Raw genomic sequence first — 144179 nt, 5'->3', positions numbered from 1 at the left:
ATGTTATGCCCTTCCCTTTGTAAACTTAACATTTTTTTCCAAAAATAAAAAATATAACCTAGAATATTTGCAAAAGTCACATTAAGTATTTTTATGTCATATAAAAATGACAATAGCGTTTCGCAATCCTTTTTTTAACGATATTTACATTTTTTTAATTAATATATCCCATAACAAACCCTTTAGTCTGTTTGTATGTTGTGTCACACTTGGTTGTCAATGTGTGTGCTAATTGTATATATATAAAAACATATCAAATAACATTCAAAAACTGTTAAGTATCTGTATTACCATTTTATAACTGTCACTTATTAATTATACTATTATTTATACACTGTGGTTCAAAATATCATTCATCCGAGATTGTAACTGTTATAAGTATATTGTATCTGTTTTTCGTTTGTTTTGCTTTTTATGTAATGTTTGAAAATTGCTTTTTTTGCATCTTTAAATGTTCTTTTTTTATATGATTTTAATTTATGTAGATAATATAAAATCCATATTTCAGGTTCTGTTCAACTTAATGAATAGCAATTAATAAAATACGATCGAGATATGGCAACGCTTAACGTATTACACAAATAGTTGTTAAATATTTTTTTATATGCTATTGTATTTTAGAATATATCTATTATCAATTTTAATTTTGTTTTTATTTTTTGTAACCTTCAAGTTTTTGTAGTTTTTTTTTTAAATTTAAAATATCTATTTTATATATTTGTAGATAATTTGATAAATTTGCTTAAAATTTTTGATTTTATTTGTTTTAAAAAATTAAATACAGATTAAAAAAAAACTTATTATTTTAAAAGTACCTAAATTTAAAATATCAATAATAAAAAATATATATAATATTTTTTATTATTGATATTTTAAAGTATGATGGTGTTTTTATAATATTAATATTTTTTTTATTAAGTAAAATAAGCTTTATTATGAAATTTAGAGAAAGTTGAAGAAATACTACTGACTAATCAATGAATGAAATATATTGTACTTATACGACTAAAAAACAAAAAGAAATACTTATTAAGTACTTTATCTATATTGCTTTCCAATATCAAACAATTTATAGTATCGTTGTAAAATTATTTAATATTAAATATAATTACAGTTTGATTCCTACACTACTACTAAATGTTGCCATATCTAAATATTGTTATCCAAGGGGTTGTGTAAAATTGTGTTTAGCCATATCGATAGATACAGCATGAGAAGACATGAGAAATATAACTTGTTCAGCCGTTTTTTCCATATGTTAAATTCTGTCACGTGTCTTTTGAGGCAGTAACTTTGTAAACCAGTGGTAAATTATTTGAAATAAAATTTATAACTTCTTATTTAAATAAAATATTTAGTTATGGCCTTATTTTTCGCTCGTTGTAGTGTAGACAGGACATTGTGTCAAGACAATCCATTCTTCCCGTATGTTTTAATGTTTATAATATAATTAACTCGCCCATTATGAAAGCTGCTAAATAAAAAAAAGAGTAAAATAGGAAACGAAAAATATGTAGGTTATAGTTTAGTATCTTAAGTTCGAAATTTTATTAATTTAATTTGTATTAATGTAAAAAACACTTTTATTTTAAAAGCTTTTACTAGTGCTACCAATTTCTATTATTTTTATTAAATATTTTTAGCTTCACGCTATATCTAGCGTATAGTTTGGGCAGGTTAGGTTTCTTCAAAACCTAATGTTAAAACACTCCATTTGCCGCCATTTTTTTGTAACATTCCATGTTGAGTGGGGAAATTTAAAACTGTGATTTGTCTTAATAGTTCGATGACGGCATCTATTACAAAAACTTACTAATTTTAACATTTATGTTTCCAGGTGCTTCAATCGGCAAAGGAACAGCTGAAGTGGTCGCTCCTTAAGTAAAACTACATGTAAATGACTTAATATATTTAATAAAATTATTATAACATTTCATTTAATATCTTTATTTACATTTAATATCCTTTTAATATCATAGTTTCAAATTTGTAGCTGGGATGTAAGTTGACTTTTGCTTTTCTTTTTTTTATTTACTTTTTTTAATTTACTTTGAGCCTAGTACTTAAATTATCTACAGATAATTAAACTTTATACTTAAATACCAAAATACTTTTAAAACACAAAAAAAAATCAATAGCTAAATACGAAAAATTTGTCGGACCATTCACATTTTATATATATATATATATATATATATATATATATATATATATATATATATATATATATATATATACATATATTACTTTATAACGTACATAAATATATAGTTTTAATTTTTTATATCTATATATTTTTTTAATTCAATAATTCATCGTTAGTAGGTGCAGTATTCAGTTTAGATATTTGTTTGAATACAGGATGATTCTTGTCTCTAAGCAATTTAAATAGCACATTTTCCGAGGTACCCACAAAACAACCGATTGATTGGAGACGCTGAAAATAAAAAAGATAAATATATTAAAATATTGTGAAAACAATGACGTGATTGGAACCCACACTTAAACATGTCGTCCTAGCTTTAGGCTATAATTATTATGATTATTATAGTTAAAATAACATAAAATACATCCCATTTATATTTATCTTTTTATACAGAACCACCATTACCATATATTAAGTTTAATATTTTTTTAGCTTTACATCATATTATACCCTGCAGGAACCTACCACCCACTCGAAAAGCAATTTTCCTCAAAAAAAATGCAAAGATTATTAGAAAGATAAGTAACAACATACATTATAATTTAGAATAAAGTGCATCATCATTAGGCATTTTATTCAATTTAGATATAGTTTTGAATGCCGGATTCTGTTTGTCTTTTAAAAGTTTAAATAAAACATTTTCCGACGTCGTTATAAAGCAGCCAATAGATTGCATGCGCTGTAAAAAAATTAAATAAAATGAAGGAGAAATGAAAGTGCTAACATTAAGTTAGGGTCAATCTTAAGTCAAGTTTTCAAAGCCTTTTGTTTTTTTTTATGAAATAATAGAAAATTCACTGAGAAGTGTATATGAAATGGAAAAATGCAATGAAAAGCTCTCTCTGCTGTGAAAATCAAATATATCTACAGGATTCAGCCTGCAACCCTCACAGACGTCAGTAACGCCATAAACTTAGACACAGTCCCACAGTGCCATAAGCCACAAATATTTAAAAAAAATATAAAAATACATGTTGTGTCATAAAATTGTGTTTAAAATAAAAAATATATATAAATGTATCAATGAGTAATAATTTATATATATTCTTTAGTTTTTATTATATTTATTAAACATATGATTAATTAAAAAAAATTAGTAACAAATCATACAAAGTAAATATTTTTACAACAATTTTTTTTATTCTATTTAAATCCTTAAAATACTTACTTGTAAAGCCAGTCCTCTGTCCATTAATGATCTGGAGGACACTCCGTCTGCCAAAACATGTACTGCTATGTCTTGATTAAGCAAATCTATTACTGTTTGTTCTATACATACATGGGCCTGGAATTTTATATAATATATATGAGCATTCTATTTATTTAGCTTCACTTTGCATCCCGCATGTAGGAAAATAACACTTTGTTTTGTTACCAGAGCAAAGAAACGAAAATATTTAATATTTCATTTCTCCAAATGGGAATTGAACCTACAGCAATAAAAAATTTAAATAGATACAATTATTTTATGGAATTACTATAATAGTTACAATTTATAACAAACAGGCGAAAAGTGGGGAACAGAGTATAAGTAATAACAAAACAACCAAAAAAATTCATGTAAATATGGAGTGTGAAGGACAAACAAAAAATTGTAGTAAGATTAATTTAATAGAAAATTATACCTCTATCCCAAAAAGCACTACCGATCCCAAATTGGGTATATCCTTTTTCAATCTTTCTTCTAATTCCGGAGTGTACATGGAAAATTTAGTTTTTTCAAAGACTAGTGCAGCGTCATCTATTTTAATATCTTTTGTGGTATGACCAAGCCCTTTGGGGTATTGTTCTGATACATAGACTGGTATGTTGAAATGTTTTGCTGCTTCCACCTAGAATTTTATGTTTTTAGATTAAGCTTATTATGTTTCCATTGCCTGCTCCATTCTCTGGCTAACTTGCTAGGGATAAAATGTGAAACTTAATAGTTTAATAACTAATAAATGTACATTAAAGTTAATAGTTTAATAACTAATAAATGAGTTAATCATATAAGTTCCACCTAGTGTAAAGACACACAGCTCCAATTAAAACATTTCCGTTCTCCACTTTCCGCCGAATCCTGGACTTCCTGGACACTATGCTTGTTAAGTGGCGAAACTCAACGCCGCATAACATCGCAATAACTTATATAAAGTGAGTCAAAATGTATATAGTTTACAATATTTTTTACAAAATTCAAATTGTAACATATAAACATTACGTAATCAAAATACACACCATCTTATTAGCAACTTTGACGACTTCCCCGAAGTGTTTTATATGCGGCCTGAACGTTTCTTGAATATCACATAGTAGAAAAGCAGTTTTTTGAGCTTCCAAAGCTCCCAATTTCAATATGTTACGTGCCATTTTAATATAAAATAATTTCAAATTTCAAAATGCCGGTTGTTATCTATGTAGAGTATATTTGATTCTAGATAAGTCTTGAATGGCGAATATTTTAACCTTTAGAATTGTTTCTCAGAGTATTTGCAAGTTATTTTGACGTTTTGATTGATAAATGATAAGTGCTTATCTGTCACCTGTCAGTGTCATATGTCATGTTGGTGCGTTTCGTTTTACGTAACGTTTTTAATTATACTTATACGTAAGAGATAAAATGACTATTTTAGTTGTATCACTAAATTATTGCCTCAGACTTGTAAAAAACTATTTCTTCTAAACTTTTTTTTTCTAAAATCTAAACTTTCAATATATTTTTTTAATAAATATTTATTTTAATTTCAAATGTAAGGCTCTGAAATTTTATTCTTAAATCTTATTAGATTTTTTAATTCTTAGTATTAACTCTACACTCCTTTTTAAATTTGTTACTACAGAATTGCTATGTTGCTTTGCTAAGTATATTTTTGTAGGAGGAAATATTAAATTCACTATAATATTAGTGTAATCTGTAAACGACACGATACTTAACAACATTATATAAGTACTAATCTTACATTGTAAAAATGTCAGTTCAATAAACTATGAATAGTTATCAAATTTACTAATTATAAGAAACATTTGCTTATGTAGTATATTCAATATTCATTAAATTTTAATTAAGTATTTTGTACCAACATAATAGATAACTACTTAAGTTGCTCAATCAATCAATCAAACTCAATGGAACAGTGTCAGACTGTAGGCTGTAGGTTCAATTCCTACTCGCGGGAATAAATTACAATTACAGTCAAAGACAGTCCGGAGTCGAATTCCGTCCGGAGTTGATCTGAGATCAACAGTGGTGTAGGTTCAATCACTAATAGTGATAATGCTTATTTACTTTTTTATTATTTTCGTTTCTCCGCTCTGGTGAGATAATGTGCGATGTTAAGTTTCGCTACTCTATAATTATATAAGTAATGCTAAAATTTTGACGGAAATGAAAGAAATGTCTTTGACTATAGGCCATATAATAAATAAAAAATTATCAATGTCAAAAAATCTATGTTAACGTTAAGCTAAAAAACTATATTTAAATGTATAATTTATTCTTGTTTTTATTAAAAAAAAGATATACCTACTGTCATTATAAAAGGCAAACTTCCGATGCTAATTACTGGGAAGATAAAATATTGACAATTGTACCAAACCTCGCACTATAATTGTTACTTTCTTTCTTATTTCTAATTCTATTTAACCGCAAAACTCCATATTGCAAAAAAAATAACTTACGCGACCAATAAAAATAATTATATATCTATTTAGTTCATTTCTATTACCTTTGTTTCGACCGACAACAGGTAAAAGTAGTTTTTTCGAAAGCCCTCCCGCCAAAGCACGCGTCGGCGCCATTTTTGTTTATTTTTTTTTAAATTAGGATAGAAGATTGCCGAGGGCCAAAACAGTCAGTCAAAAGTCACGCGTTCGGATACTAAAAAAGATAAAAAAAAAATGTAAAGGTTCGTGAATGATACAGTTTTTTCGGTAAATTAGAGATTTGGATTTTTTTAAAGAGAAATTGCGTGTTGAATGTTGGTAATAATACGTCTGGGCTCAAATTTTGGGAATGGGACTTATTCTAGGTATAACGTTTTCGATTTTATTGTTTTATTCATGAATCGCTTATGTATTTATATAAAACAGGTATAATACAGGTTTATTAATAATAAGGCCACCGAGGCACAACGGCACAGAGGCTGAAATAATGCTGTAAATATTTTTCTACTTTTATTTATATGCCGCACCTAGCACGGTATGCAAAGGGAATTTTGGGAACCTAGTGTTAAGACACCATTAGGCACTTCCGTTCCACACTTTTTACCGAATTTTCAAGACATTGTATGTTGAGTGGTGGAACTCAACGCCGCGCTTTGCCTCGAGCATATCAGACAATGAAATTATTAAATAATTCATATCCTCGACTGGGAATCCAATCTACAACCTGTCGCGTTTACAGTCGTACGTTTGTGCTCCTTTGTAAATAATTTTAATTACTGTATTATTGCATTGTAATTAATTTGTCGCAAAAAATAATTTAGTAAATATAAAATATTAAAATGAATTTAATATTTACTATTGCTTTATTTCAACTTACTATTTCTTTTATCTATCATTATGAGAGACATTAGGTTTTCCCGCCAAAACAGTGGCGCCATCTTTCTTACCTCGCGGGCACGGCGCGTGCTTTGTGTAACATTTTTGTTTTTGTTTTAATAAAATCGTTTATAATTACAGTCATTAAAAGGGTTTACGTATTCCAGAGGGCCGCCTAATTGTTGGCGGCAGCGAGTTTTTGTAGAAAAAATAGTTATTCGCCGAAAATTTTGTTATACCTAAGTAGATATATATTACTTTAAATAGTGCTTTAAAATATGTTCCATATCTATCTGGTGCAACAATGATATAATTGTGCTTAAAAAAATAACAAATGTAATATGTAAATGAATGCAAAAAAAAACTATTAAGAAAGTTTGAAGATTTATTTAACCAAATAAGCGATATATATGGGTCATACCAACGCCCCAAATCCTCGAGAATGACACCATCGTGTTTAGACAGAGCTCGATATCGATGTGTAGCCATCAAGAAGAAATGGGCCGAAAATGGAAATCACAGGAGGTATGTTACAGTATCTTGTTATAAGTTAAGCTCATGGTTGCCCTGCTAAAATATGGAAAATGCAGCTTTACGATTTCCCCGAATTCCCAGCATTCCCGCAGGGGAAAACTCCGTTCCTCAATTTCCACCTAGTTTTCGAGACATTGTGTATTCTTTTTCCTCATTTTAAATTCATTCAAGGATCAATGCGTGCTGAATCTATAGCTTATGCTATATAGCGAGATAGGCAGAGGCAACATAATTTGTGTAGTGTAATATTGCGAGTGTGAAAATTAAAATAATTTGAATATAATCAACCACTCTCTTACATTTACACGGTGTTCCACTGCACCATTACAACCTCAAACCCCTAAATGATAGTTCAAAAATCACATAAAAGCCATTAACTAATTAAATTATCGTCGTTTTACCGAGTTAAGAAGTTAAAAAAAAATGAAAAAAAGAAAAAAATATATGTAAGTCAAAGTCGGGAATATAAAAAGTGAAGACGGAAAGCATCGGCGCCACTGACACTTAGGTTTTGTGGTTCCGACACGCCCTCGGCGCCGGGGTTTGTGTTCATTTTAGTTTTTAATGTTACCTCTATACTATACTAGGTGAATGTTGACTTTTAGTTATAGTAACCTAATTATATTAATAAAAAAAAATTGTAAACAGTATAAAAAAATATTAAAAAAGAATCCAGATTTGAATTGCGTAAATTAACGCCGCAATGTCTATTCTGGTAGTGGGATTATCATTTCATCGAGTGGGATTGGAATTGGAATCACAACCATCGCGTTTATAGTGAATCTTTCCCACTACACCACTCTACTTAGCACAGGTATTTTTAACTGAGTGTAAATTCGGCAAAAAGTGAGGGACGTATGTAGATGTCTTAATGGGAACGGAGTGTCTTAACACTAGGTTCCCAGATTCCCTCTGCCTACCCGCCTATGCGTGAAACTAAAAAAAAATAAAAACAAATCTTATAATCTTAATTTATAGTTGTAGCTGTAGTATAGGTAGTAAGTACCTACCTATATATGGACCGTTTATTTTGAGAGTGGTGTAAGTCCATTTTCTTTTGTTTTGAGAAAATTAAAGATTAGTATATCGATGATTATGCAATTTCATTTACCGACCGATTTTAAGTTGTTCAAAACATGAGTTTTTTTTGAGAAATTAAACACGAACTAGTTATATACAAAAAAATTACATTAAATTAAGCATGAATTACGCGATAGCTCATTTTTCTCAAAAATGGACTTACACCACTTTCAAAATAAACGGTCCATATATTGTATTATACGATACAATACCTAAACTAACATTAAAAACATTGATGAATGAACTAGCTGATATCAATTGAATGACTAAATGCATAATTTTTATTGAATTTTCAATGGCGCAGTGCAACAACATCTGACTGTAAACAGTGGTTGTGTATTCGATCTCCACTCGGGAGAAATTAATTGCATTCATTATGGCTATATAACAAACTAGCGGCCCGCTCGCGGTTTCACCCGCGTGAACTATGTTATTATTAATTTCTGTCTCCATGGCTACGTCCTAGTGACGTCTATGCAAAATTTGCGACTCCTAGCAATTGTAATAACGAAGTTTCATACAAACTTTCGACCCCAAAAACAACCCCTTAGAAGTCGAATATTGCAAATTCCCGTCCGAGTGAGCACCTACGTCCTATAACTAACTGCTATGCAAAATTTGAGATTCCTAGCATTCCTAGCATGTAGTTTCTGAGATTTCGTGATGATTGAGTGACCTTTCGATTTTATATATATAGATAAGACAAAGTATTTAGTATGGTCACTTAAAACACAATATCTCGAAAATTAGTATGGGGACCGGAGTGTCATAACATCATGTTCTCTCTGCTTACTTGTTATGTAGCTAAGAACAAAACAATTATTCTTCAATATAAACTTGAATTATAGCTGTAGTGTTGTAGGTACAAAATATGATGTGTTACAATAGCAATAATAAAAACATTGATAAATGTACTAGCTTATATCAATTAAATGACTAACTACTTAATTAGATTTTTTTAAACTTCCCGCCTTATTCCGCATGTATCAGACTCTCCGTTTCGCATTTTTCGCCGAATTTTCGATTCCAGTGTGTGTCGAGTGGCGGAACTCAACACCGCGCTGTTTTTAGTTACGAGAGCGGGGATTAAAAAAATATCTCATTCTCCCGAAAGGTCCTTTCTCCCGTTAGAAAATTATATGGAAATTTTTAACCTTTCATAATTTTTTGAACCATTTACGATATACACAATAAAAAATATATATTATTTACTAAATTACAAAGATTATTATTATATTTAGTTCAGCAGTTTTTGCGTGAAAGTGAAACAAAAATGCAGCCTAATAAGCTTTCACATTTACAATTTATTATTAAGACAACCGGGAATCGATCCTACTTACCTTCTATAACACAACCACTGTACCACACGGTAAATTCCATACATAATTCAAAACACGGATCCACAGCGATTACTCAACTGATTTTTTTCTAAACCTATTGTTTATTGTTTAAGAGATTTTCCTCAACAATTAACTCGATTGTTAACGTTGATAGTAAAAGTGGATTAGTAAATGTATATTAAGCTTAGTACCTACACTGTCACGCGTAATATAACGTCCTTGGAATAAGTTATTACTGAGGTTGGAATGGGTTAGATTTTGATGATTTTTTTTAGCTTCACGCTCTACCCCGCACATAACTTGTTGATATCTATATATCTATGTATAAGCTAGAATTAAGGATATCCAACTCCAGGCCCATGGGCCAGAATGTGGTCTGTTGAAGCTTTTTAATTTGCCCGCCAAGAGTAGAAGCTGGCACATCGCCTTAGTTTGCCATCCAATCAGGATACGCTATGTCGAAAGTACTAAGAGACCGTAGCGTTTGGTGTTCAACTCTCTCTCTCTCTCTCTCTCTTTATCCCTAGCGAGGTGCTGGGGATGAGGTGACAGTTTATTTTCAACAATCAATACATGAACATAATCCGGTGAAGTTATAAAACGTAAAAACGTTAGATTATCTAGAAATTTTTAAATATTTTTAGTATGTCTTTAACCAAAAGAAAACAGACGCAAACTAGTGTTAAGGCATTGCGTGTTGAATGGCAAATGTTGCATTCCATACAGTAAAAAGTAATTAAAATTAAATGTAAATAAATCAATTAATGATAATAATTTAATTTAGTTTACAGCAATTATATCTAATTATATTTAAAATTATTTTCTTTTTAGAAAAGTCTTAATATTACTCAATATTTCTCAACATTAATAAAAAAATACCGGCCAAGCGCGAGTCGGGTCCGTTCGGGATAAAGCGTGAAGTTCACAAAAAATAGAATGAGACAAAATCCTTTACAATTTTTCGTTCAAAGTCGGTTAACAATTAAAATGGTCAATTAAATAACAATTAATCTATGCCAGTTCGAGCTCTCTTTTTGAAGTTTTGTTTGCGTGTGAAAGTAGTTATTTGTACAGTTAATGTTTATACATTTGCACTGCATTTTTTTTAAATACACGAAGGATTTTTTCTTGGCCATCAAACGTGCCTGATGGTGGTCCTGGGTTTATTACCCCTTACCGGGGTAATTAAATATTTAATACTAATTAAACTTAAAGAACGTCTCAAAAATTGGTCGGAGAGTGGCGAACGAAGTGTTTTAACACTATGTTCCCACTGCTTACATTGCATATACAGCTGAAGCTATAATAAATAAATAAATAAAGAAGTACCGGAACAAAAAGAAACTATAAAAGTTGATATTTTATTTAATAATTGTGTCACATTGCGAGACGAACTAAACTCCGCACTTTGTATTGATACAAGAGCGAGAAAATAAAAATAATTAATTTCCTCCAGTGGGAATCGAATTCGCAACCTTCACGCCACACGAAATTCTAAGCTTAAATAGGTAACTTTAACACTAGGTTCCTAGGTTCCCTCTACCTTACCTATGTGCGGGATGCAGCGTGAAGTTAAAAAAGGGTAACTACCAAAAAAAAATCTCTATGTACAGTATCATAGTTTAACATTTTTTCCTCCATAATACTTAAGGTTCCCACGTACGGCTACCGTTATATTATTTGAGTGACAGATTTGCCTTGTCATTGAAATAATATTGGTTCTGTCTTTGGATGGTAGCTTTTATTTGCCCTTTTTTTTAAATGTTACTGTTACTTTTTTTATTTTTAGTTTTAACAATTAAATGAATAATGAGTATATATTTTTATTTTATTTTTACTCTAAAACTGAGCAGAAAGTGAGGAACGGAATGTATTGCCCTTGGTTCCCTCTGCCTATCCTGCTATAGGTACCTATGTGGGATGTAGCTTAAAAAAATGCTATTATATTATAGTCACATTACTTAAAAAATAAGTATATTGAGGTTACCCCGCTTTGCCCTCATATTAAAGGCGGAAATAAATCAAATGACTTAAACAATGTGAAGGTCGTTTTTTTTTCTTTTAAATTTAAACTTAAACTCTGACCTATTTGCCGCATTTAAAATTAAATTTAAAATAATCACAATCATTACACGCCTATTACAATTTCATATCTAAAGGCGATTTATGAGCGAATCGAAATCAATGATTACTTATTTAAATTTATATTTTAAATCCGTCGTGCAAGTGCAGTGGTAAACGCGAAGGTAATGGGTTTGATTCCCATGGGGAGAATGCATGGCAATGTATTATTGATAAGATATACTAATACACGTAATGTCTCGAATTCGGAAAAACTGGAAACTGAGTATCTTAGCACTAGCTTCCTTATTAGATGCATGAAGAAGCGTGGAGCTGAAAAAAATCTTTGCACAGTATAAAATATTTTTTGATTTTTTTTTCACTGATTAATATATCGAACTATACTTTAAAGTTTCCCAGAATTTCGAAGATTTTTTTAGCACTTTCTAACCTACCCCAATTCCAAATTTCAATTTTCTGTTCAGTACCTACCTACAGAAGTTTCGTCGGTGTCTGTTTATTATATTTCGGTTGTCAGTAATTTTATAACTTTATAATATTGTAGACACGGGTGACGCCGGGAGCAGACCACTAGCTATTAAATAAGGCATTAATTGTCAAATGTCGAAGTTTTAAAGGTCAAACCTAGTTGTATAGTTCCGCGTTTTTTTCTACTATTCAAGTTGTGTAAATTATCCTTATAGGAAGAACGCTGGATCCTGTTCCTCGATTTAATTACATCCATCGTGGACCAGTGGGATAGTCTCTCTATGGCCATAGTCGCCGGTTCGATGCCGGCCCCACTAATATAAAGTATTGTTATGTTCCGCCACTTAACACGAAAAGTCTCCAGTTCGGTGATTGGTTCAATGTGGGTTAAATTTCTGGAAGGACAAGTTATCATAAAAAATAAATAGAATGAGGAGAACGCAGTGACTTGGATAAGAAAATTGACGCATATAAAAACATTGGTCTAGGCTTTTTTCTTGTAAAATTACGCTTTAAAGATTTTTTTTCATTCAATCAACAAGATAATTTTGCCGCAATGGATTTCAGTTAAACCAATAAAAATATAATTTTCTTTTATATTTTACTAGCGGACGCGCGCAGCTTCGCTTGCGTAATTAGGGGTGAATTCTAATAAACCACGAAACATGTGTTCAATGAAATATTTTTAAGAGTCTAAATTTCAAATTTGATAAAAATCGGTGGCGATTTAAAGATTTTTCCATACAAACTTTCAACCCCTTATTTGCACCCTTAGGGGAAGAATTCTAGAAAACCATGAACCATGTGTTCAATTAAATACTTTTAAGAGTCTGAATTTCAAATTTTATAAAAATTGGTGTCGATTTAAAAAAAATCCTATGCAAACTTTCAACCCCTTATTTGCACCTTTAGGGAGAGAATTCTAGAAAACGATGAAATACGTGTTCAATTAAATACTTTTAAAAATCTAAATTTCAAATTTTATAAAAATCAGTGCCGATTTAATTTTTTTTCCATACAAACTTTGAACCCCTATTTCACCCCTTTAGGGTTAAAATTTTTCAAAATCCCTTCTTAGTGGATGTCCAGATTACGAAGGTAAACATCTGTCCAAATTCCACGTTTCTACCCTCAGCAGTTACGGCTGTGCGTGTGTCTTACCTCAGTCAGTGAGGACAAGTCCTTTTATATATATAGATGAGTAAATGCTTATACGTTATACTGTTACTTCGTATAACATTTTATTATCAGTCAACATTTGAGGTCGTGGCACAGTGACACAAGCAACATTGTGGATTTGATTCCCACTCGGGAGACTGAATTGAATGAATTATGGAAATGAATTTCCCATTTTCTACCGAATTTCGGAGGCATTGCGATTTAATCGCGTGCGGATCTCAACGACACGATTTGCCTTGTCATCACAGCGAAAAAATTAAATACTAATAAATAACAATTTATTCCCCTGAGTGGGAATCGAACCCACAACGTCATACGCTGTTTCACCCAAACAGTGTGATATATGAAAATAACAGTAATAAATTACTTTAATTTACTTTATAGCGTCATTATATTTAACACTATTAAACGTTGTAATTCAAATTTACGGTTATTAATATTGAAATGTAAATATATATAACGAAGTCAGGTTTATTATGCTAAAAACTTGTCAAACGTGATTTTTAATAGGTACCTACCATGGAAAACACATACAGTCGAATTTGATAACCTTTTCCGTTTTGGTTTAATTTTTTTTATATTACAAAATTGAAAAAAAAATATGAAAAATAATATGTGGCGCATTCGGCTATATTATATTATTGTAAGGTAGGCTGAGGGAACCTAGTGTTAAAACTCCGTTCCCCATCCACTTCCCCATTACTTTTACGGCATTAAGCGGTTCTTGTTAGGATTGAACCTACGACCATTGAGCTTGCAATAAGGCGTTCTTCCATTGCGTTACTATTGGAAAACCTGATAAAATACTGTCGATTTGTTATCACGGTGTAATTATTTGATAACATCGTTTTATTAAGCATTGTTTTACGATAAAGTTTAATTTTTATAAAGTGACAATAAACACGCAATTGATGTGGATTCGATTTCCACTTGGAGGACATTTGTACCTTTCTACGCCTTATCACAATGAAGTAATCATTGTGGCATTAGGTTACGCCATCCAACATACCTACAATGTTTCTAAAATGGACGATCGAGGTTCGATTCCGAATAGGGGAAATTAATTATTTATATTTCTTTGGTCTGGTAATAAGAAGAAGCATGATGTTAAGCTCCGCCACTCAACACGCTATGCTTCAACGATGGGCGGTGCATGAGGAATGGAGTATCAGTCCTGGAAGAAGCATGAGATATGATGATGATATCGACAAAATCACCTTTCGGCATTAGAATCTTAGACCACCTAACTTCAATTATGACATTATAAATGAAGTACTTGTAAAATAGTTTAAAATTCAAGGTAAAAATTAAACAACAACGAAAATTATTGCTTTCGTATTTAGAAAGTGAGAGTGACATTGTGTTGGAGTGAGATAGACATAGTGAAAGAGAGAGCGCGATGAAAGAAATGGCGCCACTTGTTGTGTACAGTGGGAAGAGAAAAAAGATTACTTAAAGAAAAAATAATATTAATTTGCCTTAATTGTTCTTTTTTATATAAAGGTATTACTTGTGAGATATTATGACTATTTTTAAAATGTATATACATTTAAATGCAGCAGGATTTGAACCTTCGCCTTTTGTAAACTGTCCAAGAGGCGCGGCACCCTATGAATAAGTAGTGGATAACACTTCAAAAGTACAAAAAATAATATATTTTTACTACTATCACCTTAATTTTAATTGTAATAGTGACACAAAATCTGTCAGGTGTAAAAAGTAAAATGGAGAATGAAAAATGTGACTATTTATTACTAAAAAAGAGCAAAAATAGGATAATTAAATAGGATTTCGTGGTATAACAGCACAGCAGCTCACTTTAAATATGGTTCGAATACCATTCAAGTGTAAATAATTTTTTTTAATATCCTCGCTTTAGTAACAAGACAAAGCACGGCGATAAGTTCCGCCGCACAACACGTAGTGTCTCCAATATCTATGCCTATCCTGGTATAGTAGGATACATCGTGAACTTAAAAAAAAAAAATAAAAAAAAAAAAACAACAATACCTGTCCGAGTGTACATAAATAGACGACTTCAATCACGTCGGCGGGAGGAAACGCGATTGTTTTTACGTCTCTCAGAGAAGTCGGTATACAGTACTTGCTATTTTATCCTATCATTTTTAAATATTTCTTTAAAATATATAACAAAATATAATCTATGGTTCAAAGTGCGGCGTTAAGTTCCGCTCATCAACACTTAAAATTTGGGGGGAAGTAGAGAATTGATTGTCGTAACACTAGTTTCCCTCTGCCTATCCTTCTCTGTGCTTGATACAGCGTGAAGCTGCTTTTATTTCATTACAAACATAAAAAAGTTAAAGATGATAAATGCGCTAACAACTAATTTATTTTAATAATAATAATAATAATAATAATACTTTATTGCACATGAAAATAAAAAAGAAATATATATGAAATTTACACAAAAAAAGAAAAGAAAAAGAAGGATACATAGAAACTTATTTAGATACTTAAATTAACATGTGCAATGGCACATGTTAATTTAAGTATCTAAAAATGAAATATAACTTTAACATTTAAAAAAAAAATGAGGACACCGTAGCTCAATAGGCCTGTGCGTCTCTGTAAACGATATGGTTGTGGCTTCATTCCTGAATCGGGGTAACGAATTATTTTCATTTTTCTGTCCAGATAGAGTACGTCGTTAAGTTCTCCTTTTTTTTGAAATTTTGTACACATATCGTATATGATGATATTAGTTCTAATAGAAATCTCAACCACCTACACAGCTATATGCGTGATACAGCGTGAAGCGAAAAAGAAAAAATACCGAAAAAAAAATCCAAAAATCAAACCACCCCGTGTACGACGCATGCGTGCTACGCCCTGTCATTAGACGAGCGGCGCACACGCAAATTACGTTACAACTTACAATACATAAAGATATATATATATTGTACTATATACAATATATATACAATTATACACATGATAAATACATACATACATTTTGTATGGACACGCAAGGGTTTGTATGAAAAAACTGGGTTTTTTTTCGTTTTTTGTTATAAAAAAGATTGACCTTGGATGGATGGATGGAGTTCGATTTCGATATCGTTGTTTTAGCTTTTATTGTATAAGCGAAATTATGGTTGGAATACAAATAGTAAATGCTGTAATTAAAATATGCGATGTTCGTGGCTTTGATTTTCACTCGAGAAACCTAACTTTGGTGTTGAGTTCCTCAGTTCAACACATCGTTCTATTTGCCTAGCCTGCAGCCATCGGAAAATGTCTTCATGGTGCCTGCAGCACCATGAAGACATTTTCCGCTATATTTTCGAAGCATTGCGGGTTAAGAGGCGGAATTTAAAGCCGCGCTTTGTGTTGGAATTAAAAATAATTTTTATCACTCTGGTCTGGTTAAAAAATTACTTTTGGTGTTAATAGTTAATTTTGAGTTCCATTTCTAAAAGGTGATCTGTCTACACAAAAAAATAAAAAGTAAACCTGTAGAAAGTTTTAAGTTGGTTTGGACAATTATATAATGTATGTATGTATAACATTGCATATATCGTGAACAGATGGTAAACGTACAACCGAAATGTTTTGTACCTATTGCTATATTCTGTTTGTGAATTTAAAAAAAAATCTGTAGGTATATGTTTATTTATATGTAGGTATTAGGTACTTTAGTTGCTTTGTCAAATTTCCAAAAATGTGCTAGAATATTTTTGTTAAAATTGTTAAATGAATGAGGTCGATGATGCAGTGCAGCATCTGACTGTGAGATGTTTGTGGGATCGATTCCAACTCCTTACGAGATATTTGTTTTTTTTTATTTCCGTCACTTAATACGCAATGTCTCGAAAGTAGGGAACTAGTATCAGGTAACTTTGCCTACCCTACTATGTGCGAGATACAAGATGAATCTACAAAAAAAAAAAAAAAATAACTTAAAGGTGTAAAAAGTAAAGCTGAGAATGAAAAGTTTGAGTGACCTTTTTCTGTCTTGTACAAAATAGAGGAATAAGGGAAAAAAATAGAATAAAAACTGAGACATTCGCAACTAAAAGTCATTCGGAAGGAAAATGTAGAAATGAGTGTCCTGACGCTCCCTGCCCTCTGTCTATAAATGAAGATACTTTACCCATTGTACTTTATATTAGATGAATAAAAATCTAAAAATCAAGTAAACACCATAAACAAGCGTAGTATCTAATATCACCATAAAAGTCCCATAATAAAGGATAACATAGACAATTTATTTACCATCAATTTAAACACAAATAGCTACAAATGTCCATAATGAATTGGCATTGCATGAGAGAAACTAGCAAATTATGGGAATTTAGACAAATCGTTGGAAAATGCTATTTTTTTATTGTGCAACCTTAATAGATGTGTCTCATGCTATTCTATGTTGCTTTAAGATATAATCTGGTCTTTAGAGAAATATTCAGTTCCTTTGCGGTGTTGAGTTCCAAAACACTAAAAGAATCGATCGTGGCCTCATCTTAGCACTAAGTCCCTCAAACATTTGATATAATTATAAATAATTTCATTATAATTAATAAATATACTTAAATTTAAAAGTAGTTTCGGAAAGTAAACGTGTATGACATCAGGTTATAGAAAATACATTTTTATTTTTTTAATATCTAAGGCGGAAAGTGGAAAACCAAATTTCTTGATACTAGTTTCTCCCAGTTTATACCTATCTAAATAATTTAATTTTGTCTTTATTCAAAATCTAGATAATTAATATTTTCGGAATACAATGCTGCGTTTTACTTAACCAGAATGTCATTAAATCCATACATTATTTCTACTTACTTAATACAGAATACCATTCCATAAATAGGATTCGAATCCACTACCAAAAATTAGCTAAGCAAGTCTTTAAAATTCATCCACATAATATTAGCATAAAAACAAAGTACACAAAGTAAATCTTCTAAACTGTTTTTTGTTCAACAAAAATCTATTCAACCTAATCAAAATGTGTTCAGCCAAACGTTATTAACATGATTATTTAGTACAGTTGGATTAGTTATTGAAACTCATTCAGCGTTCCAGATTATTGCCGGTGAAGCAACAGTAGCAGTAGCTTTGTCGTGGGATGGGTGTCCGTTATATTGTTATTTTATTATATAAAAATGCGGCATTTTTGTCTTTGAACGGGTGGAGAATGAAGAACGAAGTAATTTTTTTATAGTTTCTCTCTGCCGACAATCTAGGTGAAAATAAACTTATGTAGCTCAAGCGGGCGAAGCCAGCGGATCGCTATGTAACCCATACATATATTTATATCTTACAGAAGGTGTAGCTTCATATCCCGTTCAGTACAAAAAAAATACTATTTATATATAATTGGAACAACTAAAGTTTATTTGAAACTTATTTAACTTTCACCGAGCGCGGCTATCAACATGATTGATGTGGACGCGGTGCGCCGAAAGCTAAAAAAACTCAAAAACTTAATACAGACTACGAATTTGTAGTAGAAATTTGTATTTTATTCATTTTTTTATGTATAACTAACGCCGTTTCGCTCCTTATAGCAAAATTATATTTTTTATAACTTCTGGGAACCTAGTGTTAAGAGTTTGAGGCCGTCGAGGCACACGGACTGTAACGCGATGGTTATGGGTTTGATCCCCACTCGAGAAAGTGAAATATTTAATTACGTTTATATTTCCATTTCTTCGCTCTGCTGTCGAGGCAAAGCTCGGCGTTGAGCTCTGCCACTTAACACGCAGTGCCTCTAGAATACGGCAGAAAGTGAGGAACGGAGTGACTTAACACGAGGTTCCTTCTGCCTACCCTACTGTGTGCGGGATACTGCGTGAAGCTGATTTGATTTGATATGAGGAACCTACTGTTAAGTTCACTACGTTTCCTATAAACCGCGTAATTTGAAATTGTGTGTTGAATGGTAAAACTCAACGCCGCGTGTCTCATCTTGTCAATAGAGCGATAATAAATCGTTCCTTCTAGTATGAAATCGAACCCGCAACCGTCGTGTTTCCTCATTTTCACGTTATTTTCAGATGCTTCTGAACTGGCCAAAAGTGAAGAACGTGATGTGCCATTATCTCTTTCACCCCAAATTATAAGAGATGCGTGAAAATAAAAAAAAATGTATTAATAACTACTTAGCCGTATACATGTCACATCAATCATAGAACGTTGTTAAGGCTCAGCGGGCGACCATTTCTCTTAGAGAAAGTACCGAAGGTACCGAAAGTACCGACAAAAGGTATGCGAATAAAAGAAAAAAATATGCAAAAATTGACAAAGCTTAGCGCTGTTTTGGCTTGTCAGTCGTGGAATGCCGGGGTTGCTGGTTTAAATCTCATTAAATGAAATATATATTTTATTTATCGTGGTTCGATCGCCATTCGGGAAATGAATTTTCATTTTACCGCTCTTTTGCGGCGTTAAGTTCTTTAAGACATCGAAAAATCAGAGCATTAGGTAACAGTACACGGAAAAACTAAAAATAGCAAAGTGAAAATAAGGAACGGAGTGTCTTAACACTAGGTTTCCTCTTTAGACCCTGCTATATGCAGGATACAGCGTGAAAGTATAAAAAATATAATATTGTCATAACCTCTGGGTGGTCATAAAGCACGTAACGACCGGAAACGTACGAATATCCAACATAATTAAAAAAGATCAAACTAAAATGGCGCTAACATGCCATTTCACAGATTACACAAAAAAATAGATGCACAATAAAGGCGCCGCTACACAAGAGGGCCCGGTTGAAAAAAAAATAAATTAACACCGGTTTAAAAATAATTAAAACTCACCTTGTTAGACCCTTTGAAAATTTTAGCTTGAACATTTAAAAATATCCTGTATTTAAATAGGGATAGAGTTCATTTTCACGTTTTTGTTTAATAAAATAATATAGCCTATTCCACATATTAGTGTAAAACAAATTTTATAGTTTATTTGATTGTGCCAAGAAAGAATATTATATTTAGAGAGGCTACCTGTTTTCAGATTATTACTTTAAAGCCTATTTATATTAATATTAATGATGTTTTAAGTAAATTACGACGTCGTGGCTCAGTTGGGAATTATCTGATGTTATAGTTAAGTAGTAGTGGGTTCAATTTGTTTAAAATATATTTGTTTCGTTTCGATAGAATGGACTTAAACGCTTGATATTTACTCAGAAAGCTATACAAGATCGACTGTAGAGTTTATTAAAGTTTCTTCTCAGATTCCTTGCCGGTGCTGGCAAGGAAAGTGCTTTTAATGGCATAATTGAACAAATATAAATTAGATTTAAATTAAAATACACAATTACTATATTAATTTCCGTACTTTCATATTACAAAATGTCAAAAAACCACGAAAATAAAGAAAATAGACCTCGACTCAAGCTAACATAATAAATGATAACCTAATAAAGATAACAATTTTCGACTCTTTCGTATAAAATAACAAAAATAAAAAATAATAATAATTAATCATTTTAAAAAGTAAATATTTCTATAGCAATATATCTTTTTAAATGAAGATGTTATGACAGTGTCATGAGATGACATGACAAAATTCATGCATTAGATGACTGGCACGTCGTGGCCACTTCATTTTGGCAACTGTAAAAATAAATATTTATTTTGTTTAGAGTGGTAGCTGAGATTTTTGTTTTATAAAATAATTTTAAAGTCAGATTTCGGAGCAGCGTTTGATTGTAAATTCGATGGTAGTGGGTTCGATTCTAAATCGGGGAAATGTATTGTTTCTTACCGTCTCTTATAAACGCCTTCGGAGCTGGTGGTAGCTTCCTGAAGGATATTTTTATGTTCCTTTATAATTAATTATATAAAGATTGTTTTTTTTTAATTTATTTGATTCGCCCCTCTGCAAGGGAAAAATGTGGATTTGAATTCTGTCACATCTCGAATTCAGACTGAGTTAAGAACAGAGTGTACTGACACTAGGCCCTCTATACCTTGCAAAGCAAAACGTGAAGCTGAGAAGAAATATATTTGGGTGAATGAGTCAGTCCTGGCGCAGACGTACAACTGTGCAACTGTAAACGCCACAGGTCGTAAGTTTGGTTCCCACTCGAGGGAATGAATCATTTTATATTTTCACTTCCTCGTGTTCCAGTAACGACGCAAAGCGTGGCTTCGAGTTCCCTTAAGCCTCTACAATTTATTAAAAACTGAGGAACGACGCGTTTTTACTCTAAGTTCCCAGGTCCCCTCTGCATATCCTGCTATGTGCAGCATACAGCATATATACTCGTGTAAATACAGATACAGACAAGTTTCGTCGTCATAGATTTTGTAGTTTCATTCCTTTAAAAGTGATTATATCGTTAATCCGATATTAAATTTGTTATTTACTGTTTGTTAACTCCAATAGGCGGAAAATGCAAAAGTAGTGTCGTAACACTACATCCCTTCTCAACCCCACTACATACGAGATACAGCGTGAAGCTAAAATAAAGAGAAAAAAAAGTAGATTATTAGTCCATTCTTCAAACACAAAAGCGAGCTCCAAACGAGGGTCTAAGAACTTCAACTATTGTATTGTATAGAAGTATTGTAAAAAATTCGCAACCACACAGATCTATTGTATTTTTAGCGACAGTACCGAGATGGCGCATGGCGTTAGGCTAAAGACTTTTTTTTGCTAAGCTTTTTTTGTATACGGTACCGGTACATTATTATCCAATTTGCCGAAAGGGATGCAGGTTCGATTCTTTTATATGATCACTTGTAAACATTTGCTTTAGTTTTGGATGTACTTATTTGATTTTAAATTTTTGTAAAGTTACAGGGTTGGGTTCCGCCAATCAACAGGTTTAAACTCGAATTCAGATTAGAAAAGGAGAATGGTGTGACACTAGGACACTTGGTCCTCTCTGCCAACTATAGAGTAGGACCATTGCTACGCTAACGTGCTGCGTTTAACTCTGCCAATTAACATGCAATGACTGTAATACCGTCTGGGAACGGGGAAAGGAGTGTTTTAAAACTCTTTTCTCTTCTTTTTCCGTTTTGTCCTGCTAAGCGAGATACAGAGTGTGACAGCAAATTTGAAAAATCTATTATAATTATAAATTTTAAAATCCCTCCAAGTGGAATAGAACCTGTACATGTCATTGACGTAATTGCACCAGAAACTACTTATGGTATTTACTTGTATTTAATATAGTAATAAAATACAATTTGATACAAAATTTATATATAGTCCTGAGTAACGTCTCTTTGTAATTCGATATAACCGCCATTAATATAATGTTTTCTTATATTTTATAACCATTTAGCCTCTTAGAATAAGTTTAATTATGTAAATTTAATATTCTAGTATGCTAATTTTGTATCGGCTTTTGTACAGTATATGAGTTTTGTATAAGTTAGTGTTTTGGAGGTTGTGGGTTCAGTTCTCAATAATTTTGTAATTAATTTCTTTATAGGTAAAGGAAAAAAGAGATAGATAGAATCTTATTTCTCTTTTTTTACGATTTCTTTTCTAATTTCAAAAATATGAAAATATTTTCACTTATTCGCTCTGATAACAAGTTAAGTTACACCACTCAAATTTAATTACTTAAAAATCGGGCTATACGTAGAAACGGAGTGTCTTAACACTACATTCTCCGTGCCTATCCCGCTTTATGCGGGATACAGCGTGAAACCAAAACCACACAAAATTCAAACCATAATATTTAAAAACAAATCAAACCTACACCTACCTATATAACCTTATACTCCACATCTGTCTTTGCGGTCTCGAACTAACACAGATAATTTTATTAACCAATAAAAACTCCTCAGAAGCGCCGTTCTAAGAAACATTTTATATCTTTATTATTTATTTATTTTACTTGGAAGTGCGGTTTATTTACATTATAATTGTAATATAATTATTAGACCAATTTGGAGCTTTGATTAGGTATAAGGGTTGCGGCAATTATAGTTTAAAAGTCAACCCTTAAGCTTTATTGGGCAACCCTATTGTTGGAAACACTTGTCATAAAAGTTCTGTTTATAAAATTATAGTGTTAGTTGTTTTGATGTTTTTGCATGCATTTTCACGCTCTTTCCCGCGTAGGTATCTAGATAAAGGAAACGTAGTGTTAAAACATTCTCGTCTCTACCCAACTTTAAAGTTAATACGTATTGTGTGCGAAACTTAACGATTTGCCTTGTCGCACTGGTAGGGCGGAAAATAATAATAATTTAGACTTTTATTTATAAACCTGATGATTATGGAATATACAAAGAAGTACAATAATATCTGACTCTTGGCTGGATAATTTACTGCTTATATCGGTCCCTGAGTCCGGAGTCATGTGGCCATCGAGGCGCAGCGTGGTTATGGGTTCGATTCCTACTTGGGGTAATGAATTTCCTCGTTCTGCTAACTAGGAAAAACGCAGAGTTGAATTCATTCACTCAACATCATAATAAGAACGGAGTGTCTTGACACTAGACTTCCAAATTCCCTCTGCCTACCCTGCTATATACACGATACAGAGCGAAGCTAAAAAACATAATTTTTCCATTAAAAAAATAGCAAAATTCGCTAGTTCCATACAAAAAATCACAAAAAAACAACGAACCTACCTACCACATTGTATGGCCCATCCAAAATATACCCGAATTATTCACGGCTAATTCAACTAAGTAGTAACAAATAATAAATGTCACATAAAAGTGAACCTCGTAAACTGTTACAGGGCGTTGTTAACTACTGTTGAAATAACTATTTATTGACGAAAATACTTGTATTTTAGATGTAAGCAGGTAGGATTTTTGGGGTGTTTGAACGGATTGTAGAATAATTTTTTTTTTTTCAGCTTCACGCTCTATCCCGCATAAAGCAGGATAGGCACGGAGAATGTAGTGTCAAGACATTCCGTTCTCTACACACTGCCTAATTTTCGACTGGCGGAACTCTAGTAGTTTCCACTCGTGTGCTCGAACTATTTAGCATACCTACGAATTATTTAATTAAACACTTAAACAAAGTTTTTTTTTCTTTTCTTTTAGAATCAAATGGAAATCGAATACACTACCGTCGCTATTACTGCCAGACGGCCATAATCGTATAAATTAATTCTATATAAAGCAAAGCCAGAAAACGTCGCGAGTATACACAACGCGACTTAATAACTTATTAGTTTTAAGCTGTACTTAAACTACGGTTAAGATTTTAATTTTAGTAACAATAAAATTAAAGATTACAAAAGTTTTATGAATGATAACTGTTAGTATTTAACTTTATAGAAGCTTTCGTCTATAATTGAATTTGTGTTGTTTTTCTCTTATTTTTGTGGAGAAAATGGCATTGAAGTAGAGTTCATTCACTGTAATATCTGTCAATGTAATTAAACATTTGAATGATCTGACTGACATTACTGACTTTGGTGTGTAACTTGACAATTCAAAAGTGCTTGTAATTACCAAATAAAGTATACCTATTTAGATTTTTCGATCGTTTAGACTGTTTCCAATATATCGCGAGTTCGAGTCCCGTTGCGTTCAAATCTTTATACGTTTCCTTTAAAAAAAACATTGCTTGGTCCTAAAAAAAAATATATACTGTATAACACTTTTACATATTTTTTATATAGGAAATTACATTCTATTTGAATTTCGCGTAATTACTATAATCGCTGTACTAAATCCATTCGATACGGTGTTTAAAATTTCGATACATTCTTCGCATTTAAAACAAATATCTTAGTTTTAGTTTAAAAATAAATATTACTTGTATTGCAAATGTACGTATGTATGGTAATCACGATAGTTGTGGGTTCGATTCCCACTCGGGAATGAATATAAAGTATTTTCATTTTCCCTGCTCTGGTAGATGAAGCTCGACGTTAAGTATCACAATTGGGCGGTGTTTGAGAACAGAGTGTCTTAACATTACGTTCTTTCTCCTAGCCTGTTAGGAAAATGCGTGAAGCATTTAGTTTTGTTTTCTTTTTACTTATATAGTTTTTTTTTAACAGAAACAACATTTAGTATTTAAAATCTTTATTTTTCACATACAATATTTATATAAGATATTTATATTCTTATAAGAGACTAGTCTTAAATTTTCCAAGTAATCCTTTACATTTTAAAATATAAGAGATTTTCAAAGAACATATAAAAGTATCATATAGTTGGTATTACAAGCGGATACAGTTCTTAGATTTTATTACATAGTTACAAAGTTACATATTAACAAGAACAAAAGACATGTTAAGAAAGTAGTCACTAAACACTTTATTTATCCAAATAAATATTACATCAATATTTTCCTCTACTTTTCCATAAGAATAATTTAATATAATAATATATTATACATAATGATTATAACGCGACGGCTGTGAGTTTGAACCCCGCTCGGGGAATAAATCATTACTAATTCATATTTTCATTTCTTTTATAAATTGGGGAACGGAGTGTCTAAACACTATGTTCCCTCCGCATACCCTACTGTGCGCAGGATACAGCGTGAAGCTGATTTATTTAATATAATACATAATAATATTAAAACATTTTATAGCCAAGTTCAGTAATAAAGTTGGCTCTATAGCAGTCATTAGTTAGGCTCTTCATTATATTACACATGGAAATAAAATTATATTATCATACTATGTTAGTTGGTTACATTGATATTAACTATTGCTATTTTATTAGTATTTTATATTTGAATTAGGAAAATGTTTCTCCATTGAGAGCAAAATGCAACGATTGTGGGTTCGATTTCTTCTCTAGGAAATAAACAGACAGCAGAAAAACCAGCTGTAAAAATATAAGTAAAAAACTTATAACGCCTAGTCTACAAAACTTTAATAAATATTTTTTAAATAAACTGAAAAAACAATACTAACAAATAAAGATGATTCGGAAGAAGAATATTTTGAAATTAAAACACGTGAAATCTGGAAATTTAAAGGAAGGTAGAGATCAAAATAGTTAACTCTAGAATATATTTACTTAAAGCACTTAATACAGGTAATTTGTACTTGTAATATAAATAACTAGCGGGCCACTCGCGGCTTCGCCCGCATACCACCTATAATACTTTTATTATGTTGCAATTGCCAAGAGTGAAAAGATATATTTTTCTCTGTTTTACACTGTTACGACACCTGCCTGTTCCCCCGTGATTGAATTGAACCTACACTAGATTCATATTTCAAATATAATATATATTCAATACTAATTGTAACATTGAAATTATCATAAATATAACATAAACATTATTGGAAGACCGGAAATAAAAAACAAAATGGCTTCAAGTACCATATCATACTGTCATCACGCTCTTAAACGACTAGTTGTCGCCCTCAACTCTGCTTGCGTGAATTTGAATTTTTTTTAGCTTCACACGTAGACAGAGGGAACCTGGGAACCTAGTGTTAAGACCATTTTTTAAAGACTTTCCGCTGACTTTTTCTAAGCATCGCCTGTTGAGAGGCGAAACCAAAACTGCGGTTTGCCTCGTTACCAGAGCGAGAAAATAAGAATTTTAAATATTTAATTACCTGGAGTGGGAATCGAACCAACTATCTGTTGCATTTACAGTGCCACCACCACAGCTTGTACCATCACGCCACTGGTCTCTAGATTTTAAAATTTAAAATCGGTAATTGCTATTTTTCCCGTTTTCGTAGGAACTTTGACAAATACTCGCTTAGTTCTTTCCTACACTTCCTAGCTTAGCCTAGTTTCGTTTGTGCGTTGTCTGTCAGTCATTTAGTAAAGGAAGAGTTTTATATATGTAGATCAGTAAAAAAAAAACGAAGCGAAACCTTATCTTATCTAAATATGGATAACTATCAACGGAAGTTCAAAATTAATGTGAAATTAATAAATGTAAAAGGATGTATTGAATTTAATAACTTAAAACGGAAATATAATTATGTTATTTATGTTTTTGTATTACAATTTGAAGGTTCTCGTCCTGTCCTTGTCGTATGTCTGTCACTGTTGAGTGGATTATCTGAAAAAAATAAGAAAAATAATAGCTTTCAAACATAGCAGGGTAGGCAGAAGGAACCTAGTATTAAAACACTTCGTTTTCCACTTATTCTCAATTTTTTAGACTCGTATTAAGTGGCGGTTAACGCCGCGTTTTGTCTACTAAAGCAGGATGATAATAATTAAAATATAATCGTCGCACAAGTAGAAATCGAAACCACAACCCTCGCGTGTAATCAAGCATTTCCCTACTGTGCCACCATGACGTTATATTTATATTTCAATTCATACAAAACCCGCAAGACCTTTTAAGTAAAGGGAAGTTCATTGTATTATTAGTTTGTAATTACTTTTTTGTTTTGTGCAAGTACAATTATAAAGAACTAGCGACGCGCTCGCGGCTTCGTCTGGTTGAACAAGACGATTATTTATTTAGATTTTTTTTATATTCACGCTTTATCCCGCATATGGCAGAGTAGGCAGAGGGAACGTAGTGTTATGTCACTTCGTTCCCCACGTGCCGAATTTTCGAGACATTGCGTATTGAGGCGGACACGGCGTTGTACTTTGTTACCAGAGCTGAAAATATAAAAAAATCATAACCCCGAGTTTAAAATAAAATTGAAACATTATTTATTAGTATTTTAATTTAGCACTGGCAACAAAGCAAAGCGCGGCGTTAAGCTACGCCATGTAACACGCCGTGCCTCAAAATTCGGCGGAAAATGGGGAACGGAGGGTCCCCCTGCTATAGTATACAGCGTGCAGCTCTATTGATGCTCCCCTACACTCCCTAATCTATCCCAAATTTTAAGTTCTAAGCAATAGTTTCGTCTGTAACGGACGGACAGAGTTTTATATATTTTTATACATATATTAATTATTCATATTACAGGACCGGTGCCAATATGTAATACTGATTGTGTTACTTTTTACAACATACAAATTTACATTTTCTTTGATCATTATGAAAAGTCAACCGGTTTTTTTACGTTTTCGTTTCCCCCGTTCCGTGAAAGATCGGTGCATTTATTTTAGTTATTCACTGTAATTGTTGTAGGTTGGACGGTGGAAGGTACGCTGATGGTGGAAAGTAGGTGGGGGTTCCGTTCCCCTTGATGTATAAAACATAATGGAATATATTGTGAGGCAGGTTATTGTTTTATAGAAATTTAATATAAAATTTAAAAAACTTTTATTTTTTAGTTTGTTTTAAATTTTTAAATATCTTAGACTGTTAATATAAAAATATAAATCTACCGTAAAAATCTTATTATTATTATTATTACTAATTGTGACAATGTATTTTTTTTATAATATTCCTTTGTAAGTATAAATATTCCAATCCCCAAATTATTTATTTAGAGTTATGACTAGCTGCATGATTTTTTGTAAAATTATAAATAAGAAAAAATAGAATAGAAAATAAAACATTTTGAGTGAAGGAATGAAGTGACAAAAGTGGAGGAAGGAGTGTGTTAGCTAGGATCTCTGTACCTACACTGTTATATATGCAATACCTACAGGTGAAGCTAAAAAGAATCAATGCTTTGGCCCTACGTTATATTTTATTAATCTATATATATATATAACATATATTATGTATATAAATCTTGCGTTTTTGGGTGATTAATAGACAACACACAAACAAAACTATTAGACTTAGAAAGTTAAAATTTGGCTTCTGAGTAGTTTGGGGAGTTTGGGGGAGCATTGAGGGAGAATTTCTCGAAATTCTAGGGAAATTGGGAAAAAACGGGATTTTCCGTTTTACGACTTAAAGTCCACGTAAAGTGATGGGCGACGGCTAGTATAATATTATAATAGTGGTCTTGCTCTACTTATGATTGAGAAAGCGTAACGACAGTTTTGTCTATATTTTTTAAGGTTCCCATCTTTTTTATTTATATCAATACGATTGAAATACAATTTTTAATTAAATAAAAAACATTTTTGTACAAAATAATTTTTAATTAGGTATATTATTTGTCATTTTTAGTTATACCTATATCTATTTTAATTGATACACCAATGATATGAAAACTGATTTTAAAAATATACCTTCTATTAGAAATATAGTGTTTAAGTCATATTTTTATAATACAAAAATAAAAATATAATAAAAAATTGCCATTAATTCAGTAATAATTTGTTGAAAATTACACAATTTAAAACTCATACTACAAATGCTATATATTTATAGGTATTTTTCTCACTTTTACATTATAGTCCCGTATATAGCGGGGCAGGTAGAGGGAAACTAGTGTTAATCCATTCCGTTCTCTGCTTTCCGCCGCTCTGTTTCGAAGATATTGTGTTGATTAGCAGAACTCAACGCCGCGCCTTGTCTTGTTACCAGAGCGAGAAAATATAAATATTTCAGATGAAAATCAAACCCACAATCGTCGCACTGACTATCAGATGATAGATACTTCATATTAAACGTTAATAAAAAAGTATTCAATTTTATAAAATTATAAAAAAAGCCTATAAATTTTTTCTTACAAAATAAAAAAAAAAGAATTGTATATACTTTACTTTTATATTAGCACAAAAATTAATAAAGCAGGATTATTTATGTATGTTATTTAAGTTGCCGTATGTGAAATCTTGTAAACTCAATTGGATCCACTTCCCAGTGTCCGATTGAGCAGAAATTTGTGATTTCTGATGACAATGAAATAACATATAGGTAATCTATATTGTTGCTAATTCAAAATGGCCGCCGTAACAAAATGGCGGATTACAAATTTTCCACAATTTATCTAATATGGGTATCAAATAGAAAGACTTGATTTGTAACATACAATGAAAAAAAATGAAAAGATGACAAAAAAAATCTATACGCTAAATAATAGAACAATAAAAACTACTTAGTTAGTAAAAAGACTTTATTAATATTTTATTAAATTATATAGAATGATCTAAGTATATTTAGTATTTCGTACCTAATTGGATTTACTTTATAGGATTTATATGTCCACAGGAGATATTAATTTAAACTTTAATATGTGACATTATGTAAATAGAATTATATTAATAACTAATATTGGTTTTATAACATATGGAAATTGGTTTTATAACATATAGAAATTGCTAGGTTAAATCAGATTTATAACATATTTAAATAGAGATGTAGATGTACGACAGCATTAGCTAAGTCCTTGACATAGATCGAGGTGCTACCATGTAAAAAATTATAAAAGAATTACATATAATTATAATTTTCTAAGAACATAACAATAAAAATTCCGACAACATGCATACCATCTAATGGAAAAAATGTAAAAGGCACATCACATAGATTCATTTATTATTTACCAATACCACATACTTACAAACTAAAGAAATCTAAAAAGAAGTCACAACACAATATCAAAGACACCGTCACTAAAAAAAAAGGAGCACCCCGAAAAAAAATACGAAAAGCCTACGGCCGGAGTCTCTATGGAGAGCCGTCTCCGCACGTTCTACGGCACAGTTGGGCGTGGCCACCATAACAGGTTACTAAGTGCCGGGCACAGTCAAAAAATACCCATAAAAAATATAATGGCAACCCAAGCTCTACAATCGATCTCGCTTTACCAACCGAAACACTGTGCATGTAGAGTCGAAAAAATCGCGCCATACCAACCAACCAATTGTGCTCTAGCCTCTCCTCCATGATGTCCCACCCAGAACCAGTCTCCGCCTCCAGAACGACACCAGCGCCACGTGCTCTATACAAGCGGCGTTCCAGAGAACTAATTAGAAAGAGAAACCTATATCTTGGGCCGTTCGTTTCTCGGACAATTTCCTTCGAACCGATCATTAAGTGTTTAAATTCAACGGGAGTTGGTTGTGTCAGGTTACTGCGGAGGGGTGCGCTATTAAAATCTTCAAACATTATCTTTAATTGCACAGAAATTTGTGGTTGTGTGCGTTGATTTTTTTTTGTTGACTATTTTTCCGAAATGACTGTTATTCGCGTATAGTGAACGGTGGAGCCTGTGCTGGTAAATAACAACTAAACTGGACATTAGTATGTATGTGAACGAAAATGACATCGGTGACGTGATAGAGATTAAAAAATGACGCCACGTGCTACAATAATACAAATTGTTTGTTGATTTCTTTAATTGCTGTACCCGTTTTGATAGAGTCGATTGTTATTTTGTAGATTTACACCCGCGCTCTCCCCAGTTGGTTTTTGGGCTAGTATTTATTTGGCGACTGTGCAAAGCCGTGTGTTGAACCTTGTGTGAATTGTTTATTGTGTATAGTGATGCTGTGACCGTCAGTTTAACGCGCTACCAGAACCGTAAGTTTAATATATTTTTTAAATATGCTTTTAATTTTAATGTTAAGCGAAAAACAGACTTCAAAAAAATGCTTTTAGTCCGTTTACAAAGAGAGAGAGAGAGAGAGAGAGACCAGAGAACTATAGTCTGGACTATTAATTGTAGAGTTTTTGAATAATATAATTGTAACATTTTCCATTTCTTTACATTTGTAAGTATTATTAAACAGAACAAAATTCTTATTGAGATAGATTCTAATAAGAAACTTAAATATAGGAGCGGTAAGGATTTAAAATGTTCATATAAATAAATAGTGATGTTTTTAATAAATAGATAGTAAATTTACATTTAAAATATCTGTTCTTTGTGTAATTTTATTGTAAAAACAAGTATAAAATTTTTGATTTATATTTCTAAAATATAATAATTATTAACATTTAATAATATCCGGTAATTAATTTTGAAATTAAAAGCGATATTGAATTACCTATTACTAAATAGGTTTTATTTTTTCTAATAACATTAGCTATATCTAATATATTTTTAAGACATAGTGTGTTAAGCGACGGAACTCAACGCTGCGTCTTGTTTTATCACAACTGGAAAATTAAATGAATTAATTTAAGGAATCTAATCACGACGGTCTCATGGCAGTTATTATATATATAATAAATAAAGTAGAAAAAGTTTAATATAAAATAAAAAATAATCTTTTATATAAAAAATTAAGAAAAAGAATTACATATAAAACCAATTCAACTTATTTAGAAAATAACTAAAATATTCTTATAACAGTTAATATCAATTTAATTGCACATCTATATCAAAATATAAATCTTTTCGGTTACTGAATGACGGACAGACAGTATACAGATAAAAATACTGGAATTAGAGAATAGAAATTTAGCGTGTAGCTAGATTAGGGAGTGTAGGGGAGCACTAACAAAGGGTTTATAGAAATTCCTATGGGAACGGGAGAAAACTAGCTTCCTTCCCACTTCACGCTAACAAAGTTGCGAAAGACAACTAACTGCTTTTTATATTAAATTTTATATTGAATACAAAATTCATTCAAAATTATATGACTGGATTAAAAGAAAAAAAATATTATAGAAATGTACTACATTTTTAACCGACTTTAAAAAAAAGAGATTCTCAATCCTTCGGAATTTTTTTTTTTGAGATGTCGCGTCGCAGTGGGACGTCTGACAGCAAACATTGTTGTTATAGGCCCGATTCCCACTCGTGAGAATGACTTTATTTAAATTAATTTATTTTCCCACTTTGGTAGACTAAAAGCTAACTAATACAGCGTTAAGTTCCGCTAATCAACGCTTAATGCCTCGAGAATTGGGAACAAGAGTGACTTAACACTAGGCTCCCTCTATTAACCCTGTTGTGCGGAGAAAATGCGTGAAGATACATTACACAAAATTAACAATTACAATATAACAATCAAACAAATGAAATCAAATTCAAAATAAATAACTAAAATACACTAATTATAACTGAAATACAGTGTTCTATTAAAAGGTAACAAACAAATCGATTCTTATTATTTATTTACAGGTGACAATGTCCCCTAAGTCATAAATGAGCTAGAAACGTTTAATTTTACTATTAAAAGTCCAGTGGATTTCAACAACGATTGTAAAGCGATGGTTGTGAGTTCGATTCCCATTCAGCAGTCTGTAATTTTAGTGAAAAAAGAAGGAGTGTCTTAACACTAGGTTCTTTTCATTTATCCTGTTATATGAGGGATAAAGCGTGAATTTAAATTTATCCCCTTTTTCTATAATAATAATAATAATAATAACTTTTATTTCTCTATTGCAATTATATTTCTATTATAAACCACATTGTGGATAAAAGTGCCTAGTAATAAGCTCATGTTTTCAAAATTTTTATATAAATAATTCAGTTCAGTCTATTTCTAACTAGACCTATAAAAAGCTGATTTTAAGTATAAAAATATATCTATATGGAACCTAAATTATAATCATTGCGTAGATAAGCCGATAGTCTCCAAATGTGCTATGATAGCATCGACCTTAATATAAAAAAAATCAGCTTCACGCTGTATCATGCTTAAAGCAGGATAGGCAGAGAGTACCTAGTGTTAAGACACTCCGTTTCCTACTTTCCACCGAATTTTAGAATTTTCGAGGCATTGCGTGTTGAGTGGCGGAACTTGACGTCGGGATTTTGGTGCCGGAGCGAATAAAAACATAATAAGAACATAATATTTTACATTAACACTTTTACAGTAGGTAATGTTTTAATAAATAAATGTATCAAATATTGACGGCGTTGAGTTCCGTCACCCAACACGCAATGTCTCAAAAATTGTGCAGAAATTTCTTCGTCTACCCTGCTACATGCGGGAAACAGCGTGAAACTGTTTTTTTTTTAAATTTTAAAGTCGAAGCTATTTGATAGCTTAGAGATTGCTATAAGCTATAAAAATACAAATATTGAAATTCATCATTATTGTGTATTATAATTTCAAATATTAAATCAAAGAATTACCTAACGAAGTGAAATTCTAGTGCCGCCTTCAATATCCATTGATAATCCATTGATATATTTTTATGTAAGCAGAGCTTAGTTTTCTTTATCTTTTTAAAAGAAAAGTAAACTGTGGTCCTCATGAAAATTGTCAAAAAAAAATTAAAATGATTAAATAAAGTATCTTGAAAATTATCATTTACAGTGTAAGTACACGTACAATAACGCCTGCCGCTTTTAAAATCTAAATTTGCAAAGTGCCGCGTTGAGTTCCGCCACTCAACACATAAAGCATCCGATATCGTCGGAGCGGATCGGTGCTACGATAACATAGCATCAAAAATAAATTTATTATCATTTTTCATATTTAATAATCTTTGTAAAGATAATCTATCTATTTAATATTCTACATTATCCAATTCTTTTAAAATTATTACAGGTTAGATATATTTAGCGTTAACGTTTTCATGAATTTTACTCTTACAACTCGGACTCCATCTATCCGTAAAAACGCTATAAACGTGAGTTCGATTCCGTTTTTGGGGAATTAGCCAAAGGACAAAGCGTGGCGCTAAATTGCACCACTCTCGTAAGAATAAAGTGACTTAATACGTTCTCCCTGACTATCCCGATATGCGGGATAGAGCGTGACAATAAAAAATATATATATTTCTTTATAAACAATATACTTGAATTGTTGAATCATGTTTGAACAAAAGACGTTCTTACCAAATAAAGATATATCCAAAATGGCAAATTTCAATAGGATCGACGTTTAGTCACTTTGTAATGGGCTGACTACGAGTTTATTTATAGAAGTCTGTAAAGTAACTGACTTTGGTGCACTAATAATAAATATACTAGATGTTCTTCTTTATTTGCTGTAAAAATGTCATATTTCTAGCTTAACGCAGTATTTACGTGGGTAGGCATAGGGAGTTTAGTGTTAAAACACTGCTTTTTTTACATTTTCACCATCAATTGTCAAAATTCAACGCCGTTTTTTATTTTAAGCAAGTTAAGGGGAATCTAAATAGTTCAATATTTCATAATGTTTCTTCTCATTTTACCTTGTTTCTAGTGTTATTAATTATTTTCCATGAATTTTATGAAATACTATGAAAAATAACAGTATTAGGACAGTGTTAATATTGTATTTTTTAATTCATAGTGTATATTTTTCATAAAAGTAGCAACGGCACAAATGATTTCAACTTTCAGATGTTATATGAGCATCTAGAGACTTTACTTTCATGTAGGTACTACTGTAACTTTAAAAGCCTTTTAAAGCCTTTTTTTAAAAGCCACGCAAACTTTATTTGCGTGGATTTTAAGAAGTAAAATATAAAATATATAAGAGGCTAGTCCTGGCGAAGACGATACCTCCAAAATTCTCCGAGCAGTGAAGAGTGGAGTGTCTTAACACTAGGCTCCCTCTGCCACCCTGCTATACCTATTGAAAAACCTGTATCTACTTTTTAAATCCAGTAGTTTCATCTGTGCGTTGTCTGTCAGTCACCAGAGTAATTAAATATTGTTATGTATGAGAGGTACAGGTATAGACTAATATTTGTCGTTAGATGTGATATCCTCCATATTCTTTTTAATTATTATAATTATTATTATTAACTATTCTTTTCAATTTTTCTCTACATTTTAAAGTTTTTTTTACATTTATATTTTCATACTTTACTTCTTAGCTATATCTTTATTTATTGACATTTACTTTTATAAAGTTTAATAATATTGCTTGTTGTTGGTTCGATTACCACTCGAGGAGGCAAAGCGCGGCGTTGGGTTCCGCTCTACACGCAATGCCTCCTGAATTCTGTTGAAAGTGGGGAGCAGTGTCTTAACTTAGGGTACTACAGTCTACATGTGAAATACAGCGATAAACTGAAAAAAAATAATGCATATTTTAGACAATAAAACTATGTTTTTCACACAAAAACTATACAACCGATTCAAATTTCCTTTTCTATAAGCACTAATGAATAAATTTGATTTTATTACCATAATATGTCACTATTCCTGTCTCAGTAAGCTCCAAGTAAAGTTATTTATTTGAATATGCATGTATTTACAAGTTAAATAATCAATTATATGCATAACTACCTAAAAAAGGCCATCAGTTAAAAAGAAAATGCTTAACATTATAAGAAACGAACGTTGGAAATTTCATTGGAAATCGAAAAGGAATGGTTTTGTATACCGCTTTTGTCAAATTTACATTATAAACTTTTGTATTAACATATAATTAAAATGATTAATTTGATTGTTTTTTGTTTTTCCTTTGTTTTTTTTTGTTTTTATCAGATTTTAAATTATTTTGGATACGCAAAGAGAATCTTGTAATCTCAACCAGATCTTGATTTTTCGTCGTTTAAAAGATATTTGTTTTAATGGTGATGCTAAGTTTGTATTTCTTTTATTAATTTAAAGCTAGACCGTAGGAAACTGTCCAATTTAAGAACTCGATAGTATAACTCAATCGATGTCTAACTTAATTCAAAAGATATAGGGGGTAATCCTGCCTCTTCTTGGCACCCCCACTTATTGGCACAGCTACATTTAATGTAAAAAGACAACAATTCACAACCATCGATTTAAACTACAAAAATAAAGATTGAATGGTTATTCTTTTTCAAATGGCAACCAATATTGAGTCCGATGTATATTATACCAATAGTTTGTCCTGTCTATGCCAATATATGCCAATTTTTAAAATTAAAGAAAACTATATTTTTAAAATTTTACAAGTAATAAAATATCCGTTTTCGGCCAAAATAATATAAAAAATTGTTTCTATGGTACCTTTTACTATTATCTTCTTTTAAAAAGGCGTACTATTTCCGCAGTCAATGTTTCTTTTTTAATATTGCTTAAAGTGCCAACATTTGGATGTTTTCCCGTATATATAAATATTAATACATAAGTTTCCGTTAATACAATTAATTCAGACAGAAATCACATACCTACAAATAAAAGAAAATTTAGTTATCTTCACTGTAGGCTATCATGGTACATCGAGACAGAGTATGACTGTAAAAGCAATTGGAATTAATCAAATATATTCATTTCCCCGCTTTGGCAAGAACTACGGCGTTAATATCCGCTAATCAACACACAATATCTCAAAAATTAGGCAGCAAAAGAGGAAACGGAGTGTCTTAAATTAATGTTTGCTTTGCCTACCCTGCTATATGCGTGATACAGCCTTCGCAAAAGAGTGCGGGATAAACCGTGAAGCTATCAGCTTCTAGAATAAACAAGTGCTAAACTTCAAAAATTACATTATAAGTTTCGCGTAAATAATTCATATCCATATATACCTAATTAAACGCCGCCATTACAATTTTATTAAAGTAAGACATCTCAATCGCAACAATAAGTGCGCGGCGCAATTAATTCCACTACAATTAGACGCCATGTTGACGTATTGACGTTTGTCATAACAGCCGCCATTTTTATTTATTTTTTTTTTTAATGTGGACTTGCGTTTTCGATTTGGCGGTCTAATGTGAAATTTTAATTGTCTATGTACAGTATTTTTTAATCTTTTATATACTGCATATGTATATATGAGTACATAGGTGTTTAAAAATATAATAAATTTATAAAACAACCGCTATGATATTCAATAATTTAATTTATATTAAAAAAAAATTTAAGCTTTACATTCATTAAAAAGACACGAAATAAAAAGTTCTTCCTAATGTCAGTTAGTGCCTATCTTTAAAAGATTTTTAACATTTTAGATGTATTTCGTTACGGCTAGTGTCGATATGTCAAAACATGTGAAATGCGATTAATTGCTCGTTAAAGTTAAAAATCGGTTTTCGTACCGTAAAATTTATAAATATGTTTATTTTCTATGCTTTCTCTTCTGACCTACAAATATTTGAAAAAAATAATAATAACAGCAGTTCTTGTTTCTAATTCCAAGTAAAATATTGATATACCTATAGGTACATATTTCTTAAAATATTTATTTGAAAAGTATAATGCCGTAAACACGTGGGGCAGCGGAAAAGTGTTTAACCGTAAATTATGGTTGATGACATTTATCCGCTCTGGGAGGACAAAGCACGGCGTTAGGTTCACCACTCAATATGCAATGTCTCCAATAGTGAGATAGCGAATGGACCTTGCGCCTTAATTCCTTTTAATTTTCTCATCAATATATGTGTATTTTGTTGCATATGAATATAGGCAGAAGGAACCTTGTTATAGAGATGCTCTGTTCCCTACTTTCATCTGGGGTTTCGGGAACGAATATATAAAAATACATTAAAAATAATTATTTTCGAATGGAATACCACCTACAACCGTCGCGATCCCACTGCGCTTTACAAAAAAAATTCGACAATATCGCATTGTATATGACTGTATTAGAGCGATATTTTAGTTGTTTTTTTTTCGGTGTGCAATCATAAAACGTAAAGAGTAAAGAATATGTGTTTTTATGTACGAAATACGCGATGGTTATCTCACGCGATGTGCAGTATATAACTTGTCTATAGTAGTTGCGTTGTGGGTAGAAAAATTATTAGCAATAGTATTTAGATTCAAATCTGTTTAAAGTGGTTAGCATTTTCGTAGGAACTTCACACTGTATATGCTCAGAGCTGGGTAGGCAGAGGGAACCTGGCATTACCTATTATTAAGATACTCTGCCAAATTCTGGATCAATTGTGTGTTTAGTGGTGCAATCCAACGCCGCGTAAGGGGTATATATGACTTATTTGAACAGTGTTTGTTGTGTCTTCGTTTGCCACTTGGGGACTAGAAATATTTTCATTTCGCTTTCGCAATAAATCGCGGCGTTATGTTCCGCCAATCTACACTCAATTTTGTGGAGTATATGGGAAAGTGGGGAAAGAACCTAAAGTCTTGGTTCCCTTCCCTTTGCCTATAGTAGTTGCATTGTTGGTAGAACAGTTATTAGAATTATTATTTAGGTCCAAATCTGTTAGAAATAGTATAGATGGCTTGTTTGACTGTAAACAGAACGATTGTGTATTCCATTTCCTCTTGGGGGAAAGAGTTATTTTAATTTCTTCGCTCTGGTAACAAAATGTAGCACGACGTTGAGTTCCGTTTCGAAAAGTCTCGAAAACTTAACATTAGGTTACTTCTGCTTACCCAGCTAAGCGAGAAAACATCGTGAAGCTGCTAACATTCGTCTTACTTACTACTTACTTAAAATAATTCTAGATTTCTAGTCTAATATTTATATTAAGAAAAAATCCCAAGAATAGATCCATTCTTGGATCGAAATACTTCTAAAATCCACGACTATCTTGTTCATTAAGAAAGTTAGCAATCGTAGATCAAATATTTTGCATACGAGTACAAAACATCCGTTAGAATCTTATTAAAGTGAAACCCTACATCGGATACGTCGTCGGTTATCTGAAATCCTATCGAGCTTAGAAATTATTACTATCAAGGCGAATTGAAAGTGAAAACTTTACTTATAATACTAACAATTTACTGTAAGCGACGGTTGTAAATTCGATGCCTTCTTGGGGGGAATGGATTAGTTTATTGTCAGACAAGTTCATTTTCGCCGTTCAACTCGCAATTTCTTTAAAATTGGCGTAGTGTGTTAACACTAGAATTGATCCATCGAATTGATTCTACACAATTCTAGGAAGAACCAACAAATCTAGGTATCCACCCTATTTGTTACTTAGAAATAAAACACATCTAGGTATCCTTCTTACGATTTATTTTTTTCACCATTCAACCCACAATGTTTCGAAATTATTTAGAGTTTAAAATCTATCTACTTCTCTGTTAGGTATATGCGAAAAGCTAAAATAACATTAGGTTCTTTCTGCCTTTGTTATATGAGATTGAACCCAGACCCATTGCATGTACAATGAGACACTTTTCAATTACGCCATGACAGTTTCTTAAAAAAAATCTCACATTAATTCAAAAGTAAAAGAGTTTTTTTGTGTTAAATAAAAATTAAAATTATGTATTTAAAGTGATAGTCAATAACTTACTTGCAGGTGCACGCGATAAAATGATATTATCAGATAATACTTTGAATTATTCTTCATTCAAGTTGGTACAAATTTTAAGACATGAAATTGTACTATTTATTGGAATTTTAGTATATTACTAGCGGCCCGCCCGTGGCTTCGCCGGCGTAAACTGCTTTATTATTAATTTCTGTCTCCGTGAGTACCTACGTCTATAAGTGACGTCTATGCAAAATTTGAGACTCCTAGCATTTGTAGTAACGAAGATTCATACAAACTTTCAACCCCAAAAACAACCCCTTAGAAGTCGAATATTACAAATTCCCGTCTTAACGAGCACCTACGTCCTATAAGTAACTCCTATGCAAAAATTCAGATTCCTAGCACATGTAGTTTCTGAGATTTCGTGATGGGTGAGTGACCTTTCGATTTTTTATATATAGATTACTTAGAAGAAACGGTAGAATGGAGTGACTAATCTCTTCATTTATCGATTCATGTAGTATGCAGAGGCAGAGTGAACCTACATTAAGACATGCTCACTTGGCGCCTAATTTTCGAAATAAAAATAATTATTTCCCACTACCGGAATCGAAATCGCAACCATCGCGCCAACCGACAAACACTGCCGCTGCTCTACGACGGATTTTAATATAGATATTATTTGCCCCAAACTGAATTTGAATCTACAATCATCTCTAATCATCACATCGTATCACCCCACGAGATGTTAATTAGTAATTTCTTTTTAAATAACCAAAAGATATGTTCAACAGATAAAACAAGAAACATGATAAATTAAGCAAAATGTCATCAATCGTAATAATTGTCAAAAGTTTTTTTGTATTAGACACGCCCACTTTAATTTGGACGTTTGTTTTGATGTTGCTTTTTTATTTTCTTTATTCTTTCGAATTTATCACATATAGTGAAGAAAGTAATTAAGACACTTCGTTCTTTTCTCTCCTTTTTCATGAAAATTGGGTCTTGGCTGCTAATGCTATCTAACTTGAGACCGCACGTAGTTTTGTTTGCTTGGACTCTAAAATCCTCCCTTAGTGCTTGGCACACAGCGAGCTTCAAGTTTCTAAGTTTTTTTTAATTTCACACTGTATCGTCCACATAGAAGTGTAGGCAGAAGTAATATGAGAATCTAATATAGAGACACTACGTATCTATTAAGACACTTGCGTTCTTCACTTTCCGATGAGTTCTCGAAGCATTGAGCCTAACTTTTATTTTATTTTTCTCGCATATTTTGGTAGGCAGAATTGAGACTATCTACCCAAATTCGAAGGCAATGGGTGTTGAGTGGCAGATTTCAACACCAAACGGCCTCAGAATTTTATATATGTATACTTATAGAGATAATACTCTTTTTACTGTAAACTTAATGGGAATAGTTATATTTAAATTATCTTCTTTCTTCTGCTATGGTACCTAAGCAAAGAACGGCGTTAAGTCCCGCCGTTCAACACGCATTGTCTAAAATTTGGGTGGTACGCAGCGTCCAGTTTATCTCAACATTAGGTTCCCTCTGCCTACCATGATTTGCAGGAAAAATGAAAGAGAAAAACTAAACATGAAGTTAAATTATACTGTAAGTAATGGCTAATGAATAAAGATCCATCTTTATCAGTCAACAGTAGGATTGTAATACATTAATCATGTGTGTAGAAATTGTCTAACAATAATAATATATTGGATGGGATTAAGTTTTTCTTTTATTGAGGCCGTCTTGGCGCAGTGGATTGGCGTCTAACTGTAAACACAACGGTTGTGGGTTCGATTTCTACTCGGGGTAATGAAATATTTTCACTTCTTCATTCACAAGATTTTTTGCGTTTCTTCCTTTTTTCCTTTGTATTCAATCCATTAGCTTAATAAATGCTTGAACGACTGCGATAGTTTTGGGTTCGTTTTTAATTTACTGCAAAAGATAATACATTAATGCGTTTCGTCTAAAAAAAATAGAAAATACGTATCTTATTATAGCTATCCTCTACTAATAAATGCGAGGCAACAACGTAGCAGATAGAAACAAAAGTAGAGAGAGAGTGATCTGACACCTAATGTACCTTTATCTACAAAATTATCTATTAAAAAATACGGAATTAGAAAACTAAACTTAAATCCTAAGGATGTCTAAATAAACTAACATTTCTATAATAACATAATCGTTGGCTTATTAGACACACCATCGCTATACATCCCCATAATATCTAAAGTGAAGACACTGTTATGACATTTCCCGCGCAACAAGTGGCGGCCATTACGCCGTAACTGTCACTGTCAATAACAGCTAACTCAAAATGGCCGCGACACGCGAGTGTACAGCCAATTGTAATTATAAGTTTAGTATTTGTTAAATTATAGGTTTCATCTAGTTATTTTATGTTAATTGTGAGAAATTATTATTTCTTAGTGGTAGTTGTAAATGAGCTACCGCCTTTTGTTCTGTTTGAATGGTAGAAAAAAGTCGACTCTAGTATTTTTTTATTATTCCAGATATATTATTAGATTTTTTATAAAATATACAAAAAATAAAATAAAAACATCTTTCTAAATTATATAAAACGAAATAAGTAGACATCGTTTAACCAATACATATATTATTATTCATTTCAAAGTTAAATTCTTAGCGTTTTAATAGTGACAAATAGGTTGACATTTTGATTTATATGAAGACAATTTAACTTGTTAGCAGTTAATATAAACAAACATAATATAATCAAGTAATTTTTCTAAAGAGGTTGGATAACAAATTACAGTAGACACTTTAAACGTTTTATACATAGGTATTTCATAGTGGGTAGGGGTGGAAATGTAGTGTTATATCACTTCGTTCTTTATCACAAAGCAATTTTTAGATTCTTGATTGTGTAGCAACAACTCCGGCATAAAGTAGAATAGGCAAACAAAACCTATCACTCCGTTCTCCACTCTCCCTCTGAATTCGCGATGATTGATGAGTAGCCGAATATAACATTGGCTACCAGAACAGAAAATTAAAGTAACTAATAATCTCTAGTAGGGATTAACATAGGATGTAACACAAATATAAATATCACGAGAGACTTACATCTCCAATGCACCATTATTATTTGGTTAGTTTCAAGGTGTATCCCGCATATTGCAGAATAGGCACATTTCCCCATAAATCCACATATTTCCGTCCATTAATCAAGATATTGCGCGATAATCTCTCTCTCTGTCTTGTCACCAGAGTCAGATTCATTCTTTCGAGTGGAATTCGAATCCAGATTGTTTTCCACTACATCGTAGTACATTCAAAATATCTATTCAAATGGAATATTTGTTAAAATCCAAAGGAAATAGGTTAAAATTAACATCAGAAAGAAATTAGAAGACATTTTAACAAATATCAAAAACGAGTTAACCCAAGTTAAAGGCAAGGCAAGGCAAGGCCGTTAAAAAATGTATTTTTATAAACTATTATAAAAATTCGAACGTATACATCAAATACGCCGCGTCCATTACCACATGCGGCAATAGGTACCGTGACCAATTCACGATTTTCGATCGTAAAGCTAGCACGCGAACTGATTGACAAGAAGAAATAAAAATATCTTTTATAGTATCTATCTTCTAATTAATGCTATAACAGTGTGTTAATTTGTAAATTTGTCTGTCTGTTTTAGGCTTTAAGAAGCCTAGAATAGATAGGACTAAGGTCCTGAAACTGATTCCCTGCAAAGGTGATATTTTTGGATTGATTTCCACTCGAAGGAGAATTGTTTTCTTTTCTTTGCTCTGGGTATGACGAATGTTTCGAAAATTGTGCGGAATATGGTAAACGTAGTGTCCTAACACTAAGTTTCCTGTGCTTGCCTTGATTTAAGCGTGACACAGAGTGAAGATATTTGAATTTTAAAACTTATTAGTATTAGCATAGATGCTTTCTATGGATTTACTTTTGCTGGGTGTAGTGGTCAGTATAGTGCTTTGGGCTCCCAAGTTTATTTTTATGGGCAGTAAAAGTCCATATTAATACTCGCCTCTACTTTCCAAGCTCCTAGCTAAGCTTACATACCCATGAATTAATTATTCATTTGGCGTTGTCAAACTTATACATTTTTGTTATTGAAAACATCTATTTTTTACACCATATTCAGTATTTTTTTATATTAAAAGGAATGATGAAGAAATTAAAATTGACGAATATACAAGAAAAAATTAAATAAAAATCTTAAAGAAAAATATATTAGCTTTCTGCTATATCTTGCATAGAGCACGGTAGGCAGAGGGAAGCTAGTATTAAAATAAAACATCTTAGCTCATTAAATAATTTTAGAATAACAATATAAGATCTATAGACTATAGGCCTTTAAGCTTAAAGTTCAATAAATGTTGACACCTAATGTAGAAATAAAGTAGGGAACAGAGAAATCAGTCTCTATTTTTTCTAACTGACAACAAATTTAACTAAAGACATATATTTACAAACCAATTCGAATTCTAACCAATGATGCGTTAAGTCAATGAATATTTGATACAATTTTATAAGTTTCAATTATTTATCGTACCTACGGCTCCTTTCCCATGACCCCGTCGTTACGGGTGACTTAGCTATGTGTAGAAGACGTACTAAAAGAACTAATAGCTATTTTATTTAAGTAAAATCTAAAATGGTTTTTTTCGCAGAAGAGAATGAGAATGATATTCTTACGAGTGAGTGCGGAGTTAAGCTCCGCCTGCGTCTACGGTTTGGTCTAAATGAGCTAAATTTGACCCGATTAGCAACTATCTTGTTCTTAACTTTTCCTTACAATTCAGGATATTTGTGAATGGCAGAATCTTTTCACTTCCTCTCTGGAAGCACGACAAAAGGGGGCATTCAGTTTCGCCACTCAACAGACAATATCTTAAGACTAGGTTCTCTAAAGCAACCCTGCTATATGAGGGATACAGAGTGATAATAAAAATAAAAAACTACTTCTTTGGGATTTGAACCCACTTTTAATCCCGTTAATGGAAGCATATTTTTACTATCAACTAAAATACCTATCTTGACCTATTTTTTTACAAGCAATAATATTAAATACTTCTAATTATGACCAGATGTCATGTTTTGTTAGTCTTTAGTTGTTTTCTATATCTATATGAATATTCATACTTTTTCCTACTAATGCATAGGGTTGGAAATGTCACAGGGGGTTACATTATGCAGGTAAAGCGACGTTGACTCTGGTCAGTAAAAGGATGGGTTGTTGCAAAATTATAAATTCATTGAATGAACGAAGTAAACAATCTAATCTTAGGTTTTACTGTTTTCTTTATGGTTTAAGGAAGTGCTTTACGATCGATTTTAATGTTATATAATGATAAATAATATTTGTCACTCGTTTTTAAGTGTATTTTTAATGTAATTAACTTTTTTATGCTAGGCTCTTCGTATTAAGTAGTATTTGTGGGTAGTTTGAAAAAATGTTGATGGTAAAAGACCTTTTTTACTGTTTTTAAGTAGTAACGTATTGTTTTTTTTTTCATTTGGAAACGTTTATTTTATTGTCTTTTTAAGGGTTATGATAAGAATTAAAAAGTATAATTAAATTATTAAAGTACTACTTTGTATATTGTTTAAAATAAAAGTAATTTCTAAGTAAAACGACCATAGAACCATCATAGTATTTAGATGTATCATGTCTTATGAGGCCTGAGGCCGTCATGGCGCAGGGGCACAAACGTTGCGACTGTTAACTTATAATGAAATATTATTAAATATTTTCATATCGTCGCTCTTATAACAAGGCAAATTCCACTACTCAACTGGCAACGCCTCAAGAACTTAGCCTAAGTAAAGAACGGAGTGTCTTAACACTAGGTTTCCAAGTTCCCTCTGCCCTGTTATGCATGCTGTATAGCGTGAAACTAAAATAAAAATTTGTTATCCTATCAAGTCATCACATATACCAGGGTAGGCAGAAACCATTTAGTGTCATGACACTCTTGCATTAAATATGTCATATTACTCAGAGACGCAATTTCTCATAACATAAATTCTAGTCATTTTCAAAAGACAACCGGAGTGAATCATTTTGTATTCTTTGTTCATTTAAGTTACTCATTCACTTGTAAGTTATATGAAGACCCAGTTTCATTTGATTTATACGATTTATACATTAACATTTTATTCAAAAGATAAGATAAGTTTATAAAGCCATACTAAATACGAATTTTACCAGTTCTTGAAAAATGTAATAAATATTTCTTTTTATATTTAGTACTTTTATAAAAAAAACAAGGAAAGAATTTACTAAATAATCACACTTTTTTTAAACTTACTACGACGCCATTATGACTCAGTTAAGACTTAGACTCACACTGGAGGATTGTCAATATTCCATCCCACACTAAAATAAAACGAAAACCCCCAACTTTCAATACACATCAAAATAAATTAATCGATACGAAAAGACATAATAATTTTCAATAAAACTTTACACCAATTAACTTCCCCTAAACCTAAACATTATTATTACTGGCCGGAGCTATCATCGGACAAACAAACATATATAAAGAAGAAAAAAACAACAAAACGATTTGACCCGACCTTTACAAGCGCCGAGATGATCTTGCGAGATGGATATACTACGACATATGCAAGATGAGAGGGATGGAAGATGCTGTAATTAACTCAAAGAGCTTGCCGAAAAGGGTTTTTTAAACTAATTCCTTGGGTCATTTATTTGGTATTTGTTGTCCACTGTGTGTGCGATGCTATGCTTTTATTGATGTGTCATTTGTATGGTCAATAGTGAGGGAGAAGTAATATATGAAATATATGATTTTTTTTACAGCTTTACGTTGTATCTCGCATAGCAAGGTAGGATCCTAGTGATAAGACACTCGATTTCCCACATATCACTTGATTTTTGAGATGTAGTGTGGCAGAATTGAATACTGCGAGTAATTGAATACTTCAAGTGGAGGATCAAACATACAACCGCCGTCTCGCTCGTGTTGTATTAAAAAGGATACTTTTCCGTAATATTAAAATTATAATACCAATAATATTAATATTTTAAATTTTATTATGTGTGTATAAGCTGCCCTCGTAATTATCATGTTTAAAGTTCGTACAGATAGGTAACTATTAATAGGTGAAATATAAACATTGTCTATTTCACACCTCAACGCTTCAATCGTCCATTGTGAAATTAAAAACTACACGCACTGTTCGTGTCATTGTACGTGCTTAATGTTTTATATTCAATATAAGCAGTAATTTATATAAATTCGTAAACATAAATAAATATATTTGGTTGGTTATGTATAGAATAGGTGCAATAATAGATAGTTTTAATGTAATGGTGATTTTAGAGAAATGAGGAGAACAGAGTGATATGAGACTAAATTGTCTCTGTCAACTAAAGTATTCGATTGGAAAGAATAATGAATTATGTTTCTCAATCAGGTAGGTAAGGCACAGTAAGGTAATGCGTCGGCGTTGAGATCTGCCACTTAACAATAAAAAATCTCGATATTAGACCTAAGTCGAAGAGCGAAAGATCTTGATACTAGGTTACTTTCTACATTGCTGATTATATATAGCATATGGTGTGTAGCTGAATAACAAGAAAAAGAACATACTTTTTTATTCCAATATCCATAGCTACGCTTCCAGTAGAGCACTACACACAATAAGGCCAACTTTTCTCGCGTTAGTTTAGTGAGAAATTGTTCCTTGAATGTTTCTGAGGCGAGAGCCAATTAGTTTTTTTTATATGAAACAAAAGAAATAAAATTAAATGAGCGATTCGATGTGTCGGCGTCTTGTATTCTGTGTATTGATTTGCAAGTTTTTGACCCAATGGTTTAGCGTCTGTGTGTAAACGTGACGGTTGCGGGTTCAATTCCCACAAGAATACCCTTCTTAAAAAGATTGGACGATTGGATTGGAGATTGGAATCTTACCACTAGATTTTCTCTCTCTCCCTTGCTGAATGAAAGACTTTTATTACAGTCTCAAGGAAGATTACTGACTGAATTAGATAGCTGCGCCAGTTTGCATAAACTTAATAAGGCTATATTGATTTTTTAAGTCTTTTAGACACTTTAACTGTAGGTGCCAACCCCTTATAGGCTAAGGGTTGTATTCAAATTACATTGTAATTGGTCCTCATCCTTGTGAGATTCTTCGTAAAGTATTCTAAACCACATTTCTTATAACTATTTTAAATATGGTTAAACTTGTATAACAAAAAAAAAACATCTGTATGTACGGGTGTGCTTAAAAAGTTATGAACTTATGATAAATTAATTAAGATAATTATATTAAAATAAAATTCATTATTTTGTAAGTAAGTGAAATCTAAAGAAATTACTTACTTACTTACTGTGTTTATTAATAAACCGAAGATATAAAAAGATAAATCTACATTATGAATGCTTCACGTTGTATCTTGCAAATAGCTAGCAGATTTATAGACACTAAGTACGCCATTAATCGCCTAATTATCGGGACATCGTGTGTGGCGGAACCCAACGCTGCCCTCTGTCTTATTATCAGAGCGAGCTCAAGGTTAAAGCAGGCTCTACCGCTATGTTTATTATAGTAATATTCTTAGTAAATTTACTTTGTTACTTTCCAATGTCCCAAAATTTGATCCAAATATCAGCAACCATTTACAATTTACAATCAAACGAAAAAACCTAAGAAAAACCATCAACAACAAAAATTTAATCATCGGCATTATCAAAGGCGCATTCCAAATTATTTAACTCCAATACGATGTTGATTCAATTGAGCGTGACGTACAAATTGTTTTCCAGAAAACTGTGAACTCTGTTGACCTCATGTGGGTAATCTCACCGTTACCCTTGATTGGTTTAAGTGTTTGGGTAATTTTGGTAATATTTAAGGGTCAGGTTCTAGTGTATTTACCATTTGTCCTTCGTTTACCACTGGAAAGTTTTCTCACTGTGCACGCTAGAAGTCAAATATGGGGGAATGGTTTGATATATTTTTTTCGTATCTTTGACCCAATTTCTTTTTCAATGTTTATTGTCTTAATTAGTTACAGGTTAAGATTAAATGCTGTATTCAGAGACATCATGTTATATGCGTAGACTTAAAATTAGTTTATCAGTTATTGATTTAATTGTATTTAGTTCTGATACTACTAATATATACTATTATGTCAAGAATAAAAAAAAAACTTACATTTTGTTTTCTCTTCACAGGCTCATCAAGCGGCAAAATACCAGACGAGCAGCAGAAATCCCTCAAAATTACACGAATTCAATCCCCAAACACCAAACCCGGCACGCTGAGTTTCTCAGATCCCTTCGGGCCTCCTCAGTCTTCGGACGGAGGGGGCCCATCCACCCCCCAACCTGCCATGACCACCCAAGAGTTAGATCATCATCACCATCTAGGGGGTTCCCAAACTCCTCACGATATATCTAACTCGACAAACTCCACACCTACAAATGTTTCATCAAAATCGGCCTTCATAGAGCTTCAGCAACATGGCTATGGTCCTTTCAAAGGTGGTTATCAACATCCTCATCATTTTGGAAGTCCTGGTGGTCAGCAGAATCCTCATGAAGCGTCAGGTTTTCCAAGTCCTAGGTCTTTAGGGTATCCTTTTCCTCCCATGCACCAAAACACGTATGGTTATCACTTAGGTTCCTATGCTCCACAATGTGCAAGTCCGCCTAAAGATGGTAAGTAATTTTAATGTTATTGTATATTCTAAACTTAGTATTTCATATAAAAAGAATTTTCAAAAAAAATAGAGTGATAGCTTATTCTTTCATTTACTACGAAATGTTATATATCATTATTTTTTCCATTTACTACCAAATCTGAATTTAGAACACTGTAATTTAATGAATTAAATAGTGAAAATAATGAATTAAATTGCTATTAATAAACATATTATTCTAAAATTTAATCACAAAAGAAAAGAATATTATTTTGAATATTATTTATTTTTTCAATAGAAAAAGTACTTAACCGTCACAAAACTAATACAAAATAATAGGCTATTATAGTCAATAGCCTCAATTTCCTCCTAAATTATGTCACTTCTGCCCCATAATTTTAGATATTTTACTATTTTTCTTCATAGTGTTACATAACTGTTAATAAGTAGCAATTTTGAGGCGTCAAACGTTGTCTTACAGCTATTATTCTCTATAATAGCTTTCAATAAAAAATAATAAATGTTAGAACTAAATATCATATTTTTGATAACTTTTCTATTGAATTTATAATGTCTGTTTCAATGAAAGAGGCTTTAATATATATTTTTATAGCTTCACTCTCATATAGCAGAGTAGACAGAGGGAACCTAGTGTTAAAATCCGAAATTGAATTTTGAATTAGAATTTGAATTTGCCCTGTTAATAATCAGACGCTATCGCACTGCCTCATAGAAGCCTCAAAATTTCCGTTCATCCTGTACATCCAATTATAACTATTTTCTGTAATAGTATTACAAGTGTATAACGGAGTGTCTTGACACTAGGTTCTCTTTACATCCGCAACTTAAAAAGACATTAGCTATCAATTAATCGTATAGTAGTCGTGTAGTGTAAAGCACTCATGTCATCGCACGTCACAACACCGTCAGCCAATGACATATCATACGTTGAATAATTAATTGGGAAGGTTTTTCATAATGTCCTGTTCATTTATTCGTGATAAAATGGCTATATTGTTATACTTACTTACTTTATATTCATTAATTTGGACACTCTAGTTATTAATATTAAATTATAGACTAGATTTATAGAAAAAATAGGCATATTTTAAGGTGTCACATTATGCACTATGCTTTGAGTTTTTAATGCTACTGCTAGAACTTTTCACCTAAAAAAAGCCTAGGATATCTACTACACAAATAACATAAGTTTTTAAAGATGTAGGCTTTAGCTGTGATCAGGTCAGCTTCACGAGAGAGTGAAGTCAGTATACCGTTGAGTCTTTCAGGTCGTAATATTTATCATATTTATATTTTTGGATTTTTTTTCTCGTTGTACTCCGAATACGCGGAACCATACTCCGTTGCCCACTTTCCGCCCAGTTTTTGAAACATGAAATGATTCAAAAATTGAGATTATTAACTCAACGCCGCGCTTAGTGATGTTACAGCGAGGAAATGGAAACACATTTCAGAGACCCAGAATTGAGTCCACAACCTTTTTGTGTTTATTGACTATAATAAAAAGATATATTTCAATATATTTATATTTAATATTGTTATTTCCAAAAGTCGCATCGTATAAACGCCCACTCGTGTGTCAGTCATAACGTAATGTCCCCCAGTTTTAAATATTCTATGCGATGTGAATGTGTATAATTTAGCTTTGGTGAATTTTTTAAACGTATTTTTCGCTTATTTTTACTGGAATAGCTGTGTTTTTTTTTGTAGTTTTACCTAAGGATTTTTATTAGGTTCGTACAATATTCCGCATATAGCAGGATACGTATAGAGAACTTAGTGTTCAGACATTCCATTCCTCACATTCCGCTCAATTTTGTACAGAAGGAACCTGGGAACCTTGTGTTATGACAGTCCGTTCCCATTAAGACATTTACGTTCCCCGCTCTACACCGAATTCTCAGAGCATCGAAGGTCGAGTGTGGAGAGTGGCGAATTCAACGCCGCGCTATTAAATGAAGATATTAAATATTTAATTACCAGAGTGGGAATCGAACTCACAACAATCACGTTTACAGTCACACGCCCCTGTTCCATGACGACCTAACACTAAATTTTAAGTAAAAAAAATTATAATATTCTTAGATCTATTATTTTTTTTATAATAGCTATATACAGTCTAATGTAATCAATAGTCGCATAATTCGAACCGACAACCATCGCGTGAGTATAATTAATAACTCATGTTAAAAAAGAAACCTATACACGTACTATACGAGACCTTCGGTATGGAAAGTAGAAATCTGAAAATTCAGAAGAGCGGACGTTCTCAAGGAGAGCTGAGTGCCTGGAAATTTATATCCGAATTAGAAGTTGTAAATAATATGAAAACGTTTGTTTAATATATGTATATTTGTAATTTATCGACAATGATATACTAAACTGTGGGCACGATAGTCGTGGATTCGAATTTCACTTGGGGTACTAAGTTTTTTTTTTTACTTATATAATACGTGTAGAGTGTCGTCACTCAACATGCAATACTTTGAATGTGGAAAATCTTGACACTACTTTATCTCGGTCTGGGTTATGCTATATGAGGGATACAGCGTGAAATTGAAAAAAAAACACATTGCTACTACAGTAAGTGAATTGGGTTTTGAATGCATTTTTATTTCTTTCATCGAATCTATCACTACCTCGTGAAAGTCTTTTGTATTTTGCAGATATTGTTTCTTATTGAAATTAATAAATAAACCATTCGTTTACTTTTTAAATAAGATTCACGCTATAATCGGCAATTTAACAGGATAATCAGAGAGAATATATAATAACATGAAGACACTCTTCTCTACTTTCCTTTCCACCCAATTTTCAAGACATTGCACGTTTAATAACGGAATTTAACCCCGCAATTACAAATTATTATAAGAGCGAGAAAATGGAACTAACTTTTACCCCCAAAAGACTCATAAGTAGTGTATCGTTAGTAATAAATGTATGCCATTAAAAAAAACAACACACTGTTGTTCAAACAATTTCGACACTCATAAATCTAAGTTAAACGTCTAGTTAATTATATAATTACTTATTACAACTCGGCTACGAGTTTGTCAATTAGTTAACTCTTGTTAAAGTGTTAATTTGCATTATGTTCGGATTAGTTTGTTTTTGTTGTACCTTCTTTTTTATTTTCACGCATTTTTTTTGTGTTTTGAGGGGTTTGCAATTAAAGCTTCACGCAGTAATCTATATATAGCTCAATAGGAAGAGGGAATCTAGTGTTAGGACACTCTGTTTTTCTCGCAGTGCTTTATTTTGGATCTATAACGTGTTGAGTCCGATCATTGTTTTAATAGACCTTATTAGTGGACTTAAAACGTGCCCTAAGTTCCGCAACTCCACACATACTCAATGGAGTGTCTTAACACTAGGTTCCCTTCGCCTTCCTTGCTATATATATAAGATATTATTTGAAACAGTTTTATCTATTAACGATCTTTATAACTACAAAAAACTTTCTAACGACAAAACTCGGCGGAGAATGAAGAACGCAGTAACTTACAGTTAGGTTCCCTCTGTCTACCTTGCTGTTTATAGGGTAAAACCCGGATAGTTGCCACACTTTTTGAAAAAACTCTTTTGTTAGAAATGTATACCACTACATTACCTATTCAATGTGTGTTCTTAAACATAGTATATTAATCTTCTAACTTAGCCAATTTTTTCAAATATAAATATTATTAATTTTGAGTACAGCCTGTTTTACGTGGCCTCTAAAAAGGGGGATAGTTGCCTACTATGGCGGATACTAGCCTAACGTTAAAAATGGTTCGGGGGATACTTGCCTGTCTATTTTTTTTTTTCAAATAAAAACGAACTTATATTAATTTAAGTAATCATTTTTTGTTATTGAACACAATCTTTCATAAAGTATTAATCAAAGTCAATATAATTATAAAATTACAACAAAATAGACTCCAAAATGGTAATTAAGTATCCAAAATAATAATTAAATATTTATTTATTTATTTTAAAGGTAGAACAACAATAAAAATAAGAATTAACTTTGGCATAGCATCTATTAAATAAGTATTCAGTTCTAATTACTTACTGAGATCCTTTATGATTATTACCTAAACAACACTTAAGAGTACTAAGGTTTTAAAATTTTAAATTTGAACATGTAATTTTTTAATTTAAAAAAATAATTAAATATTAGTATTTATCTTAAATATTAAAAATAATTATGGGAATAACTTTGGCATTAGTATTGATTATTACCAGAAGCCAAGGTTTTCAACTTGCCACATCTCATGCAATGGTTTTTGAATGTTGTACAAGTTTCATGCAACCACATTCGACACATCTCACATTGTATCCAATCTGATTTTGATTTAGTTAAATTATAATTTTCAAAACATTCTACACAATAATTATCAACTTTAACCTCTTTGTTGGTATTTCATTTTTTTGAATTTGCTAATTGATATTGCTATTTTGAATTTCTTAAGGTTCGAGAGGATATGCCATAAATCCGGGATATTTCGTTGATACTTTTTGTTTTTTATTTAGATCTTCGAACGCAAGTGCTAAGCTATCTTCTTTCCAGCTGATGTGGCGCGGCACCACACCTGGCTTTCGTTTATACTTGCGAGGCATTTTGCTGTTGAGAATTTATTTTATTTAAGATAAACTATAGTAAAGCCTAATAAAAATATCACCAAGAAAAAAAGGTAAAACCAAATGAAAAAAATAACTAAGAAAAAAATCTGTTCGCTCGTTACAATGTGTAGTTACGGATAGTTGCCCCAGGGCAACAATCCGCAAAAGACAGTAAGGCAACTATCCTTTTTGATACGGATACTTGCCCTTTTTATTTACAAAATAAATAAAACATATTTAACAACAAAACGTTTATTACAGTGCAATTTAAACTCTAATGCAATCAAAGAAATAATTATTTTACTGAAACCGCAATTAGTTATAATTATATTTAACGGAGATTACTTGCCAATATAATTCTGACGCTCGTCAAAGCATCGTCGCGGAAGATTTATACTCACACGGACAAAACTCGTGCACCTACTTCGACAGCTGATGCGGCACCGAGTCCTACGCGGGGGACGCTTCTTATTATGATCAAAAAGAAACACTGTAAACACGTCTAACATAGAGCATTTGAAACTGAGGCAAGTATCCGTCCGAGGCAACTATCCGGGTTTTACCCTATATAACGTGACGCGATAAAAATAACTGTACATATTCAAAAAAAAAGATAAAAGATATATCTCTATCGATCTATCTATCTTTTACGTACATTAATAAACTAACATATTTGAGACCACATTCAGCCTCAAGCGTTACATAATAGCGCTCTAACTACGAACGCATTTTAATTACTACTTGCTGTAAAATTTAACCATTTTGAGGAAAAAAGACCCTTCGGGGGAGCACGTGCGTGCCTACAGTCAGCAACACTAGTTTATCATTTTATATAGATTTTTTTTAAACACTGTATTCCACAAATGGTAAAAAAGGTAGATAGAACCTAGGAACCTAGTTTAGATGTTCCGTTCCCATTAAGATACTTTTGTACCCCACTCTTCGCTGAATTTATAAATATTAAATAAATATAGAAAATGAAAAAATATTAAATATTTCAGTTCCTTGAATGGTAATCGAACTCACAATCTGTAGTGTTTACAAAGTTTGTCGTGATTCTTAATTACATTTTTTACATATTTCATAGTGTTAAGACACTCCTTTTTCCATCCTTCGCTCATTTAGAAAGAAATCCAAAAAAATACAATATTCTAAACAAAAATACACCAAACACAGTTTAAAAATAATAAATAATAATAAAATTTCACGTCCACCTCAACCAAAACAGCTTTGCTCCTGCGGCGGTTAACTCCCATTTACTACGATCTTGATCTCAGAAACGACGGCGATCACAAAAAATGACTTGCACGGTACCTACGGGTAACCGTTTTTTTACCCCAACCGGATTTGAATCTGTGACTATGTATAATTAAATGATTGTTACGTCATCATCTTGTTGTAATAGAAATATTTCAATATATGTATGTTATAATATAAAGATATATACAATGTAGAGATGCAACACTCCGCCGTCTTTAGAATATGAAATCATTTAGCATTTTCTGTATCCCACATTTAGCAGGGTATGCAGAAGGAATCGAGTGTTAAGGTTCTCCTTTCCCCAAAAATATAGTTCTAAAAAACTCCGTTATCATTCTTTGAAACCATATTGTGGTTTAGGCACAGAAAAATCACCAAAAGCCACTCTACTTTCTTTACATTATTAGACTTTATGAGTTAAGCTATAGAACTTCTTCCATAAGAACTAAATTTTCGAAAAAATTGATATATCGCGTAGTCGTCATGGCGCAGTAACAAGCCAAAAAACAAAGAACGGAGTGCTATAGCACTACCCTGCCCTCTGCCTTCTCAATCATGGGGGAAAATGCGTGAAGCTGCTATAGAAAATTAATTAAGATAAGACATAATCAATATATGAGTTTCACAAGGTTTATAGCTAGTAATAAAAAATGCCTCAACTATTTTGGCAATATGGGCGTAAACCATTTTATAGATGAAGAATAATGTTTTAAGAGAACACGTTTTTTTTTTAATTTTATTAACAAGTTAATATGTAGTGAAAGTAATTAAAAATTATAATTTGATTCTCATATTATATTATGTGTGCGCTGTCGTTTTTTGAAGCGCGTCAGTTACGGCCTTTTGGCTTGAGTAGACGAGCGTTGTGGGATATTATGGATATTATTGTATTAATAAGGAGAGAAAGAGAGAGAGAGAGAGAGAGAGAGAGATTATATTATTAAGGATACAATTTTGTTTAGCTTCACGCTGTATCTCGCGTATGGTAGGGAAGGCAGAGGGAAACTAGTTTCAAGAAATTTTATTCTACACTTTCTCAAAATTCTTCTTTCTTTCTTCTTCAAAATTTTCGTGTTATTATATGTTAAGTTGCAGAATTCAACTTTGGGCTTTGCCTTGTCACTAGAGTTCCGAGTGGCAATCGAACCCATAACCGACGCTTTTACAAGTGTGAAGCTAAAAAAATATTCCTTTACTTTGACGTCCTTCTTCCACCCTGGATCAAATCGATACTAAAATACGACCACGTAACTAAAGTCGCCCGTTTGCACCTTACAATATATTTTAAAGTATTTTTGTGGATGAGTTTTAAAGCTTTTATTGTTTTAGTTCATTTTATCTTCGCTTTTCGGTAGGCGTCTCTATAGGCGGGGCACTTTCGACGCGATGGGGTTACCATGCTTTTGATATAACTCAACGGTTTTTGGGTATTCTTTCTAAAAAAAAAACTTTATGGTCAAGGAAATATTAAATTTGGCGGTTTCTTGTGGGATGGTAGTAGGTTCAATTCTAAGATTTTACAGAGTAGATATGCAATTCACAGTAGATAATTATGTCCTTTACAAAGGTGATTTCTTTTGTTCTGTTCATCTGCATAATTTAAAGAAATGATAAGGATACTTGTTTTTTTTTTCATAAAAGGAGAAGTAACTTATGTTTTTAGGTCTAAATAAAGGCATAAAAAATTAAGATTTAATTTTACCATACGAAATTAGGCGATGCGTAGGGAACGGAGTGTCTTAACAGCTTGCCTCTCTTTTATTTATTTTTCTTACACTACGTTTCCACTGCCTAACCTGCTAAATACGGGAAGAAGCGTGAAGCTTGAAAATGAAAATGAAAATACTATAAAATACATGTTAAAGTCATTCAAACACTAATTGACATCTATGAGTGCTACCATTATCATAATTAACTTTAAAATGTTAATGTATGTTACGAATTAAATATATGAATAATGCATTATACTTCACTTACGCATTAAGTTAGTATATTTATTACTTGTTTCTTACTAAGTAAAAGAAGTTAAAAGAATATAATTTTAAAATATATATTTTTTGTTTGTCCTGTAGTGTTTTCCACGGTCGAGTAGGATTTTTCTTGAAATCCTCTTGCCTATACTTCCTAAGCTACCTAGGTTAGGAAGTATAGGCAAGTACATGCCAATTCATACAGCACTCTAAATCCAGCAGTTTCGTCAGTGCGTTATCTGTCTATGTATATTGCCTTAACATACAAAATAAGCGAGCGATTATCACTAAATTTCATTTTTTTACACAATGCAGTTAAACTATACTCAAACAGAACTAGTATTTTATTAAAAAAAAATTAAATACATCACTAGCATATCGACAAAAGTCACATCACTAGTAGGGTGTGTCTACACCTCGGGCTCGCATTGTTTTGTCTGTCTGTCCTGTCTTGTAAAGCCGACTTGAATGTAAATGTATATATATTTATAGCTATGTATATAGAAAAGCCATGGGAATGCCTCTCAATGGAAAAGTATTTAGGACTACCTGAAGTATCAATTGAAGTATATTTTATTATACTGCGCTACCTATAGTACTTGAACCTTTTTTTTAATTAATAATATTATTAAGCTTTTTACAAAATTAAATAAGAACTAAAATTTGGGGAAAAACATTTTAATTATTTATTATTTAGTCTTAATTAACCCTTAAAAACTCATAGATGGTTCAAAACGTCAAGTTTTTAAGCTTCTTTAAACTAAATTTTGAAAGTAAAAGCAACTTAAAGAAACTTAACGATATTTATAGATCTTACACATTTCATACAACAAAATTGGACAAACAATTTTACTAAAATAAAATAAACCCAATTTCTTGTCTGTATTTAGTATAAAACGATCTAAAAGCTGAGAACGGAGTGTTTCAACACAAGGGACTCTCTTCCTACATTGCTATATACGGTATAAGCGTAAAGATATCTCATAATTGTGTTCTCTATTTCAAAATTTACATAAACTAGTATAACGTGAAATTTATTACCACTATACTTTAGGTAACAAGATATAAATGTTTGTTTTCAAGTAATACTCGTATATCAAACGCCGTACTGACGTAACTGACTTTACCCCCTATTATGATAAGAAATATGATGTACATATAAAATATTTAAATGTGCCGTTGTGATGCAGTGGCTTCGCTTCTGATTGAAAACACGATGATTGTGGGTTCGGTTCTCACTTGAGAGAATGAACTAAATTATATTCGTCGGCCTGGTAACGAGAAAAAATTCGGTATTGCCTTGCTATATGCTGAAGCTAAAATAATATATGAAATATTTGTATAGGAATGTTATAAATAAACTATTAGATATTCATTAGTAAACTAAGTTTGGTTGTATTTTTGATTTAACTGATTTTAAAATATTTTAATTATTTTTCCATATAGTAAAAATAGATGTATGGTACAGGTCTAAAAGTAATTTTAAATAATAACTATATATATATAATCGTAGACCAATAGACGTGAATTAAACATCTACAAATATTTCAAATATAAGCATTTATTCAAACGAGATTCGAACCTACAACTATATTAGGAATCCACATCCACATTATGTACATCATAATCGTGCTATAGTGGCATCGATGTATAAATATTTAATATCTAAAGAAGAATAAGAAGCAGGTGATGCTTTTAACATATTTTAATCTTTACATCATTTTGTTTTATTCATAACATGACATTTATTTGCGATGTAAAAAACTCTTACAAAATTAATAAAAAATATAAAATTACAAATATCCATTAAAGGTGCTTATCGGGATTCTTGTGGTATTTAAGAAAATGCGAACTATTCTTGAAAATTTTTTCTTTACTTAAATGCTCCAGAAATTGTCTACAAAAAATAATTCACATTGACTAAAATCCAAAATATATAATTTGAATTTTCTATGTTTATTTTTTTATTTTCATCGTACATTCCGGATATGTGGGCATATGGGAGGTAAAGGGAACCTAGTGTTAGTACAAAACCAAGCACCGCTCAATTTTTTAAAATATTACGTTATTTGTTTTACGGTGGTAAAGCTTAAAATTTCCACGCCGATAAAATGTTATATAAAACAATATACATATTTTATTCTTTCTTACGTACACGTAGTGTAGATCTGTATAAGATCCTGTTCACACGAATTGCAATAAATCCCCCGTATAGAAACGTATGAAGCTACTTTATAATCGTCGGTTAACATTTAATTACATATCACGAGATCTTAAGTGATATACTTTTCGTTTGATTTGTTGCCATAAAAATATTTTGATGACAATCTCTAACTATAGCATACTCTTTTAGTTCTCTATTTAATATTGATCTTATTACTTTTATGTTTTAAATTTTAATAATAAAAATATATTATAAGTTTTGAATTTTATGGTGTGTATCTTTTAGTCTGGTCCGGCCGGCTTTCCTGGCCGATGGGAGCTTTCTGTAGGACTAACTCTACTGACTTGTTATGTAACTTGACGTTTGAATAGTGCTTCCAATATTATAATACAGCAAGGTAGGCGGAGGGAAACTAGGGTGATACTTTATTCATATTTTGACAATGGTCACATTATTTAGAATTTTCATTTTTCACAAATAAGTAATAGATGTGGAAACTAGTCCTATTAAAATACTTTCGTTACTTCTTTTTATTAGAAAAAAATATTTGTTTAATAGATCTACACCTTAAACTATTCATGACTTCAATATGCCTTGTATATTTCCTTTAAAAGACACCCTGTATAATAACAAAATATCTCGGGAGATCGATTGATATCAATAATTATAACTTACGTATTATGTACAAGTAGCTAGTGATTTATAACATAAAATATTGAATTTCCTTTACATCAATCAGTAGTGAGAAACGTGACTCATCAACAGTATCCAAAGTGGTTGTGGGTTCAAAGTTTTAAATTTAAAAAGGGCATATATGTATAAGAGTACTCATATAATGCATAATATAGGCCTAATGTTCAAAGCATTGTTTATTACTATTATTGTATTTTTATAATAATACAGCCGTCATTTTAGTCAGTATGGAATGGCTTATGTCTTCAAAAACCAATAAATATTTCATTTTGCAGTAATAGCTCTGAAAAAATCGTCGTCCAATTCAATTTTATCAGTTAACCTCAAAATAATTGTTAAATATAACTAACATGGTATATTTACATTTTTACAGAAAAATGTGGTCTCTCCGATGACCCTGGCCTACGAGTGAATGGCAAAGGGAAGAAGATGAGGAAGCCTAGAACGATCTACTCCAGTCTCCAACTACAACAGTTGAACAGGAGGTTCCAAAGAACACAATATTTAGCTTTGCCCGAAAGGGCCGAACTAGCGGCAAGCTTAGGGTTAACTCAGACACAGGTAAGTGATGTATCTTTCGTTTTATGTATAGTCTATTTTTATTAGATCTATATAAAAAAATTGAGAGTATTGAATGGTAAAAAATTTGCAATTTTATAAAACGAATCTTTGCGTGAAAAAATTAATATTATTCATGAATTGACGGAAATGGGCGTTTTTTTTGTGTTAACTTACCGTTACCTTTACCTGAAGGAAATGGTAAAGGAAACAAATTAAATAGGTTTACTCATAACTATTTTCGACGAAAATTTTTAATTCCACACTTCCAGCATAAGTCAATGACCTCAACGATTTAGACAATTCGACGAAACACCAATAGGTGGTACCTACCTTCCTAACTATCGGCGAAATATTGAAAAATCAAAATATATTTATTATCTGTACCTCAATCCAGTTTAAAAAAAATAAAATAAAATAAAAAAACGTAAAAACGAAACCTAGTAATTACGTCGTGAAGGTAATAATTAAACAAGTGTGTATGTTCTTGTATTTTTTCTATTCAATTCCTAATATGTGAATTTAAAATCTGTTTCTTAAGACTTAAGTGTCAAAATGACATAGCTAAAACGAAAAGTCGGTAGTACATTAAAGATATAACGTGTAATTAAAAGACAACAATTTTTTTCCTATCTAATCTGTGACGGATAGCGGCGTTTAGAAATAACAATTTGCTGTATGGATTTTTTTTTCTTTAATATTTAAGTGCATAGACAAGTGTTTGTTTTGCTTTTGCCATTGTGAAATCGACTTTCAAGAAAAAAAATAGAATGACATTTTGATGTGTGTTTTGACATTTGATTTGTAATGGTTACTCTGTTTCCGTTTACGTTATGTTTAGATTTATTAGAATGCAATAAACTTTATTAGACTCATAATACTTATAATATCTACATAGGTTTGTATATCGTAATAGTATTTTTTTAGTTCACGCTGTATCTCGCACATAGCAGGTTAGGTAGACGGAACGTAGTGTTATGACACTCCGATCCTTGCGTCTTAGATATTCCATGTTGAGTGGCGGAAATCAATCCCTCGCTTTGTCCTGTTACCTGAGCTAAGAAATAAAAATAAATAATTCCCTCAATTGGAAATCGAACCTATAACCGTCGCGTTCATAGTCAGGCGGCCGTGATGGATTTAAATTCATATTAAGTTTTTTATTTTTATGTATACTTAAATATACAAAACGAAACGAAAGTAGAGAACGTAGTGACTAATCACTGAAATTAGTACTAACTGCATACATCTGAATAATTCATAATTTCGTAAGATTTCTGAGTTTACAAAACACTAAAACTTGAAAAACTAATTTTTACTCAATCATTTAATAAACACGAAAAGTTTCTAAATTACAAAGCTTTACTGAGTTTTACAATATTTTAATAAAGATATATATAAGATTTTAGATATATACCTATACATATATATATATATAATATTATAATATGGAAAAATAAAAATGTTTCGCCGTACGTAACAATTCGATTGGCTCGTAAAGAATTGATTCGTTATGTGTCACCGTGTAGAATGAATAATCGCCGCGCTGGCACCACAGACCTTAGAATACTTAGAAATGACTTGACTAATATAATATATATTTTTTTTACTTAAATTTTTTATTATATAGAATTTGTTTTACTTCATTTTCCATAAGTCGCAACAATAAAAAATATATATTATTTATATAAAATAATCTAAAACTAACTTATATTACTAGCTGTTGTTTAAAATGTTGTATGTTCGAGTATAGTTAAATATAAATTACAAAACTAAAGACTTACAAAAATACATTATAATTACTTCTTTTCATAGTAGACACATTTAGAGATATAAAATATATTGTAATAAAAATAATATATACCGTATGCTAATAACAATTAATATGGTAATCGAACTCCCTACATGCTCACGCATAATGAAAGCTGACGAGTGTGCATTACAATATATAATAATAGATCTTGTAATTTTTCCATACTTAAATGATACTTTGAAATTTAAAATAGTGCCGACGTACAAAATGAAAAGAAATTCCCTTGACGTACATATGTAAATTTGTCTAATTAGTTCGGGCGCCATGTTATGTAAATGGCGGATATACCAAGCATTCTGTCTCTGTCTTGTTAAGCTTGATGGAGAAATTAAAAAGAAAATATAGAAAAACTTTTGAAATCTTGAAGTGTAGAGTACTAGTATTAATTAGTACAATAGATAATTAGATAGTATGTTTTCTTTTAATTGGTAGTCGAGTGTATGTTTGTACTAGCTATTAGGTACTAGATAGTTTTTGTTTTTCTTTTTAAGTACTTTTCCTTGTTTTTGAATTAGGATGAAAAAATATTTAATACGCGAAATGATTTCATCAACATAATATCTTCGCATTATTTCTGATCAATGTGTGCATGAAGCCCAAATAAAGGCAAAAATATTTTAAATTATAAGAGAATTTAAATAATTCATGCATTTGCATACATTTGTGTATTTCTTTTAAACTTTTGTTTTTTGGATTTGATAATTAAATTGTTCGTATTTTAGTAAACAGTATATATTTACCTGTAGGTAAAAATATGTAAATTTTATATTCAAATTAAAAATTGAATAAACTGTACCAGAATGTTTGTTGATAATAATAGAACAGAACATACTTTATAACATAAAAAAAACTAAGGCTCGCCCATCGAGGGTTCCGTACAAAACTTAGAGGTCTAGAGCTTTTCTAAAATTCAAGCTTAGCTTTACGTTGCCAGAACCATTTCATCTGATACCTTACTTGGGCGAAAACACAAATAACATGAAAAAGGAGATATAAATAAGTATAAACATATACGCAAACGCAACCTCATATGCTTAGAGAAAATCTTTTAGGTCATTTTAATCCATCAATTCCATCATTTAGTGCAATTACTAATTTTTAAAAGTAAAATGTTAAAAATATTATCATTTGTTGAATTTGAAGTCACTACCACCATGTTTAATCACGCGTCATCTGTACAACGACTTCAATACACAAAAACAACAAAAAAATCAAAAGATAAGCCGATAACGAAAAAAAAACAACAATTATCGATACACAAGTGAAGCATATAATTGTGTTCCCTCTAACGATTCTTAGTACGCTAACGGTATAGCAATCTGAAGTTAATTTTATTATAATTTAATTTTTCTCACATATCGTCCGACGCACTTTGATGAGCCGAGCCGGTGTTTTTTATCAATTTCGGTGCCCACAGTGCCCACCTCGCTACCGTTTCCTTTGGTTTTGTTTTATTTGACGGATGTCGCGGGTTCGTTTGCTTGTTTTGTGTTATTTTGTACTAATGTTTTTGAATTTTTGCAAGGTGTTGATGAAGGACTGAGTGACTAATTATTTTAGATATAAATATGGCGTTGAATGTTTATAATAAAAAAAATATAATAGAAATTATATATTTTATTTGATATATGTATATGTTTAGCATCCATAAAAAATCAAAATTAATGGCAGATTTATAAGTGAAACTGAAATTTTTGTTTGACTAATTAAGCCTTAAATTTTCTTTTTTTATAGCTTCACGATGTATCTCGCATATAACAGGACAAGCAGAGGGAACTTTTTATTAAGACACTATTCCCCATTTTCCCCTAAATTTTTAGGACATTAAGTGTTAAGTGCCGCAACTGAACGCCGCACTTTACCTATCCAAGCCGTAAAATGGAAATAATATAATTATAATCATTCCCCATAGTCCAGTCGGATCTATCAATTTCATATACAAATACATAAAAAAACTTTGCTAAAGTTAATATCTTAATAAATACTGTAGTTTCGTAACCTTAAGTAGGTAAGTAGGTATCCCAAAATTGTAGTGAAAGGCTGAATCGATCAATCATTTTTTTGTTACATGTAATGATTTACGTTTGACCTTATTGCTTGTAACCTTGGAAAAAACAAAAGTCAAAGGGAACTGAATAGCAAATAAAATTAATGTTTTGTGTGTATTTGAGTTATTCGCAAATAACAGAGAAACTGGAGAAGATAGTGATGGTATATTATTTTCTGTTATCTTTACACTATTGCGTACATAGCGACGCAGGTAGAGGGTATTGTCTTAATGAGAACCTGGTGTTAAAACACTCCGTATATTAAAACTCTTCGGTGCCCCACTTTCTGCCGACTCTTAAAGTCATTGCATGTAAAGTGGCTAAGCTCAACTCGTTAGTGCAAAGCGAGGAAATGGAAATATTCAATATTATTTTGAACCCACAACCTACCGCGTTTACATGCTACCTCATTCCACTAGGTACTGGAAAGTATTCAAAACATACGTTTTCCAAAAATATTTGATACTAAATATACGCGAATAATTCGGTTTATGCCTTGCATTTACAATTAAGAAATTTTGATCACGTATATTTAATATACCTATAGATATTTGTGTATTTCTCGTATTCAGCCATAGTTTTTACACTACCAAGGTGTCAAATAATTTTCCACGTTTTACAATTCAAACAATCATATTAATATATTTTTAAATGTAATAGCATTAAGTAGTCATATGGTATCTCTATAATACAACACCTAACAAATTAACACAATAGATAAAAATCAAATTAGAACCCATAAAAAAAGGGCTATTCAAACATAATTAAAAATCCACATCATTATCCTATAACATAACTAACGTCAATTTGGTACAGACAAAAAAAACGTGTTGAACCAAAAGCACAGATAACAAAAGGCATAGTAAGGTGTCACTGTAAACAATAGACTAAAAATTTAAGAAAAAAACAATATAAAAGCTACCGCGGGGTTAAAAAAAACTCATTTGTCGATCGGAAGGCGTCGTGTCAGTATGAAATGATGATGGATGACTTTAATTCGTAATAAGTATAAGAGTAGCGTGGTAACCGTGTGACGAAACGCGGCCTCTCTATATTTCTAGTAATGTTATTTTCTGCTTTGTCCGTTACGTTCACAGTGGAAATTGTAGATTAAAAATTGTTGTGAGAAAATCTAATGATTGTAGAGGTGGTGTTGGGTGGTGCTTGGATTTACGCGCTGGTTCTCCTGTCGATACCTATTTAATATATATTAAAAATCTGTGATTTATACTCACTAGCTTTTAAAGATGGCTTTGCCTAGCCATGGTTACATGGACATAAATAAGAGTTGTATATACCGGATTGTGGGTAACATCGACACAATTCGGTGTATAGCCTTTTTTAATAAATTGGCTATCCTATACGTACCTATATAAGTTTTACTTTATTCAAACACACCACGTTTCAGCAACATCATTAGTATACGTATAGCAGGATAGACAGATTGAACCTCCGTTCCTCGCTTCGCTTTCCACTAGCTTATCTAAAGAAAATAGAAGAATAAGAGATCAACCACTTTTTTCTAACAACCCCGTAAAATGTGTCAGAGGTGAAAATGTTTCTACAAACACTTGAGACTTAAAAGCTACTTAGCTTATCTCAGAGTCTTTTGAGGTGGTTGTGGATTAGATTTGTATTCGGGAATCTGGATTATTTTCACTTACTCGCTGTGGTAGACATAGTACAGCGTTGAGTCCCGTCGCTTAACACGCTGCTTTGTGAATACCTAGATTGTAAAATTATTTAATTTTAAAATATAACAAGCACAAAATACATAACATATATCACCTATATATTATAATAATAGAATATATATCATTCTATATATATACAGATAATGCTAGTCATCATTTAAAATGTTAGAAAAGATGACTTTCAAATTTGGAACCCGCTCTGATTGGCCGTCAAAGATCACCTGTCAACCAATCACGGCCCCTCAAATATAGTGACTTGACAATTGTACAATAGATAAAAAATATCGGCTTCTGTTAAAGTGGCTTTTTATGAAATGGCTGAATCATTATAAAATGAAAATGAAATGAGCGTTACTTTTGTTTCTTTATTATTATTTTTTATTTCTTATTTACTTTGGTGTGGTGTGGATTATTTCTTTCTTACTAAGTCTTACTAAGCCTTATAGTTAAGCTTTCTGAACTATTGCAATTGTTTATTTGGGAAGAAGATGAAAAATAAGAAAATCCCTCAAAATCCAAATCTTAAAATTTACAGCCACAACTCATCGACTCTACTATATCTACACAACATGCAACGGAAAATCTTAAGTTCTCCCGTTGTGCAGCATTTTTTATTGTTAGTTCGTTCCTATTGATTGTAGCGTGATGTGAGATATCCAATTCAATGAGGAAAGGCTTTAGCCTCATTGAATTGGATATGGATAGATATAGTCTCATGGATATAGTCTTTAGACTATATCCATTAGCCTTATTCATTAAATGGACTATCTCAGACAAGAATACTTCTAGTCTTGTCTTCCATCCATTCCATTGATGAGGTTAGTACGTTCAACTAGTCAAATTTTTAAAGTAAATGACTTTAGAAGTAACAAAATAAAACCATTTCAGAACTACAATAGCACTATTTATAATCTTATGAAATACTACAGTCTACAGCCCAAACGAATGTTAGAGTAGGTACCTACATGAAAAACAAAAGTAAATTGGAAAATTGTTTTCAATTCAAACAATTAATTGTAATTGAACAAAGTTGGGAACCAATTGGTACGAATACTCTAACGATTGTAGAATTAAAACGTTACTTTTAAAGTAGCTTTGTTAAGTTACTTACTTGTCACATAATATCTAACTTCTATGATATTTTAGTTTAGTTTACTTAAATTTTTGCGTGAAAAAATAGACCAATTTTATTAAATTTCTTTGCTATACGAGAAACGTGAAATTTAAATCAAATAGAGGCTTGCATATAATTCCAGTTTAAAAAAACAAGCCAAATATATGAATTTATGAAGAAAGACTATTTAGAAAGTTTAATTCCCTTAAATATTTTTAGCTCCACTATGTATCTCACATATAGCAGGGAAGACAGAGGGAACCCAGGAACCTAGTATTAAGACACTCCGTTCCCATTAAGACATTTCCGTTCCCCACTTTTCGCTGAATTCTGGAGGCATTTTAACTTTGTGTAATTTTGGTCAATATTTTTAAAAGGTACCCTGAAGGAGCTTAGTGACAATTTACTCCGATTTTCATATTCAACTATGTGGAACAGTATCTGGCTGTAGAAGCGACGGTAGTGGGCTCGATCCTCAGTCAGAGATGTCAATAATCTTCATTTCCCTGTACTAATTGTGGCGTTAAGATCCGCCATTCAATAAGCACTGTCTTGATTTCAAAAAAATCTAATTAATTTGTCTATTCTCCTATATATTAAGGAGCGATAGAAGTCACAGGCAAAAATTAGTAAACCGTCTCTTGAAATATATTATTAATATTCCTGCAACTTTTCTCTATAGTTTCAAGTTCGACAGTAATTAAAAGCATTTATCTGTAGTTTCGAAGTTTATAATTTTAGTTTGAGTTACTTTATGAAACTTTGTTAGTAGATATAATTAACCAGAACTTTGTGATATATGTGCTTATAAACATCGTGGGACACGCTGTATCCCGCACATAGCAAAGTAGGCAGAGGGAACCTGGGAACCTAGTGTTCACCTGGGAACCTCGACAGTCGACACCAGTGTGAAGAAATAAATACATAAATATTCCACTTCCTTGAGCGGGAACACTTCGAACCCACTACCTGTCGCATATACAGTCATACTTTGTGCCGCTGCGCCACCACTGGCCTCAAAGTTTTTAGTTATTTCATTTAATAAAATAAGAAACTAATAGTTTCTTGTAGGGCTACTCGTCGAACATATACTCGTATATGATATATAGATAAGTAACCTGTCAATATACATAGGTATATTAAAAAGCATCGCATAAAACCGATTTAATTTTAGTACTAATTAAAACTACTGTAAATCAACGATTCTAGGTCTTAACTTAGATTTTACGATAAAATCTATCTAGACCTTAAAGATTTTTTCCATTTTAAACCTTATTTTCTTAGATATAGAGTCAAATTTTATTTATTTCAAGTAATTTTATATATTAGTGAGAGTATCCAGTATCTCATAGAAGTAATTTCTTGAAATATGTTTATATTTTACTATTAAAGATTATTATAAAATAAATATAACTTTATATATAAAGAAGTTTATAACTGGTTCATAATTTTTTTTTATCAATGTAGAGGTAAAAGAAAAAACAACAAAGTAAATATAGTAAAACAAATATAGCGGAGTGTCTTAACACTTATCTCCCTTTGCCCACTCTACTACATGAGGGATACAGCGTGAAGCAAAAAAAAATTTTTTTTTAATAATTTTAAACTTTTCCCAATCTCGTTGAATATAGTTTACTTAGCTAATTGACTCATTGAATAATTGAGTAATTAATTAAATTAAGTTATTACGACGACGCTCCAATCTGTTTCACCTTGTTTTTTTTATTTAGCTTTCGTTTTACATTTAAATGTAACTTGGTTTCCTGTACTTACATATATATATAACTTTGTTGTGTGTGCTTTTTTCTTTTCACGCTGAATCCCGCACACAGCAGGATAGCCATAGGAAATCTCTTCAGTTACTTAGTTAAGACACTCCGTTCTCCATTTTTCAATTCTCTGCCTAAATTTGAAATATTGCATATCGAGTTGCGGATCTCATCGCCTCGGTTTTTACCTGCGTTGGAATCGAACCCACACCTATCGTATTTAATACGTGACGATAGATTTTGTTATTATTGTCTATTATTCTTAATTATTATTTGTATTAATAATAAACATACTTAAATATCTACCCTATCTATTTTTTACATATTATAATTTCTATAAATATTAAACGTTTTATATTATTTATTTTAATGCACAAATTAATAATAATAGAACCTACTACTTACGTAGCATAACAATAAACTATAACAGTTATATTTTAATTGATTGTTGATTTTTAATGCAATTATATATAATAGTTACTTGTATAGACTAAAGACTTTTTTTGTAGTAATGGATTCAATTTCTTTTATAATCTTTTCAAAATATCCTTAATTAGATCGGTGTGGCGTTGGTTTACGCAGGTTAACATAGCCCATAACTTCTAAATATGACGGAAAGTGCCGTATCTTGCCATACTCTCCTTTGCCTCTACTTTTCTTTAATTTCTATGCTTTTCCTTTCATAGGAAGCCTAGTGTTGGGACATTCCGTTATTATGTTAAAATATTTTCCCCGAATGGGAATCGAACTTACAACGGTCTCATATATTTATATATTTATATATTTATGTCTATATACATATATTATATAGATGTAGGTACAGTTACATAAAAAATTGTAACAGAAAATATCATTCCTTGACCTTTGCGAGACCCCGCTCGTATGACCTTAATAAAAGTTATACCTTTATATAGGTGTATTGTTTAAAAAAATAAAAGTTTTTATATGAAAAAGTTTAAATTTTATATTCTGTAATGGTATTTTTTTATGAAACGTATAGTTTTATTTAGATGACGTAAGCTATTTTTTAATATGATATAGAGAAGGAGAAAACAGTGATTTAACACTAGTATGTGCTAGTGTCTTTCAATTGATTTGAAATTATAATAATGTAATTTCTATAAATATAAAGTGAAAATTGGATAGTGGAAGTCTTAATGGGAACGAAGTGTTTTAACACTAGGTTCCCAGATTCCCTATGCCTATCATGCTGTACAGAATATTGCTGGAAGCTAAAAAAAAACAACAACCACATTTACAAAATAATTTTAATATAACTACAAGTTTTATTTACAAAATTATTCATAGAAAAAAATGTATAATATATTTATATTTTGTATAAGCTACTGTTAGTTACTTAATATGTAAAATTATACAAAATCTCCGCAGGGTACATCCTTCCTCTAACGTTACTCTAATTAATGAGATAACAACATTTACTAGGAACTGCCTGCCTTTAACTTAAGAAAAAATATATTAAAATAACTGCGTATGTAGATAAAAAAAGGTTAATTTACTTCCCTTTTGGGTAAAAAACTTGGATGGACATTATCTTTTATAGAGCAAAAAGTTTTTTTTAGTGTAACACGTGGTAGTGATTGAACAGAAGTTTTAGAGAATGAAATAAAATAATATTATATTATTATATAATACTATTTTCAAGAAATACATAGAAATTATATCAATATAAATGTTGGATTTAGTAATATTAATCAATATCAAGTAAAATAAGAGCCTAGTTCAATATTAAATAATACCGTAGTCCCAGCTTTCATCGACTAAAAATTGACATCTGGGAAACGGAGGTTCTTAGCACCAGTTTTCCTATGCCTACTTTGATGTGTGCAGGATACAGAATTAAGCTGATTTTTTTAAAACATGACGCTTTAATCAAGGAGTTAACAATTTTATTTTAGTACTAGCGACCCCCTTGCGGCTTCGCCCGCTTTTACTACTGGATTATTCATATAATGTATGTTTGCAAAGCACTTAATATAATGTGAAAATTAATTAAACCCTAATGCAACCCGCATTTTCGTAGTTTCAATAAGGATTTTCCAATTGTTTTACACAGCAAGGATTTTTTAGTAGGTACCGTAATTTTAAATCTGTGCTACTAATCTTTTCAAGTACTTATTAAAATATATTTAAATGACTATTTTTAGATAGTTAAATGACTATTTTTAAACGGAAGAAATTATAAACAAAAGCCTACCTACTAATAACTACTACAAAATATATATCGCGCTGAAATAATACATTCAACTCTAATTATCCAATACGTGCAAACGCATCTAAATCTTCGTTGCTATAAAGGCAGGCGGGTTTTTTTTTTGTTTGTGGTTAATGCTGAAGAGGGTATTCTGTCCCTGATGAAAAGCAAGCACTACGTGGCTGCCTGTGAAGAAAATTAAATAGAATGCATCGGCCGGGAATCAAACACGGGCCGCCCGCGTGGCAGGCGAGCATTCTACCACTGAACCACCGATGCGTGTAAGGCAGGCGGGCGCGGCGGACGCATGGCGAGTGGCGAGCCGTTTCGCAGCAAGGATTTTTTGATATTGTAACAACTTCTAAAGTACTTATTAAAATGAAAAACAGTAAAGACAGTTTTGATCTACATTAAATGGCCAACGTAACTAATGTACTTATTTATATGCTGAGAGTAAGGGATAAGTAAAACTTGAGTCGATACTGCTGAAGTGTCAACGACGTGATGTGTCAACAATTAAATGCGTTTTTCTCTTAAACTATTCGCAATTTCCAAATTGTGTAAAAAGCAAATTTTATCTTCGTTTAACGTAGAAAATTAATAAAGTATTTTAAAGGATAAGGATTAATACCATTATGGAAAAATATCCCTCACAATAAAAAATATATTGAAATTATTATTTTTAGACAGAAATATGATCACTACACGTTATCCTTAAAAGATAAAAATATGCTCTCGCAGACTTTTTTGTAGATCTCATTGAGAGGAACAATACTCCAGTACATTTTTTTCATGTAGTACTTACCATTAAAGCAGCGCATGCGCGAAAGTGTCTCAGCGGGTAGGACTTTATTCATATTTTTCGTATTTATGTTAATTTACATAAGAATGTACAAATAATAAACTATATATAAACCTTCTACGAAAAATACTCGACCTAATGGTGAAAACCGCAATAAAATCCGTTGGGTGATTTAGAAGAAGAAGAGTTAGAAACAACAGACAGACACGAATAGCGACTTTGTTTTATAAGATATAGGATACAAGACTTGTAAGTTGTAATAACTTTTTTGGTAAAATTTTTATTAGATACAAGCATGTACCCCTGGCTTCAACCGTGTGGTCCAATGGAAAAGCTAGTTTAAATTTAAACGAGTAGTTCCTGAGATTAGCGCGCTCAACCAAACAACTTTATAATATTAACATAGATACTATTTTGATAACGAAATTAAATTGACCAATAAACAAATACTTGCTTTTCTTATTGAAAAATAAAGAAAAGAGTGTTCTGTCACTACTTCTCTCTCTCCACCTGTAACAAAGTAATTAGGTGTTTATTATAACAACATTTTCACTAGTGGCTACGCCTGCAGCATGTGAAGATAAGCCGTTTGATCGGAAGATGGATAGATACGGCCAAGGACGCGCGGCTATTGTATGCTAATGTTGAGATAGAGGTGCTAGGGTGGATATGTTTTACTAAAAAACCGTTTTTCCTCCATTCTTGTATTAGGAAGAAAAAGTAAAGAAAACGTGCTATGACATTTTGTTCTCTCTTTTCGATAGATGAACATGGATCAAAAAAATATATTTTATTGATTTTTTTTATTTTTTTTTGTCGTCAAGCAGTATACTGTCAACAGCAGGGTAGGCAGAGCCTAGAGTTAAGACACTGTCTCACGGACTCATCTAATTTAAGACACATTGCGTATTCAATGGCAGACATCAAAGGAATCCATTGTCTTCTCCAGAGCGAGGGATTAAGGTCTAAATAAAATTAAAAACACATACGAAATGAGAATGATTATACTGCACTTAAATACGTTGCAAAGTAATGTTTTAGTATTTAGTCAGTCTCTATAAAAATGTATAATAGAACTTATTAATATTTTTAAAGTGTTATTCCATACTTAAGAAAGAAAGGTAGATTTTTAGAAAATTAACGTAGCGGGATTTGAACTCGCAACTCTTGGAAGCCATCCAAACACTCTGAACTCTAAACCCGTATGGCTAGTACGAAACAATTGAAATTATTATTATAACACCTCTATTCCTCAATTTCAAGTACAAATGGTGACACTACCGTTTCGCTAGATGATTTAGTAGGTAGTAGGTAAGGCCCTATAAAAAGTCGCGGGCCAAGGGAAAAACGCAATGCTGAATGTCATTGTACCAGTTCCTTTATGTATTAAGTGACAACGCCTGTTTATTAAGGCGATAGTTATAGGTTCGATTCCAACTCGGGGGAATTCATTTTTAGTATTTTGCTCTGGCATGACAGAGTGCAGCGATATTCAACTGGCAATGTGTCTAATTCCTTTATTTGTTAATTTTTCAGCTGAAATATTAACTAAAGTGTATTGCGGAAGTTAAGGGGTTCAAAATGAATTTAGGGATATTTTTTATAAGGAGATGCATGAATTACTCGAGCTTAGTTTATAATGAACTTGGTATTAAATATGATTCTTTTTGTAGCGAAAAAGCGAAGCGAAGCGAAAAACTGTGTCATAAAAATATTGAATTTTTTTATCAAAATGATATTTCAACCTGCAAGTCGTTTTAAAAAAAATGATAAAAATGCACACTTATCATTATAACAGGAAATGTATGTCAGCTAAAAAAAATTTCCGCTCCGTTTGTTTTACGTCAAAACACGTATACATTGTACAGTTAGTTTTTAAATATTTTTGAGGCTTATAAAGTTAAATAAAAAATTATAACTAAAGCTGGTGTTGACCATTCAGGTCCTGGCTCCACCAAACCAGCTCGATGTACTATATTACTCTATTGGCATCTAAGCTAACGTATTAATATGAAGTTTCATGATGATGTAATTATATGCATGAGGGTATAAATTAATTTGTTGACGTCATTAAGATGCAGTTAGAATTTGTTTAACGTCAAGCGATGGTAACGGGTTCCATTTACATCTGAAGACAATTTTTTTTGCTTCAAATGAAATTGGATGAATCGTGGGGAACGAAGTGAATCAAAGCTAGGTTCCCTCCGTACCTATATGTACCTACCTATGAGGGGTACAGTATGAAATAAAAATATCAATTATTATATTAAGTCTATAAAATAGTGATATAATATGTATATTTTATTATCTACATATCTATTATATTATTATTATCTACTAGCGGACCCGGACGCGGCTACGCCTGCTTGAAATATAAGAATATAATTTCTATAGAAATATAATTTCAATAGAATTTAGACGAAATGCTAAAAGTGACTATTATATTTATTTTCATAAGGATGAATATCAAAATGACGCGGTAACGAACGCGGTCGCGTAGCAACGACGGTTGTTATTAACATGGCAGAATAAATTGCATGTCAAATTAGAAAGTATTTTAATTTATTAGTATATATGTGTAATGTAATGTTATATAGCCTATAGCACTTCTGAAGAATGCGGCTTTCATACAAAACAAAAACAATGTAAATCGGACCAGTAGATCCAGAGATCTTAGCGTTCAAACAAACAAACAAACAAACAAACAAACAAACAAACAAACAAACTCTTCCGCTTTATTATATTAGTATAGATACTAATATAATAAAGCGGAAGAGTTTGTTTGTTTGTTTGTTTGAACGCTAAGATCTCTGGATCTACTGGATCGATTTACTTTGTTTTTGTTTTGTATGAAAGCTGCATTCTTCAGAAGTGCTATAGGCTATATAATATTACATTACACATATATACTAATAAATTAAAATACTTTCTAATTTGACATGCAATTTATTCTGCCATGTTAATAACAACCGTCGTCGCTACGCGACCGCGTTCGTTACCGCGTCATTTTGATATTCATCCTTATGAAAATAAATATAATAGTCACTTTTAGCATTTCATCTAGATTGAAATTATATTTCTATAGAAATTATATTCTTATATTTCAAGCAGGCGTAGCCGCGTCCGGGTCCGCTAGTAATCTATACTAATATAATAAAGCGGAAGAGTTTGTTTGTTTGTTTGTTTGTTTGTTTGAACGCTAAGATCTCTGGATCTACTGGAACGATTTACTTTGTTTTTGTTTTGTATGAAAGCTGCATTCTTCAGAAGTGCTATAGGCTATATAACATTACATTACACATATATACTAATAAATTAAAATACTTTCTAATTTGACATGCAATTTATTCTGCCATGTTAATAACAACCGTCGTCGCTACGCGACCGCGTTCGTTACCGCGTCATTTTGATATTCATCCTTATGAAAATAAATATAATAGTCACTTTTAGCATTTCATCTAGATTGAAATTATATTTGTATAGAAATTATATTCTTATATTTCAAGCAGGCGTAGCCGCGTCCGGGTCCGCTAGTATAATAATATAAACAGACCTTTTAACTAAAGCCAATGAATCTTACTTAAACAACATTGACAGGCATAATAATGTAATAGAGCATGCAACTTATTGTTATAATATATTATATATTTAAAGGTCTGGTGTTCTATTTCCAACAAGGACAATATTACAAGGTAGTGACCAATCACTACATTATTTACAGTGTCTGTAAAATTGTTGTGGGTACAATCCCCACTTCGGGGATTGAATTATTGTCATTTCACCGCTGTGATAGACAAAATGTAGCCACAATGCTCCGAATATTGGTCGGAAAGTAAGGGACGGAGTGTCTTAACACTACATTTTCTCTGCCAACCCAGCTATATACAGGATCGTTTTTTGATAGGGCACTATCATATAAAGATTACTTAAGTTACATTTTTTAGGTTAGAATTGAACCCAATATCATCCTCTAACTATCAGACCATCTCCGTATATCGGTAATACAGTAGTTGGTTATTTATTTATATATTCATTAAAATTATAATATTTTAATGCTTTATCATACTTGACATATACATATCTTGTAAGTTTAACTTCAATCTAGATGCATTTCATTATAGCAGGAAAATGTTGGAGCGTCAGCAACGAAAATAATAACGAGATTTTGTTTTTCTTATTGTTGGGTACTGTTTTTTTTTCTGATTGTTGTGCATCTAAAGATTCATTAGTACAGGAAAATATGTATTTTTATTGTAATAAATGTTTTTACGTATTACACTAAAAATGCACAACATAAAATTTTATATTTAATAATATTTTTTACTTAAAGTGTAAAAAAAACATTAAGAGTCATAAAAATTTTATTTTTATAGGAAAAAAGTAAAAAAATAATCATTGAAAAATATTTTAATGAATAAATACTTTTTCGTTTCATAAGTAAAGAATGAATTGAGTCTACACATAGATTCCATTCTAGATAATAAAATAAAAAAAGAAAAACAAACAAAAAAAAAAACATTTCCAATAACATTGAAATCTCTCAACCACACGACGCGACGCGACGATACCATAATAACTTATTTAATATTATACATTTATAAACAGAAATTATTCTACACTTCTAGTAAAGTAGAGCAAAGGTGGTACTTTATAATTTACTATCATTACAATGACTCACTATCTATTACTATTACAAGACTTCAAGGAGCAATCTATAATCTAGATGAACCAACTAGGTCGGTTCTAAACTTCTTGTTCATATTATTATATACAGTACCGATATAATGCAAAATGGTATTTCTAACTGGTTTCTGGACGTAATTTCTAAAAGGCATCGACGGAAAAGTGGAGAAATTGGGTGACTAAACACTATTTTTTCTTTTAATAACTTAATTTATAATTTTCAGAACATGTTTAATGATTTTTTGTAGAGTAAAACTAAGAATAATCAGTTTGAGGAAGTACTGTAAAGGAAATACAAAAAAAAGTATTTGTTTTTAACATTACAGAAAGCTGAGTAAACGAGTGTAGCAAGAAATTCCTTTTTATTATATAAACATTATTAACATCTTTTTTAGCTTCAGTATCAGCAATTTTTTCATATTACTCTCCATAAATATCTCACGCATTATACATAGTCCTTTTAGTTAACAATGATTCTCTCTTACAAAACCAATCCCATTCTTTCTTAATCTCTTATCAATCATTTTAGTATCATATAAGTTTTTTCTACCACACTTCCTGTTTTCCTATCTCTACAGTTGAACAGAGTTATCACTCCACCTGTGTGCGTAATTGTCAATGTGTGCGCTTCCTGCAATTAAACAGCTTCGAGGTTTCTTATTCAAGCTACATATTATGAATATATTATATATAAATATATGTATGTATGTATGTATTTGTATATATATATACAAGTATTATAATGCGCAGTATTGTTAGATTATGACGTCACTTCCTTTGGATTTTCTCATGACTTCATTTTTTTATGTTTATTTATCTTCTTGTTTATATGATATTTTACAGTATTGTTAAAAAGTATAGTGAATCAAGTGTTAAAACACAACGTTTCCTATTTTTCACCCAATTTTAAAGACATTTGAGTGTTGAGTAGTGAAACCCCAAAAATTTATTAATTTAAATATAATATTTTTTCTGAGTGGTTATCGAACCCCTAACCGTCATTGTTTACAGTCAGTCCACTAGATCTTATTATAATAACAAAACCCCATTTACTTCAAATTTGATATGCTACTTCAATATTGCAACTTTGAATTAAACTTGTGTTATTTATGTCCGAATTGTATGACTCTATAATACTTAAGGTCGTTTTTTCAAAGGTATTTTTTAAATTAGAATACACATATCTTAAAATAACTTTAAGGTAATAAAGTATACAACCTTTTAACATTCAAAATATATGAACGTTATATGCAAAAAAAATAAAATTTAACTTACTTATTTGGTAGAGTTTAGGCAGAGAGGAGAGAGACAGTTTAATGATATGGCTCATCTGGCGCATGGGCACAAGCATGCGATTGAAAACTCGACAGGTTCGATACCCACATACACTCAAATAATTTATTCCTCAGAGTGGGGAACGAATCTACAAACATCGTATTTACGTATACCTATATGAATCACATATATAAGATATATGCAAAACTTATAAAAAAAAATCATCTCAATTTCTCGATAAAGCCATTAAAATCCGTACAAGGCTCTCGCACAGCTGTATCCGCATCGGAAATAAAAAAAAATATTTAGAGAAAAAAATATACCTATATCACTCCATCTAACATTTATAATTAATAAGTGATTTAATTATTTAAATAAAAGTGTTAAATAATTTATAATTTATATGCTATCGATGTTCAAATCGATTAATTTCTTAACACAGATTTTGTGATAACACTGCTTAATTTACATAAAAGTTGAGAAATGTGTTTGACACATGTGTCATAAGCCGATGTCATGACATATTCTAGTGGTTTAAATCAAACCATCGAACATAAGTTAACATAGCCTATAGGCTACCTCTATAACTAGGCTATCCAACACAAAAGGAAGGTTTCAATTCTAACCAAGTAGTTCCCGAGATTAGTGCGTTAATCGAAGCAAACTATTTTTTTAACTTCACGTTGTATGTAATTTGTTCTGTATTCTAAAGGAATTGCATGTTGAATGGTGGAACTCAACGCCGTGCTTTACCTCGTCACCAGAGCGAAATATTAAATATTTCGATCCCTGAGTGAAAATCAAACCCTGAACTATCGCGTTAACAATCGCACCCAGTGCTCCTGCGTCAAGAATGCTTCACCAAATAACTATGAAGCTTAATAATATTAGCAAAGATAGTTACTACAGTGTAAGTACTCAATAATAGCATTAGAAGAGATAAAAACACTGGTTGTGGATTCGATTCCATTCGTGGTTATGGATTATTTTCATTTCCCCGCTCTGGCAAACTCTGGCAAATTAACTTCCACTACACAATACGCTTCTCCTAATAACAAAATGTTCTATAAATTTTAGAATTTAATAGAAAATATCTCTAAACCAACGCATCGTTATAAAACATTTTTTTTTCACAATCTCCCTTTTCCTCATTATAAATAATAAGACGAAACAAACGAAGCAACTAACGGTCGAAGGTAACCAGTTCGATGCCCGACATGTGCAGAAAATATTTTTTTCTCAATAAAAATAGGGTCACACAGTAATTATAAGTAAATGTTAAACGTTACACCGACACGGCCGTTATATTTCGCGGCCATAACTAAACGCGTAATAACTGTTGCACAATAACTTTATTAATCACTATAATATTGAGTCAGCGAGGGAAACGTCAATCCTTTTGAAACACGCTTTATCACGCTACAGCGGGATTGGCAGAGGGAACCCCGTATTACGACACTCATATCCTCGCTTTTCGCTCAATTTCTGTGATAGTAGTACAAGGCCGCGTCCTGATACTAGAGCTAGGAAAATGAGTAATTTCACCAACTGGAAATCGAACCCCCAATCAGCAAAATGTTTGGTTATTTTCACAAAAATAATACGTACTAATAGAAAACATTGGTAGCTCGTTCACATTCTTTAATTTCGCAACCAACGTTAGAAAGAGAGGGAAACACAAAAAACAGTACTTCAAGGTAATCAACGTTTACTTATCGCGTTTACTCGATGCCAGAGTGGCACGGTGACAATGTGATACAGACGGTTGTAGGTTCGATTCTCACTGAGGAGAGCTAATTGCGGCGTTGAGCTCCGCGACTGAACACGCAATGTCTCAAAAATCGAGCGGTGTACGGAATTGTCTTAACGCTTCTCTCTGCCTATCCTGCTAAATGCGGGATACAACGTGAAGTTTAACAAAACATGTTTATTTGACGCCACCGTGGCCTGGTGGGATGGTTGTAGATTCGATTCTCACACGAAGACATAATTATTCGTTGCTACAGTAAGAAACAAATTACAAACCAACTAAATATGTAATGTCTTAAAAATAAATACAAAATTAAGAACGGAGTGTCTTAACTCTAACTCTATATTTTGAAACCATACTCTATAATTAACACTTGCTAGAGCAGGTGTCAGACACTGTACGCTTAAGCAATCGTTGTGTCACATTGCTTCCACGATTTCCAAGTATTACTCTTTTTGTTTCATGATCGCCTGGTACTTTGTTGTGTGTAAATCCTTTATAGGGAAAACCGTTGGTCCTTTTTGCTAGCAATAGCTTCTTGCTTTGTATAGAAAAGAAACTTTGTATTTTATTGTAGCTATACTAACTAGTATTATCAAGTTGATAGTTTGTTTGTTTGTACGCGCTAATCTCAGGAACTATTTATTGTTTTTTTTTTAAATATATTTTTTATATAGGTTCTCTTTGCCTACCCTGGTATATCCGGGATACAGTATGAAGCTAAATTTGATTTTAATACTGGTAAAAATATTTTTTAATCATAAACAAAAAAAAATAAACAAACAAACAGCCTATTTTCTCCGTAAATATCATAATAAACTCACCTTTAGCGTATATATAAATAATTGAAATTAAAAACGTCTACATATAAACTTGTCATACTAGTTTTACTAAAAAAAAACATTTTGATAACCCGTACTGTACATAAATAATTAAACTGTTGATGAGCCTTTAATACTAAAGTACTGACATTACTGTGAGCACGATGGCTATTGGTTCGATTCCCGCTCGGAATGATTATGAATTATTTTCATTTTTACCCTCTGGAACCTTACCCTTTACGCGGCGTTTAGTTCCGCAACTCACACTCACAAAGTTTCGAACAGTAAGTGGGTAACAACTATAAGAATTGAACCCACAACCACAACTGCGCCACGATGGCCTCTACTACGTTTAGTATAAGTCAAAATTAATTAAATATATTTTTAAAAAAAAGTTTGTAATATTAGTTTTATAAAGGTTATAGGTTAATGTCATGTTCATATACCTACTCGTATCATATACTTGATTAATGTTCTAACCATTCCATTACGACTCTATATGTTATATGTATATACGAGTATGTTAACGAAATATAGAGCCAAAGCACGGCGTTGAAATCCGCCACTCCACACGTTATGCTTTTAGAATTCATCGGAAATTGAGGAACGGAAGCAACTTAATGGGAACAGAGTGTAACCACTAGGTTCTAAGGTTCCTTCTACCCTACTATGTACAGGTTATAAGATGAAGCTAAAAAATAGACGTATATATCCATTACTCAGTGATTGACAGACATCGCACAGACGAAATTACGGCGTAGAACGCTAAAATTTGGCATTTCGGTCACTGAGGGATTGTAGGGGTGTACCTACTGAGAGAAGATATTAGAAAATTACTACAGGAACGAAAAAAATATTTTTTTTTGTCCATGCAACACAAGTTCAACGAAGAAGAGAATAGTGTCAAAACATACCGCTCACTTAATATTTAAATTTATATACTGTGGGGAACGTGCCTTGACACTATGTTTTTTAATATCCACAAAATTCCACTCTATATTACAAAAACGTGCAATACACCTTACAGCGTTAAACACCGAATTTAATTAACCATCATTAAGAATATAATTTTCACTTTCCGAATCGAGAAAGTAATTGATACGTAACTAAGTACCCACAAGAGGCAACATCGAAATTGTACCTACCTATAGTAGCTAATTAATAAAAATTTCGCCGACAAAAAAATCGTCACGCTAAATAGACTTTACAGTGTAAGTAAAAAATAAGCGTAAATTCTATTATATGCCTTATTTTTATGTACGTAGAGTCTATAAATGAAATATAGGGTGTTCCATAAATGTAAAACGATCGTCTGTGTTGAAATTTATGGATATGAACCTGTACTTTATGTATACGCCTATAAGGAAGTAGAATCTACTATTTGGTTCAATTACCAATAGGTGGAAAAGTTATTGTGATTTATTTGTTCTGCCACTTAATATCAGGCCAAAAATGGAGAACGCAGTGTTTTAACACTAGGTTCCTTTTACTTACTTGGTATGCAAGAAAAGCGTTAAGTCGATATAAGCCAGAAATATATATATTTTTTTTAATTTCACCATTAAAAAATGTTACTTGGTGTTAAATACATTACAATTTTTTTTCAAAGAACACACAGTGCCTCGTAATTTTACATACGTTTCATAGAAAGTGCAATAAGTGTAATGCCACTACACTCTCTGCTCATGCTGCTGTGCGGGATAACGCGTGAAACAGAAAAACAAACATTTAAAAAAAAAACAACACCTGCGTCCAATAATTATGTAATAAAATGTGCGAAATTCGTTTTACTTTGAACGGGGAAAGTGGTAACGTGACTTGTCGACTTTGACTTTTAAATGACATTGACAAAAAACATTAAGAGCCAAAGGTTTAATATAAAATTTCAGATTTCGGTACATTCGTGGATATAACGGTTTCTTAACCGACTTTTGGTTATCAGTTTGACATTTCTTTTTTTTTTTGCTTAAAAAACTGTATATATAGCAAGGTAGATGGATTCTTCTCTCCTTTCCCCCCTTTCCGCCAAATTTTTGAGACACTGGATTTACAAGGGACTTAACGCCGTCCTTTGTCTTATTAACAGAGCGAGGAAACGGAGATACTTATTAAATTATTCATTTTCCCAATTGGAAATCGAACTCACAATCGTTGTGTTTACGAAGCTTTACTAAAATAAGCTTTGCCACTGTACCACGAGGGTCTCAATAACATTTATTGGAATTGCATAATATTTGCAAAAATGTTGCCTCTTAAATTATCATAAGGAAAAAAAAATTTTTACTTTTCATTTTCTTCTATATAAATACTTAATTAACACAGAAAGATAATTCCTACATTACAATAACCAAGATAAAAAATTTTACCCCCAAGTAAAAATATGGCGAGACGCTCCTACAAAAAAATGATTTTCCACTCTAATTGTCATTCCACCGTCAATACTAAGCCTTAGCAACCGGGAATAGAACCCACTATACAATCTATACTAGACTATACCCTATATTCTACGTAATAACTAATTTGTTTTCGCATAATTTCCCGCTTGATAGAAAGCTGATATTGATAAGCCGTCTCAATGGCGCCGCGATTTAAACTACAGTTAAAACTACTTGTGTAACGTGACTTTAGTTTAAAATTATCTTTAACTGTTGGTTAAATAATATTTGCATAGAAAAAAATATACTGGCATAGTTGGGAAACGCGATGATCGTGGATTCGATTCCTTTTTAGTGTTATGGTTTTTTAATATGGCTTATTTAAGTTTGACCAGTGTAGTTAAACTAAGGCTGACGTTGGGTTAAAGAAAAAAATTATAAGAAAAAAGTTATAATACAATATGTATACAATACATAGAATAGTTCTATACATATTACGAAATTATTTTATTAGTTAAAGCACGTCGAGAGAATAAGTGATGAAAGAGTGGTTAAAAAGTAAGTGGTTACTGAACCAGGGTAATATTGGAGAAGATATATCAACGTATATGGATTAATAAATAGTACATGGATTTTTTTTTATTTTTAAATAAAAAATATATAAAAATATCTATGTAAAACAATCCAAACAAATAAAATTAGAAGAAGCATCTTTACGACTCCAAACCCCAAGTATCACCCACTCGAATCCACTACCACCTCTATACAGTTAAATACCTCTGCGTCTCGATGGCATTCATATATACTACCAGCTGCTCAAACGAACTATAATACTGTAAAGTTTTATCAAAATCCGTTTAGTTCTATTTTAGTAGTTTTCGCGTTAAAGTGAAACAAACATCCAAACATCCTTACAATTTTTCACAATTATAATATAAATAGGACAACATAAGATTATAAACAAACAAAAACAACATATTTAGCAATATAAATGTCAATTTACATGAAACTTCTGAATATTTATTATATTTAAAATGAACAGATTTATCTCCCGATAGTACTTGTTTTATGCAGGTCACGAGGACCGCCCGTTTCATTCATAACGCTATATAGAGGCACGTAACTAAGTACCGTATTACTTACTTGTGAAATAACCATTATTTTGACTTTAGAACCTCAAAACAAACCTTTTGACTGTACTCAGCGGTCCTGGGTTCGATTCGCATTCGGGGGAAGTAAGTACTTTCATTTCGCTATAGTAACTAGGTGAAGAGCGGTGTTGAGTTACGCCACTAAATGGGCAATATCTGCTATCTACGTAATACAAATTAATTATCATATGTATTTGAAAGCTTTGAAGCTCACTAATATTCTCTCTAAGCAATTTCAATTTTTTTTTTCTTATCAGAGCCGAGGACCAAAGTAATTGATATTTTCATTTCAATCAGTAGAGATCGACCCCCCGATCATAGTGTTTACAGTCAAACATTATACCACTGCACCCCAATGGTCTCTACAATTGATCATAAATCATAATAAATACCTTTTAACCTTGTGAATAAGCCGAGCTAAGTTAGTCACACAACACCTGGAAAAATTCTAAACATATATCTTTTTACCTAATAACCTGATCCAACATAGTGTTAAGGCACTGGGTCCTCTACTTTCCACCCAGTTCCGAGAAAATGCGCGTCGATTAACGGTGTTTGACTCCGCGTTTTGTCTTTCCAGAGCCAAGAAATAAAAATCTTTTAACCTTGTAAATAAATCAAGTCAACTTAGTCAGTGACCACCTGCAAAATGTTCTATCTTTTCTATACATATTATGTATACATTTTGCCCGCAGCTTCGTTCGCTAGAAATCATAAAAGTGATAATTAATTATAATTAACATTTTAATTGAGATAGTTTTTAGTAGTGGAGATGTCGCGGCGTTTTTTGCCAATCTTTTAGATTTTTGAGGAATGATTTGACAGATTTTGATTATGTTTGCTCATTTTCGTGAAATAGAAATTTAGCATAAAATTATACTTATACGAGTATATGTTAGGAGTATAGGGAAGCGCTAAAAATCATCATAAATATATAGATAAGAGGTCATCAGGCTGAAGTGACGTCACGTCTATAAACGTGACAGTTGCGGGTTCCATTCCCACTAGAGGTGATAAATTATAATCATTTCCTCTCTCCGATAGAGACATAACGTGGTGTTGAATTCCACCAATCAGGACAATGTCCCGAAAGTTGAGCGAAAAGGGATCGGAGTGTCCTAAAATTAGATTCCTGTACCCTGCTATATGGGTGACACCTTGAAGTTAAAAGAAATAAAAAACAACCATACATACATTTTACATATGTATTTGTATGTATAATAAAAATCTGAATAATAAATAATCTAAACAAGAATGCGCAGAAAAAATTGTATAGAATTTTTACTTAGAAACCCGCATCGCATGATCGGTGCATAGCATAGACGTAACGAGTAGGTATTATGTAAATTGGTTAAAACCTATACTTTATTACATACTTCGTTCGCTTTGGATTCGATTTCTTTGTTTTTTACTTTATTGTAAGTCTGTGTGGCACAGTGGGAACAGGCAAGCGTGTGAGCGCGATGATAGTTGGTTTGATCTCTAGTTCAGATTCACCGTTTAGTAAGCAGTGTCTTAAATTCAGGCAGCCAGAAATGTGGAGAACGGAGTGTCCTAACTCAAAGTTCTCATTGAATACTGCTATATGCGGAAGAGTGGATGAATTCGAGGTAAATATATATATCATTTAGAAAAATAAATATCAAATCTTTTCTTAAGAACGAACAACTATTCAAGCTTAAAAATTCAATATCACTTCTTTCCGTTGAATTTTCGAGACATTTCATGTTGTGTGGCGGAACTCTACGCCGCCGAACTCTAAGCATTGTTACTTGAGCAAAGAAATGAAAACATTCATAAATAAAAATCTATTTCCCCGAGTGGGATTCGAACTCACAACGGTCGCATTTATAGTAAATGCTTGTGTACCACTGTGCTACTACGACCTCAGTTCCACTCATTTGCGAATTAACTTCTTTAAATCCACGCAAACGAAGTAGTAGACAAAGACTAGTTTTAATTAAAAGCGAAAGATTTTTTCATATTTATTAAAATATTCTAATGAAAATATTTTCTAATTTTCCTTTCTACTATAACATTAATATTACATACCGTAATATATTTTTTCTGGTACATTTTTTTTTATAATTGAATGTTATATGGAGCGTGAATATATATAAAAAAGAACATGTCAGTAGTTTTTTAAGACCGTTATGGCACACACACACACGAGCGTGCGACAGTAAATGCGACAGGTTGTGAGTTCGATTCCCTATCGAGGAAAACATTTCTGTTTTTCATTTTTATAGGGCTAGGTTTCCAGATCTTCCCTTACCTCTGCTCCTTATTGCTCTCTTCTATGTGCGGGGTTCAGCCCAGTAACAGCATGAATCTAAAAAAAAACATTGCATGGTAGGCAGAGGGAACCTAGTGCTTAGAGAATTCGTTTACTGTAAATTAGGGTTTTTTATCGAAGCTTAATTAATATATTTCTTAAAGTACTTTTATATGTAAGTCCTAGGCTAAAAGAACTAAATATTAATATGGTTTCGATCGATTCGACAAAGTAACTAAAACGGTAAGATGAAAGAACAACATTGTAATAGAAGAATGTATAGAATTTAGTATAGAAGTAGCTAAGGATTAAAGTAGCGATCTAAGGAAGCTTATAATTTATTTACTATCTTTTAGTTTTGCCGACGCAAAGTAATTAATTTGTAAAAGCACTATAGTAAGGTCGTCAGGGAGTAGTAGCACATCGTAAACGTGATGCTTGTGAGTTTGATTCTCGCTGGAGGAATTAATTATTTTTTATTTATTTCTCTGATAAGGGCCTCAAAATTTGTGAGAAAAGCGGCGGTTGAAATTTCTTATCTACTCTTCTCTCTCTATCTATACTTTAAAAAAAATTAAAAATGTTTTGAGAAACGAACAAACAGACAAATATACAAACAATAAACAGATTCTCCCAAAGTCTCCGTTTAAACTGGATTGGACTGGAAAACCCACAAAACGTCCTCACATACCGTCCTAGCAATTCCACCAAGAACTTTTAACTTGTAACGTGCTACCCCACAGTTTTTCTAGAAAACATAAAAATTTGAACCCGCACCTCTCGCACGGAAGGGCCCCTAAACCCTTAAGGCCAATAAACAAAAAACTCACTAGGTTGTTCGTAACTGACATGCATTTACAATTTCAGCCCCCACATCAAGTTGATTAAAAAGCAATAATGTCATTATCTATCTAGCAACTACAAAAACAGTATTAATCTGTATACACTAGCCCCTTATACACTATCACAAAATAACATCAATATGTAGAAATAACCCTTATGTGTATAACGAAAAAGACTATATTTCTGTAGCAATTTAAGATAGAACTAAAGTGTGGGTAGTTGTATTTTAGTATAGGCTTTTTAAGATGGTATCAGACGGTTTAATACGAGATATTTTTAATGATAAATAATTTTGCAGCGACATTTAATTATTGAGGTAAATGAGTAAAAAATAGCGAAAATACGAGTGAGTATGTTCGTTAAATTACTATGTACGAGTAGAGTGGTTGTGTAACGGTTTTCTTTTATAGGTAATGGGTTCGATATCTGTATGTATTCACGATCTTACTATATTCTTTTAGGGGTTTTTTTAGAGTAGGAAAACTTGGTGTTAAGACACTCCGTTCTCAGCTAAAAGTACAATAACAGGAGAGTGGAAGCTTGAGAAATTATTTAAATTTAAATATAACAAGACAGAAATTGAGTAACTTCTTATCACTCTCTCCCGTATATAGCACAGCAGAGGATTTCTACTGCTTAAGCAATTAACTCTCCTTTCCACCTGAATTGGAGACGTTTAGTGGCGAATATCAACGCCGCAAATCCCACGTATAGGAATCGAACCCACTCACCACTGCGCCACGATGCCCATTATAAAATGTTGGCAGAAAAACTATCATTCTTTTAATTTACGATTATGATGTTATTGAAATTTATGTAAAACTAAAATATGTAAAAAAACTGCATACTGTATAGGCTGTATGTGGATTGTGCATGTATGTATGTATGTATGTAGTTACATGTTTTATGTAAATATTAACAAGAAATCCACACGTGGCTTAAATATTAATATACAGAAACGACTCCTGGTTGATGTATGTACCATACTTTTTTTATGAAGGTATAATTTAATTTGTTGGATTTTGAAGTGAAGTGAAGTGTATTTTGTAAATGTAGTTAGTGGTTGCAGGTTTGATTTCACTTGGAGGAATTATTATATTTAACTAGTAAGTCACGGCGTCAATTTGGCGGAAAGTTGTGAACAAAAGTGTCGTAGTGAGAATAGAGTGCTTTAACATACGGTTCCCAGGTTCCTTCTGCCTATTCTGCTACGTTGGCGTAAGGCTTAGCGTTGATCTCTACCTTACAACATTTTACTTTGAATAGAAAAATTGAATTATATAGTTTCCTATCTCTACGTTATCACTGCCCCGGAGCACTTTATGCTTTCTACGTCCTCACCATACAAAACTAAAGATTTTCTCTCGCACATTTTTTCTTAATTATCACATCCTAATTCCAAACAAAAACGATTACATCAGGGAAAACAACACAAGGTTATTATTCGACGCAAAGTTGCGATACCGACAAAAAACTAACACCGGCGTCTTGGGCAAGCATCCGGTAAACCAATAGAGCCAATATAGCCACCAGATAATCTGGACCTTCTGGTCTGGACCACATTCGAAACAAACGTACTAACATCCATGGATCTAAAAGAGCTGGTTACTAAAGTGGTCGACATGATGGCCAATTTCAATTGACCCATCTTGGAGTATGATATCGTTGGGTTCTGCCCCACTTTGCCCGAAAGGGGGGGAGGGTGGAAGGTCAGTGTATGCTGGTACAGTTAACAACTAGGACGACAGTTGAGTTGAGCACATTATGAGTTTAATCGGGACTTCCTGATTATTCCAGTGGCGTACAGCACTGAGATTTATTCCTGTTTAAATTTGTGTGCTACGAATTTGATGTGTTTGGTGGGTATGTGGAAGTGGGTGCAGGTTTGAGTTCGTTGAGTTCGTTCGTTCGAGTTAACAATTATTTGGACTAATGATAAAACGAAGAATGAGTCTAACCATTCTTCGTTTTATCATTAGTCCAAATACTATGGTTGTGGGTACAATTTCCATTCGGACAAATGATTATATTCTAATATTTTTTATACCCTCGCTCTGAAAGACATAACGCGGCGTTGAGTGCCGTTACTCAACACGTAATGTCTACAAAATACAGCGTAAACAGAGGAACGGAGTGTCTTAACAGGTTCCCTCTGCAATATTTTTTTTCTTAGAAATAAATAACTGTACCAATTAATTTACACATAAAGTTTACTTATAACTTTTGTTTTTCAATAGTAAAAATGAATGTCAAAGTTTTATAGTCATTAAAAGGTTATGACCAACAGCTGAAGTTTTTAATATTCATATAAATAATATTTTTTTAGCTTCTATCTCTAGCATTAAGGATAAATAGAAAAAAAGCAAAAATCGTTCTCCTCCAAATATCCTCCCATTGTGCTATCAGAATGGGGAAATAACAATAACCCCTTGACTTTTTGAACTTCACACTATATCCTTGCATGTAGCATAGCAAAAGCCTAGTATATTTCGTATTAAGTTGCGGAATTCAACGCCGCAGTTTGTCTCGTTGCCGAAGAAACATTATTTATACCCCAAAATGGGAATCGAACCCTTAACATCGCGCCTACAATCAGACGCTCTACTATGTACATAATTGCTCGAAATAATTTCACTTATCACGTCTGTCTGTCGCATGTATTCTGTTTATGGGAAACATATGATTCACATACATACATACATTTCTTATGGAACTTTTTAATATGATAAAGTCATTAGTTACGTGTATGAGAAATGTATTATGACGTGTTAGAATGAGATATACATCGTTTGTTTTAGAATTAGATTAGAAATCGAAAAGGTTTGATACTACAGGTTCTTATTCCAGGGTTATTGATAGTGATGTAGCGATGGGTGTGGGTTCGATCCTCATTTGGCTCGTCTCGAAAATTGAATAGAATGTGGGGAAAGTGTCTTATCGCCATTAGGTTCCCTTTGATATAAGTGAAAAACCTAAAAGTTGCTAAAGTTAAGCCTAAAAGTTGCTAAAGGAAGGCTAGTGGAAAAATTTATTTTACAAAATATCAATTATCAATTTTAATGTAACAATATAATTAATTATTACCATTTAAAGTATAATAAGAAATATTATTTTAATAAATATAATAATAATAAATATTATTTTCCCGACATTTATGGAAAGTGAGATAGAGCCTCTTTCAACGCAATGGTTGTGGGTTCAAGTCCCACCCAGGACAATTATTATATTGAAGTTATTTTCGTTTATTCGGCCCTTTTCACTCAACACATATTATAGTCTAATCGATTCAACCTGTGGCTTGGCCACCAAACAAATTAGTCGAATTATAATATTAGGTATAGCTAACTCTTACGTAAAATGGAGAACGAGTGTCTCTTCACTCTACACTCTGCCTCTGTGAAGTTAAAAGAAATAACTTTGAATACTAAAAAATATGCTGTAAGTACAGTTAAAATTACTGTTATAATATTAAATCCTTCCATACATTATTTGCTTGCATGACTTCTGTCAATTATAACTCAATGAGGCTTGAAATTAGTCCTTTTAATAATTTTTATATTAAATTTATTATGAAATAACGAAGTAACACCTTGGCAATGTTGACACTTGTTTTGGACGAAACGAATATACCTATAGATAGATATATACGATTAGGGACGATGGTTTGGGTCCAATTCCCCTCCATAGAAATAAGTTATAGCTCTGGTAACAAGGCATAGCGCAGCGTTAAGTTCCACCGTTCAATATGCAATGCCTCCACCATTCAATAAGCTATGCTGACGGAAGAAAGAGGGAAATAGAGTATATGATTCCCTCTCCCTACCCAGCTATATGCGAGATTTTGTAATGATGTGAAAGATTAATACTTGTTTTAGTGCAAGTTAAACTTGTATTTATATTTTAAAATAATAATTCAATAGTACTATTTAAATTTTGTGCATGTATGCAACATACATTTAATTTGGTTTTCCAATCCAAACACCTTTAATTTGTTTCATTGAGTTTTTAATCCATCATCCAAAATCACTTAACAATCAAAAAGTGGAAAACGTAGGGACCTAACTCTCTGCGATATGAGAATATAAGAATAATGTAACGTTAACAAAAGGCGTAATATATTTGAATGGTCATCGTATTTTTTTAAATGAATGATTGATCTACACGTTGATGTCTTTTTTGTGTGTTTCATCATTAGTGGTAATTAGTTAGAGCTTCAAATACCTTTTTTTGTAAAGTGGCTTAACTTAAAAACTACTGAATTAGAAAAAATATCAATATGATATAGTTTCGTTGCTTGTTTAACTGTATCTCCTATATACTATGTTAGGCAGACGAAGTGCTAAGACACTCCTTTGCCCTTGCTCCATCTACTTTTCAACTCAGTAGATCTTGAGTGGCGGTACTGAAATTCGCCCATCAGATACGAGAAATTCATCATTCTCTCAAGTGAAATTAGAAACCACAATCTCTTGTTCCATTTTTTTTTTTCAAATTTTAATTTCATCTACTACAAAATATGCAAACAAACAGTTCCTAATTACACTTTTTGTTTTTTTATTGTCTAAGCCTTCTGCATATATATATTTTTTCAATATTTTAAAAATATAACTTATGTCACTTGCATTCAAACCGCCCGTTTACAACCTTGGTATTAGTATGTAGTAAAAACCTTAACTGACACACGAAGGGCTTTTGAACTTTAAAGTTTAAGTTATTTTTTTTATTTATAAATCGAGAATCGATCCTTTACTATTTCATAATAAAGTCATATAATTGTCGCCAGCAACTTTGTTTGAAAATGCGACAAGTTGTAAATTCGATTTAATGATACAATAGGGACAGACGTTGTCTGTTGAGGGGCGTAACTTAACGCTGCGCTTTGCATCGTTACCAGAGCGAGAGAATGAAAATATTAAATATTTAGTTTTCTCGAGTAACGACAAAGATTGCGTCAATTTTTTTTTTTTTATATTAAAAATTTATCAATAAAAACACGCTTTATACAAAAATGCCTCGAGGCATGACGCGTACAAAAATTACTAGGTACATTTTGACATTTCCGTTTCCAAAAACCGACAGACGGTCTTGTTTTATGTTTATCTTTCTTTATACTTGAAAGGAACTCGAGCTACTGAGTTTTTATAGTCAAAATATATCGGTTCGATTCCCGTTTGATGTTAACGCTGGAATTTAACAGTATGAAAAAAATCTTGTAATTTTGGGAAAAAATGTGTTTTTTAGTTAACGAAAACAAACTTGCTGGATGGAACCCAGTGGTCGTTTCGTGATTTTGGAGACATGAAACGGAACTAAACGCCGTGCATCAAGTAATAAAGTAGCATTCTTCAAATTCTATTAAAACATTGCATTCTTCCTTCATTTCCACATTTTACGCGAAACAAAACTCAAAAGTCTTTATTGAAATCTCACGATAGCTGTACATCAAGCGTGGTTACTGAACGATGACGTCACGGTCGCGTGGTCACCTACCGTCCATTTAAACTTAATCCGCATTTTCTTGTAATTCCCCTCTCTGCGTGGCTCAAGTTAACTTGGGTTTTGAATTTCAAATTTAAATTTTTTTGATTGCTTTTTTATTAGACGTGAATTTATGGCGGCCCGCGTCAAACGCCAAATGTTGGTAACTTAATTACGTTATAGTTTTTGTTTGTTCAATCATTGTGTAACATTCATCTTCATTTAGCTTATTGGTATTTATCATGGCACAGTGACAGCGTGATGGTTGTGCGTTCGATTCCAAGTTGGGGGAAATTAATTGTTTTTACATCTACCCTCTGGTATCAAGACAAAACGGGGCGTTTAGTTCTGCCATTCAACACTAAAAGCCTACCTTAATGTTAGGTTCTATCTGCCTCTCTTTCACACATGATACAGCGTGTAGCTATTAAAATAAAATTAATTAATCTTCTCAACCCTAAGTGATGTACTAATGTATATTAATATTTTCAAATTTTGTTACAGGTATGGAGATCTTAATTAACATAAGGTTTGTTCGACCATTATCGTTAAGAAACTATTTTGCAGATTTTTGCGTAATCTATGAAATAAAAATAGGATTTTTTTTAAATTGATAAATTTATTAATAGCTCTACTTTTTGTCATTATCTTCATATATGTTTCTTTGCCATTTGCTGAAAGTGAGGATCCAGGAGGGTCCAGGTTTTATCACACATAGCCTATAGCCTTCCTCGGTAAATGGACTATCTTATACAAAAAAGTTCCTGAGATTAACGAGATCAACCAAACAAACTCTTTAGCTGCATTATAATTAATAATAGATTAGTTAATCTTAATTCTATCAAGACATCATGAGTCACCTACAAAACAAAGTACGGAAAAAACAAACGTTTTTAATAGTAATTCACTCCATTGTGATGATTCTGATAAAAATTATATTTTTGCTTCACAATCTTTTGTATCTTTTAATAATCTTTTACTGTTATTCTGTTTATTGTCTGTGGCTGATAAGGGGTTATAAAAAAATGAATAAATGCGCCGTAGTTTTTATACTTGCTTGTGTATTCTTGAGGCCGCCATGGCGTGGTGGCACAGGGTCTTACTTCCGACGAGTGTTAGTTCGATACCTACTCGGAGGAATTAATTATTTTCATTGCCGCGCTCTGATGAAACATACTGCGGCGTTGAATTGCGTCAATCAACTCGTAATGTCTCAAAAAATAGATCTAAACTGGGGAACAGATTTTCCTGATACTGCATTCTTCCTGCCTACGCAACTACATAGAGGATTTTTCTATACATTAAGTTGCACAAACCCATACAAAAATCATTGAAAAATACATTAAATTCAATTGTCAAAGCACATTTCATAATAAAACAACATCCTGTCAAAGAAGGTCCACATACATACATACATACATACATACATACAAACAAACATACATTTTCATACAAAAGTCTAAACGTGAAACCAATTTAGTTTCATATTTTTCCCATTATTATAGTAGCTAGCGATGTTAATAGACGGACGGTCATGGTTGACACACACGGTAATCGGTGTTATCATTTTATCTTAAGTGCTATAGCCTTTAATAGTACGAACTTGGCCTCAAAAATGCTTCACGCTCTATCCCGCTATATCACAGGATAGATAAAGGGAACCTTGTAAGAAGATACTTGGTGCATTGCTTCTTACTCAAGTGGGAATAAAAAGATCATGCCTCCGAGTGGGAATCGAACTCACAATTATCACGTTTATTACAGTGAGATGCTGTACTGCAGTGCTACGATGGTCTTATTATTAATTTTTATTATGCAACTCTCTTCGCAGTATATATTGAACTTATTTAAGCTTCCTTAAAGTCGTCAACGCAACATTACCTAAAGGCGAGTTCATTTAACATCAGGTACCTTTTCTTATAAAAAAACGATAAAAACGACGAACGTAGTATCTTATCACTAAGTCCTCCTCTTCTGTTCTCCTGTAGGAAGTAATGCGTTAAGTTGGAAAAACTACACCCTAACAGCCTAGAATTTTGTCGAAATTAACAAGTAACATAATTATTTTCTGCCAAATAGAAAGTTCAGATTATTTAATGCTATGGGGTTCCAGTATCCTTGATAAAGATGTAAGATTTAATTGGTTAAATAATAGGCCCAGAAGCCTTCCATGAACCAGCCCAAGAATTGATTAGGCGGTATTTCTCATATATAATATGCACAAATACTCTTCCATAATTCTATCATCTCAGAGAAAATGGCATATGTAACGAAGAAAGCACTTTATTTTATTATATTTATTTAAATATTCTTTTTTACTGCCTTTAAAATTTCCGAAAATATTATAGAGATATAAATTTGGCACTATAATCTCGACAATAATTAATTTTCTTTATATGAAGACAAATACAAATGGTAACGCTAGTATTAAATAAAATCCGTTACTCATTTCACGTTATGTTTAGTTTAAATTGAAAATACATTGTACTACATTTTACTTTATATATCTTTGATTCATGTTTGTAGTCTAGGGGACTAAGTATGAGAAAAGTATAGATTTATACTATATATTTAAAGGGGGCTTAGTGTTAAGACACTCCGTTCTCCACACAACAAGACATTGTGTGTTGAGTGATGAATCACAACTCTATGCTTTGTTGTTACCAGAGCGATCTTTCCCCCGAGTAGGAGCGTGGTATAAAAATATGTGTTTTTAATGAATATCTATTTTCTTATTAATTGATTGTTAACGAATTTTTTTCTACAATACATTATTTTTCTTTTCAAACAAAATAATAATAACATATCCACGCAGATGACAGTATAGTAAATATATTTTTTATTTTACATACTTTAGTCCAATTTCTCGGTAAAAATCGCTAGCTACTACAACAACTATATAAAATACTACAGTCTATATAAAGACCTTATAAAGAAACAAGCTAAAAAACCCTATTCTATTTACTTTTATGTAGTTTTTCTACAAAACGTAGCTTCAAAGTCTTCAATACCATCTTATAGAATAATTTATTGCAATAATCTGTATATATTAAAAGATAAATACTTATTAAAAAAAGACTTACAAGTCAATACGTATAAGAATCAACAGTCGCCGCTTGTACTATTAGTTCACATGGTTAACGGAGCGAAGCGGGTTTGATGCCCAACTTGCTTCATAATATTAATGAGTTAGATAAGGAATTTGCTAGTAATAAAATATTATCTTAGATATAATATCGTTTTAAAGAAAAGAAAAGAATTGTGTTTTATAAACTAGTTTAGATATATCGATCGGTCTGTGGCAATTTGTGGCGTTCAGTTCCGCCATTCAACACGCAATCTTTAAAATTCACGGGGACAGTGGAGAACGGAATGTTATACCACGGAGAAGACAGAGAGAAAATTGTGAAATTTCACTCTTTTTAGAAGTCTACTTATAAATAAAATAGAAATATCGTAATAATAAGAGTTATATATGACACACTGAGTGGCCAAAGGAACTTTGAAGCAGTAGTTCCTGAGATTAGCACGTCCAACCAAACAAACTCTACAGCTTTATAATATTAGTACGTAGATAATTTTTTTTATCCTAAATATAAATTCGAATCTCCAACCATTGTCCTTAATAATAAGCTTTCGATACATATTTTGGATGTGCCATAAAAAATCTTTTCAACGTCAGATTCAAACGTTGTTCTATTGTGGACCTGTCAAAGTTTGTGATACGCCACCTGTACAGATGGTCTTTTTGTTAGAGTTTATTATGATTTTTTTATTTTACCTTATGGTACAGTAGTTATATGTGGGAAGTTAAAAGAATAGATGTAGATTCGAGAATGTTTATTATTAATCAGTGTTAACTTTTCTTAATAGTGATCCCTTTTTAGGGATTTCTTGTCCAAAACACATTCACGGCACAATATCTGACGGTAAAAGCGGTATTTGCACTAGTAGCAAAACAAAGTAAGGCGTTAAACTCCGTCGCTTAACACGCAATATCGAAACGGGAAACAGAGTGTTTCGACACTCGGTTCCCTCTGCTTACTCGTTTATATGCGGGATACAGCGTGAAGCTAAAAAAAACTAATTTACCCTACTACATGTCAACAGGAACAGATGTTATTTTATTTATGCGACTTTAATGACCAGCTCTACTATAGGGGATGATAGAGAAAAAAATAATATATGAAAAAGTTTATTAGAACGTATAATACCGTCGGTGCTCAGTGGAATAGTGCTCGACTGTACAAGCGATGGTTGTGGATTTGAAATTATATATTGTTTATTGGATTTACGAATAAAAAAATTTACATTATTTAAAAAATAATTTTAGGAGGAAAGAGGAAAGAAAGAAGGTTATAGGTTCAAATTTGTTTCAGAAAATCATTATCCCCGCTCTGATAAGGCAAAACACTGTGTTGAGTTACACTACCTAACACGTAATTTGGGTGAAAAATGGAAATAATCTTGACAGCTGCACATACAGTTGAAACCAAAAAAAAAAACTTATTTTGAACATAGAAACTGATTCGAACCAGTGACCCTCGGCTTACTTGTTTATCATTTCCTTATTTATAGTACGGACGAGTCATCAATTAAAAATTAAACTACCCTTCAATATTTATTGATCCGCTAAAAATTCTTCAAACAACTTATCGATAGTAATTGTATGTTAAATAAGTTAAACAAGTAACCTATACAAGTTTTTATTAATAAAAAATGTAACAGGAATAGGTGAGTGTGGGTTCAATTTTGACTCGAGATAATGATTAGACATTTTTTTAAATTTATAGATTGAGTTAGTTCAAATAATGAGTAAAGTCATGTCATATATGTTAAAATTTAGTTTTTCCAATTTGATCGATTCTCTCAGCTTATTTGGACGCCTAAAGAAAAAAAAATTGAATTTATGAACTCTTATTGCGTACTTAACAAGCAGAAAACCCAATCAAGGCGCTTTCTTCTTCGCTTAACTTAACGCCGTGCTTTGAAACTATATGTTTTAAATATAAACCCACTACCTCGACAGTCATTGCGCTATATTTTTTTTAACCTCACGCTGTGTTCTAGATAGCAATTTAGGTAGAGTGCTAGGTTCCCTCTGCTTCTGTTAAGGGCGGAAGCAGAGGGAACCTAGCATTCAACGCCGCTCTTTGGCTTGTTACTAGCACTTGGAAATAAAAATAATTAATTCGCCCCAGTGGGACCCAAATTCATAACCGTCGCCATTATAATCAGATGCCATACCACTACGCCACGATGGACACTTGCACTATAATAGTTTTTTATATACCTTGCGGACGTACGGACAGTGTATTTTTTTTCCTATACAAAGCTAGTACAATAAAGGGGAAACTGTATTGACAAACGGACAAACACTGTGCACATCAATTATTATTTTAAAATAACAGTTTTGTCCATACAAAATAAATTTACGCATCGTTGCTCCGTTCGAGTAGGTACATTTGTGTTTATATAGGATGTTCACTAATGATTGATTAATTGCAACGTTTTACTTTGCTTTCTAAAACTTGTTTGTATATAGTGTGTTTTTTTGGAAATGGTGATTAAGTGGTTTAATTAAATAATTTGATTTTAGATCGCGTTTTTTTAGCGTTAGCAGAGTAGGCGGAGGGTACCTGGGAACCTAGCGTTAAGATACTACGTTTTCATTAAGGCACTTCTGTAACCCAGTTACCGTCTAATTCCGCGCTTTATCTCGTTACCAGAGCGATAAAATGTAAATATTAAATATTTCGTTTCCTCGAGTGGTAATCGAAGTGTGCCACAACTGGCCTCGACTATATCAGATTATATTTAATATATTTGAAGTAAAGATCAAATATACATATATAATCTATAGTAAAGATATTCTATGATCTTTACTCGTATATAAAGAGTAGGCGTTAGATTACATAACTCAATAGCAACGGAGGTATTGTACAAGATGGCTCTTGCCTTAAAGGAATAATATAAATATATGAGCAAAGAAACCGCAAAATATATATTTTTTTAATTTTATTATAAATAAAACAATAATATAACCTGAAAATAGAAATGTGAAAGCATATAAATATGGGTTGACATTTGTTCAACACTCACGCAAAAACTATTTAACTAATTTAGATAAAACCAAAAATAAATAACACAGGCTACCATTTATATAAAGATTTTGTATAACTTGCCTATATTATACAAATAAGTTTAAGCGGGCGAAGCCGCGTTTGGATCGCTAGCTTTAAATAAATACTAAAATGGAACGTGCTGTATAGTCCCGACGTGTATGTATGTATGTGCCCATCAATTATAAAAGCACCGCGCGGAACACTCGAGGGCGATTCGGAGGTCATGTCTTACTAACGAGCGGGCATTCTGTTAAAGAAAAAACCTACACTGAATTGCGAAATTTTTCACTTGCATTTAATTTGGACGAAATTGTTTGACATACATACATACATACATACATACATACATGAGCATAGCTTGGCCCTGTATCCTGCATATAGCTGGGTAGGTAGAAGGATCCTTGTGTTAAGAGTTAGAACACTCCGTTCCCTACTCACCATACAATTTTCGAGACATGGACACGGATTCCTACTTGGAGCATCTCTTTTCTTTCTTCTACTTTTTGTTCTTTGCTCAACTTTTATATGGTAACGCGCGGCGTTGAATTCCGCGATCCCTGAAATTCATCGAAAGTAAGAGAATAAAGTGACATAAAAGTAAGATCTCTCAAGCTTATTGCACGGTAACATTACTGCTTCCTATTTAAATCAAACAAATTTATGATTTTTTTTTCTACATAATATCATCAGGCGAGAATTCTTAATTATTTTTATATAAAAACACAGACATAATTATGTCAAAACAACTTTTGGTACGGTTCTCAGAAATATTTTTGATTTCTTATATGAGAAATTTCTTAGAATGTACCTACAATCAATATTTAATCTATTTTACTTAAAAGTAAAATTGTTGATATTTTATTCATTCATTAATAAAAAAATAGCTTCATACTTTTTCCATATAGAATACTAAGCAGAGAGAACCTAGTGTTGAGACACTCCATCCTCCACTTTCAGATCAATTTTCAAATCAAGTGTTAAGTGGCGTGGCTTTTACCTTCTAGAGCGAAGTAATAAAATATTAATAAATTTTAATTCATTTCCTCGAGTCGGGATAGATCCCACAACCGTCGCGTTACAGTCGCACCCTTACGCCACTCCGCCATCACGGCCTCTAAAGTTCTATTACATAAATAGTAATACACAGACAAATCTATTTCACGGGTCGTTACTTATGCAAAAGTTTAGTTTAAACACATAATAATAAACAATTACAACGATTACGCATAGAAATAGTACCAGATACAATCTAATTAGTTAATAGTTTAATTTAGGAAATTTTTATGATCTACGCCAAAAATCTCAATTTATTGTTCTAAAAAACTGCTATGGCCGTTGTTTTTAATTTTGTATAGGAATGTGAAACATTTTACATTTTTTCATTCTAGTGTGGTAACGCGAAGTCGAGTTCCTGTGATGTCGAGATGTTTTTATATTGGACGAAAAATAGAGAATATAGAGAAAAAAGTTCGATCTAGGTTCACGTAGCTTTTTCCGCAGTAAAATTAATGATTCTGGACTGTAAAGAAAGAAATTATTTATTGGGTCTCTGACATAAACATACTATGGAATGAATGTGTCCCAACTCTAAATTAAAATAAGAATAAAGTATGAAAAACCCTTACATTTAAATTTTATAGTAAATTTTTAAAAATCCATTTAGTACGTTACTTCGTTCGTTTTATTCTATTTTCTCTGGGAAATTATCTCAGACAACCATAATTTTTTAATTGGAACTAATTCTTCCTGAGCTTAGCGCGTTCAAACAAACAAACTCTGCTACTTTCAAATATTATTATAGATATATAGATCTCTCTCTTGCCTCTCTATTCTCTACGGCATTCTGAACATCAAAGCGCTAATGACATTTAAACAAGTATTATTTACAACCTATTTAGTTTATGTAATTTATGAGTATGCAAACAACTGGTTCTAGAATTCAAAACCGCAATGATTTTCTTAATAACAGTTATATAAGTATTGCATAATCTTTGAAATTTTATATATAAAAAAAACTGTTTCTTTTTTGCTTCACATTTATCTCACGTAAAGCTGGATATGAAGGGAGATCTTAGTGTTTGAACACCCCCTTCTTTTTACATGTTTAATTCCTTTATATTGAGATATTCTAAGATATTTTTTTTCGTATTAAAAATTCATAAAACACTCAAAAAAAACTAAAAAAACTGCCTGCACGTTTTGAACCCGTTATCAATTCCAGTATAAACAGAGAACGTACTATAAATAAATTAATTAAATAAACATCGTATGTGGTCGATTTACGATCACTCATAATCTTAAGAAACTAGTTTTAAACACACACTTATACAAATATCTATGTGTGAGTTTGTGTAAAAACATATGAATACACACATCTACACACATAGTTGTGTAACTCACACATGTAAATGATAAAGGTATAACGGTGTAATTTGCCTTCAAAATATGTTACTTAAGGTGAACTTTAAAAATATCGTGTATATCAAAATTAAATATAATTGAAATTGACAGTTTAAAATACCAATTGAACTCGACCCCAACACGAGGAAATTATTAATATTCTTCTCATTTACTCGCTCTGTTAGACGAATTGTGGCGTTAAGTTACGCTAATCACCACGAAATGTCTAGAAAATTAGTCTGGAAGTGGAGAACTGAGACTCTTAATGCTAAATACTTTTCCTGTATGCGGGAAAAGCGTGAAGCGTTTTTGAAGTCCACGCCACAAATAAAAGCTTCGATAACAAAATCTCATTTTATGTTGTCTCTATTATACTCTAATATTTGTTATATGAGGTATATAAAAGAAAATACTATAATTATTTATACTATTTAATACTATTCTATACTACAATACTATTTTCAGTATTTCTTAAATCTAAAAAAATATAATAATTACAAATAGAAACAGGTTTTAAAACATATGAACAACAAATCAACGTACAAAAAGACGGAATTGAACTCGTAACCATTACATAAGCACTATATAACATTATTACAATACTTTTAAAGTAATTAAAGCAAGCAAACCATGGTTTAAACTTAGTTAAAATTCACACACACTAAAGCAATATTGATATGCATCGACCTACCAAGTAATTATATGTTTACAAACACTGCTATATATTTAGCTATACAGTGTAGTGATGGGACATCATGTTTGTCGAGTCGATATTATTATATTTAACTTTTTAATATCTACAACAATTTATGGTTTTTTTTATTTTTTTCTCTATGTCATCCTATTTGCTGCAATTTTTTAGCTCTATATGAATTTAAATTAACTATTAACATGTGCATTGGTCTCCAAAAAAAACATGATTAGTCTCAATTGATACCTTATATTGAAATACCTCTCAAGGAAATAAATAGAATTGAAAGATGTCCAATAGAAGGTCATAGTTGTAGGTTCGAGTTCTTACGTGAACATTTATACTTATTCTATAGTGTTTTATCTATCTGCATTGACAATGATAGCTGGGATACCTCACTTAACAGGTAGGTAATAACCTGTTAAGTGATGATAATCTTTTAGGTAAAACTTAAAAAGATATATTTATCATTAGGCTTGTAAAATATATCTACTTTCTTCAAAAATCGGTCATAAATAAATCCAAACACTAACCAATTACTCGAAATATACAAAACGTAGTGTTTTCACTCTAATTTCTCACTGGCATATTTATCTAAAAAAAAAAAAACAATTTACCTCTACCCATCGATACACTGTACGGTTATCTCACGTACAAACGGACGGTGTTATCAAAATAATGACAGATCTCGACTCGACTCGAGTCGAGTGTACGTGAGCGATGCAATGCCACGGCACTTTGTGACAATTATAATTTATTCCACTAGCAACCTTGGTTGCATAATAATAAGATTGAAAAAGGAGAGCGGAGTGTCCTTTTTGATACTAAATGGAGAATTAGTATGAAATGAGATCGAACTTTTAGTTTTTGTTTTTTAAATTTAATAACAAAATAATTTTTTCTTAAGCTTTTGCATCTGCTATATATAAATATCCGTTGATATAAAAAAATAATTACTACTATATATGTATATACAATAAACTGTCCCCGGTGAACTTTAAATATGAATTATTAACTAATTAAAAGCAGTTGTTTTATTTATTTTGAGCGACATATTTAAATTTGGCAGTTACTGTTTTTAACTGACTTTGACCTTTCTGTTAATAAGCTTTCTCTATATTGTGCTAAATTTTAATAAAATTCAGTTCTGTGATCAAAATAAATATAAAGAAATGTTAATAATAGTAGATTTGTTTGTGAAATGTATATGAAACCACTGGGACGCAGTGACGCAGCACTATAAACGCGATGGTTTTGGATTTTTTCAATAATTATTCTCATTTCCTTACTTTGACAACACATTAAATGACATTGAGTGAGAAGACAAGGGAAAGCTGAGAACAGAATATTTTGGCACTAGGTTCCCTTTGCCTACCCTGTTACACACGTTTATATATTCTTCCGCCACAATGCACAATAAATCTAATACCACTAGAAAACGGAGTGACTTACCTACAATTTTTAAATCTTATAATTAAAACATAAACTTTTAAATATGTATTCAAAAAATAACTTTTAGACATTTCTAAATAAATATTGAACAACACTAGGCAAGTGGAAGCGATTTTTTTCCATCGAAACACGATTTTATCATCAAGTATTGTAAGACGCTTCGTAGACTGTAGAGTAAGAAAAAGTCAGATTCTAAGAAGTGATAACGGAACATGAATCAAAATTTTATATTATTTATTAAACTGAACCACGTAACGCGACTAATTGTTTGAAAATATTTATTTTCTACATATCTGGTGTTTTATAAGAAGAGATTAGAAGAAACTATTTCTACTGAGCAACAAAGCGCGGCGTTGAGTTCCGTCCCAATGTCCCGAAAATTCGAAACATGAAGGATGGAGTGTCTCAACACTACCTACCATACTGCTTAGGTTTAATAGGCCCTTCTGAACGCGTATTACATCTCACTCCCATGCTATGGGAGCACATTCATTTAGAAGGAAGATTTTAGATAATTTTTCTAAGAGACATAAAAGCAAATGTTGTGAACACGACTCTATTTTCTATTTTTTTATGATATTTACTATTATACTGCTATGGATGTTTGTTATTTAATTATGTACGTATAAACTCCCTTATAGATTTCAAACAATTAAAACATCCAGATTTTTTGAGTTGGACTGTTGTTCTTTTATTTCGTAAAAAAATTAAAGAAAAAATGCAGCATGGAGTTCAATCAGTTAACATACTTTGAATTCTGGCATATATCGGAGAATATCTCAACACCAAAAAAAATACCTAAAAATCTGAACAGGAAATCAAATCTCCACCCATAATAATATATCTAACCACTGAATCATACATCGAAGTAGCATTATGATTCAATCTTCCATAGAATGTGAGCGATTCATACATTTATGAAATAGTTTTGCAACAAAAATGCATATATAAAGAACGCAGTGAGAAGTTGACACGTTCGTTACTAATATGAATTTTATATTTTTCTTTAAAGAACATTTTAGTATTGGTACATTTTTTCCATATTTGTTAGAAATAATAATGTCTTATAGAATAGTTACATTTAAAATATGAGTGAAATAGAAATAAAAGATGCTAAGAAGATGAAAAATGAAATACTAACTTAGGTTAAGCCATTCCCCATTTTAACATATTGTGTTTGTTAACCAGAGCGGGAAAATAAAAATAATTTACGTATAATAATCATTCTTATGAGTGAGAATCGAACCCACAAAAATCGCCCTTAAATTCACTATACCACTACGCCATGACGTCCTAACAATAGATTTTTTTTGTCTTATTAGTCTGTCCTGGCTTTATAATTTATGCTGTATATATCGTAGCCTAGTTTGAATAAAAAACTAGTTTCATAGCTATATGTACATACCATACGCACATACTCATACATTATATAAATGTTATTTTCTTTAAGGAAAATCTAATATCACATTATTATATAAATCCGCTTATATTATAGAAAAAATCCCCCACGACATCGATATAGCGAAGCATAGTAAGTATCTATAGAATAGCCTTCAGAGCTCACGTCTTGCAGTAAATTAGGTCCTGTCGAGGCCACCTTTGTAACTGACGAACAAGGCAAAGTTTATTGTTCATATTATTTAAATAATGGGAATTGAATATAAAGTCGGTGGTCGCGGGTTTATTATATTTGTTGTAAATTGTATATGTTTTTTCTATATCAGTATTCTCAGTATCAGTAAAATTGGTATTAGCGTATAGATATAATATAGATATATGAAATGTTAAATTAGAATGTTTGGCCTGTAATAAAAACTGATATTAATGATTTTAAATGTAAATCTAGTAAAAAAAATAATTCAGGTTTTTTCCCGCGTAACACGGTACCAAAAAGGAACCTAGTAAAACTAGATTCAAACCAACTAAACCATAACACATTAATATAACATTAACAGCTATCCTAACATTCTGTCACCCTGATGACTTCATTCACAAAACAAAAAAAAAACAGTTAGGTATAATGAAACAGAATTTCTAACATTTTTGATCAAAATTATTGTAATTTTCTACAACGGTGAGTTTCTCACGGCCCAACGACAAAGTAGACAATCCCAAAATCTTTGAAATAGTAACTAATTCGAATATAATTACGGAACCCACTTCCGTCTTGGAGAAAAACCACAATTGCTCGGTTGCGTGTTTCAGTGGGAGGTATTATAAAACAAAAAATATATGTGCGTTTATATCTATATATATATTTTTTTAAATATAATTTCAACCTTATTCACTACTAACTTTTACTTGCGGCTCTGCCTGCATGGTCGAATGGAAATAACTACAAGTTTTGTATGACACATGACACATTCTAAGTGCCAGAGTTAATTCTGACCTCAGGTGGGTTACATTGAGACGATTAGAGAATTGCAATATGGGTTATATTGCAATTCTCTAATCGTCTCAATCTCTTAGCCGTCTCTGGAATATGGACTATAAAATACAGGTTCCCAGGATCCCTCACTCCTGAAGCGTGAATCTTTTCTTAATGATTCGCTACACTCCCTAAGCTATGTAAATGGCAAATATCCTCTTTTAAGTCTAGAAGTTTTGTCTGTGCATTGTCTGTCAGTCACTAAGTAACGGAAGAATTTTATATATATAGATTATATTAAGTTGATACAAAAATGACGCTATTTTCTAAGTTTAATTCCTTTTTTATTGTTAAAACTACAATTTATTGTAGCAAAGACACGTTCAGTCGTAATTTTTTATAATTTACAATCAAATACTTTGGTAGAGCAATGCTTGTAATTCTATGAAGTTGTTACTTTTTTTATAAACTTCATTATCATTTTTATTGCAGATTAAAATTTATACTGTTTAAGAACATTTCTTTGGAAAAATTATAATTTTAAATTTATTCTTAAGCTTTTTTCTTAGAAAAGATATAACTTTAGGTAAAATTAAATTTCGCTACATTGCGTGGAGAGTGGCGGAACTCTATGTTTTGTTACCAGAGCCAGTAAATACCTACAACTCTTTATCTAAGTGGGAATCGAACCCACAGCTATCATGAAAAGTCATAAAGGTAAAGTAAAAACCATTACAGCAGAATAGCACATAAATTATACACAAAATTTTCCAGACCTAATAATTCTAATTCGTTATATGAGTACGAATAAAATTGTATATCAAAGAACAATTTAGTTAGAACACGATACAATAATTACTAAATATTAGTTATTTATTAACCCTAACAACTACTAGGGGTTCTTGTTACAAAATAATGAGATTTGAACCGATCACCCTCGAAAGATGAAACTTGAATGGGATCGACGATACAGTAATTATATCTGTATAGTTAGCTTAGGATAGTTAAGTTTGCTATAATATTGATTGTTTTGGTTAAGAAAAACTTATTTAGAAATCTTAGAAGATTATCTGAATTAGGTCAATAATTCTTATAAAGTATTTGATGGTAATTTTAATATAATTGTTAGAAATCAAGTGAAAAGTACTATTAAACCTAAATTAATTAAATTAATCAAAATTTATCCTAATATAGAAGAAGATGATAAAGATGTAGAATTACTGAAATAAAAATAAGAAGGATGGTAGTCATGTAGAGCTTAGCAGTTAGCACTAATCTGTTCTCAATATTTTTTTTAGCTTTATACTTTAAAAAACCGCATATAGCAGGGTAGGCAGAGGTAAATAAAAAATAAATCATAAATTTATTATTTATATAAAACAAATTTTATTTTGTTCAATACTGCCCAAAGATATTATATTATATTAACTTAAGTATTTTCCATTCTTCATCTATAAAATATATGATATTGTGGCTTTAGTAATGATTCATCAAAGATTTTTACTAACTACTATGTTAATTTTGTTTTTATATATTCATGTCGATCTTTTAAATGGTAATTCCCCGTTAGATCTTAGCATACATTTATATTATTTTTATAATTTATAATGTTTATCATAATATAATATTAACTTATGTTATTATTATTTTCGCACACACAATTGTTTCATTTATAGTAGTAGGTAGTAGTATAGTAGTAGTAGTAAAGGAATTTAATTTCAATCTGGTAAAAATTTACATTGTATATTGAATGTCTTAAAGACTGAAAAAAAATCATTTTTATCGCATATAGCATAATAGGCAGAAAGAAATTCTGTGTGTGTTTCATGCTTTTCTGCGTATTTTCGTAAGAAATATTTCATAGATCACAATCTGCAACCACCTGTATTGAATCAAAAATATAAAAATCATTCAAATAAATCTCATGATCTCCGTTACCAAGTCATTATTCACTCGTCAAATCTAAAAATGATCCCCAAAATTTATAGCATATGTTAAAATTAGGCCCCAAAACCGTCCCCTTGGAAACACCCTAAGAGAAAATTACAGCCAACCCGCCAATTACAATTAGCTTTATTATGTAACTTTGTTTGATCAATCAAGGCCTTTATTGTATTAATTGTATAAAGAAATTTTGAGTATTTGACCTTGATTGGTTAAGATTTAAAAATTGTTAAGTAGAATGGAAAAATGGTTATTTAGATCCTAGTGTCAACACTTCATCCCGCAAACTTCCTCCGCATTAGAGACATTGCATGTGAACGCTGCGATCTATTTTACGAGAGAATTTATTCCCCTGAATCGCCAACCCCCCAATCATCGCTTATAGTCACAACATTGTCCCGGGCCAGAATATTCACAATATTTGTTGTTTTTATTTTTTTACCAGCACGCTATATCCCGCACAAAGGGAACCTGGGAACCTAGTGTTAAGACACTCTGCTCCTATTAAGATTCCGCGCGATTTCCGCTGAATTCCACAGCATTACATGTTGAGTGGCCCAACTTCTAAATTAAATATTTCACTTCCTCCAATAAACATGGACAGGACATGGAACCAACAAACCTGTCGCGTTCCACGCGTGCGACTGGGTACCCTTACAACCCCAAGAACATCTTACTTTCATATACATTCCTAATGAAAACGTAAAAGCTAACATACAGTTAAATCATCCACCATCATCGAAACTCAGCCTAAATAAAAACTACCAAATTGATGTTACAAGATACAAATTGTATCAAACACATCGTCATCATTCCGAAAATTAGTGAGCTTGTTCCAGAGCAAGAGTACTGAATTATTCATGTGACAGCACACTTCTCCCTCGTGTCAACCAAATTAAAGTAAAAAGTAAATATTTATATATATTTTGGACACTGTTAAATTTGATTTTACGTCCCATTAATATTCATTTGATTTCTTTTAAAGCGTGGTCGTGGTCGTGGTCGTGGTCGTTTGATTTGGCCAAATACGCCGTAATTGTTTGGATTTTGGTTAAATTTTACCTTTTTAGTTTTACTTTGCCGACGGTAGAGTTATTGAGTGAAAGAAAGGAATCTTTATTTTCAAGTCGTAATTGAATTATATTTTATTTGGCTTGTTTAAATATAAAATCTATTTGACAATTTAAATTCTTGAGTCCTTTTGAATGTAACTTCTTAGTTGTATCTTTTTGGGTTTAAAAATTTTAATTTTATCTTTCAAAACAAATTAAAGCGTAAATAACATTTTTTTAGTGAAGGTAGAAGGAACCTAGTGTTAGGACATTCCGTTCTCCACAATTCACACTTTTATAATGATAAAATTATATTTTTTAATGTAAAAACTAATTTATTTAATTAGCTTGACGATTTCGAATAATTACATATTGAATGGCGACACTCGATGTTGAACCTTGCCTCGAGATACACCAGAGTGAAAAAACAATCCCCCAAGTGGGGATGGAATCCATAACCATCGCTTTTATAGTGAAACCTTGTCCCATTGCACCACTATGGCATTTTTATACTAAACAAAACACTGAACGTAACATATTGCAGCAGATGGTCTGATACGAAAGTAGTATTTAGCGTCAGTTTGACTCTCTATCTGACATTTTGAGAAATAAAAAAGAATGAATACAGGTAAAATTAAAAAAACGTTTTTTTTAACGTGTGCTAAAGTTTCCACCTTTTATGATTAAAAATCATTCCTTTCTTTAGCTTCACGCTGTATGCCACAAATAGCAGTTAACCTAGGAACCTAGGAATTCTCATTAAGATACTTCCTTTCTTACTTTCCGCCGACCGGAGAGGAAATTCGTGTTGAGTGGCAAACTCCACTTGGCGCCCGCCTGTCTTAACAGAGCGAGGAAATGAAAATATTAAATATTTCATCGAGCCGGTATCGAATCTATAACCTACTCTTACAATCACTTACCTGCGCCACGACTGCCCTCAAATTAATTATTCACTCCGTATGTAGACAAAACTCTTCCGTTACCCATTGCCTGACAGACAACGACCAGACGGAATTACTGGACTGGACTCTAAGAGAAGATATCCTTAAAATCCAACGGGATCGGTACAAATAACGGAATTTACCATTTCACATCTTAAAGTTCACGGAAACAAAGTTGCGAGCGTCGTCGTCGTCATATAATGAGCAGTTATGTAGAGTACGCTATAAATAATAAAACATAACTTTTATTACTGCAGGTGCTCTCTTACTTGTAAGAAGTAGTTGTCATGTCAACTAATTTATATTAATAAGAAAATACGTTGTTCTTTTTATATAAAACTAATAGTTGTTTTAATTTCACTCTGTATCCCGCATAAAGCAGGATAGGCAGAAGGAACCTGGGAACCTAGTAGAATAGTATAGAATAGAATAGAATATACTTTATTGCACACATACAACCTTTGAAACATAACGGATAAATTGTAATGAGGAGAAAGGGGACAACGTCTCAGTGCAAACTTTATGAAATATAATTAAATATTATATAATATAAAATAAACTAAGTCAATAACATAAAATAAACTTACATAAAATGTGTTTAATGTTTATATACTTTACACATACATACATACATATATACATACAAATATTGAAAAAACAGTGTTAAGTACTAGTGTTAAGATTGGATACCTATTTAATGTTCATTAATAAATTGAAAGTTATTATCATTGTGAAGTTCCATTATTCAACGTGTCTCAAAACAAGACGGAGAGCGTAGAACGTAGTGTCTTGAATCTAGATTTCTTTTGACTATCTGAGTAAAAACAAAATCAACTTTGAATCTTTTATACTTTTTTATGAACCAAGGTTATAATAATATTTTAAAGAACCGTTCGATAAATACAAGAATGTTCTTTAAAGCCAAAACGGCTTTTCCTTTTTAAGATATTATGGAGTATCACCCACAATACTCCCTTTTTCGGATTGAGATCTAAGAATTTCTACCAAGGGGTACTCGTTTTGCATGGTTTTTATTTACTCGGTCATGATATGAATATTAATTGCATTAATTATTCTGAAAATTGGACTGCCATGTACAGATGTTATAATGCAGCTTAAGGATAGGCATGACTTTCTGAGAATGAGGTTACTACTTCGATTTCCATGATGATATGAAATATGTTTATGAATATTTGTTATTTCTTTCTCTTTCACTTTTAAAACACAATGTCTCAATTGGGTTGAAAATTGGGAACGAAATATCTCTCTTAACTCTATGTTCCCTATCTTTCCTGCTATATGGGCAAGAAATCATGCAACAGTTTTTTTATGATGATAAAAAAATCATTTAGATTCATTGTGTCTATCAAAAATACATTTAATGATTAATTCATATTTTATTGCTATGGCTTACTTCATTAAACAAAGTGTTAAGTATTAAACTAAAATGATTATACTTATTACTTCATCATAAATGAATGTTGAATTCAATATGTCGTTTAAAACAGTACTAATAGAGAGATAAATCAAAAACCAATTCAATTATCGATTCATCTTTATATCTAACACAAGCATCTGTCAACACTATAACAAACGCATTCGCAATGAAATAGTGATGTCCAAACAAGTTTTTTTTTATTATATCGATAAAAGATAACCGACGTATAATATAAAAAAAATAAAATGCTTTCGCGTCACTAATAAAACTGCGTCGGCAAATATAAAGACATTTTGAGAAAGACCCGCGAGCTTTCACTTACACCGATAAAAAGTTGGTTCACTTTTTACTGATTTTGACTGTTGCTTGAAATGGCACATGGCCTCGAGTTTGTATGTATGTATGTCATGTTATAACATGACAAGGTTAAATTTTATGTTTTGTGATGAAATTGGGTCATAATAAAGCAATATTTAATATAGTGGGTTCAAATTGTATATCTATATTTACAGTACTATACTCGTAAAACTGAAGAGATTGTTTGGTTAGACGTGCTAAACTCATAAACTACTGGTTTTCATTGATTTTATTTGTGTTGTATAGTTAATTTAAAGAATTAGGTTATAGGTTATACAGGTTTTTCTTTTTATATAATTTCCTAATTATCATTTGAGTAGGGGAGCAAAGACGCATATATATAAATATATACTTGAAAGATAATGGCTGTCAAATTAAAATTGGAACCATAATAGAGAAATTTTGAATTATCCTTTTAAAGTAAAAGTAAAAGTAAAATATTCTTTATTGCACACCAAATAATTAATTACAAATATGTTTATAATGATACAAGAAACAGCACAATAGGCGGCCTTATTGCTAAGCCAGCAATCTCTCCCAGGCAACCTTTGGATAGAGGAGAGCATTAATTAAATTAGGAGGGGTGTACTAAATAAATCTGAGTACTAAATAAAATATATAAATGGGCAAATATATACATACATACATACACTTATACATACACATTTTTAACTGTTTCTTTCTAATATACTTTTCTAATATAAATAAATAATAATAATAGTTATTTCTAATATACTTTAGATATATAATATATATCTAAAGTAGCCCTTTTTTAATGATATTTTTAAAAGTTATTCGTATTTGTGATTTTTTTGTGATTTGAATGTTGTAAATTCAAATTCTAAACGAGAAAAAATACATTTAAAATTATCAGGTGTCTTGTTATCACACAGAGGGAGGAAATGGAAATAATAATTACTCCGGAATGATAATTGAACCCAGAACTGTCACGTTCACAACCAGATGCTGTTCCACTGACCAACACCGCCATGACGGCCAATAATACAACACTATAAATATCTTCATTAAAAGAAAAATAAACGTTTTCATTTCACAAACACAAAATAATAGCAACAATAAAAGTCCTCTCGTTATGCTAAAAGAATATTAACTCCATATACGTCTCGACAAAGTATCGACATAAATTTTCATTGCGTAACCCATTAGTGACGGTCGGGGCTCGATAAAAAACTGTTTGCCGACATCGATACGCTATAAACGTGATTAGTTATCAATAATGTATGACGTATGATGTATGAAATATGATATCATTATATGTATATCATTCATACAATACATACACGAGTACAAGTTACATACAAATTCATTTAACATGAAATATGGGTTCGTTGTATTAATAATTTATTCGTTGGCTTACAAGTTTATTTATTGAAAGAATTGAATTTTGAGAGTATGAAATTTTGAGAATTAAGAAGAATAAGTTATTGAAGATATTGAAGAAAGAAGAGGAATAAGTTATTGAAGTATTTTAAAAAAAAAACAAACAGTATCACGTTTTTCTCTTAAAATAGGCAAAGTGATCTGACTGTGAAGAGTCTCCGATTCGAAGTGTCCGCCAATTTTTCGAGACATTACGTAGGTACTACGTAGCATAACGCCGCTCTTCGTCTGCGGAATCGGACCTACAATCTAATCACTAGGTTCCCTTTCCTTACTCTACTATATGCGGGATAGTTAGTAAGGTTACTTTTTTTATTAGGTATTGAGAACGCAGAAATTGTTTAAATAAATAGCTTCAAAGCCGCACCTCTCGGATACTGTACTAGCCAATTAAGCCATACACTTACGTCCCACATCCTGCTGCGTTTCATCTACAGTGAGGAATTTATATAGATTTTTTTATTTAACTTATTTTTATGAGATAAAAAAGCCATGAAATATCACTATATCAGTATCAAAGACAGATAATAACAAAAAAGATAATAATAATATTTTTTTTTTATCAATATTTACAGTTTTAAAAATATAAACTAACTTAACATAAGTTAGAGACTCGTACAATAATACTAGACCTGTATTGGGTACCCTTTAGAATATTTATTAATTTAGAATATTTATTAATAATATACTTAAAGTATTTTTTTTTCACTATTAGACTTTACCCCAATTATAGAAAAGTAGGCAATGCGAACACAGTACCCAGATACTCCGTTCTCTGCTTTCCACCCGGATTCAATAGTTACGGATCCAATAATTACGTGTTGGGCTGTGGAATTTAACGCTGCTCTTTGTCCTTACAGAACGTATAATTGACGATAACAAATTCCACCAAATGGAAATCGAACCCACGGTGAAATACGTAATCCCAGGTATATAATATAGAAATAATGAAATAACTCTCGAGGAAATAAATAAAAAACACTTTTATCATTCACTCGCTTTTTTTCTTTTGCACGGTAAAGCAAAGACAAATTCAACTGGAATCGGCAAACGCGACCGCGACGATGACTTGACGTATTTATGCCAAACGGATATTGAAAACTGTAGAGATAACTTCATTTATATACAAGTTGTCTTTTAATATTTTTATATACCATCGTAGAGCTGCGGTACAGAGTGTGGACACGACTGTTGTGGGTTCGATTTCCACTAGGTGGACATCCTCGCTCTTGAGATCTGCCACTCAACACGAAATGTCTCGGAAATATGACAGGAATTGGCAGACGGAATTTCATAGCATTAAGTTTCCTCTGCCTACCCAGCGACTCGTATATGCGGATAAATCGTGAAATTATTATTTTTTATAGAAGCCATAATGACACAGTTAAACATAATTCTAAAATAGTATCTATATAATAATATAAAAAATTAAAACCTAGCCTACACATTTCAGGAACGTAATTAAATAACTTTTTGAATTACTTTTTTAGCTTTTCTTTGTGTCTCGCCTATAGCACGATAGTCAAAGGAACCTAGTGTTAAGACTCTCCGTTATATCTGTGTCTATTTCTATTTATTTAACTATATATTTTGTTATTCGTTTTGCCAAAAACAAAACATTAGATCTACAAAATCTTTCACACACTTAACTAAATTAAACAAAATATTAAAACAATTCCAATCACTCCTCAAACTCTGAAGGTGGTCTCATTAAAATCGCATCGAAATCGTTTCCGCTCTATTTTAGGTAATGACTAAAACCTAATTATCATTTATGAGGACATCATCGTCAGTTCATTTAATTAAAGGCGCTTCCATCTGTGATTTTTAAATAATCTTTTTATAAAATATTTAATGGTCAATTCTACTCATTTCTATAGTGTTACGGATCAACTGGTAGAAAGTAAATCCTTTTCGGAATTAAAGTCTATTTAGAATTTTTCTTTGAAATGCGATTAGTCGATAATTATTTGATAAAATACGGGTTAATTGTGAAATGCTTGCTTTTATTATTGTAAATATTTTGTTACATTTGTTTTTACAAATATTTTGATAAATTTTGACCATTAGAAAGTTTAAAACAAAATAATAATTATTTTTTGAAAAAAATATAAAATACTATTTAACAACATAAATCCTAACAATCTCAGGCTATCTCAGTGTTCAAATTCGTATATTATACAAATTAAAATTATTTCTTATTATAAAACTTTTTTATTTCACGCTACGATACGTAACATGGAAGGCAGAGGGAACTTTAAATGTCAATAGGTACTCGTACATACATTGTAAAACAAATACTCATTTAAAGCAAATATAAAAATATCTCTCAAAATATGTTAAAAAACACAAAAAACTGTACATAGTCGAGCACAATTTACAAAAAAACCCAAGGAATAGCATCTTGGATAAAATAAAAGACAATTTCAAAAGGAACGCGTCTCCACGTCATTCAGTGTCCGGCGGAGGCATGCAGTTTTGTACCAGCTACCGTCTTTTTATTGAAAAAAAGTATGAAAAGCGTAATGCACGATTGAACAATGTATTTTAACTTCGCGAATTTAATAACCTATTTATTGGACGTAGTGTAAAGACACTCCGTTCTTCGCTTTTTGCTCAACGCCACATTTAGTCTTCTACATATACTCATATATAACTTGGCTAATGAAATATATTAAAATCGACATATTCTTTATTACAAGTAGTTTTGAATCGTTAAGTTACATCAACATGTCAGTAGTGTCAGTTGTTCCTGTAGAACTTCAGGAAGCTACTACTGGCTCCGAAGATAATTCCTCTGAGATGAACCAGCAACAGACTCAACAGTTAATCTTTTAATATATAATTTCCCGAGTATGCGACGTTAAAGTAAATTAAGGTTAAGAAATTCTATACTTTTTTCTGTATATTAGTGAAAATTAAGCAGTGTAGTAATCTCAAAAATATGTAACATAAATTTGAAATAGTAAAATGGTCTTAGCTAATATTTAGTTTAGTAATTTTAAAATTTCACATACACTTTTTGCTGAAATTCTCAAGCTGAAAAAAAATGGAGTAAAAATAACCACGATGACCCATTTAGCAGGCTTACACTCCAAGCTGACGATATGCAAAATAATCTTCACAACAAAATAAGTCGAGCTTTTGCATAAAACTTTTTCTCAAATTCAAAGAAATTTACTGGACACTAGGAATAGAAATTGCAGGAACTGTTTTATAAAAACTATAGAAAAGTAAATTTATTCATCACTACGGAGAGTGTCACTCGGGAGTACATTTTTGAAAAAAAAAATTATTAATAATTATAAATTACTTTAAAAAAAAATTACTTTTAAGTTACGATACGACATACTCTATTTCAGAAAATGTGTGAAAAATTTCATTTCATTTAATTTTTTTCTCCAGAACGGAATAAGTTTGTAAAATAGTTCTTTTAATATTCAATTAGATATGTACAACAATACAACAAGAAAACAGTTTTGAAAAATTACATTATGCTAAGTTTAGTCTGAAAGCTTTTTTAATGAAATTGTAGATTTCCAATATACATTCAACAAAAAGAGAAATGCCAAACAACACGCAATGCTTGAAAAAATTCAGCGCAAAATGGGAAAGGGAGTGACTAAATTCCCTCTTCCTATCCTGATGGATGGATACAGCCCGAAGCTGATTTAATTTTAATTAAAATATTACCGCATAATACCGTCCATTCAAGTGGTAGAATAGCTGTAGCACAAAGTTCTTAGTGCTATGCAGTCTATGCGCGATATTCCTTTGAAAACGCCGCCGGTCGGACGGAGCATGGCGGTGCATGCCGGCCTCACCAAACGGAAAAACTTACTAAAATTGTCGAGATATACTTATTTTTTAGCATAGGTATATTTTGTTCTTTGAGATTTTTTATTTTCTTTTATATATGTAGGTATCTATGTAATATTATGAAGCAGTATGTTTAGTTGAACGCGCTTATCTCGGGAACTACTTTTTCTAATTCAAAAATTATTTTTGGTGGTAGGTGGTCTAAAAACATAAGTTTATGGGGCAACAGCATAGGCCTTTATAACATTATATTGTTGCGAGATATTTTCACTTTCAGATTAATCCACGAATGTCACTTTATGATTTTAATAAAATATCTAAAATATAATATATCTAATTAATACACGAATTACCTAGTAGGTATCGCTGTTTTTTATCTATTTATTTTTAGAAGACTCTTCCGTTGCTGAATAACTGACAGACAATTCACAGACAAAACTACTGGACCAAATAACGGAAAATAGCCATGTAGGAAAGTTAGTGGGTGTACCGGAGCACCAAGAAAAGATTTTCCGAAATATTCCTTGTTGATACCAAAATCATCTGAAAAAAATTGATAAAATAATTCTTATTATAAAAGTATATTATAAAAACTTCTCTATATTTATATTTCAAACAATCTGTTGTACATACAATAATAATAAAGGTAATAATCCATTGCGGTCGTCCATATGGTTGCGGTGGCGGCCATTTTGTTTTATAATTTTTAGAGCATTGTCATGCAAAGTGCGGTTACGTTCAGCCTACGCTACGGCGAATTTATATAATAATTATTTTATTATTTCAAATATTATACTACTAATAATACCTTTACTTATAATTTTATAATTTATTATTAGTACATTTCATATTATTTTTAATATTAAATAAAGAAATTATACATAGATAAAATATTTTTACTTATAAATGAGTATTTACGTTTATATAATCTTTTTAAATAAATAAAAGTAAATACAAGAACAAAAAGTGAAAAAATACAAAAATATATAAAGCAATTTCGATATAACCTTGCGATGAAGTCAATTGGAGTGAATACCAATAGAATAGGTTAGGTTAGGTGACTTGACCCGGCTAATACAGGGGTGGAGTGTAGTGATGTGATATATCGCTTATCGATAAATATTGTTTTTTTTTATTTATGTAATAATCATTTATTGGCCAATGACTTTCTTATGGTCGTTCTACCTATTTTTATGCGCAGGAATTCTTATTTTGCCTTTTTTTATCGTTTTTTAGTGGATACACAAAAATATAGTAAATTTGTTATTTCGACAGAAATACTTTTGTCACAAAATACAGACTTTTATTTATTAAAAAGTAGTCAAAGATTTCATTGTTTACCTTCCGACGGAATTTCTTTCTTTTTAATTTTCATTATTACGTTAAAAACTTATAGATTTTCAAAGTAACTAATATATTTAGCACTTTGATTTCTTGAATATACTCGTATAATAACAAATATAACACAAAACGACCTTGCGAATCACTCAGTCCTTTTACTATCGCGGTATTTAGACCTCGCTGACGTTATGCTGCCTCTCCAAAATATTTTATACAGCTTCTAACATATTTACGTAAATTTGTCTTTATTTCAGAATAGTATGAAAAAAGTCTTTTGTGGAGATCTATTTTATATTTCGATTATACTCGAAGTTGCTAGACTCTGCCCTAGAATTTAGCCCAGTTTTACTTGTATTAATTGTACTTTAGTATGATAACGTCTTATTTTAAGCTAATTTGAATCCACGGATCGATATTAATTGCTATGACTAAAGAAAAGAACATTATTGATATTTAAATAAACTCAGCCATATTTTTAAAATCATCAGCTTATATAATTGAATGTTACATAATATTAATATAAAACGATAATATTATAGTGTCAATAAGCAATAACCTGTTGGTTGTGAGTAATTTGTCTTTGCAACGATAAAGTGTCGCGATACTTTAAATAACACTTCGTTAGCTTTCTAGTAAATGTCAGAAGTTGTAACTTGTAAGCTAACATTGTATGAAAACTATCTTTAATATTGAAATATTGAAATCATTTTTTTCCCTGCATAGTAAATTTCTTACATAATTGTTCGTGCATATAGCAAGTTAAGATTTTGCACAACACGCCAACGCGCAAGAAATTAAATTTATTTTAAATCACGACGATTCTAACCCACAACTATCTCGTTCATAGCCGCGCTGAGCCACTGTGCTATGACTGTCAATTTGTGGTGGTGTGTATGTGGAGAAGATAGTGACGTATTTGCCTTGTTTTCTAATTTTCCATTTAACAGTGCAGAGTAGCACAACTTTTTACTTTAGATTATGATTTAGGTGTATAAATCCATATAATATTATCGGTACGTATGAATTCGCAACGTTTGGACGTGAAATAAAATTATTTTACTAAAAATGACATTAACTTATATTAATGTGAAATATGTTAATTAAAATATTTATTATGTAGCGTTCAAAGTAAAAGAGGCGTAACTCGTAGTTTTTTATAAGAAATATTACACAAACAAATTTATTTCTTAAAAAAACGAACGACAAGGAAAAATAATATAAACCCTTAATATAAAATCAAAATTGCTACAATAAAATAAAGGTTTTTGCGTGTTTTCTACAAATTAATATTCAAAATAAAGACTTATACTACTTTGACGATGACAGCTCGTTATCAATTAAACACTTAATAATATATGTCACAGATTATATATTACAAAACCAGCAATTATACTGTAATTGTATGAAAAGATTGATTGATTTTAATTTTATACAAAAACATGATTTCGGCTTGATTTATGATAATGAACTTAATATAAATAATCACTATATTCACAATATTTATTAACTACATTACATGTAATGATTATATATGGGTATATCCTCAGATTTATATGGTTTTTTTTTATTTAAGGAAGCATAGCGTTGGTTTCCACTAATGTAGTCGCAACTTTGTTTGAAAAAAACATTGAATTTATTCAGAAGAAGATATCACTGAAGTTTCTTTGAAACGAAATATTAATATATTTCGTGTCCATTTTTAAAAAATCAATTTGAAATGTAGACGCATTGCAGGAGCTTGTAGGAGGCATTGCATGTTTAGTGGCGGAACTTAACGCCGCGCTTTATCGTTCGAATTCAAACGCTATCCCACTGCGCTACGACGACCTCATAAAAAAAGGCCTATGCACTTAGACATTCGCCGAATATAAAACAATAGTATTATTATTATTTTTTCTATTATCGATAATACGTATCGCATCACTAAATCTAGCTCGCCCTCGCCCCGCCTTCTGTCACGCAACCCTATGCGTGTTGCGTTGTTAGGAAAAAAATGTATCATTTGGTAAATTTGAATTTTATAGATTGATATACATATGTATGTGTAAATATTTATGTATTAGAAGAAATTGTATTTTTTTTAAGAAATTGTGCAGTAAAAAAACTTTTAGGAGAAAGAGTTACATCTCTTAAAAATTAAAAAAGAAGCTATGTCGATGGATTTTTTAATTATTCAATAAGTTTACTATTAATTTAATAAAAACGTAGAATTATATATTATTCGGTTCTTACTATAATTTTATATTGATAAGTTCGAATTTTTGTATATAGAAGTGAGGATATGATTTCCTTTCTCATTTTTTTTACTACCTTATAAGTAACGAAACTAGGCAACTAGTCTATACTTTAATTAAGCTAAAGAGTCCGTCTATTTGAATACGTTAATTTCAGGAACTCTCATAATGTCTTATATTCCACTTACCTATAGAGGAGGGCTTTAGGCTATATTACATCTCAACAGTTCATTATTTCAACCCTGGCAATAGCCGGGATTAATGCCAGGAAGAAGAAGTTAATTATTTCAACTTATTATAGCTACTATCATATAAATGCATATATATATATATTAAATTTTATAATATATAGTTTCATCAAGCTATTTCACATTGTACCAAATTCTAACATACCTATTCTCTTCCAGGTCAAGATTTGGTTCCAGAACAGGCGTAGTAAATACAAAAAGATGATGAAGGCCGCCCAGGTGGGCGCGCCGCCCCCCGGGCTCGGCCTACCCCCTGGCAGCCCGCCCAATAACAACCAGCTATTACACGGTAAGCCAAATATTTAGCGATCTTTTCTATGATTCAAAAGAAAAAAATATATTTTAAGAGAGAATAAATTTAATATTTGTATACATTTATATATTATATTCAACTCTAGGGAATACATTAATAATAACAATAAAAAATACACAAAATCTATGAAAGTACAAAAGGAGCTAATATAAGATAGAGAATATAAGCTTTTCCAAATAGCTTTAGTAATATAAGCTTTTCCAAATAGGTTCCTTCAACAATTATGGCATTCAATCATTTAAAAATATAATAAATTAATATTGTTTTATTATTTTGAAGTATTTTTTGTACATTCCTTTAAAAAAATAAATATATAAGCATTCGGCTTCTCCCCTGGATCAAGTGTGTACATATTTTTTCTTTCCATAGTATGTAAATAACACTTATTAAACTTTATTCCTTGTATTCAGGTGGAGGCGGTAGCTCAAGCGGTTCCCAACATTCACCATCAGCTTACCAGAGCGGGCCTACGCAAGCCCACTCGCCCACGCCCAGCTCTACGCCAGTATCAGAGCTCTCCCCTGGGCTATCTCCCACTGGGACACCATGGGACGTGAAACAACCACCACAGCCGTCTTGGGATGTAAAGGTTGGATATGTAAGAGATTTTTGTTGGAATATTATTATTAGGGACAATTAATTGAATTTAATACAACATATTTATTTTTAACTAAACTCTGTATTCCTCATATAATGAGTACTTAGTGTTAAGGTACTCCGAATCGATGAAGATCTAAATGGGAATCTTTACCTAACATATAAAGATAGAGATAAAATAAATATTTAATTATTTTTCACATATTTTCATAGGCAAAATATAACCTAATTCTTTTGTTACAGCCTACAGCTGGCCGATCTCCAGATGGAACTTCGTGTGATGTGAAACCACCTCATCAGCAGTCGTGGGATCCAAGAGTTGGATATGTAAGTCTATCTTATCTTCTCGGTCAAGATTTTTTTTAGGTTTTTCTATAGCTTCAAGCTGTATCCCTATTCCCTATGCATAAAGCAGGGTAGGCAGAGGAAACCTAGTGCTAAGACTGCGTTCTTCACTTTCACGTAATTTTAGAGATTTTGCGTGTTATGTTTGGTTACAGGGCTCAATGTCTATCTTGTTTGTTGCTAGCGTAGATAAACTTATTTATTTGAACAAAGACTAAAAAACCAAAATCCCAAACAATTTCCGAATTTATCCATTGCAAAACAAACTTACAAAGTCTATCAATTACGAGTCAATATTGTAAATATATAGATACTTATATATTTTCCATTACGCAAAACCAAGTTAATTTAGTAAAAGTGGAATCTATTCAATTTATGTAAAACGTGAGGTGTGGCGGGTCACGCCCCTATACCTACTCGTATACCTACAGGGTGTTCACTAACACGCAATGTTAATGACATTTTATTTGATTAAATTTTATAATTATCATTATTTTCTTTTGATAAATATCTATAATTGCATGGATTTACGGTAGCTAGTAGGAAATTCGATTTCTGTATTGTGTAAATATTGTAATATAAAATAGGCTGTGACCAGGGGTAGAAAATAAGTGCTTATAATTAATAATTTTGTCAGGTTCGCGCTGTATATATTGTAGCAGGGTAGGAAAGAGAAGATTCTCTGTTTCAGGCGGAAACTTTCCGTCTGAATACTAGATATTTCGCGTTGGCCAGGGGACCTTTGTCGGTTGGAACTACCCATTTAATCTTGGAAATGAAAATAATTATTATCAATTGTAATTTAAATTTTCCCAACTTCAACCAATCACTAACTATATATAGTTACTAAAGCGACATTAAGTACGTTTCTTTTCTATCTCCATTATTAATTTTAGAGTTTGAGATGATTAAATACTGAAAAAAAAAACTATAATTATCTTCCCAATAAATAACTAATAAACCCTTTTATCCCTTAGGGTGCGCCACCAGGCCCGTGGGACATGAAAGGCCACCACGCCCTCCACCAGGGCGCCCCGCAGCCCCACCCGCCGTACGTGCCGCAATACTCGTGGTACCAGGCCGATGCTAACCCTGGACTTTTGACGTGAGTATCCGACTATCCTAGTAATATTAAAAATGTTAAAGCTTGTGAGGTGTTTGTTTCACTTTAACGTAAAAAAATACTAAACGGATTTAGGTGAAACTTTACAGTAATATAGCTTATATATTAGAGTAACACAAAACCTACAGTTTATATAAAGATTTTGTGTAGTTTGGCTATAATATAACAATAAGCTTAAGAGGGGAAGCCGCGTGTATTATAGTTTCTTATGCAGAAAATAGGATAACAGTGAAATAAAACTTATGAAGATTTTATATCTTAACTTATTTAGAAATTAAAATGATGATAGGCAGTTTTTTCTATTTTTGTTTTTCACTAATTCTTATATTTTGAAAGGCAGAATAAAGTACTATAATAAGTTATTTGATGCATAATTTTGAAAATTATTAAAGCTTTGTATTATAAACTTGGAATTAATTACTTACCTATATCTAAAGCTTTAAGTTTTTAATCAGCTTCAAAAAGAAGAAAGTTACTCCTTGTCTCTACAAATAATATAACAATAATATTTTATACTCGACACATTTAAAAATGCCAGGAGCCAGTGGTTTTATTGATTTTTTTATTCGACGAAAAGGGATAGCGGTTAACTAACGTTATTTTTACTTCTAAAATATAATAGCTAAAACATTATTTACAGCGATAACGGGCTTGCACTATTCCATCGCATGGGTTTGAGAAGTCAGTTCTTGGGGAATGAGCAGAATAATTATGACAGCTGAAGATTTTTGGAAATTAACTAGAATTAATTAGAAACTAGATATTTCAATTTAGGAGCAACGGCTGAGCTCTTTGGCATATTGCCGTTTCTTTTTTGTCTTTTCTTTTAGTTTTTTTCTTTTTTCACTAATAAAATGGTTTGGCGGTTCGCCAATATATCTCAGCCGTATTGTTCCTTTATATATTAAATTTCACCGTAAAAAAATAATGGCATACACCAATAGAAAATTTAATAGAAATTATTAATGTCTTTCTATAATGAGAGGACGTAATTTATTGTTTAATTTTCATTTTTAATATTTTTTTATGGAAAGAAATATGTTAAATTACGTCTTTTCTGATTTGGCTCTAAATTATTATTAATAGAAAAATTGTTTGTCTACAGGGTCTGGCCTGCCGTGTAACGATCGACGGACAAACTGAAAAAAAATATATAATAAAAACATTCAAATTTAAATGCCTCTTAATGCAAAACAAAATGGCGTTACGCATAAAATGGCGGATTTACACAACCAACATAGGATAAGAATATTATTTAATATTAAAATCACTGTAAATTTCTAATAAAATAGGTTTAAATGTTTATAATTATTGTAAAATTTAATGTAAAATATATTTAACCGTCGGTGGCCACGACTTTGCTCTCTTTCCGTGGTGTATGCCATTAAAATTTTATCAAAATAGTGTAAGCAATTCCGATTTTGACTGATGTACATACGTAGTAACGTCAAAATGTATGGTATAGTAATTTAAACTTTTTGTATATATTTTAACAATTTTTAATGTAAATGTCACTTTCAATAAATTGTGCAATAATCTGTGGATTTCTTTTTTTTATGCTTCTTCATTATATTTTATTATTCCTCGTGTGGTCACCGGATTATTATGAACCAATTTTTTAGATTTGAATTGTCAACTGCAAGTCTAAAGGTATTATACCTAAATTAAATATTGAATGTTTTGAAATTTTGTATTAAAAAGTGTACCTTAGCTTTATTACGAAATTTCAGTATATTCGTAGTAAAAAGTGTACAAATTACACTTTACAATATAAAATATGTAATTTTAAATAACTTACAAATGTCAAATTTAAAAAATAAAGAGTTGGCAGCTTTGGACAGATAAAAAAGTGTGTTCTATATTTTTGCTTGTCTTTTAAAAAGTCATTTGACAGCCTTCAAAAATAGACCATAAGGTTTATTTTTCCATTTTTTTTTCTTTATTAATATTAATTAGTATGTGTGAAAGTTCCAAACAGCCTAAAACTGGTGCTGACTTGATTTTTTTTATTTTTTATCTTATTTAATGTATTACAAATTAATACCATTTAAAATATTAACTAAGCTTTAAAGATGTTTCTTTTATTTATTTAGAAATATAATTAAAAAACAAACGGGAGCACAAACCAATCTGTTGTGATACATAATTTTAAGTTTAAAATGACATCTTATTAATTGATTGTTTAATTTTTTTGTTAAAATAAAAAATATATATCCATTAATAAGATGTACATTTTTTTCAATTGAACTATAAAATTATATTTATGACAAATAATAAAAATGTAAAAGTTTGTTCAAAATCGTGTTCTGATGAAATAAATTTAAGCTGTTATTATTTTAATGCAAACTGAACTTATGTGTAATATACAGCTTATTTGAAGTAAAAAAATACAATCTTTTTTTTTTCTTTTTATCCAATTAAAAAAAAATAATAAATGTATGAAATTTACTTAGAAAATATGTTTTTTACTGAAAATATGCTGTAAATCTTAGAATGGGTCTTACGGGAGGTTTGTACATACGTTTTGTATTATATAGAGAATATATACATATACATATTAGCTTAGATAGTATAATTACTTTATAACTATGTAATATAAGGAAAACGGAAACAAAAAAACAGTGAATTAATTTCTTTTGTCAAATAAAAATTGAAAAAGATTTCATTTTGGGTTTTCATTTCACCTTTTTTATACAATATTCTTAAAAAATAGATTCGATTCCCAAGAGAGGTAATGGTCTCGAGTTCAGGTGGAAAGCGGAGAACATAGTGTCTTTCAACCGACCTCTTATTTTAATGAAATATTTATTATATATGTATTTATTATATATATGAAATATTTATTACAAAAAAATATCTAAAAATAAACAATATTATTAAAAAATAAACGGCATCTAGTCGTGTCATACCAAAATAGCGTTTGATCTTAAGCACAACGTTTTATGGGTTCGATTCCTACTCAAAAGAATATATCAGTTTCATATCTCTGCTCTGGAAGGACAAAATCTAAAAAGTTTGGGCAACGCTAGGGGAATGGAGTGTCTTAACACTAGTTATATAATATGCGAGATACAGCATGAAACAAAAATAATATACTTATCAACTCTATGAACTAAAATTTACAAAAGAATAATTGACAACTCACTACTAAAAGACAGATGGTATATACGAATACGTACCTATACTAAAAAAAGCCCTCTTTCAATACTTTTTGTATCAAAAACACGTTTTGTAGGACTTTATTATTTTTTAAAAGGGTTCCGTGGGCGTGGACTTCCGTTTCATTCGTATTTTAGTTTGGGGTTCAATTTTTTTGGGGACTTTTTTCTTGATGTTAAAACGTGACACTTCGCACTCAATGGGCGTTGCTTGCATATGCTATTTTTAAGATCGTTATTTTTTTATTTAAAACTTTTTTTATTTAACTCACTAGGTATTTTAATAATTTTAAATTACTATATTGCTCATTTGATATAACAATTACTTAATTGGACTTTTTAAACAAACCAACCCAGGCCAGTTGTGTTGAGTGCCGTGTTGAGTTCCTCCACTCAAGACGCAATACCCCGTGACTTCAGCGGAAAGAGGGGAGAGGAGAGTGTCTTAACACAAAAGTTCCTTCTGTCTATCATGCTGTGTGCAGGATACAGTGTAAATCTGATTAAAATAAAATAAAGCAGGTTTGATTAAGTCTCTTGAAATATTAAAAAATACGTCTTTATTGCACCAAACGTCGATTGTTGTCTTTTCCCTTTATTCGAGAACTTTCATGTTGAATGGGAGAATTGAAAATGAAAATAATTTTAATATAGCCACTCCCCCAAATGGGGATCGAATCCGTAACTGATGTAATGAGCAAAGAGTCATATTATTGTGTTAACTTATCTTTTTTACCGTACATCCTCCTTCGTGTAGCGAAGGGAATTATGCTCAGCTGGCTCAATTAGAACGCAATAATCGAAGAACTAAACTGAAATTAACTTTAAAATCATTAATTTTTAATGATAATACGTTCGAGAAACACGTGTTTTCCATATAACAGGATAGACGGAGAGATAATTTTAACATGCTATATTCCCGACTTTCCGCCCAGTTTTCGAGACATTCCATGTTGAAAGGCGAAACTCAACGCCAAGCTAAAGCCATATCTTTAGGACTAAAGCTTTAGACATATATATGAAGTGTTGTTATCGTCGTGATATCAGATTCAGAAAAAAACCAAAATAGAATTAAGGTAACTAAATTATTCTATTATCATTAGTAGTTACCTCACCCGAGCACCAAACCCTCAACCAACCAAACAAAAACACGTCCACCAACAAAACCCATGCCAACAAACATATACAAAGAACCTATGAGAGGTTACATTGTACATTTAAACCATATATTGCACTTGGATGCTGAAGCAAAAACCGAGTTATCCCTTTGTCGTTGCCGCTATATAAAAAAATGTACGTCTGGACGGTACAAATCAATAAGAGCACGTATGGCACATCGTCATTTTAATTACATATATCTCCTATAGAGAAGGAGGACTGCTATAGAATTTGCACCTGACTTCACCTGTAAAATGCGCTAATTAGGTATTATGGATGACTTGTAAGGTGTATGGGTATTCTAGTTTTTTGATGGAAGTTGAATTTTACTATTGTTTCTAGTTAATTTTAGGCAGGTGCTTGGTGTTGGTGGACGTGATGGTTTGGATTCGAATCTTATTAGAGGGTTTTTATATTTGTAACATACTCGTATATGGCACAGGAGCATAATGGTGTGACTGTAACGTGGCGGCGGTGGATTCGATACCCACTCGGGTGATTGAATTATTGTTTATTAATATTTTCATTTCTTCGCTCTGGTACCATAGCAAAATCGCGGCGTTGAGTTCCGCTACTCAATAGGCAATGCCTTGAAATATTTAAAGCAAAGTGGAGAACGCTAAGTTTTCTCTGCCTACCCCGTTAAATGAGGGATACAGCATGAACCTGACTATTAGGTATTCACCTAGTCTAGTAGACACATAAGTGGCGTTGTGTTACGTCAGCTTAGACCGCTTGGTCCTCCTACTTTGCTTCAAAATAAAAAATACCTGGACTAAAACGGAAACAGAAAAAATACTGTTACAATTTTAAATTCAATGTAAGTTTATAAGAATTTCAAAAGAATCCCTTATTCCAATTATGCCGTCATTGACATAGAAATGTCACTTAATACTAGCAGATGACATTTTAAAATTCACCTGAAGGAGTGTTTCTTTTGACATCACGCTTGATGCCTCATAAAGACACTACTAAGACCTTAAGACCATAATTGAGATATGATAAATAAAGGGAAAGTAGTGTCGAGACATTCCGTTGTGGATTTTTCAGCTATATTCAAAACAATTGCTTGTTACTTGAGGGGAATTCAATTCAATTCGATGCATGAGTATTTCATATTTTATTTTAGCGTGCCTACAATCGGTTTAAGCAAAAACCGTATTAAATACCTAATTCAAAGAATAGTTAAAATAAGGTAATAGATGAATAGATTTTCATGACAAATTTAAGATGTATAATTCCAAATTTTCCGCCCAATTTTCGTTGCAAGTTGAGTGGTGGAACTAAAAGCCGCGTGATGTCTTGTTACTAGAGCGAGGAAACGAAATAAATGTTCCCCTGAATGGGAATCAAACCCACAATCATCGCGTTAAACAACAGATCTTGCGCCGATGTGGCATGACTTCAATTAAGTAAGTGAATTGAACATGTTTATCAATCATTAATTATTATTGCTAATAGCTGGTAACAGGTTTATATTCTTCTTTATCTTTGATTTTCTTAATTTTGACACATTTTAAATGAAACTTTTGAACAGAATTGATTTATATATATTGATTTTTATGTTTAATATTTATTTATTTTTGGAAACTCGAAGTTTCTAATACTTTGAAGTAGTCACTATTTATTATATTAAACTAAAGTTTAAATAGTTTGTTATATAATTAAAACAATTTACAATTCTTTAGTATAGCAGCACTATGAATAACGAAGTTATGCCATTACAGAGTTATTTATTGCACTATTCAATAGAAACAAAAATCCATCCCAATTATAAGTTACACCAAGTCTTAATGGGAAAGGAGACTTAACTTAACTAACTAACTTAACACTAGATTCCCAGGTTCCCTCTGTGTAACGGTACCTCAGTTTGACTTGTTTTAAAAACCTCGTAGAAGGAAAGAATAAGAAGCAGATTAAATTCTTTATTTTTTTTTCAGCTTTTCACACCACAACCTTTAGCTTTCACAGTCGTAAGCTTGTGCCCATGGGCCCAGACTAGCTCAGTCGCGCATGGGCACAAGTAATTATAGTTATAAATATATCTTTAGTTACAGAATATATAGAGATTGTAAAAATATTTTTTCTAATATTGTAAGGCAAACCGCGGCGTTAGATTCCGCCTTTGAATATTGGGCGACAAGTGAGGAATAGACTGTCCCAAACTTAGGTCCCCCATTCCTATCCTGCTAAAAGTTGACATTTTCTATACCTACTAATAATGTGAGCTTAACAAAACAAAAACGATTTACAATGGTATTATATATTAAATAAATTAATCAGCTTCACACTATATACAGGGTGAGTCATATTGAACTTTCCGATTTCAATAAGGTGTGTATTAAAAACAAAGCGACATGCAGTAAAAATTATTTTATTGTTTGAAAGCACATAACATGCAGTTTTAATTTAGTTGGTTTTAAAAATGATATCCTGTAAATGTCTACCTCCATTGACCACACACTGCTGAAGCCTTTCCCGGAAGTTGTCCATTACTCGTCGAGTCATATTCAGCGGAATAGCATTGATTTCTTCCGTGATTGCAGCCTTCAGTTCATCGATGGTTCGGGGACGATGCGTGTACACGTTTTCCTTCAGGTAACCCCAGAGAAAGAAATCGCAGGGGGTTAAATCAGGTGATCTCGGCGGCCACCCAACGTCACCTCGCAAAGAAATGAGATGACCGGGAAACATTTGTCGCAGGATTTCCATTGAACGCCTGGATGTATGGGCTGTAGCACCATCTTGTTGGAACCAGATGTTATCGTTGTCATGATTCTGCGTTAATTCCTCCAATTTCGGTTTCAGAAAAGTTTCAAGCATGTCGCAATACCGAGCAGAGGTAACTGTGACGACTTGACCATCTTCTTCAAAAAATAGGGACCCCACACACCAAACTCTGCAATAGCGCACCACACTGTCACTCGAGGGCTGTGAAGTGGTCGTTCGTGTAGGTTTCGTGGGTTATTCTCAGCCCAGTATCGAAAATTCTGTTTGTTGACAGTTCCGGCGAGGTGAAAATGTGCCTCATCACTGAAGATCAAAACAGCAGTGCGGGGGATCTGCTGAATGTCGCGGCATAAATTTGTTCGTGTGTCTAAGTCTCTAACTGTTAATTCTTGCACTACCTGAATCTTGTATGGGTGAAATTTAAGGTCTCTATGCAGTATTCTGCGGACACTACTGAAAGATAATCCTAGTGAAGCGGCATGTTTCCGAACAGAACGCCGAGGGGATTGTTGAATTGAAGCCCGCACTCTATCCACGTTTTCCGCTGACGTTGACGTCCTAATTCGGCCTTGTGGTCTTGTTTTTAATGCTGATGATGTTGCTCTAAAATTTGATACCCAATTTCTGATTGTTGGTCCAGTGGGAATGGGATCACGTCGACCAATAGCAAAATGTAAACGGAACGCACGCTGTGTTGTGATCACGGAGCCGCCATTTTTAATAAACTCTTCAACTACGAACGCACGATGTTGTCCCGACCAAGCCATTGCTCACACTAAAACTGCATGTCATGGCGCGTCTAATGACACCACCCCCACCCTTCTACTCCTTCCCTTCTTCGTGCAACGTCCTTCCAAAACCGGAAAGTTCAATATGACTCACCCTGTATCACATGTAGTAAGGCAAGAAACGCATAATTTTTGAACCACTGCGTATTGAGAGGTGCACCTCAACAAGATGCATCACCAGATCACCAGAACGAGAAAAGAAAATAATTTATTTCACCAAATGGGAATCGAATCCACAACTGCTGCGTCAAGACAGCCTCTAAAATGTAATTGAACTATAATTTTCATTAATATAATGAATTATATACAAACATACAGACAAACATTTAATTTACTTTCACAATAAAAATAACAACACAAGTATATAATAATAAAACAATAAAATCTTCACGCACAACGAAATGGCAAAAAAGGCAGTTCCAGAGATAAATTGTTAGGAATTTAGACGGTTGTAGCATCTCATTTGAATACGTTATTAAGTATAGTGTACACTGTATTGTAAAATTAAAAATTCAAATAGAAATATTGCGTGTAATGTGGAACTTAACGCTGGACCTTGTCGTGCTAGAGAAGAAATATAATAATTTAAATAAGTAATCATTCGCCCGAGTGGGAACAGAACTCTAGAAAATATTTACTTGTGAACTCCATGAAAGTCTATTATACCTCAAAACAAAAAGGCACAGAACCGTATGTGCCGTCGTGGCTATCTGATTGGAAAGGCGATGGTCATGTATTCGATTCCCACTTGGTAGGAAATATTTATTTTCATATTCGCCTCCGAAAAGCAAGCGCAGCTTTAAATTCCCCGAAATGAGGCGATAAATAAGTAAAAGGAGTGTCTTAACACTAAGTTCCTCCTGCCTATTCTGCAGTATGCGTATTACAATGCGTTATACAAAAAAAAATCGAACCCGCTACATTCTGTACCAAGCCTAAACCTTAAATAACTGCAGGGATGACAAATTACTAAGGCACGGTATGCAAAGTAGTATCGTAAAACATGAAACTTTTTCTTAAGAGTTTCGTACTAAAACCGATCGGGCGAACGATTTTCAATACATATTTAACTCAGGTTTTTCTTATAGGAACGTGATGTATGTCATAATTTCTTGTGAGCTTGTAAAAATAATTACTTTTCAAGGAAATTGAATTACTCGTGTGGGTATAAAAATGTTAATGTAAAAGGATTTGATCCTGGGATTCTTTGGAGGTCAATCTACCTATCTAACATAAAAAATCTTCTGATAATGACTGATTGAAACTACGCTGATATTTGGTGAAGGCTCCATGGAGAGTATAATACTTCACAAGGACCCTATAAGACCTTACATGACCTCGAAAGGATTTCTAGAAATTTCTTTGAGGAAGAGTAAAAATGGAATTTTATAGTTTATCAGCTACTAAAATTGCAGGGCACCACTAGGAAAATTTTAATTATTACATCATGACCGTGTCTGCCTGTAAACAATGTAATTTCATTCTCAATTCTTCAATAAATAATTTCGATTTCATCGCTCATGATAGAACAAAGTGCTGCGTTAATTTCCGCCACTTGTTAATGGTTTCTGTTTTTGAGACATTAGGTGTCGCAATGTCTCAAAAAGTCGGCTTAACACTAGGTTTTATGCGATACAGCGTGTAACTAAAAGAAAGGAAAAAATATATTTTATAGAGAAGCGAGAGGAATTTTGCGAGCGAAGCGAACACTACTTGACGTTTTTTAATTTATTAGAAAGTGATTGGCGTAGGTTATAATATAAATTTAATCAGAAATTTGAAATCACATACTCGTATTACGTTCAACTAATCCTAACTACAATTCCATAGTATTACTATAAAAGAAACACTGCACTGGTAACTAAGCAGAAAGACCAGTACTAAGAATATCTCGATATGTGGTCAGGAAGTCACTTCTTATACTATCTGGAAACACCGCAGGAGTGTAACAAAATGCATAAACCGGGCATCGAACCTGTATTACGCAGGAGGTGTCCGTATTGACACTAATATATTGCAATGGTTCTGCATTTTTTTTTGTTTACGCTGTATACCGCTAATAACAGGACAGGAAGAGTTCCCCGCTCTTTGTCCAAGTTTAGTGACATTGTGTGTTGAATGGCGGAGCTTAACTCCGCGCTTTGTCTTGTCATCATAACGAATAATTAATGAATTGACCGACTATTTCTGGCAAGACAAAGCGCGGGTTTGGGTTGCGCCAGTTAACACGAAATGTCTTAACATTAGGCTCCTCATCTGCCTACCCTGCTTTATAGGAAGAAGCGTAAAAGAAAGATAAGTAAAATGTGACAAACAGAGTGTCCTACCACTACCTCTTTTCCTTTTTTTAACACAACAAAGAAACAGATGCGTTTAAAGCTCCTTCAATTCAAAATCATACAATTTTACTCTTAACGAAAATTTATAACATACTTTAGTCGTAAAATATATCTAGGTATCTCTTAGGTATCTCTCAGGTATCATCATATTTCATTGCCCGCACTAGCTTTACAAGTACTACTGAGTGATCGATGGCGCAGTGGTTAATTTTAGGGCGCAACAGCTAAGATGAAATTTATTGTCACGTAAATATCAAGTTCGGTTCTCCGTTTTGTTATGGCGAAATTTGGAGAAGGCATTTTTGAAAGATCTTTTTTTTATCTTCAAGTTTTATGGGAAACAGAGGCAAACTGGGAACCTAGTGTTAAAGACATTCCTTTCTCATCAATACACTACGTTCCCCACTTTTCCAAGAATTCTGGAAGCACTGGATTGGTAGAACTCAACACCACTGCGTTATCAGAGCGAAAAAAAATTAAATATTAAATATTTCATTTCCTCGAACAGGCATCGAACCCAACCACCCACTAATTAAAACTACAATAAATAAATATTATCTAATGTACCACATCCAAACCAACCTTGCTTCACCCGTCCACCGAAAGCACGCTTTGATACCGCCGCCCGGGAACCTCCTATACATCACTTGGTTTTTTAAACGAAAACAATTCTTTCTTACTGTCCAGAGGAAACGGCGCGCTATTCCAGAGATCCTCGGCCAAATATAAAAACCATCGAAACGACCCTACCGCAACAATTCTAGATATTTGGCCAGTGCTTTTTTAAAGTCCAAAAATGTCGGCAGATTGTATGGAAAGTTCTTCTTGAAATATATTTGTGTGTGTGTATGTATGGCGGTTCGCGCTTGGCTGGTAGTTTTTTTTGGGATTGGCGATTGCATTTTTGTATGGCAGCTGCCAAGTTCCTTGGAGGAAATGTCTAAGTTAAAGTATTGATTGGCTTGATAACTAAAATTTGGTGGTTTCATACATTTAGATAATAGGGTACCAGGTTCTTTTCTATTTGATTCTTTAATTATGGTTTAATTTGTTATTAGATTTATTGTGCTGGTTTTTACTTTTATTCACATAGGAGGGTAGGGAGAGTGAACCTAGTGTTAAGATATTCCGTTCATCGCGGACTGTCTGATTATTGAAACGTTACGTAACAGTAGCGTAACTCAACTCTGCATCTTGTCTAACCAGATTGCAATAAAGAGATGAATTATTATAATTAAAACAAAGCGCAGTGTTAAGTTCCGCCGCATCAAAAGCAATGTCTCGAATTGCTGGTGTATTAGTAGCACTAGGCGTCAAGGTTACCTCTGTCTATCCTGCTAAGTGCGGGATGCAGCGTGAAGCTATAAAAAAAATTAAACAAATTATTTAAAGCCGACGTCTGCCTAAAGTGATACGAGACGAACGACGTCTGCCTAAAGTGACACGAGAATTGAACCTATAACTCTCATAATAAGTATTAGCTAATTACATCCCCTTATAATATATTAAATTTCAACATTTAAAGCCAAAACGCTGTAGTTTATTTATTATTTTTTAATACAAGTCGCGTGGCAATACCCCGCTGATTCGAACTGGCTACCCCCTCGGCAAATCTGATAATTAACTAATAGGGCAATAGTGTTATTGTATTGACTAATTTTAATTTAGAACTCAGTATGACGTGTTGTTATTGGGAGGGTCGCCGGTTCAAATTAACAGTTTTTTTTATTAAATTATGATAAAATATCATTTTTATTAAAGCCCGTCGTGGCGCGGCGGCACAAGGGCGACGCTTATGGGTTCGATCCCCACTCAAGAAAGTGAAATATTTATTTACTTTTAAATTTCCATGAACGGAGTGCCTTAACACTAGGTTCCCTCTACCTATCCTATACGCTACGCTTATTTATTACGCTATATTCCACATCTACTATGGAAGGTAGAGGGTACCTAGCATTAAGATACGAAATGAAATAAAAATAACTCATTCCCTCGAACGAGAATCGAACTCACTACCGCCACATTACAGTCACATACTGTACCTCTACGTCTATGTAACTATTCATACAATATTTAACACCAATCAAACATTAACAACCCTCTCTGAGTGCTACAAAATCATTGAAAGGTGTTGTTTTTAATTCACAATAATAAATTTAAAACGAACTTCTCCCCACGATCAGAATCAAAATGAACAATATAGCAAGAAGGTATAATTTACTTCTCAGATTTTGGCGCGTGTCGTTATATTTAATGATATAGTATAGAATTACATGTATTTTAGCCTATATATATATGTATGTAGAAATGTATGGATTTTTTTGTAAAGAATAGCGTTTGACTGTAAGCAAGCGTTGTCAGTTCGATTCTCTATAGTGGTAGTTTTATTTACTTGCTTTGGTAAGAATAATAATGGCGTTGAGTTCCGCCACTCTACACGCAATGAACTCGAATGGCGAAAAATAGAGAATGAAGTATTTAGCAAATAATTTTACTAATAACTATTTTATTTCATAGTTTACATTTAATATCGTCGCTAAATTTATTTAAGCAAGTCAAGTATATTAACGTTAACAATAACTTCCTTCATACTAAAGCGTTCCCGCTACCCCGATAGGGATAAAGCGGAATAGAGAACGCAGCACCAAACGCAATGACCTCTGTATACCTCTTTCGCCTCGTCCACTGCCATCAACCTCTTCATATATGCCCTCTGAGGGGTTCTCAAGCTTGCCACGTAACATTACTCCAGTACCATTGACACTGTGTTTTCGAAGGTCAACCAAGGTCTTTCTCTACATCTCGTACAGCTTTTCCCTTAAGAATAACGTTCTAAAAATATATTGATCGAGAACTACCTAATTAAGAATACCTACCTACTATAGAGTAAATCGAATACTCCAAAGAAGTAATTAGTTTAAACTAAATTTTATTTTTTAATATATATTTTTAATTAAAATCGCGATTATAACCAAAATCTAACAACTATTCAACAGTTCAACTACACATTAGAAAAAAAAATTGCAAACACGCAGTACAACATTCTATAGAAATAACGTATAATGGTAAATGTACACCGTGCTTCCTAGTTTGGTGGGCGTTACCCACTCCGGAGCTTTTATTAAGCCGCTTTTGATAAAAATCTTCTATACGAGTGTCGAGGACAATGAGTTAATCTGGTTTTAATAGCGACTAGCTTTCACATTCGGCTTTACCTGCGTGGTTGAATAAAATTACTGTAAATTGTGTATAACGCGACAATGCTGGGATTCGATTCCTACTCGACAAACTGAAATATTTATTATTCCATCTGGTAAAGAGTAAACTTCTTCTGCAACTCATTACGCAATGTCTTAATGGGAACAGAGTGTCTTAACATTAGGTTCCCAGGTTCCCACTACCTACCGAACGATGCGAACAGCGTCAAACTAAAAAAATATATCTAATTATAATTAACTTTTCGAGTCATTTAGATAGCGACACTATTCTAAACCTCAACTAACCCCCACTTTATTAAAGCAAAAATAATATATAGAAAATATTTTTTATATCACCTCTCACCTTACTTCCGCAATAAAAGGGAAAAGGCGTGGTCCTTTAAAAAACTTAAAAAAGCATAAAAGGACCCTTACAATGGGTTCCTGAGATCACGTTACTGTAGAATGCAAAATACTTATACTACGTTTCAAAACATAATACTGTTATGTTAGAATAGTATTACATATAACTAGGGTTTGGCTCGCGGCTTCGTCTGCTTGGATTGTTCTAATATAACATGAATGTATCGATTATCAAAAATGCATTTTATATTATGTTACATTCGAGAATGTGATTTTTTACTACCTTTCGCCCTTTTTAAGACATTGTTTGTTGAGTTGTGGAACTTAACGCTGCGCTTTGTCTCGTTACCAGCTAAGCAACAATTTGCAAAGCTTGTTATTAGAAAACGTCACCCAAAATGAGCTTGCTTAACGCATCTCTCTATTTAAAATTGAAAATATTTTCATAAATATATTTAATAAATATTCGTATAGTTTAAGCGGGCGTAGCCGCGTTCGGGTCCACTAGTTTCTATATAAAAACTATTTCGTAATCGTTGTCTAGTCTTAGATTTTATAAATCAATTGACTATCATTTTAATGTTTATATGGCGCGGCGTTTATATATATATATATATTTAGTTGTACTTGTCAACGTCTTAAGCCTCGATTTCAGGAAAGAACGTGAAGGAGTCTAGATTCTCGCGACCCACCCTTCTATATGTAGGATATAACGCGAAACTAATAATAATAAAAAATATATGATTTCAAAGTAAAATGTATTAATCTGGTTTTTATGATGTTCCCTTAATGTCATAACACCTTTTCTCAGTGTGATACCTTGTAATGATGCGTTTTAACAAAGCCGATGAAAAGAACATCAATATGGTCCAAAATTAAAGATACAGCGGTTTTAGATTCGTTTTAATATTGTAAATAAGTCGGATATTGGTGGTAGTCTACACAAAACTGGTGTCAAGACAAACGCGTGGCGTTGAGTTCCGCTACTTAACTTAAATTTTGTGAAAGTTAAGGGACGAATACTAATTTGAAATATTTTTGATTCGTGCCAATTAAACAATGTTCTCGATTTTATGCATTTTGATGTTTTTTCTCAAATGTCACAGGCGAAGTTCCTGTGATGAATAGTGTTCAGACACTCCGCAACTCCAAGTCGTCCTCATCACAAAGAAAGTAACGAATTGCAACTAGTTTATCATAACAAAACTAAGCGCTACTGTGTAGTACTTTCAAAATTTCATTTATATAAAAATATCTAATAACTGGAAAGTGGAGAGTTTCACCACTCTTCTTTCTCCCACAATCGCTTACATCTATAACTTACGGCACCCCAATAAGCCACTGTTCACACGTTGTTTAATGCGGACGACGGGCGCCCCGCTGTCTCTCTTTGTGACCTCTGCCTAATCGCTATACAGATTTTTTGCAAGTGCCCCCTTTGTCTGCTGCAGCGGGTTCAGTATAAAATGGTATTTTATAAATAAACTTTCTTAAAACGAATTTTGTGATGCATCTTGAAAATATATAGTAAACTAACTAGAGTTCCGCCTCTAAGCACGCAATGCCTTCAGAATTCGACAGTATTCGAATGGAACGGAAGTATCATAAGGGAAAGACAGTATCTTGAAAGTAGGTTCCCAAGTTTCCTCTGTCTACCCTGCTAGATTTGAGGTGGTGGTGTAATTTTTTTAAATTGGTGACCGCAAAATAGATTTAAGCAATCCGATTTTGTTTTAATGGCAATTTAATGAATAAACGCCATAGACACTTGTTTATAATTACAACGTTTTCCCTTGTATTCACACTAAAAATTGTCTGGTATAACTAGCCTTAAGAAGTTAAGAAGAATAGAAACATTCGTTCTTACATATAAAGGTTTCTATGCTAATCACTTGTCCAGCAAGTCAAACTTGTTTAAGCTGTATCCAGCATACAGCGTGTTAGGCAGAGGGCACCTAGAGCTAAGACATATGAGAAATGACAATTTAGAAACATTGCTTGTTAAATGGTGAAACTCAACACCGCACTTTGTCCTGTTGTCAAAACAAAGACATGAAAATAATTAATACCATCGAGTTCTAATCAAACCCATAATCTTCGCGCTTACACCCTGTCTTTCTGAGCCACATCGGCCTCTACATATAAGAGTACCACTATAATATAAGGAAAAACTAATAATATTCCATACAAAACGTCATATTAACAAAATTTCCACCTCCAAGGACCCCCAACGCACACAAAAAAGCCGGTGCTTCTGTGCACCGCGGCCGCCGCTAATACTCTCTTGATGGATATTCATATAAATGTGTTTTTTGTGACGTTTCGCCTTTAGACACGGAGAGATCGCAGGTTTGATCCACTTTTGCTTTGAAGATGTGATTTTAGGGGATTTTATTTTATGTTGGTTTTTTTTGGGAACCTAGTTTTAGGACACTTCGTTGCCATAAAGACACTTCTGTTCCTTATAAAGAGTGATGTCGCTAATGTCTACCTTAATTAAAGATATTGTTTGTAAAGTGACGGAACTTGACGCCGTGCTTTGGAAACGGGAACATGAGGAAACCAAGTAATTTTTTCGAACTCCATCCACAACCATGGCTTACGAAGTCAGATGCTGCCCGACTGCGCTTCTAGATTTAGGCACCTTGGCCACCCAACTAATATTATTATGATAATTGTTAAAAATACAAATAATTTAAAAAATAAATTACCCTAACATATATTTCCCTTTTTTGGTCCTTGGCTACTCGTATCTGAAAAACAAGTAACTGACTACAGAATATTCCAATTCGAACTAGCAGTTCCTGCGATTAGAGCGTACAATCAAACTAAATCCTCGTCTTTATAATATTAGTCAAAGTGGAACACATCAATAAGCATTACTTTTTATCAAATCTCAATACGAGCGTGGCAACAAAACAATACCATGGCCAATGTTTCTAAGGATATGTTCGGATTAAAGGTTTTTAGATTCAATTCCGATTCCGGATATTAATCATTATCTTAATTTGTTATGAGGATCATTGTACAACTTTGAAAATGGGGAGTTCGATTGTTAAGTGACGGAGCTTAACGCCGCATACTTTTAAGTATTAGTATATGAATATTTATTGAGATACAACATGTATCATCTTGTCAGAAAATCAGCTTCACGATTTTCCGTCTACAGTTATAGAGGAACCTGGTGTGTTGCCCAAGCAATGCCGAGTTTTTGAGATAAGTATTTTATGTTGAGTGGCGGAACTGATAGCTGCACTTGGTCTACCAGAGAAGAGAATGATAAATAAATGATATTAGATAAATTATTCCACAACCGCCGCGTTTAAAACAGCCAGACTGTCTACACTGATAAGAAAGACTTGTAAAAAAATAGTTAAATTAAAATTAAGCTCCGTATGTACTTTTTAGTTTTCTTGAGGTATAGAAAACTAAAAAGTACATACTCAAATAATAGTTATAAATAAAACTAAATATTATTCATACTTAGTTTTTTTGATCTATACAATAAAAATATCCACTCGTATAAAAAAACCCGGATGGCCTTTGATACTGTTTACAAAATATCTTCATACAATGTTCGGTAGGCTTTTGAATTTGTCGATTCACACTATGTGATATTTAAATTAAAACTATTTCTATGTATTTATTATTCTCTGTAATCCTAAAGTTAGTAGAAACGAAAATAATATTTTTGAAAAAGTATTTAATTATGTATGTACAATATTTGTATTTAATAAAAGCTCTACAGAGATACACCCTTAACTAGTAGATGGAGGGAAACTACAGTTAAGATACGTATCGATTTCCACTTATTTTTTTAAGCTTTATGAGTGGTGAAACTTAACACCGCGCTTTTACTTGCTACTAAAGCGTAGAAATAAAAATACAGTTAACAATTCATTCCACCGAGTCAGAATTGAACCCACAACGGTCGCTTTTACGGCCAGACATTGTATTATTGCGCCTAGTGTAATATTTATATATCTATAACATGCGTGTTTTCTCTATTATAATTAAATGAGCATGTCGTTTAATTTTGCTACCCAGCGTATAAACTCTAAATTGTCTTTTTTGTATATTTTAAACAGAATAATACATAACAATAAAGCAATAAGATGTATTTCTTTACCTACCCTCCAAACTGCGGGATATATTTTTTTTAAATTAACAGAATAATAGTAAAATAAGCACATAGTGTGTAACACAGGTAGCAAACAAAGAGAGCAATGCTCACTCGAGCGACGTAAGTCTATTGTTGCTTAATACTGGGTTATGGCGAAAAATCAGCGGGAGCCGGAGTGGCGGGTAGAAAAACGTATAACCTACTTCAAAAAAGGGAAGTTAATAGGTTCTATCTAACTAAAATATGCTATAATACACTAACTAGTTGTGGGTACAATTTCTACTCGACACTTGACAAGGTTCCCAGGTTTCTTATGCCTACTCTGGTATTTGCGAGATACAATGTAAAGCTACAAAAAAAGGATTTGAAACTGGCTCATCAACTATCACAGAGTCAAAAAAAAAACATATTTTCATACATCAAAATGAAGGATACAGTGTGAAACTAGAGGTAGGTAGATAGAAGGAACCTATTTTTTACACTCTTCCAACTCTCCGCCATATTTTCGAGATATTATGTGTTGAGTGGTGGAACAACGATGACATCGACGTCGCGCTTGTTTTGTTACCAGAGCTATCCCGTTCAGAGGAATAAGTAAAAATACTTATACCTCAAATTCACAACCATGGCGTTTACAGACACCAGCCCATTGCCCCATAATGACTCATTTCATCACATATATTTGATGATGGCATGTTCACCATACATTTTTATACTGCAAAAAAATAATAAAATTTACATTAATTTCAAAGGATTTTCCATCAAAACTGTACAACACAAAATGTTATGAGCAGATTATGACGGATTTTGATGGAATAAATAAAATGATGTGGACATACCCATTGTTGGGTGCAATTAGACAACCCTTGTATAACGGCTCACTGCTTACCTACAATGTGTATAAACTAGCAATATGGTTTGTGTATGGTAAATCCATAATAATATACTATTATTATACATATGGTATACATGTTCGGTTCCCGGATGAGATAAATTAAAATTCAAATCATTCTTGCTACATAGATTTGGTTTAGTTTTGACGCGTTATACCTAAAGACATAGCCAGAGATGACTAATCTCTGTAGGTATACCTCTTTAGCCTCGTCCAATGTCGATTACCCGCATATATCTGCATGCATGTATGCAAACCGTGGGATTCTCTGCCTTTCAAATGATCTTCTTTCATTATCATCAATACTTTTCTCAAATTTCACCCTCTCCCTCTGCCTCTCTTATCATCCACTCTTGCTTCACAATTTTGCCAGTCTATAATATTGTTTTATTTGAAAAATCTAAGCATTTAGATATAATAAAATAATAAGAAAATACAATAAATATTTATATAATTTCTAAATAGTTTCTCTCTTCAAATTCACATTGTATTCCACTATATCTAGTCAGGCAGAGAGAACCTTGTATTAATACATTCTGTTTTCCGCTTAACACTCGAAACTGAGCAGCGGAAATAAGTGAAAACTATAGGTACCTAATGGCGCAGTAGAACCGCATCTCAAACTGTAAAAGCAACAGTAGCAGATTCGACAGGTACCTACTGAATCGGAGAATCAATTTATTTCAATCAATTTATTCAGTTTTTTGAAATAAATAAATATTATTATTTTGAAATAAAAATAAAAATTTATTCTTTCTGGTTCCGGCACAATGGCAAAGTGCGGCGTTGAGTTACCCACTCCTACTTTCTTTATTAAGTGTAAATAGAAATAAATATCTCCAATTTCAACGATCACCACCCACTTACAAACCCATATACGAGTAGTGTTGCTTTACCAACATTTGACCACTAAGCCACTCGAAACTATAACAGCCACTAAACACAAAAAGATATAACTTTAATACAAATCACAGATGCATGAGATCTATGGGCCTCTCGAGTTGAGGGTACTTCGGAATCGAACCCTAAACCTATCTTATTCTAATAGGCTTAAAGTCTATAATTCCTAAATCTGTATAATACAAGTTTTAGTTCTAAACAACGTAAATTAACTTAAAATCGACTTTCTGTAACTAATATTAAAGTTGAAATTTGAATATTTTCTATATTTTCCAACTGTGACGTGTAGGGCTTTCAGTAACTTCAAGTACACTTACAAACTGTTAATAAATGAAGCGATACTTGGTGGTAGTGAGTTCGAGTGCGGAATAAAAGGAAAGATTTTTATCGTATTTGATTGATCTATTTAATATATTAAAACGTTAAACAAGACATATAATCCTGATTTTATTATAATTAATAAGAATTGTAAGGTATTGAAGATTGAGGATATAATGGCAAAGTGGAACAGATCTGACTGTAAACATAATATAGGTTTGATTCCCGATTGTGCTCATGAGAATTATTGTTATATTTTACATTTAACTTACTTTAATTTACGTGGAAAGGAAATCAACAATAATCTTATTTAGTCTTAAATTATAACACAAATTTCAAATAAGAAAATATTTATATTCCTATTTATATTTTCTTATTTGAAATTTGTAAAAAACAGCTTCACTCTTCTACTGCATAGTGAGGTAGGCAGGGGGAACGTAATTTTAAGACACTCTATTCTCCGTTCTCTGCGCAATTTGAAGGAAAAGAAATCAATCATGGAAACATAAGATATAGATTTTAATTGAATACTGGTCATTGAACCCATGAACGAATTATTTTCATTTTTTTGCTCTGATGGCAAGACACGAGTCACCACGAAAGGTATCGAAAAATACGCGGAAAGTGGAGAACGGAATGTTCTAACATTAGATAGTATCTTGATACACTTCATTTTAGAATACAGGGTAAAAAAAGGTTGGCGACAAACAATTTCTGTAGGTATTTGTGGTTGTACTAGAATGAGATATTGAATTGACAGATATTACTGACTTTATTACTTACTTTTTTATTTGGGCATAGTCTTTTATAATATAAATATTTGGACACAAATATTGACGTAAAATATGAAC

The 144179-nt window shown here is 32.0% G+C and overlaps 3 protein-coding genes across 10 annotated transcripts in view; 2 read left to right on the top strand and 1 right to left on the bottom strand.

The window, feature by feature from the left end:
- zetaCOP (COPI coat complex subunit zeta) overlaps positions 1-1936 on the top strand; it is a 6142-nt gene extending 4206 nt beyond the window's left edge. For 3 of the 4 annotated variants that reach the window (XR_014878127.1, XR_014878126.1, XM_085188040.1), the window contains one exon: positions 509-644. Coding sequence is in view for 2 of the 4 variants with exons in the window: in XM_085188040.1 (XP_085044166.1) it covers positions 509-538 (30 nt within the window). In the remaining 2 variants the exon portion in view is untranslated. Of the gene's footprint in view, positions 1-508; positions 645-1837 lie in introns of those variants that run through there. The other variant, XM_085188039.1, reaches the window with a different exon arrangement.
- On the bottom strand, positions 1895-4718 carry LOC146537299 (isochorismatase domain-containing protein 1-like). 2 transcript variants are annotated; one of them, XM_085188037.1, is made up of 5 exons: positions 4427-4718; positions 3832-4038; positions 3375-3491; positions 2741-2885; positions 2215-2437 (listed from the first exon to the last, which is right to left on the bottom strand). In XM_085188037.1, the coding sequence occupies exons 1-4, from the start codon at positions 4556-4558 to the stop codon at positions 2742-2744; spliced, it is 600 nt and encodes a 199-aa protein (XP_085044163.1). In that variant the 5' UTR covers positions 4559-4718; the 3' UTR covers positions 2215-2437; position 2741. The 2 variants fall into 2 exon arrangements, with proteins under 2 accessions (XP_085044164.1, XP_085044163.1); XM_085188038.1 differs by lacking the exon at positions 2741-2885 and having other exon boundaries at positions 1895-2437; positions 4427-4717.
- Positions 4719-31260: 26542 nt separating this feature from the next.
- LOC146537298 (homeotic protein distal-less-like) lies at positions 31261-126027 on the top strand. 4 transcript variants are annotated; one of them, XM_085187667.1, is made up of 8 exons: positions 31261-31638; positions 49330-49815; positions 60883-61070; positions 121144-121273; positions 121708-121886; positions 122138-122221; positions 123217-123344; positions 124468-126027. In XM_085187667.1, the coding sequence occupies exons 2-8, from the start codon at positions 49488-49490 to the stop codon at positions 124484-124486; spliced, it is 1056 nt and encodes a 351-aa protein (XP_085043793.1). In that variant the 5' UTR covers positions 31261-31638; positions 49330-49487; the 3' UTR covers positions 124487-126027. The 4 variants fall into 4 exon arrangements, with proteins under 4 accessions (XP_085043793.1, XP_085043791.1, XP_085043792.1 ...); XM_085187665.1 differs by having other exon boundaries at positions 124003-126027; XM_085187666.1 differs by having other exon boundaries at positions 121708-121895.
- Positions 126028-144179: the final 18152 nt, after the last annotated feature.

Source organism: Heliconius melpomene, chromosome 7, assembly GCF_056956725.1.
Source record: "Heliconius melpomene rosina isolate 202511_hmr_F chromosome 7, ASM5695672v1, whole genome shotgun sequence".
NCBI classification, from domain to species: Eukaryota; Metazoa; Arthropoda; class Insecta; order Lepidoptera; family Nymphalidae; genus Heliconius; species Heliconius melpomene.
The sequence above is the reverse complement of the archived record's forward strand: the minus strand, read 5'-3'. Positions and strand labels throughout refer to the sequence as shown.

Bases quoted from the DNA above. Each gene is read 5' to 3' on its own strand.
- LOC146537298 (XM_085187664.1), top strand. From the start codon at position 49,488: ATGACCACCCAAGAGTTAGATCATCATCACCATCTAGGGGGTTCCCAA. The intron at 121,274-121,707 runs GTAAGCCAAATA...CCTTGTATTCAG, and splicing joins TAACAACCAGCTATTACACG to GTGGAGGCGGTAGCTCAAGC. The intron at 121,896-122,137 runs GTAAGAGATTTT...CTTTTGTTACAG, and splicing joins GGGATGTAAAGGTTGGATAT to CCTACAGCTGGCCGATCTCC.
- LOC146537299 (XM_085188037.1), bottom strand. From the start codon at position 4,558: ATGGCACGTAACATATTGAAATTGGGAGCTTTGGAAGCTCAAAAAACT. The intron at 4,039-4,426 runs GTGTGTATTTTG...ATAAAATTCTAG, and splicing joins TCAAAGTTGCTAATAAGATG to GTGGAAGCAGCAAAACATTT. The intron at 3,492-3,831 runs GTATAATTTTCT...ATAAAATTCCAG, and splicing joins TAGTGCTTTTTGGGATAGAG to GCCCATGTATGTATAGAACA.